Source organism: Lontra canadensis, unplaced genomic scaffold (assembly GCF_010015895.1).
Source record: "Lontra canadensis isolate GAN:19392208 unplaced genomic scaffold, GSC_riverotter_1.0 scaffold7, whole genome shotgun sequence".
NCBI lineage: Eukaryota > Metazoa > Chordata > Mammalia > Carnivora > Mustelidae > Lontra > Lontra canadensis.
This window is the reverse complement of record NW_022631001.1, coordinates 30202940-30347118: the sequence shown is the minus strand read 5'-3', so window position 1 is coordinate 30347118 and position 144179 is coordinate 30202940. Positions and strand designations below refer to the sequence as shown.

General features: G+C 39.0%; 3 protein-coding genes and 1 pseudogene across 5 annotated transcripts; 2 read left to right on the top strand and 2 right to left on the bottom strand.

The window, feature by feature from the left end:
* Window positions 1-22744: 22744 nt before the first annotated feature.
* Window positions 22745-23666, top strand: LOC116865413 (annotated as a pseudogene).
* Window positions 23667-36153: 12487 nt separating this feature from the next.
* Window positions 36154-37042, bottom strand: LOC116865412 (olfactory receptor 2AG1). The gene has a single exon (XM_032853684.1). It carries the CDS (start codon window positions 37027-37029, stop codon window positions 36154-36156), a length of 876 nt encoding a protein of 291 aa, XP_032709575.1. The 5' UTR covers window positions 37030-37042.
* A 10969-nt stretch (window positions 37043-48011) lies between these two features.
* LOC116865411 (olfactory receptor 2D3-like) lies at window positions 48012-58801 on the bottom strand. Its single transcript, XM_032853683.1, has 2 exons — window positions 58597-58801; window positions 48012-48730 (listed from the first exon to the last, which is right to left on the bottom strand). The coding sequence occupies exons 1-2, from the start codon at window positions 58799-58801 to the stop codon at window positions 48012-48014; spliced, it is 924 nt and encodes a 307-aa protein (XP_032709574.1).
* Window positions 58802-83779: 24978 nt separating this feature from the next.
* Window positions 83780-122317, top strand: LOC116865159 (interferon-induced very large GTPase 1-like). Of its 3 annotated transcripts, none has more exons than XM_032853351.1 (3): window positions 83780-84064; window positions 108833-108916; window positions 114769-122317. In XM_032853351.1, exon 3 carries the CDS (start codon window positions 114771-114773, stop codon window positions 122061-122063), a length of 7293 nt encoding a protein of 2430 aa, XP_032709242.1. In that variant the 5' UTR covers window positions 83780-84064; window positions 108833-108916; window positions 114769-114770; the 3' UTR covers window positions 122064-122317. The 3 variants fall into 3 exon arrangements, with proteins under 3 accessions (XP_032709242.1, XP_032709244.1, XP_032709243.1); XM_032853353.1 differs by lacking the exon at window positions 83780-84064 and adding an exon at window positions 85473-85825; XM_032853352.1 differs by lacking the exon at window positions 83780-84064 and adding an exon at window positions 101272-101333.
* The last annotated feature ends 21862 nt before the right edge of the window (window positions 122318-144179 follow it).

The window sequence follows — 144179 nt, the reverse complement described above, 5'->3', positions numbered from 1 at the left end:
TATAAGATGGGTTGAATAACATGGCAGTTAAGAAGTGTTTTCTGGCACCAGGTTGTCTGGGTTCAAATTCTGACAGTGTCATTTAGTAACTGTGTAATCCTAGAAAATCAGATAATATTTCTGTGCCCATTTCCTTATAAGTAAAATAGATTTAATAATTAATCCACTTCATAGGATTGAAGGAAGAAAGCTCTTGGAATAAACCTGGCACACAGTAAGAGTTTAATATTTTTTGTCTACTCTTCTGACAATTCTTTGGAGCCTGGCCATAACCTTTGATATATAAGGTACAGCGCTCCGGAAATAGCCTCAGACACCTCTCCAATTACTACTTTTCTTTTGGGTTTCACCATGCTGATTTGAATGTGAAAACAATAGGACAGGACTGGTAAAGATATTTTAATATTAGAGTTAAAATAACTTTTTTTAATCATTTTTAAATTTATTTTCAGCATAACAGTATTCATTGTTTTTGTACCACACCCAGTGCTCCATGCAGTCTGTGCCCTCTCTAATACCCATCACCTGGTTCCCCCAACCTCCCCCCCCCCCCCACCTCTTCAAACCTTTCAGATTTTTTTTCAGAGTCCATAGTCTCTCATTGTTCACCTCCCCTTCCAATTTCCCCCAACTCCCTTCTAACTCCCCATGTCCTCCATGCTATTTGTTATGCTCCACAAATAAGTGAAACCATATGATAATTGACTCTCTCTGCTGGACTTATTTCACTCAGCATACTTTTTTTAAAAATTTGACTTTGAAGTAGTCTTGTGTAAGTTACATTACCTGTCTACTGCATGCGAGTCAATAAAGTGTCCTAAATCTCTTCAGAACAAGTGGAGCTGGCATCAGTAGCGATAAGAGCCAAGTCTTTCCAGGCTATAAAAAATAAAAATAAAAAATAATTAAGTACTAGGAATATTGAATAAAGATCTGAAATGTGTTGAGCTGACAAAAGGTAATAAGTTAGCTGACAAAAGGTAATAATTCTGTATTGTAGACAATACAGAATATTGTAATATTGTCATTGTGATGCATAAATCACTTTTAATTCTAGTACAGATGCTGAAACTATACATTTTGCAAGAGGAAACAGTCCCTGAATTCCAAGGTTTCCCATGAAGTCAATACCTCTTTTCCTTCCATCCATCTCATTCATCTATACACACTGAGCAAATAGACTTCATTTTCATGGGAGTTTCTGGTTCCTTGAGCACTCTTAATTCTTCTATTTATAACCTCCCAAACTGGCTTTTCTTGACTTACTTCCACTGTGAATGTCTAGCCAATCACAATTATTATTGTTTCTGCTTCCAACATGTATCTTGAATCCATTATACCTGTGCTATTTCCCTGATTCACCTTACCTGGGTGACTTCAATTGCTTCTGTATATATCTTTTTTTTTTCTTTTTGTTCCGAGTTTTTATTTAAATTCTAGTCTGTTAACATATAGTGATACATTGGTTTCAGGAGCAGAATGTAGTGATTCATCACTTACACATAACTTAATCCTTTTCATCTTCTATCTATTACTCCTTCATACAAATGTAAGAATTATCTTTTTAAAGATATAAATTGGGTTAGTGTTACATCTGTGTGTGTGTGTGTACAGAGTTTTGCACTGCAGTCCATATCCCCTAAAAGGCCAAGCATGATTTGGAATATATGTATCTCTCCAAATTTATCTCAGTTAGTACCTACCTCATCAGTCTTTATTTAGCTCCTCAGAAATTATGAACTCCTTTCTTTTTCAGAGACTGGATGCAGTGTATCCTCTGCTTTGGTACCTCTTTACTCCTTTTAATTTCAATAATTTATGCTCATCTTTAAAAACTGAGCCTGAAATTCAGTCTCAGAGAGGTATTTTCTTAATTACTAATCTATATGAGAACCACTATTATTTACCTTTCTGATTTACCTTTATGATTACCTTAAGTTACTTTTATGATTACCTTTATGATTACCTTATTATTTACCTTATGATTGTTTTCATATTTGTAATTACATCTATCTTTATATGCTGTTCACAAGAATGCAATGAAGATAAGTATACTCCTCAGGGTAAGTGTACACTTATCTTGATGAGTAATATATAGAATTGAGTAATATATAGAATTGTTGAATCACTATGTTGTACAAATGAAAGTAATTTAACACCATATGTTAACTATACTGGAATTAAAATTTAAAAAAAAGTAAAAATCAGAGATGATAAAAAATGTGGTCTATATGTTTTGTATTCTATATTATTTTATATTGTGTTCTAGATACAATTATAAAAATGTATTCTATATGTTCTATACTCCTTTCTAAACTTGGGAGATATCACAATGCCTGGCACACAAAAGACATCGTAGGAGATGGTTCTTTCTCTCTCCCAAAATTTGCCTCTATGTCAAGGGAAAGGTAATGTAAGATACGCACTCTACTCTCTCCTCATTTCTTCTCAGGGGAAGGAGGAACATAATCAAGTTGGAGAATGAACTGGGATAAATTTTTCTTCTTTTGGAAGATGTAATGGCTAGTATTTGATCTATCTGTACCCCTCTTCCACCATTCCTTCTTTATGCAATACCAATTTACTCCTATATTGCCTGTTATTGTGCACTTGTGAGTTAGTATTACATAAGCCCATTGCCCACAGACATTGCTTCATTCTTGAATTTCTGATTTATGAAAAATAGAAGTGAAACTTTGGCCTACACAAATATCTTCTTTCTCAATTGGTTCAAAACCTGGGTGGGATAGAGGGGGATATATATTAGGCCCCTTCAAAGACCCCACATTTCCTGAAAAGAAGGCTAGACAGTATGTGTCCAGATCTTCCCTTTAACCTTTCCCATTAAGTTGCTCCACATTTCTCAGAAAAAATAAATGGGATGAATCCCCTCAGCCATCTCTCACCAAAATGACTAGGAAGAGGAATACCCAGCAGAGGAAACATTCAGAGATAATGCCCTCTCCATCAGGGCTACTGGATATGAACATTAACAGTATGTAGGAAAGGGAATTCAGGCTAACAATTGTCCAGGCAGTAGCTAGGTTGGAGAAAGCCATGGATGACAAAATGGAATTGATTAGGGCAGAAGTGAAAGCCACCAGGGAAGATGTTAACAATGTTATCAATGACTTCCAATCTAATCTAAATTCTCTAGCAGCTAAGGTAACTGAGGCAGAAGTTAGAATTAGTGATCTAGAGGACAAACTGATAGAGAAAAAGGATCAGGAGGAGGCCTGTAACAAACAGCTTAGAAGCCATGAAAACAAATTAGGGAAATAAATGACACCATGAAATGTTCCAATGTCAGAATTATTGGAATCCCTGAGAGGTAGGAGAAAGGAAGAAGACTAGAGGATATACTTGAAAAAATTCTCCATGAAAATTTTCCCAGCCTGAAGAATGGAACCAGTGTTCATGTCCTAGAGGCAGAAAGACTTCCCCCCAAGAGCAGAGAATCTAGAAAGACCTTGAGACACCTGATTGTGAAACTGAGGAATCATAATTTTAGAAAGGAGCTCTTGAAAGCAGCTAGGCAGAAGAGATTCCTTGCATACAGAGGAAAGGCCGTCAGAATAAAGTCAGACCTGTCCACAGAAATCTGGCAAGCCAGAAAGGGCTGGCAAGATGTATTCAGGGCACTAAATGAAAAGATTATGCAGCCAAGAATACTTTATCCAGCAAGACTGACATTTCAAAATAGATGGAGAGATAAGGAGCTTCCATGACTGGCAAGGTTTCAAAGAGAATGTGACCACCAAGCCGGCATTACAAGAAATATTAAGGGGGGTTCTATAAAAGAAGAAAGAACCCAAGAGTGTCACTGAAGAGAAATTTATGGAGACAATCTATAGAAACAAGGACTTCACAGGAAACACGATGTCAATAAAAGTGTATCTCTCAATAATCACTCTCAATGTGAATGGCCTAATTGCCCCCATAAAATGACACAGGGTTGCAGATTGGATAAAATGACAGGACCCATCCATATGTTGTCTACAAGAGACCCATTTTGAACCTAAGACTGAAAGTGAAGGGGTGGAGAAGCACCTTCCATGCCAGTGGGCTTCAAAAGAAGGCTAGAGTAGTGATTCTCATATCAGACTGTAGTCAGAGGTACAGAAGGACACTACATCATTCTTAAAGGGTCTATCCACCAAGAAGATCTAACAATTGTAAATATTTATGCCCCCAATATGGGAGCAGCTAACTACATAAGACAACTGTTAATCAAGATAAAGAGTCATATTGATATGAATACATTAATAGTACAAGATCTTAACATGCCACTCTCAGTAATAAACAGATCATCCAAGCAGAAAATCAATGAAGAAAAAAATCATTGAATAACCCATTGGACCAGATGGACCTCATAGATATATACAGAACATTCTACCCTAAAACAACAGAATATTCATTCTTCTCAAGTGCACATGGAACCTTCTCAAGAATAGACCACATACTGGGTCACAAATCAGGACTCAACTGATACCAAAAGACTGAGATTATTCCCTGCATATTCTCAGATCACAATGCTTTGAAACTGGAGCTCAATCACAAGGAAAATTTGGAAGGAATTCAAACACCTGGAAGCTAAAGACCACCTTACTTAAGAATGTTTGGATCAACCAGGAAATCAAGGAAGGACTTAAACAATTCATGGAAACAAATGAGAATGAATACACTTCGGTCCAAAACCTATGGGATACAGCAAAGGCCGTCCTAAGGGGGAAATACATAGCCAACCAAGCCTTCCTCAAAAAGATGGAAAAATCCAGAATACACCAGCTGTCTCTACACCTTGAAGACTGGAGAATGAACAACAAATTAAGCCAACCCCACACAGGAGAAGGGAAATAATCAAGATTAGAGCAGACATCAATGAGATAGAAACTAGAGGTACAGTAGAACGCATCAACGAAACTAGAAGCCAGTTTTCTGAAAGAATCAATAAGATCAATAAACAATTGGCCAAGCTAATCCAAAAAAAATGAGAGAAGACCCAAATTAATAAAATTACAAATGAAATGGGAGAGATCATGACCAACACCAAGGAAATAGAAACAATCATCAGAAATTATTATCAACAGTTTTATACCAATAAGTTAAGCAACTTAGACAAAATGGATGCATTTCTGGAAAACTATAAACTTCCAAAACTTAATCAGGAAGAAATTGACAACCTGAATAGACCTACATCTATTAACGAGATTGAAGCAGTGATCAAAACCCTCCCCCAAAACAAGAGCCCAGGACCTGACAGATTCCCTGGGGAATTCTACCAAACTTTCAAAGCAGAAATAATATTCTTCTGAAGCTATTTCAAAAATTGAAGCAGAAGGAAAATTTCCAGACTCTTTCTATGAAGCCAACATTACCCTGATCCCCAAACCAGGCAAAGACCCCACCAAAATGAGAATTTCAGAACAATATCCCTGATGAATATGAATGGGGAGATTCTCAACAAGATCCTAGCAAATAGGATCCAACAGCACACTAAAGAGATTATCCACCATGACCAGGTGGGATTCATCCCTGGGTTGCAAGGATGGTTCAACTTTCACAAATTAATCAATGTGATAGTACGAATCAATAAGAGAAGAGAGAAGAACCACATAGTTCTCACAAATTGATGCAGAAAAAACATTTGACAAAATCCAGCATCCATTCCTCATTAAAGCCCTTCAAAGCATAGGGATAGGGGGAACATTCCTGAACTTCAAAAAATCTTATCCATGCAAACCCAGAGCAAATATCATCCTCAATGGGAAAAAGCTGACAGCCTTCCCGTTGAGCTCAGGAACACAGCAAGGATGCCCACTCTCACCACTCTTGTTCGACATAGTATTAGAAGTCCTAGCAACAGCAGACAACAGAGAGAAATAAAGGTATTCATATTGGCAACAAAGAAGTCAAACTCTCTCTCTTTGCATATGACATAATACATTATATGGAAATCCCAAAAGACTTCCCCCCACAAACTACCAGAACTCATACAGCAATTCAGTAATGTGGCAGGATACAAAATCAATGTACAGAAATCAGTTGTTTTCTTATACAGTAACAATGAAAACACAGAAAGGGAAAAGAGAGAATCAATTCTATTTACTATAGCGCCAAGAACCATAAGATATCTGAGAATTAACCTAACCAAAGAGGTAAAGGATTGGTACTCAAGGAACTACAGAACACTCATGAAAGAAACTGAAGAACACACAAAAAGATGGAATACCATTCCATGCTCATGGATCAGAAGAATAAACATCGTTAAAATGTCTATACTATTGGGTGCCTGGGTGGCTCAGTGGGTTGAAGCCTCTGCCTTTGGCTTGGGTCATGATCCCAGGGTCCTGGGATCAAGCCCTGCATGGGGCACTCTGCTCAGCAGGGAGCCTGCTTCCTCCTCTCTCTCTGCCTGCTTCTCTGCCTACTTGTGATCTCTGTCAAATAAATAAATAAAATCTTAAAAAAAATGTCTATACTATCTAGAGCAATCTATACTTTCAATGCCATTCCAATTAAAATTCCACCAGTATTTTTCAAAGAGCTGGAGCAAACAATCCTAAAATTTATATGGAATCAGAAAAGACCACGAATTGCTAAGAAAATGTTGAAAAAGAAAAACAAAATTGACGGCATTTGCCTGATTTCAAGCTTTACTACAAAGCTGTGATCACCAAGACAACATGGTATTGACACAAAAACAGACACATGGACCAATGGAACAGAGTAGAGAACCCAGATATGGACCCTCAACGTTATGATCAAATAATCTTAGACAAAGCAGGAAAAAATATACAATGGAAAAAAGACAGTCTCTTCAATAAATGGTGCTGGGAAAATTGGACAGCTATGTGTAGAAGAATGAAACTCAACCATTCTCTTACACCATACACAAAGATAAATATGAAATGGATAAAATACCTCAATTTGAGGCAGGAATCCATCAGAATCCTAGAGGAGAACATAGGCAGTAACCTCTTCGATATCAGGCACAGCAGCTTCTTTCAAGATATATCTCCAAAGGCAAAGGAAACAAAAGCAAAAATGAACTTTTGGTACCTCATCAAGATCAAAAGCTTCTGCACAGCAAAGAAAACAGTCAAGAAAACAAAGAGGCAACCCACGAAATGGGACAAGATATTCACAAATGACAGTACAGACAAAGGGCTGATAACCAAGGTCTATAAAGAACTTCTCAAACTCAACACACACAAAAAGATAATCATGTCAAAAAATGGGCAGAAGGCATGAACAGACACTTCTCCAATGAAGACATACAAATGGCTATCAGACACATGAAAAAATTTTCATCATCACTAGCCATCAGGGAGATTAAAATCAAAACCACATTGAGATACCACCTTACACCCCTTACCAGTTAGAATGGCCAAAATTAATAAGACAGTAAAAAACATGTGTTGGAGATGGTGTGGAGAAAGGAGAACCCTCTTATACTGTTGGTGGGAATGCAAGTTGGTGCAGCCACTTTGGAAAACACTGTGGAGATTCCTTAAGTAATTAAAAATAGAGCTTCCCTTTGACCCTGCAATTGCACTACTGGGTATTTATGCCGAAGAGGCAGATGTAGTGAATAGAAAGGGGCCATCTTTACTGCAATGTTTATAGCAGCAATGGCCACAATCAGCAAACTGTGGAAAAAACTAAAATGCCCTTCAACAGATGAATGAATAAGATGTGGTCCATATATACTATGGAGTATTATGCCTCCATCAGAAAGGATGAATACCCAATTTTGTATCAACATGGATGGGACTGGGATGCCTGGGTATCTCAGCCAGTTAAGCTGCTGCCTTTGGCTCAGGTCATGATCCCAGGCTCCTGGGATCGAGTCCCACAAATGGCTCCTTGCTCAGTAGGGAGGCTGCTTCTCTCTCTGCCTCTGCCTGCTTTCTCTCTCTCTCTCTCTGAGAAATAAATAAATAAATAAATAAAATCTTTTAAAAAAGCATGGATGGGACTGGAGGAGATTTATGCTGAGGGAAATAAGTCAGCAGAGAGAGTCAGTTATCATATGGTTTCACTTATTGTGGAGCATAGGAATAACATGGTAGACCTGGGGAGATGTTGAGGAGAAGGGAGTTGGGGAAAATTGGAGGAGGAGACGAACCATGAGAAACTGTGGACTCTGAGGAACTAACTGAGGGTTTTGGAGGAGAAGAGGTTAGGAGCCTGGTGAGCCTGGTGGTGGGTATTATGGAGGGCACGTATTGCATGGAGCACTGGGTGTGGTGCATAATCAATGAATTCTGGAACACTGAAAAGAAATTTAAAAAATAAATAAAAATTTAAAAAATCTTTTAAAATTTTCATTGTTATAGTCACATTTTATCCCTTCATTATATTTAACCTTATTTTTTTGTATACATGTAGACTTCTTTTTCTTTAAAATTTTGGGATACAATTCTTTATAATACATCAAAATATACCCTAAATCTAGCATATGGATGTGTTCCAGTATCCAGTCTGATCACATTCTTTCCTCCTTTTTTTTCCCTTTTCAACCAACTCATCAATTCCTTTTTTAGAATCTTTTTAAATCTTCATCTTTAAAGTCATATTCCATCCCTTCATTGTGTTTACCCTTACTTTCGTATATATGTAAGTTCTTCTTCCTTTAAAATTTTGGGAGGTATTTTCTTCTAACAGACCCCAAACACCCAAAATCAAGTGTGTGGATCTGTCCTATTCAACAGTCTAATATATATGTATATATAGAGGTACATATATCTAATATATAACATATAAACATATAGACATATTAGATGTGTGTACCTCTAAGGTACACACATCTAATATGTCTATATGTATATATGTATACATACATATATCTAATATGTATAAATACATATATCTTTTATCTAATATGTATACATACATATATCTAATATGTACATCTATATATGCATATAGATGTATGCATCATACATATATATATTATATATCTAATATATATATATATGATATATATATAAATTTTTACCCTTTCTTCTCCCCCTGGTTTCAGGTCTCTTCTAATTTGGTTAGTATACATTTTTGGGGGGTCATTGCTACCCTTTTAGCATTTTGATCTCTCACTCATCTATTCATCTCCAGAAAAAATGACAAGGCAGAAAAACTCATCTCAAAAAAAAGAACAAGAGGCAGTCCCGAGAGCCAGGGACCTAATCAATATGGACTTTAGTAAGATGTCAGAACTAGAGTTCAGAATGCCTATTGTAAAGAGGGTAACTGGGCTCGGAAAAAACCATAGAAGATACTAGAGAATCCCTTTCTGGAGAAATAAAATCCTTTTTGGAGAAATAAAAAAAATGAAAATCTAACCAAGTTAAAATTTAAAAAGCTATTAATGAGGTATAATCCAAAATGGAGGCCCTTCCTGCTAGGATAAATGAGGCAGAACAGAGAATTAGTGATATAGAAGACCAAATGATGGAGAATAAAGAAGCTGAGAAAAAGAGAGATAAACAACTACTGGACCACAAGCAGGGAATTCATGAGATAAGTGATACCATAAGATGAAACAATATTAGAATAATTGGTATTCCAGAAGAAGAAGAAAGAGCAAGGGGGGCAGAAGGTATATTGAAGCAAATTATGGCAGAGAACTTTCCCAGCTTAGGGAAGGGAATGATCATCAAAATGCAGGAGGCACAGAGAACTTCCCTCAAAAATCAATAAAAATAGGTCAATACTCCATCATCTAATAGTAAAACTTACAATTCTCAGTGACAAGGAGAGAAATGCTGAACACAGCTCAGGACAAGAGGTCTGTAACATACAATCATAGAAATATTAGATTGGCAGCAAACCTATTCACAGAGACCTGGCAGGCCACAAAGGACAGGCATGATATAATCAGGGCACTAAATGAGAAAAGCATGCAGTCAAGAATACTATATCCAGATAGGCTGTCACTGAAAATAGAAGGAAAGATAAAAAGCTTCTAGGTCATGTGTCTGATAGCCATTTGTATGTCTTCATTGGAGAAGTGTCCATATCTTCTGCCCATTTTTTGATATGATTATCTGTTTTGTGTGTGTTGAGTTTACGGAGTTCTTTATAGATCCTGGATATCAACCTTTTGTCTGTACTGTCATTTGCAAATATCTTCTCCCATTCCGTGGGTTGCCTCTTTGTTTTGTTGACTGTTTCCTTTGCTGTGCAGAAGCTTTTGATTTTGATGATGTCCCAAAAGTTCATTTTCACTTTTGTTTTCTTTGCCTTTGGAGACATATCTTGAAAGAAGTTGCTGTGGCTGATATCGAAGAGATTACTGCCTATGTCCTCCTCTAGGATTCTGATGGATTCCTGTCTCATGTTGAAGTCTTTTATCCACTTTGAGTTTATCTTTGTGTACGGTATAAGAGAATGGTCGAATTTCATTCTTCTACATATAGCTGTCCAGGTTTTCCAGCACCATTTATTGAAGAGACTGTCTTTTTTTTTCCCTGTTTTGTTGAAGATTATTTGCCCATAGAGTTGAGGGTCTATATCTGGGCTCTCTACTCTGTTCCACTGGTCTATGTGTCTGTTTTTATGCCAGTACCATGCTGTCTTGGGGGGAACCAGGTGGTGGGTATTAGAGAGGGCACAGATTGCATGGAGCACTGGGTGTGGTACAAAAACAAGGAATACTGTTATGCTGGGAAAAAAAAAAGCTTCTAGGTCAAAGAAAAACTAAAAGAATTTTCAAACACCAAACCAGCCCTACAAGAAATATTTAAATGGGTCCTCTAAGCAAAATGAGAGCCTAAAAGTAACAGATAAGAAAGGAACAGAGACAATATACAGTAACAGTCACCTTACAGGCAACACAATGACACTAAATTCTTATTTTCAATAGTAACCCTGAATGTAAATGGGCTAAATGCCCCCAATCAAAAGACAGGGTATCAGGATGGATAAAAAAAAAAAAAGACCCATCTATATGCTATCTACAAGAAACTCATTTTAGACCCAAAGACACCTCCAGATTTAAAGTGAGGGGGTGTAAAACAATTTACCATGTAAATGGACATCAAAAGAAAGGTGGGGTGGCAATCCTTATATCAGATAAATTGGATTTTAAGCCTAAGGCTATAAGAAGAGATGAGGAAGGACACTATCCAGGAATTCAGTAAATTGTCAGGATATAAAATCAATGCACAGAAATCAGTTGCATTTCTATACACCAACAGCAATACAGAAGAAGGAGAAATTAAGGAGTCAATACCATTTACAATTGCACCCAAAACCATAAGACACCTAGGAATAAATCTAACAAAAGAAGGAAAGAATCTGTACTCAGAAAATATAGAGTACTCATGAAGGAAATTGAGGAAGACACAAAGAAATGGAAAACATTCCATGCTCATGGATCAGAAGAAATATTGTGAAAACGTCTATGCTCCCTAGAGGAATCTACACATTTAATCCAAATCCTATCAAAATACCATCAACTTTTTTCAATGAAATGGGACAAATAATCCTAAAATTTATATGGAACCAGAAAAGACCCCGAATAGCCAGAGGAATGTTGAAAAAGAAAGCCAAAGTTGGTGGCATCACAATTCCAGACTTCAAGCTCTGTTACAAAGCTGTCATCAACAAGATAGTATGGAACTGGCACAGAAACAGACACATAGATCAATGGAACAGAATAGAGAGCCCAGAAATGGACCCTCAACTCTATGGTCAGCTAATCTTTGACAAAGCAGGCAAGATTGTCCAATGGAAAAAAGACAGCCTAAGAAATCAACTCTATGTTCAGCTAACCTTTAACAAAACAGGAAAGAATTTCCAATGGAAAAAACACAGTATCTTCAACAAACTGTTTTGGGAAAATTGGACAATCACATGCAGAAGAATGAAACTGAACTATTTCCTTACGCCACACACAAATATAGATGCAAAGTGAATGAAAGACCCCAATGGGAGACAGGAATCCATCAAAATCCATAAGAAATAACACGGAGGACATGTGGACATGGAGTAGTAAAGGGAGTTGGGGGAAATTGGAAGGGGAGATGAACCATGAGAGACTGTGGTTTCTGAAAGACAATCTGAGGGTTTTGGAGGGGTAAGGGGTGGGAGATTGGGTGAACCTGGTGGTGGCTATTATGGAGTTCATGTATTGCATGGAGGACTGGGTGTGGGGCATAAACAATGAAGTCTAGAACACTGAAAAGAAATTTAAAAAAATAAATGAAAAAAATTAAAAAACCCTTGAGGAGAACACAGGCAGCAATCTCTTCAACCTCAGCTGCAGCAACTTCTTCCTAGAAACATCATCAAAAGCAAGTGAAATAAGGGCAAAAATGAACTATTGGTACTTCATCAAGACAAAAAGCTTTTGCACAGCAAAGGAAACAGTCAACAAAACCAAAAGACAGATGAAAGGATGGGAGAAGATATTTGCAAGTGACATATTAGATAAAGGGCTAGCATCCAAAATCTATAAAGAATCAAACTAGGGCACCTGGGTGGCTCAGTGGGTTAAGCTGCTGCTTTCGGCTCAGGTCATAATCTCAGGGTCCTGGGATCGAGTCCCGCATCGGGCTCTCTGCTCAGCAGAGAGCCTGCTTTCCTCTCTCTCTCTCTCTCTCTCTCTCTCTCTCTGCCTGCCTCTTCATCTACTTGTGATCTCTCTGTCAAATAAATAAAATCTTTAAAAAAAAAAGAATCAAACTCAACACCCAAAGAACAAATAATCTAATCAAGAAATGGGAGAAGATATGAACAGACATTTCCTTAAAGAAGACATCCAAATGGCCAACAGACACATGAAAAAGTGCTCCACATCACTTGGCATCAGGGAAATACATGTCAAAACCACAGTGAGCTATCACCTCACAGCAGTCAGAATGGCCAAAATTAACAAGTCAGGAAATGAAACGTATTGGCAAAGATGTAGAGAAAGGGGAACCCTCTTCCACTGTTGGTAGGAATGCAAGCTGGTACATCCATTCCGGAAAACAGTATGGAGGATCCTCAAAAAGTTGAAAATTGAACTACCCCATGACCCAGCAATTGAACTATCTTGCCATAAAGATAAAAATAGAGTGATCCGAAGGGTCATGTCTACCTGAATGTTTATAGCACCAATGTCCACAATACCCAAACTGTGGAAAGAGCCTAGAGGTCCATCAACAGATGAATGGATAAAGAAGATGTGGTATATATACAATGGAACACTATGCAGCCATCAAAAAAACCAAAATCTTGCCATTTGCAACAACGTGGATGATACTAGAGGGTATTATGCTAAGCCAAATAAGTCAATTAGAGAAAGAGAACTATCATGATCTCTCTGGTATGAGGAATTTAAGAGGCAGGGCAGGAGGTTGTTGTTGGGAAGGAGGGAAAAGTGAAACAAGATGGGACCAGGGAGGGAGACAAACCATAAGAAACTCTTAACCTTAGTATATAAACTTGAAGGTTGCTGGGCAGGCAGTGGGAGGGATAAGGTGGCTGGGTGATGGACACTGGGGAGAGTATGTTCTATGGTGAGTGCTGCAAATTGTGTAAGACTGATGACTCACATACTTGTACCCCTGAAACAAATAATACATTATATGTTAATTTTTAAAAAGACAGAAAAATTTAATAAAGCTCTAAGTTAATCAAAGTTAATCGATTTTTTTAAAGTTTCTGAATCATTAAATGAATATGGTTTCAAAGAAGTAATTTAATTTGGTTGGCTTCTCTGGTTAATAAAATGGGTAATTTCAAGAGACAAGCCAAAAAACAGACTCTTAACTTTTTAAAAGAACAAACTGATAGTTACCAGAGAGGAGGTCACTGTGAGAGGATGGGTGAAATAGGTGAGGGGGATTAAGAGTACACTTATCATGATGAGCACAGAGTAATGTAAGGAATTACTGGATCATTATATTATTCACCTGAAGCCAATATAACAGTGTATGTTAATTACACTGGAATAAAAATAAAAACAAACAAATAAAAGAAATTGGGTAATATCTTCAAATAATTAAGTATAGTTTACTTCATCAGATATGTAAATATTCATCCTAGTTTGTAGGAAAACATAAATTTCTCACCATCCATAGAAATATCAGTCAAAAAACAAAGTAGAATTTAACAGGCTTGGCCCTATCTACTCCAAGGTACCGCCTCTCAAATATTCTTTTCTTTTTTTTTTTTTAAGATTTTATTTATTTATTTGACAGAGAGAGATCACAAGTAGGCAGAGAGGCAGAAGAGACAGGGGTATGCAGGCTCCCCACTGAGCAGAGAGCTTGATGTGGTGCTGGATCCCATGACCCTGAGACCATGACCTGAGTTGAAGGCAGAGGCTTAACCAGCTGAGCCACCCAGGCACCTCCCCCCACACCTCTGAAATATTCTTTTTTTAAAAGATTTTATTTATTTATTTGACAGAGATCACAAGTAGGTAGAGAGGCAGGCAGAGAGATGGAGGGAAGCAGGCTCTCTGCTGAACAGAGAGCCCGATGTGGGGCTTGATCCCAGGACCCTGAGATCATGATCTGAGCCAAAGGCAGAGGCTTTAACCCACTGAGCCACCCAGGTGCCCCCACCTCTCAATTATTCTTATTGTTGAAGACAGCAAAATCATTTAGTAAGGTATAGCAACAATACAGTCATGAAATCATAGTCAAAATCACCTGAACTAAGATAGTCTAAAGAAATAAAGAGAAAAGGATGTTTTTCAGAGTTATTTATAAATTAGAAATGATAGAACTTGGTGTCTGATTTGTTATAGCTTAAGGAGAGAATTTAATGGTATAATGATTACTTGTGATATATATAAATTATGAGTAGGCAACTAGCAATGTCTAGGTCCTACCCACTATCCTAAAGGAGAGACAATGAGCAGCCCCCTTTTTTTCTGAGTTGCACCAGTAATACATGAGGAGATATGGTCCAAGAGTCCTTACTCTTAGGTTCCATAATCTATCACACATACTTTTCTTGTTTCCCCAGTGGATTTAACAGACTATCATGAGTCAAACAGAAGTATGTTTCTTCCTCTTGAGGGATAAGAAGAGCGGATCAGGTAAACTCTGCTTCTATGTTTACGAGGCCACAGACACATTAGCTATCATTGTTCTTTTATGTACTCTGAGTCCATCAGGTGGGCAGTGTTGGGGAGGGTGGAGTATTTTGTGTCTCTCATTGTATTTCTCCCTCTGCCTATGCAAAAGAGGAAAACTACTTTCATTTTTTACTATTCTGAGAATATTTCCCAGCCTCTATACAAGAAAATAACATGGTAATATAGGCAATAATACAAGACATGAGTTTGGGCATGAATTTCTTGGTGACCAGGATATCTGTGTCCTGAGAGGGCCAAGTTTAAACTTCATATCTTTTCTTGCACTACTGAACATGAATGGGAACATAAAAAGACATTGAACCTTCTGGGAAAGTCAGCCATTTCTTCTCTTCATTTCCTATGTCCATGTAGCAAGTACAATGGTCCTGGCCTACAGGGATGGATTTTTCATCTTGGTCCATGTCATTGTTGGGTAGCAGACTCAAGAGTTCTCAGGTAGTTCTCTACCTCTGTGCAGACATGCTTTCACATGCTTGTCCCAAAGTTTAAGATAATTCAGATAACACACGTTGGGCTTAAAACTAATGTATGAACTTTATGCTTGCTAAAGGGTGTTAAATATTAGGAAATGGTACTGCATGAAGTAAGAAAGATAGCTTTAAGACTAGTCTTAATGTTAAAGATTAGAGTCTTGGCTTATTTCAACTGTGATTGACCTTAGACTAGTCATTTAATTTATATGACTTTCAATATCTTTTTCTGCAGTATGAGAACAGTAATAATAGCTAGTCATACCAATTCTCCCACATATCCTTTATCAGGACAAATGTCACAAACATTTACAGAATCTTCTAAACTAAATCTCAAATCTTGTGTTTTTTTCCTCACCCATCCCATTCACTAGACAAGTTTTCAGATCCTATAAATTCTCTAGAAAAGACTAATAATGATTGAAGAGTTAAAAAATTAGAAATTGACAACATTTGAGTCCCATTAAATGAAAAGTATAATATCAAATTTTCTTACCACATTCTGAGAGATTGAAAAATATTTATGCTCAACTGATTTGAATAAAAAAAAAGCAACAGGGGTGAAGTAGAGAGAATTTGAAAGGGTAAATTAGTCCCATTCTTCTGAAGAGTTGTAAACATGTATGAAATCATCATGAGATACCACAAACCAGAGTAAGTAACAACGTGATTGAAAACCCAAGGATCATATTGTTTGGTGACCAACATAAAAATTAAATGAATGAATGAATGGATGGATGAGTGAATGAATCAAGTGCTAGAACAAAAACATATAAATAAATAATCATAAAAAAAGAAAAGCCAGGATCAAAAATATTGTCAAAAGTAAAGAAGAGAACATTTTTTTCTTTTTTTAATTTTTTTATTTATTTTCAGTGTAACAGTATTCATTGTTTCTGCGCCCCTCCCAGTGCTCCATGCAATCTGTGCCCTCCCTAATACCCACCACCTGGTTCCCCCAACCTCTGACCCCCTGCCCCTTCAAAACCCTCAGGTTCTTTTTCAGAGTCCATAGTCTCTCATGGTTCACCTCCCCTTCCAATTTCCCTCAACTCCCTTCTCCCCTCCATCTCCCCATGTCCTCCATGTTATTTGTTATACTCCACAAATAAGTGAAACCATATGATAATTGACTCTCTTTGCTTGACTTATTTCACTCAGCATAATCTCTTCCAGTCCTGTCCATGTTGCTACAAAAGTTGGGTATTCATCCTTTCTGATGGAGGCATAATACTCCATAGTGTATATGGACCACATCTTCCTTATCCATTCATCTGTTGAAGGGCATCTTGGTTCTTTCCATAGTTTGGCCACCGTGGCCATTGCTGCTATAAACATTGGGGTACAGATGGCCCTTCTTTTCACTACATCTGTATCTTTGGGGTAAATACCCAATGGTGCAATTGCAGGGTTATAGGGAAGCTCTATTTTTAATCTTGAGGAATCTCCACACTGTTCTCCAAAGTGGCTGCACCAACTTGCATTCCCACCAACAGTGTAGGAGGGTTCCCCTTTCTCCACATCCCCTCCAACACATGTTGTTTCCTGTCTTGATAATTTTGGCCATTCTAACTGGTGTAAGGTGGTATCTCAATGTGGTTTTAATTTGAATCTCCCTGATGGCTAGTGATGATGAACATTTTTTCATGTGTCTGATAGCCATTTGTATGTCTTCATTGGAGAAATGTCTGTTCATATCTTCTGCGCATTTTTTTGATATGATTGTCTGTTTTGTGTGTGTTGAGTTTGAGGAGTTCTTTATAGATCCTGGATATCAACCTTTTGTCTGTACTGTCATTTGCAAATATTTTCTCCCATTCTGTGGGTTGCCTCTTTGTTTTATTGACTGTTTCCTTTGCTGTGCAGAAGCTTTTGATCTTGATGAAGAGAACATTTCTGTAGAACACCTATAATAGAAATAATGAAATTTGGAGTAAATAAAAAACACAATGGGAAATATGGAAATATTGAGTGATAAAATGTTTGAATACTGTTGAACAATAAAATAATCATATTAGTGTTGCCATTAAAGAAGTAAATGGGGGGAAATTTAGTAATGCATATACAAACAGTTATAATATTTTTCATATAAAAAGAATTAAACATTGACAGGAAAATATAACTGAGTAATTTCAATCCAGAATCTCTCAGAAAAATATGGGTCTGTCCTTGTATCAAATACTTGATTTTTACAGAGATTTTCTCAAACCTGTTGTTTTATAGGACCAGCTAAAATTGCTTAACAGTGGCCACCAGATCCTCAAATAAGCAATAATTTTAAGTTCATTTCAATAGAAAAATACTAACAATGTGCAAATTTCCACTTTTCTCTGGATTTAAATTAAAGAATGTGCAGATATGCTTGATGTACTTTACACTCTAGATTCTGCTTCCCAAGAAGAAAATAGGAATGGTATAGTTGGTTTCTTGAATTCTCCTCAGGCCCAGAATATATGAATCTTTTTCTCTAAGAGAAAGATTGGAAATTAAAATACAGTCACAGGGGCGCCTGGGTGGCTCAGTGGGTTAAACCTCTGCCTTCGGCTCAGGTCATGATCTCAGGGTCCTGGGATCAAGCCCCACATTGGGCTCTCTGCTCAGTGGGAGCCTGCTTCCCCCTCTCTCTCTGCCTGCCTCTCTGCCTACTTGTGATCTCTCCCTCTCTCTGTCAAATAAATAAAATCTTTAAAGAAAATACAGTCACAGTATTCCTTATGACTACAAAAAAAAAAATTCCCATGGTATCTCATTGTGTGTAGAGATAATAGAGTCAGCTGTGGCCAAGGAGAACCCTAGGGATCATCCCAGGTGCATCAGTTCTCAGGACCTCATCTTTCAAGAACCTCTCAGAATAAGGTTCATTTCACTGTTGGTGCTCCAAAGTATTTAACTCATCCAAGAATACAGCCTGAGTTTGGAATGGAATCCACTGAAAAATTCATTGCAATGTATCCAGCTGTTAGAAGAGAGGGTTGAGAATCACTGGAACCCAATATCTAACTCTGGATCTGCACCTTGGATCTCTGGATCTCATTCTTCTGTACTCTGGTGAGGTACCCTCCCATGTAGTTCCATGTATCTCCAAAACAAACTCACCCCATGTCTCCAGGTAAGAAGGAAGAAGGAAGATTCTGAAGGAATAAAGTCTCTCCAGAACCAGAAATTTTGTGTCTATCTTGGGAGAAGGGTCACATCCCGATTTTTTATAACCCACAGCCTATTTGGGAGAAGATATTTTTCTTTTTCTCTCTCCTCAGTCTTAGAAGTTTTGCTACTGGACTGTTTTTGAGGGGGTCAGTTTATATGCTGAATGGTGCAAGGAACCAAAAGATCCATTGTCTCTTAAACTAGCTACCCCTTTTCAACTCCCAGAATCTTCCTTAACTCCGACCTTTTATCTTTGTTATTTATTATTTTCCTCTTTCAGTATTCCCACACTGTCTGGGTGATACCACTGGACTCAAAGTGCACTGCCTAGGATGCATGACACAGCTTCTTGCAATGTGCTGCTCATTGTTTAGGAGGTGAGAAGGAGCCAGAGCTCAGTGAGTGCTAATGCTGGGTGTGTGGCCACTGCCTGTCCCAGTACCTTAGTACTCAGGTTGCTATCACATTACCTATACCCTCTCAGGTGCTAGGAAGAAAGAAAATAGGATTGCATATTGAGAATCTATTCCACCAGAAGAACTACCACTGATGTACTCTCATCCATACTAGCGGTCCAAGTGATCATCCTTTGTGTTTTCCTTCTGATTGGTCACAGGATATCCCCATTCCAAGCTGGACCACAGTATTAGTTATGCCATCTGAATTTCATACTATGCCTTAAATAGGACAACCAGCACTTAGGAGTGTTTTAGTGCCTGTGTATGTGTTGAATGGGATTGTGTGTTAAGGAGGAGTTTGTTCATTGCTGCATGCATTCAGTTATTCATTCATCCACTCAGTGAACATTTCTTGGAAAGTTACTAAATGCCTGGTAATGCAGACATATGGGTTAAGATAGAATTTGTACCCTGAAGAAACTTATAGCCCAGTCAGAAGACAGGATTGTAAATAAATAAGCATGTATAAGTTCACAAAAACCTTTTATTATTACTATAGTATTATAATATATCAAATATTTTTATTTATTAAAAATAAATAATTTATTATTTATTATAATAAATAAAATATGTATTATTGTATACATATATCAAAATTCACCAAATTGTACACATGAAATATGCATAGTTCATTGCAAGCATATTTACCATGATGAAGGAGTGAAAAAATGCACTTATCAAAAATTATTGGAAAATGAGTTAAGTAGGTATCATTGTGGCTACTATAGTTACAGACTTTATCAGTGATCCTCTTGTATATTCTCTTTACACTGTATCTAAAGAAAATATATTTTTCATTTAATTTTGCCAGTTCTTCAAATCATTCCCTGACTCTGTCTTCCTGGTTTCTTAAAGACCAATAGACTCTACTATAGGTTCAGGCTGGACCCATTTCATTTCCATGTGGATGAAAATTCATAAATAGGAAACTCACTGTTAACTTGTGGTCCTGCAATCAAGTTGTACTTGGCAGCACATGAGCCAGTGGTCCAGCCACAACTGATCTGACCACATGTTTTCCTATATTGCCAGCTAGATGCAGAGACTAATGTGTGAAAACAAACCTTTCTATGTTTGTGGGCTTTGATTTCTATGTCAAGATAGCTGTGCCAGGGGGCACCTGGGTGGCTCAGTGGGTCAAAGCCTCTGCCTTTGGCTCAGGTTATGATCCCTGGGTCCTGGGATTGAGCCCCACATTGGGCTCCCTGCTCATCAGGGATCCTGCTTCCCTTCCTCTCTCTCTCTGTCTGCCTCTCTGCCCACTTGTTATCTCTGTCAAATAAATAAATAAAATCTTAAAAAAAAAAGATAACTGTGCCAGGGAGCCAGATGTGCTACCTGTTCTCACATCATTCTGAAGGTCAATTCTAAGACTAGTACTTCAACCTTCTTTTTTTTTCTTTTTGAAGAAAAAAGGTGGTTCTTTTTGAACCACCAGGCTCACCCATCTCCCCACCTCCCTCCCCTCCATAACCTTGTTTCTTTCTCAGAATCCACAGTTTCTCATGGTTTGTCTCTCCCTCCAATTTCCCCTAATTTACTTTTCCTTTTCTTCTCCTAATGTCCTCCATGTTATTCCTTATGCTCCACAAGTAAGTGAAACCATATGATAATTGACTTTCTCTGTTTGACTTATTTTACTTAGCATAATCTCCTCCAGTCCAGTCCATGTTGATACAAAAGTTGGGTATTCATCCTTTCTGATGGCTGTGTAATATTCCATTATATATATGGACCACATCTTCTTTATCTATTCATCTGTTGAAGGGCATCTTGGCTCTTGCCACAGTTTGTTGATTGTGACCATTGCTGCTATGAATATTGGGGTATATGTGGCCCTTCTTTTCACTACATCTGTATCTTTGGGGTAAATACCCAGTAGTGTAATTGCAGGTTCATAGGGTAGCTCTCTTTTTTAATTTTTTGAGGACTGTCCACACTGTGTCCCAAAATGGCTGCACTAACTTGCATTCCCACCAACAGTGTAAGAGGGTTCCCCTTCCTCCATATCCTCTCCAACACTCTCTGTTTCCTGTCCTGTTGATTTTGGCTATTCAAACTGGTATAAGGTGGTATATCTATGTGATTTTGATTTTAATTTCACTGATGGATAGTGATGATGAACATTTTTTCAAGTGTCTGTTCATGTCTTCTGCCATTTTTTTTACATGATTATCTGTTTTGTGTGTGCTGAGTTTGAGGAGTTCTTCATAGATCTTGGATATCAGCCCTTTGTCTGTAGTGTCATTTGCGAATATCCTCTCCCATTCTGTGGGTTTCTTCTTTGTTTAGTTTCCTTGTTTTGTTTCCTTTGCTGTGCAGAAGCTTTTGATCTTGATGAAGTCCCAAAAGTTCATTTTCACTTTTGTTGCCTTTGCCTTTGGAGATGTGTTTTGAAAGAAGTTGCTGTGGCCAATGTTGAAGAGGTTACTGCTTATGTTCTTCTCTAGGATTTTGATAGATCCCTGCCTCACATTGAGGTCTTTTATCCATTTCGAGTTTATCTCTATGTATGGTATGAGAGAATGGTTGAGTTTCATTCTTCTATACATAGCCAATTTGATATACTATCCAATTCTCATAGCACCATTTATTGAAGAGACTGCCTTTTTTCCACCAGATATTTTTTCTGCTTTGTCGAAGATTATTTGACCATAACCCTTCTCAGGGATAGAGAACTCCAGCCCCAAGTGCCAACCATTTGCCCATGTCCCCAGCTACATTCTCTAATTTCCTTCTCTATTAGCTTATATCCAGCCATGTTATTCCTTGCTTGTTCCTGATGTACAGTAATATATAAACTGAATAGTATTTCCGCCTGACTACAAAGCACTGGACCAGTGCCTGATTTCCTACTGATGCACCTACACAACTCATTGGATACTATGAAACAAACAGCAGCGTGAATGATCTCAAACACTAGTTGCACCAGAAAAGACACCGCCATTGTGCAGACAGCTATTGTGGTGCCATTTTATCTCCACAAAGGGTTGTCCTTGGTTCCATAGTGTGTGGTGTTACCTAAGTCTGGTCTTGTCTCCAATATCTTGGCTCAGTAGTGATGAGAGCCCATTATGCCTTAGTCTTCCACATTGCCATCAAGCCTTGATTCTCTGACACAGTAAAGAATTTAGAAAAGGACCAGGACTGTGGATTATAACATGATCTAAATGATTTCTTAAAATTCCCTTCCTATTAGGAAGGATGACAAAGGATCCCTTGGAAACAGAAAGGAAAAGATAATTATTGCTTCTGTTCCTTGATGAAAGTCCAAATCTGCTGACTGAGAAAGTAAACTAGGAAAACGAAAAACCTAGGCTTTCTACTAAAAGTAGAACTCGTCATATTTTTTCAACTCCATATAATATGTTGGCATCTTTTTTCAAATAGTTTCAGTAAGAATTAGGTATGGAATTTTTAGAAAATCAAGTGTCTTAAATGCTTCCAAGAATTTTTTCAATCAAATACTTTCGTTCTTGCAATGAGATCTTTGCTTTCAGGATTTGGTTTTCCATTATAGTCAACTTCTGATTGCCCTAGTTATGCTAATGTGTAGGCAGAAATAATCAATGGGCACAGAAAACCAAACCTATGTGACTGAATTTATCTTGTTGGGCCTTTCTTCAGATCGGCAGATACAGATCCTACTGTTTATGGTGTTTCTCATCATCTACCTGATAACTCTGTTGGGAAATCTTCTCATCATAATGCTAATTCATATTGACTCTCGACTTCATAAACCAATGTACTTCTTCCTTAAAAACTTGTCATTTACTGATCTCTGTTTCTCTACAACAATCATCCCCCAGATGTTATTCCATTTGCTAGTAATGAGAAAAAGCATTTCCTTTGCTGGGTGTGCAATTCAGATGCTTTTTTTCCTAGTAGCTGGGTGTACAGAAAGTTCCCTCCTAGCAGTGATGTCCTATGATTGCTATGTGGCTGTCTGCAAGCCCCTTCACTACTCCATACTCATGACCCAGAGGGTGTGTATACAGCTGAGCATAGGGTCCTGGGCCACTGGAGCATTGTATCTCTGGTAGACACAACATTTACTTTATGTCTGTCATACCATGGACAGAACATAATTAATCATTATTTTTGTGAACCTCCTGCACTCCTGAAGTTGGCTTAAGAAGAAACCTACAAAGCTGAGATTGCCATCTTTGCAATGGGTGTGGTAATTCTCTTTGGTCCTCTTTCCCTCATCCTTTTCTCCTACTGGAGTATTATCTCCACTGTGATTCAGATACAGTCAGGAGAGGGGAGGATCAAGGTCTTTCTACTTGTGGTTCTCATCTCATCATTGTTGTCTTCTCCTATGGCTCAACAATATTTACCTACATGTGTCCAAATTCCAAGAAAATAAGTGAAGGCAATAAGGTGATCTCTGTGTTCTACTCAGTCATAACATCCATGATGAACCCATTCATTTATAGCCTGAGAAACAAGGATGTGAAGGAGGCATTTAGGAAAGTATTTGGAAGATAAACCCTCTCAGAGACAATAATCTTTATATTGATATACAGCTGTGGGAATGAAGACATTCCAAACTTATTCAAAATTTTTATCAGCTTTATCTCTGAACTATCTCTAGGCTGATACATCAATAAGGGTCATGCATGTACTCTTGTACATCTAAAATGTTTTTAATTTGTCAACTGTTTCTTGTTCAAGTTTCTTCTCTGTGGTTATAGCTTGCTTGCCTCATAACAGCCTTTTTGCTACCACATTACAGGTAATATAAATTATATTTATGTATCATATTATATGAATATTTTTATATGTCAAACAGGATCTCCATTTATACTGCATTACTGATTCACTAATCCATTTTCACCCAGAGATAGTACTTTTGGTTCTAAACTCCATTGCTTCTTGTCAGCCTCATCCCATGCTAACATCTACAGTCATCCACAGATGCTGGATCAATGGAAATTTGTAGTGTTTCTACAATTCTTCTAAATAACTCTTCTAAATACAATTCTTCTAATAATTCTTCTAAGTTCTATAATTTCCTGTAAAAAATCATTTTTTTTTTTACCTTAAAAGTCTGACATGGAACCCTCTTTCTTGTTTTGTTTTGTTTTGTTTTGTTTTGTTTTGTTTTGTTTTGTTTGGGGAGGGGTTGTTTTGTTTTGCTGTAGAGTCCCAAAATACTGCTATAGTCAATTCAATTACACATGGGGGAGCTACTGGCTTAGACAATAATGTGTGGGATTTCATAGTCCAGCATACATCATTCTCATACCACACACTCCTTCTCTCCAAGAACAATTGTTGGATTGAAGGAACTAGAATTAAGAAGCAACGTGCCTGCATCAGAACTCTCTTATCAGAAACGTCTGTGACACCAATATACCACAGCTGTTCTTCCTCAGACGTGCTCTTCCCTCTTCTGCAGGTTTGATTGTGCCAGTATCCATTAAGTTCTCCTTTTTGGAAAGTGGAAAAGGATGGCTGACATATGAGAAGCAATCCCAGAAGATGTAACTTGTTCTGTGGGATTAAATGGCCCCTTTAGCTTTTTTAACAACTGCTATAACCTCAGTTTTGGCAAAAGCACTACTAGTAATGCTTGTGGCTACTCACTGATGTTCAATGTGTGCACTGCCCCTCCCTTGGAAGAAAATCCACTGTTGTCCTCTACCCTCAGCTAAAGCTCTACCTGTTAGTGTTAAGTGTAATTGACCCAACTCTTCATTGGCATGTAGAAACACTACCAATTTCCATGCCTGGCTGCAGAGCCTGTGAGCCATGAAAAACATAGCTGGGGGCCATCAAAGTTCTGTCCATTTCCCCCCCATGATTGTCTCTTTCTCCTGGCAGAAGTCCTATGACACAAACATGTACCATTTGTACTTCATTTCCCAGACTTACAAATATACCCTGATTGTCACACCCCATCTGCCATGGAGCTTCTTGTAAGGATTCTTGTCATATAGAAGAATGCTTCTGACCATAGCCAAACCCTCCTTTTATCTTTTACCAAGATAAATTTCAACTTGGAGTTCTGCTATCACTTATGACCATCTATAAACAAAGTAATTTTGGATGAAGTATGGCGGGAGCCAGAGAAAATGAGAAGACCTTGATGAAAATCAAGCTTGCACGTATTGCATGGAGCACTGGGTGTGGTGCAAAAACAATGAATTCTGTTATGCTGAAAAAAATTTTTAAAAATCAAGCTTGCCATACAGGTCTGGCTGCTCCAGCTTCAGTGTCCCTGGCTTGTTCTGGGTATCCAGCGCTGGTCGTTATGTGTCATCATGTCCCTGCTGAATTGAATGCATTGTGCACAGAATGATTCTGCATGGGAGAATAAATATATGCAATAATAGATTCACTAGGCAGTTGTGAGTTGTGTTATTTTCAGATTATATGTATCAGCATGATCTTATACAAGGAAACAAAAAACTGATCTTGTACTACAGATTCTTTGAGAAGCTATGATGTAAATGTAAGCATTTATATTTTTTAATTGAAGTATAGATGGCATACAATATTATATTAGTTTCAGGTATACAACATAATGATTTGATATTTATATACATTACATAATGCTTACCACAATAAATGTAGATATTATCTGCCACCTGACAGTTATTATAATATTGTTGGCTAGATTTCTATACTGTACTTATACCTCGTGACTTAGTTATTTCATAACTGAATGTTTGTACCTCTTTATCCCTTTCACTGATTTCATCTCCCTTACCCCTTCCATTTGGCAATCACCAGTTTTTTCTCTGTACTTATGAGTCTGTCTCTCTCTCATTTTATTTGTTTTGTTTCTTAAATTCCACATATAGGTAAAATCATATGGTATTTGTCTTTTTTGGTCTAACTTATTTTACTTGGCATAATATACTGTAGGTCCATTCATGTCATTGCAAATGGCAAGATTCCATTCTTTTTTATGGCAGAGTAATATTCCACTGTATACATACACTACATCTTCTTTATCAATTCATCTATTGATGGGCACTTAGGTTGTTTCCATATTTTGACTAAATAATGCTGCAATGAACATAAGGGTACATATTTCTTTCCAAATTAGTGTTTTTATTTTCTTCATTTAACTACCCAGAAGTGAAATTGAATGACATCTACTTTTAGATATCCTGCTGGTTCATGGCCATTCAGAAGCTCACTTTATCATTTCCTTTTCACTTGTTATTAAGTAAAAGGGAAGTTATATATCACATAATCAGAATGATCATTGGGAAAGTGGCCATGGATCACTTTGAGTTATGTAAAAACTATGCAACGGACTTCATTATGGATCTGGTGGAGTCAACAGGGTAAGAAAACACAGATACTGATATATATTTTTAAATGAAAACATCAGTCTCTGGCTGTATGCCAGACTACCAATGGCTATGCGGGAGCACCTAGGCAAATAATAGCGTGTGACAAACTAACAAGCTACTAAAGTCATATTCTGGGAACTACCCTTGTCCTCTACAGAAAATAGTTTTTCAGGTTGTTGTTTTTTTTTTTCCTTATTTATTTATTTATTTATTAAATCTTTTTTTTTAATTTATTTTCAGCATAACAGTATTCATTGTTTTTGTACCACACCCAGTGCTCCATGCAGTCCGTGCCCTCTCTAATACCTACCACCTGGTTCCCCCAACCTCCCACCCCCCACCTCTTCAAACCCTTCAGATTGTTTTTCAGAGTCCATAGTCTCTCATTGTTCACCTCCCCTTCCAATTTCCCCCAACTCCCTTCTCCTAACTCCCCATGTCCTCCATGCTATTTGTTATGCTCTACAAATAAGTGAAACAGGTTGGTTTTTTTTAAGCTTTTATTGTGTTATGTTAGTCACCATAAATACGTTATTAGTTTTTTCTGAGTATTCCAAGTTTCATTGTTTATGTACAACACGCAATGCTCCATGCAATACATGCCCTCCTTAATACCCACAACCAGGCTCACCTATTCCCCCCACTCCTCTCCCCTCTAAAACCCTCAGTTTGTTTCTTGGAATCTACAGTATCTCATGGTTTTTCTCCCCCTCCGATGTCCCCCTCTTCACTTTTCCTTTCCTTCTCCTAACGTCCTCCATGTTATATGATTGTTACTTCTGTATTAAATCAGCTCACACACATATATATAATATATATATATATATATATATATCATCAACATTGATTTCAATAGCTCAGCTTGAATTCCCTTATTCAATGAACACCTAACTCATTTGTTAACTGAATATTTATTGTAACCTCTTCTATGTGCTTAATATACAGCAATAAATGAAGTTCAAAATTCCTCTTCTCACAGAACTTACATTTTAGAAGAGGATGATAAAATATAAGTAAAGCATATGTCTGATGGTAGCAAGTTGTTATGAGATAATGAAAGCAAGGGACAGTTGGTTGCAATTTTAAGTAGGTGTTCAGGAAAGGCCTTTCTTGAGAAGATGACATTTTAGTTAAAGGACACCTTACATCCTAGAGAAATTAACATTTGTGCTGTCACCAGAATGTTGAGAAAAGAGAACCAAGGCATTGTTTTCAGAGAAGACAATCCAGTCAGAGAGAACGGAGAGTCTGAATGACTTGGAAATAAGTTTTTTTGAGATCAGAACAGAGAAGTCAGAGTGATTGGAGACTGACAAGTGACAGGAAGAATGGCAATGAATGAGATCACAGTAACAGTCAGAGGCAAGATTGGTAGGGCTGTTCTATTAGTTACTTTGAGCTTCCATAACAAAGTATCAAAAACTTTGTAGTTTAAAACAACAGAAATTCATAGTTCTGGAGTCTGGAATCAAGGCATCTTGCTCCATCTTGTAGACTATGCTCCCTTCCGAGGCTCTGGGGGAGGACCCTTCCTTGCTTCCTCAAGCTCTTGGCACCAAGGTGTTCCCTAGTTTGTGGCAGCATAACTCCAATCTCTGCCTCTGTCTTCATATGAACTTCCCTCCATCTGTGTCTGCCCCACTTCTTTTTTTTTTAAGATTTTATTTATTTTTTGAGAGAGAGAGAGCACACAAGCAAAGGGAGGGGTAGAGTGGGAGGGAGAGAGAATTTCAAGCAGACTCCCTGTTGAGCATGGAGCCCAACATAGTGCTTGATCTCATGACCCTGAGATCATAACCTGAGCTGAAACCAAGAGTCAGATGCTCAAACAACTGAGCCATCTAGGTGCCCCTATATTCCCTTTTTCTTTTCTTTTTAAAAAAGATTTTATTTATTTATTTGATAGACAGAGATCACAAGTAGGCAGAGAGGCAGGCAGAGAGAGAGGGGGAAAGAGGCTCCCCGCTGAGCAGAGAGTCCAATGCAGGGCTCGATCCCAGGACCCTGGGATCATGACCTGAGCCGAAGGCAGAAGCTTTAACCCACTGAGCCACCCAGGTGCCCCTTCTTCCCCTTTTCTTAAGAAGACATATGTTACTGGTTAGGGTTCACCCTACTCCAGGATGATTTCATCTTGAATATAACTACAGTGGCAAAGATCTTTATACCAAATAAGGTCGTGTTGTGAAGTTCCAAGTGGACATATTTTGGGGGGTGATACAACTCAACCCATTACAAGCTTGGAAGTTCTAAAAAGGCAATTGATTTTATTTTAGTTTCCACAGAAAGCCATCTTGATAGACTTCTAAAACGTAACTTTGAGTATTGTATGGAGAGTGAATTGTAAGTGTACAAGTATGGAAACAAAAAAATAAATAAATCAATAAGAATGAGTTTTATTGCAGTATCCCAGGAGAGAGATGCTGGTCTTAACTAGGGTTGTAGCAATGGGGAGCCAGAGGTGATGGTAAGATATCTGACTAGATAGTTTATACAAGATTTAAAAAGTGAGTAATGAAATATCCCTACGTCTTTGGGCTAAGCAATGCTGTGGATGATGGGAGAGACTCAAAAAGAGGGGTTGAGGAAAACAATAATTCTCTTCTGGAAATTTTGACATGGCCCTTTGTTATATTCTGATTTGCTCTCGCACCACCCTTCTATCTTTGAATAGCTACAATAAAGCCTTCATTTAAATAGTCCTGATATCTTAAGCTGCATCACCCATCTGTAGTTCAGAGCTTTGCCTCCCCACCACCACTTCCATTAGCTGAAGATTTTAATTAAAGCATTTTGAGGACAATTGCACACATGGGTTCTGAGGTCCTTGGTAGTCATAATTTTCATAGTCATCATCCAAATGATGCAAAATGTACTTCTGTCAGCTGTCTTTTATGTTACCGTCATTATTGAAACCTCCATTTTATTTATTTATCTTTTTAAACATTTTTTTTATTTAATTTCAGCATAACAGTATTCATTGTTTTTGTACCACACCCAGTGCTCCATGCAATCTGTGCCCTCTCTAATACCCACCACCTGGTTCCCCCAACCTCCCACCCCCACACCTCTTCAAACCCTTCAGATTGTTTTTCAGAGTCCATAGTCTCTCATTGTTCACCTCCCCTTCCAATTTCCCCCAATTCCCTTCTCCTAACTCCCCATGTCCTCCACGCTATTTGTTATGCTCCACAAATAAGTGAAACCATATGATAATTGACTCTCTCTGCTTGACTTATTTCACTCAGCATAATTTCTTCCAGTCCCATCCATGTTGCTACAAAAGTTGCGTATTCATCCTTTCTGATGGAGGTATAATACTCCATAGTGTATATGGACCACATCTTCCTTATCCATTCATCCGTTGAAGGGCATCTTGGTTCTTTCCACAGTTTGGCAACCATGGTCATTGCTGCTATAAACATTGGGGTACAGATGGCCCTTCTTTTCACTACATCTGTATCTTTGGGGTAAATACCCAGTAGTGCAATTGCAGGGTCATAGGGAAGCTCTATTTTTAATTTCTTGAGGAATCTCCACACTGTTCTCCAAAGAGGCTGCACCAACTTGCATCCCCACCAACAGTGTAAGAGGGTTCCCCTTTCTCCACATCCCCTCCAACACATGTTGTTTCCTGTCTTGCTAATTTTGGCCATTCTAACTGGTGTAAGGTGGTATCTCAATGTGGTTTTAATGTCAATCTCCCTGATGGCTAGTGATGATGAACATTTTTTCATGTGTCTGATAGCCATTTGTATGTCTTCATTGGAGAAGTGTCTGTTCATATCTTCTTCCCATTTTTTGATATTATCTGTTTTGTGTGTGTTGAGTTTGAGGAGTTCTTTATAGATCCTGGATATCAACCTTTTGTCTGTACTGTCATTTGCAAATATCTTCTCCCATTTCGTGGGTTGCCTCTTTGTTTTCTTGACTGTTTCCTTTGCTGTACAGAAGCTTTTGATCTTGATGAAGTCCCAAAAGTTCATTTTCGCTTTTGTTTCCTTTGCCTTTGGAGACATATCTTGAAAGAAGTTGCTGTGGCTGATATCGAAGAGGTTACTGCCTATGTTCTTCTCTAGGATTCTGATGGATTCCTGTCTCACGTTGAGGTCTTTTATCCATTTTGAGTCTATTTTTGTGTACGGTGTAAGAGAATGGTTGAGTTTAATTCTTCTACATAGAGCTATCCAATTTTTCCAGCACCATTTATTGAAGAGACTGTCTTTTTTGCACTGTACATTTTTTCCTGTTTTGTCAAAGATTATTTGACCATAGAGTTGAGGGTCCATATCTGGGCTCTCTACTCTGTTCCACTGGGCTATGTGTCTGTTTTTATGCCAGTACCATGCTGTCTTGGTGATCACAGCTTTGTAGTAAAGCTTGAAATCAGGTAATGTGATGCCCCCAGTTTTGTTTTTGTTTTTCAACATTTCCTTAGCGATTTGGGGTCTCTTCTGTCCCATCCAAATTTTAGGATTATTTGCTCCGGCTCTTTGAAATCGGAATGGCATTAAAAGTATAGATTGCTCTAGGCAGTATAGACATTTTAACAATGTTTATTCTTCTGATCCAAGAGCATGGAATGGTCTTCCACCTTTTTGTGTCTTCTTCAATTTCTTTCATGAGTGTTCTGTAGTTCCTCGAGTACAGATCCTTTACCTCTTTGGTTAGGTTTATTCCCAGGTATCTTATGGTTCTTGGTACTATAGTAAGGAGAGACAAGATGGCGGGGAAGTAGGAGGAGGCACCTTTTCAACCAGTTCCCGAAAGTGAGCTGATTACCTACTAAAGAACTCCGGTCACCCATAAAATTAGCCTGAGATCAAAATTAAATATATTTAAATGTAATACTCAATTAATTTGTAAAAACTTTTTATATATTAAACTTAATATGCAAAAAGACATAATGGATTGAGTACACTTATATGTTGCTGATAAAACGCAAAATGTTTAACACGTAAGAATTCATTCATCTTTTTATATCAAGAACCTCAGATAGGTTTTTGACTTCGGTTTTAGTAGTTGCACACACAAGAATTTATTCTAAAGGAAAAAATCAGTCATATTCCCAGAGGTCAGCATTGCTATTTTTATTTTATTTTATTTTTATTTATTTTTTAAGGATTTTTTAAATTATTTGATAGAAAGAGAGAGGGAATACAAGCTGGGGAGTGGGAGAGGGAGAAACAGGCTTCCCACTGAGCAGGGAGCCGATGTGGGTCTCAGTCCAGGAACCCTGGAATCATGCCTTGAGCCAAAGGCAGATGCCTAGTGACTAAGCCACCCAGGAGCCCCAACATTGTTCTTTTTGAAAACACACACACACACACACACACACACACACACACACACTCTAAATGTATAACAGTGATGAAATAGCCAATTCTATTACAAAGCATCCATACAATATAACATTATGTCATCACATAAAAATATCTTCAAGGCTATTTATTCACATACGAATTAAGATTTATTAAATACTCATTAAATGCCAGGTGCTATTCTAAATGCCTTACATTTATATTTGCTAATTTATTTAATCCTCACAAAGACTATGGAGTAATCTAACTATTATTACCAGTTTACAGTTTAGAGATGTGCAGAGAGGTACAGAGAGGTTAAGAAACATGCTCAATGAAATCAGTCAATCAGAGAAAGACAATTATCATATGATCTCACTGATATGAGGAATTTGAGAGGCAAAGTGGGGGGCTTGGGGGATAGGGAAGGAAAAAGTGAAACAAGATGGTATCAGGAGGGAGACAAACCATTAGAGACACCTAATCTCACAAAACAAACTGAGGGTTGCTGGTTGTAGGGGGGTAGGGAGAGGGTGGTTGGGTTATGGACTTTGGGGAGGGTATGTGCTATGGTGAGTGTTGTGAAATGTGTAAGCCTGGCGATTCACAGACCTGTACCCCTGGGGCTAATAATACATTATATGTTAATAAAAATCAAAAAATTAAAAAATGAAACATGCTCAAAGTTATATAAGTAAGTGGGGATGTATTGAATTCAAACCGCGGTACTCTGACAAGTGACCCCAGACTCTCTTTGTCGCTGCCCTATATAGCTACCATATAATGTAGGGGAGAAATTCACTACATATTAATAAGTGAAAAAAAGCTCTATCTTATGTGCACATATCAACTCTATAAAATGCATGCCTACCATCCAAATTGGCAAAGAAGAAGTCAAACTCTCACTCTTTGCAGATGATATAATATTTTAGGTTGAAAACCCAAAAGACTGCTAGAACTCCAAAACTGCTAGAACTCATACAGGAATTCAATAAATTGTCAGGATATAAAATCAATGCACAGAAATCAGTTGCATTTCTATACACCAACAACAAGACAGAAGAAAGAGAAATTAAGGAGTCGATGCTATTAACAATTGCACCCAAAATCATAAGATACCTAGGAATAAATCTAACCAAAGGGGCAAAGAATCTGTACTCAGAAAACTATAGAGTACTCATGAAAGAAATTGAGGAAGACACAAAGTAATGGAAAAAAATTCCATGCTCATGGATCAGAAGAACAAATATTGTAAAAAAGTCTAAGCTAATGAGAGCAATCTACACATTTAATGCAATCCCTATCAAAATACCATCAACTTTTTTCAATGAAATGGAACAAATGATCCTAAAATTTATATGGAACCAGAAAAGACCCCGAATAGCCAGAGGAATGTTGAAAAAGAAAGCCAAAGTTGGTGGCATCACAATTCCAGACTTCAAGCTCTATTACAAAGCTGTCATCAACAAGATAGTATGGTACTGGCACAGAAACAGACACACAGATCAATGGAACAGAATAGAGAGCCCAGAAATTGACCCTCAACTCTATGGTCAGCTAATCTTTGACAAAGCAGGCAAGATTGTCCAATGGAAAAAAGACAACCTCTTTGACAAATGGTGTTGGGAAAATTGGACAGCCACATGCAGAAGAATAAAACTGGACCAATTCCTTATATTACACACAAAAATAGACGCAAAATGGATGAAAGACCTCAATGTCAGACAGGAATCCATCAAAATCCTTGAGGATAACACAGGCAGAAACCTCTTCTTCAACCTCAGCTGCAGCAACTTCATCCTAGAAACATCACCAAAGGCAAATGAACTATTGGGACTTCATCAAGTTCAAAAGCTTTTGCACAGCAAAGGAAACAGTTAACTAAACCAAAAGACAACTGACATAATGGGAGAAGATATTTGCAAATGACATATCAGATAAAGGGCTAGTGTCCAAAATCTATAAATAACTGATCAAACTCAACACCCAAAGGCCAATTAACCCAATCAAGAAATGGGTAGAGGACATGAACAGACATTTCTGCAAAGAAGACATCCAAATGGCCAACAGACACATGAAAAAGTGTTCCACATCACTCGGCATCAGAGAAATACAAATCAAAATCCAGAGAGTTACCTCCTCACACCTGTCAGAATGGCTAAAATTAACAAGTCAGGAAATGACAGGTGTTGTCAAGGATCAAAGAAAGGGGACCCCTCCTACACTGTTGGTGTGAATGCAAGCTGATACAGCCACTCTGGAAAACAATATGGAGGTTCCTCAAAAAGTTGAAAATGGAGCTACCCTATGACACAGCAATGGAACTACTGGATATTTACTGCAAAGATTCGAATGTAGTGATCTGAAGGGGCACTTGCACCAGAATATTTATAGCAGCAATGTCCACAATAGCTAAACTTTGGAAAGAGCCTAGATATCCATCAACAGATGAATGGATAAAGAAGATGTGGTATATACAACGGAATATTATGCAGCCATCAAGCAAAATAAATCTTGCCATTTGCAACTATGTGGATGGAATAGAGGGTATTGTGCTAAGTGAAATAAGTCAATCAGAGAGGGACAATTATCATATGATCTCACTGATGTGAGGAATTTGAGAAAAAAGACAGAGGATCATAGGGCAATGGAGGAAAAAATGAAACAAAAGGAAAGCAGAGGGGGAGACAAACCATAAGAGACTCTTCATTTCAGGAAACAAACGGAGAGTTGCTGGAGGAGAGGGGGTTGAGAGGGTGGGGTGGCTGAGTGATGGACATTGGGGAGGGTATATGCTATGGTGAATGCTGTGAATTGTGTAAGACTGATGAATCACAGACCTGTACCCCTGGAACAAAGAATATATTATATATTAATTTAAAAAAAAAAACGAAGACAAACAATAACACCTGTTGGAGGACCCAGGTATTTTCTATAAAGACTGTGTGGGAAAAGGAGAGAACATGACAGAAATGCATATAAACTACTAGTAGTTAATTAGACTGACTACATGATCATTTAACAAGGTCAGTTGGTCTAAAATTTGTGCAAATCTCAAGGTCTGCTCCCTGATGTGGGGCTTGCTTAGGCTTCCCTCTTGAAACTTTCTTTTCTTTGGTTCATATGTTGGTCTAGTATGGACTCCCCAGTCAGAGGTCTGTCAGTCCAAAACTGGTAAAAGTACCTGGGCTCATTTAACTCATTAGCTACGTGGGAAAACAGACAGCAACTTTTAAATAGACTGTGACTAATTTTTTTTTATAAATTACCTGATGGAAAAAAGATTTAAAAGCATTTGATAATGAAATATCACCTTAAACACATCAGAATGGCCAGGATCAGAAAGACAAGAAATAAGTGTTGGTGCAGATGTGGAGAAAAATAAAACTTTCTGCAATGTTGGTGGGAATGTAAATTGGTGCAGCCACTGATGAAACAGTATGGAGATTCCTCAAAAAACTGAAACAGAAATATATGATTCCATAGTTCCACTAATGGATACTTACCCAAAGAAAACAAAAACACTCATTCATAAAGATATAAACATACCTGTGTTTATTCCTGCATTATTTACAATAGCCAAGATAATGAAAGCAACCCAAGTACCTGCTGATTGTGGCGCGTGTGTGTGTATATATATATACACAGTGGAATATTAATCAGCCATAAAAAGGAATGAAATCTTGCCATTTATGGCAATATGGATAGACCTTGAGGGTATAATCCTAAGTGAAATAAGTCAGAGAAAGAAAAATACCATATGATTTCACCTATATGTGGAATTTTAAAACAAAAGAAAAGAATAAAGAGACAACAAAAACAAACCATAAATACAAAGAATAAACTGGTGGTTGCCAGAGCATTGAGGGAGAGGGTGGTTGAAGGATGGTGAAAATGGTTAAAGGGCAGTGAGAGATAGAGGTTTTAGGTACAGAATAAATAAGTCACCGGGATAAAAGGTACAGTGGGGATAAAGGGCATGTAGTCCATAACACTGTAATAGTGTTGTACAATAACAGACGGTAGCTACATTTTGTGGTGACCATCCCATAAAATACAGACCTAGTCAAATCATTATGATGCATACCTGAAACTAATGTAAGATTCTCTGTCAACTGTACTTCAAAAAATAAAATAAAATGGTAAAAATACAGACACATTAATTCATTTGCCAAGTCAAATTATATTCCTTCATTTTACTATTAGAAGATACCCTTTGCATTATGGTGTTTTCACCATGGGGCATTAGCAGAAATCTTTGAAGAGAAATGAACTCTGAGGGCCAGCCATAAGCTCTCTCTAGATGCTGGAGTGTGTCACAGCATGTATTTTACCAGGACTCTTTTCAAGGCTCCCATAACCTCCTCATTCCTCAGGCTGTTGTAGATAAGGGGGTTCTACAACTGTGTAGAAAAGTGAGATGATGTTGTCTTGCTTGGGGCTATGGAGTGAACTGGGCAGGACATACATAAATGTGGCAGCTCCATAGAACATCCCAACCACCATCAGGTGGGAAGAGCAGGTGACTAGGGCTTTCTGCTTCCCCTCACTTGAAGGCATCCGAAACACAGTACACAGGATTAGTGCATAAGAGGAAATGATAGTAAAAAGATGGGGTATCAGGAAGGTTACACCCATCACATACACAAACAGTTCATATCTGGAGGTATCTGCACAGGCCAACTTCAGCAAAGGTGGGATCTCACAGAGCAGGTGCCTGATCTTCCGGGACATGCAGAAGGGATAGTGCATGGTATACACAGTATAAACAAAGGCACTTAGGGATGCCAATACCCAGGCTGCGGCTACCATGAACCAGCAGACCTTTGGCCTCATGAAGACCATGTAATTGAGAGGATGACAAATGGCCACATATCTGTCATAGGCCATGAAGGCCAGTAGCAGATCCTCTGCACCACCCAGCATCAATGCCAGAAACATCTGAAGGGCACAGCCCCCAAAGGAGATGGTGTTTTCATTGAGCAGAAAATCCATGATGGCCTTGGGAGTGACAACAGATGTAAAGAGGAGATCCATGAGTGAGAGCTGCCTGAGCAGGAAGTACATGGGCATGTGGAGCTGGGAATCCACTGTAATGACCAAGAGCAGCAGGCCATTGCTGGTCAGGGCCAACATGTACAGGACTGTGATTGTGGCACAGAGCAGTTCAGGAGACCCACCGTCATTCAGAATCCCCATCAATATGAAGCCACTGCCCAAGGTGGAGTTCCAGTACTCCATTCTGTGGTGTTTCTTTAGTTTCCTAGAATCAGATACATTCTCAGTGAATTTTTGCAAAGGTGGTCCCTAGTTTGTAACATCACAGGCTCCTGATGATGGCCAACATGAATCCAATGAGGCAATGTCTTTCCTACTGGAAATGGACTTTACCTGTTAACCTCTCAGTTTCTGACACTTTGAATTGTACCTTGAGGAAATATCCATCTGAATGGAGAGCAGACATCACAGTAGCTAAGTATTAAGACATCACTACACAAAAATGTTATTCAGGACCTCACACTTTGACATATATCTTTCCACAATAATTAAATCATCTCTCTAGAAATCAATATCCTAGAACACAAGCCCTTGGTTATTTTTGTACCTATGTTTTAAGTAAACTGTTTGTCTAATGATTTAAATACCCACTTAGTGTCCTAACAACCTGTTCTGAATATAAAGTTCTAAAGCCGGTACAGAAGTGTGATTTCAACAAAGCACTTCCCCTGCATTTTCCATATAACTTGTGTCCAAGTTTGTTTGTAGCATTCAAGGCTATAGATATAAGTCTCCTAGGAAGAGCTAAAATACATCCACCTTAGTCACTTCCCTGGACCAGCTCCATACTCTCCATGTGTTTGAGGGAGAAGGGATTCCATACTCTCTGAGATTAGGGGATGGAGTGTTTGACATGGTATTGCCTTTATGAGCTAAACCTTTAAGATCAATGACAACATAGGTGTTTCTTTATTGGTTATGCAAACATGGGAGCGTGGGAGAACTCAAAGATCTGATAACTAATGAGGCCCTGCCCAGGAAGATCAGTGTTTGTGTTTGGGAGAAAGGGTGAAAGCTGCTGGCAACAAAAGAGCATGTGTTGTATGTTGTAATCAGGCTCAATAATCCTATCTGCTCTCTATTACACCTGACTGAGATCCCCAATCTCCCTCCTGCAGGGACAGAGAGTCTACATTGGATTGAATGGCTACAGGATAGACAGGATAAATTCCTGTTCTGGAAAGCATTAGAGCATAAGACAGGCATATCATTGGCTATTAGATGGTCCTTTGATTTGGAGGCATTTATTACCAGATAGGTGCAAAAATCCCATATCAGAGGCCAGCAAAGCCTGGGCTGTATGGACAGGTACCAATACTTCCACCAGGAAGCAGTCACTCAGACCTGGGATGTGGCGCAGACTCTTTCTTCATTTTCATGGATTTTTCATGTTTAGGAAACCAGGAATATAGGTCATTAGGATAGGGGACAGAGCCCAAAGCACTAGGGAATCTGAAAGACAATGTAGCTTAAGCTCTTAGGGTCTGCTTTGGTCTCCTGTTTCAAAACTCAACATATCTAGAGGCTGCACACTTCCCTGAAAAAGAGATAAAGGCTTTACCTCAGATATTGATAAGACAAGCTGCCAAACCATGAAACCTGCCTCGGGGGTTGTTTGAGAGTCAAGGATTTTCCTGTAGAAATGCAGAAAGAGTAAGCTTTTCCAAGAGTGTCCAACTGGTTTAAAATTTGCCAAGTTGGGTTAAGAGTTTGAGGAGTCTGACCAACATAGATGTCAGGGCCACTTTTTCTGGTCCTTCTATTCTTCAACAGGTCTGCTATGGAGACGTAATAGAGACAGAGGGCTAATACAGTCTTGGGTAGTTTCTGTGAAGCTCTTAATTCAGAGATGGATTTCCTGTTCTCACACCTGTGGAGAATTAGGAGACGCTGCTTCTATCACTCAGGTCTCCAGGTCGAGAACCCATCCAGCATCCAGCTCTGGAGAAGTTGTCAGACTGAGTTCTTGGGTCCAGATGCTCAGACTGTCATTTACTCTTGTTAAGGTCTGGGAGCAAAGAGGAAAGCAGCAGGAATCTGGGGGAAGTAGATATTGGAAGAGCTGCCCAAGGGAGGCCCTGCTGTGCCTAGCCTCACTGTCCCTGGGGAGAACAGTGAACCAGGGCCCTGTCCTTGGGGAGGCTGTTCTGGCTTCTTCTCCCATGACCCCACCCTCTCTGCTTTATTCCATGCCTAACATTCCCAGGGACTTCTCATCTCAGCTGAAAGGGCCTCCCCTGGAAATGCTGGTCCACGAAACAGGATGTTAATGAGTCCTGTTGGGTATGTTTCCTGGCCTGGCATTTCTGCTCTGTTCTCTCACTAAATGAGCTCAGATGCTCCAGGGTTCTATCCTACCCTCAGGAGGCACTAATGGCCCATTTCTAAATTGCTGACTGGATAGACCAGGAAGCAAGGGTCCATTTCATGGTGAAGGCTCTGCCCCAGATCTTAAGGTGAGTTTTGTGTCAGCTGTAGGACACTCCCAGAGTGTATTCTGTGGAGGAGTTGGCCTTGTAGTTATTACCAAGATTCTAAATCCTCAGGTTCATTCCCTGTCCTGCTTGTTCTGTCATTTACATGTTTTTCTTGTGTTATAAGCTCCCCCTCCAACTTTATTCAGCTTCCAAATATGATAAAGATTTCCCTGTTCAAACAAACAAACAAATAATAATTTGGTTTTGCTTTCCTTTATGGACTGTATCTCAAAATCCCCTCCACTTTTGCCATAAACTTTTTCAAAAAGCATTTATAATAACTGGGTCTTCTTCTACTCTCAACTGCTCATTTATTATATGTGAAGATAACACTTGCCACCTGCTACATTAGAGAACCCAGAAATAACAGTATCATAACCTAATCAGAGAACCCAGAAATAATAATGGCATAACCCAATAAAATTGTATTTCTCACTTATTAACACTTTAGTGCATATTTCCTCTTTACGGAGTTGTCCTTAACTGTTCTCCTGTATGGGGTGGTGTGGAGACCTGGAGTGTTTCCATTGGTGGAGCCAGTCAACATTTCCAATAGGTGATACCCAGGTTGACAAAAATCTTTTCCATTCTGGGTAATCTGAAAGGAAAGAGATCCTACTCCACTGAGTGTGGGTGTTTTTATGGCTCAGACTTCACTTCATGGCACACTTTGTGGCACACTTCACTTCTTCATTATATTCCTCAGCACATTTGCATCAAATCCTGCCAAGTACCCTACCTGAGCTGAACTGACATGCTTTGTCTCAAGATCACCAAAGTCCTCTTTGCAAAATCCAATAGTACATATTATATCATCTTACTCAGTTTGTTTTAAACTCACTAAATTCCCATATTCCTCCTTCTAAGCTTTGTCTGTTCCTTATCAACATGAATAATTTCTTTTTCCTTCTGATCTCTGGGTTAATCTGGTAGCATACTACACTAACATATAAGTCCAGAAGGGCAGGAACTAGGCCTGTTTTGTTCCCAATCACATTTCAAGCTTCTAGCAGGGTAACTGTTTGGGATTGGTACCCAATCAATGTTTCCTAAATATGAATGGAAGTGTCCACCACAGCTCCTCTCAAATCCCAACTAAAACATATATGAAAAACTTTCTTTTCAGGTCCTCGGTCCATTTTTTTAATCAGAGGTTGTTTGGCTGTGTGTTTTTTCTTTTTTGGTATTGAGCTGTATAAGTTCTTTATATATTTTTTATATTAATCCCTCTGTTGAATATATCATTTGCAGTTATCTTCTCCCATTCACTAGGCTGCCTTTTGTTTTGTTGATGGTTTCTGCCATGATAAAGAAGCTTTTTATTTTGGTGTAATCCCAGTAGATTATTTTTGCTTTTGTTTCCCTTCCCTGAGGAGACATATCCATAAGTATATTTCTAAGGCTTATGTTTCTTTTAGGAGTTTTGTGGTCAGGTCTCACATTTAGGTTCCTAATCCATTTGAGTGTATTTCTGTGTTCAGTGTAAGAAAGTGGTCTGGTTTCATTCTTTTGCATCTAGCTGTCTAGTTTTCCTAGCACCATTAAATGAAAAGACTGTCTTTTCCCCCATTGTATGTTCATGCCTTTTTTGTTATAGATTAATCAGGTGAGTTTACTTCTGGGCTCTTTATTCTGTTTCATTGACCTATATGTCTATTTTTGGGCCAAAGCCATACTGCTGATGTTACTATGACTTTGCAGTATATCTTGAAACCTAGGATTGTGATAATTCCAGCATTGCCTGACATTTTTCCAAAGAAGACATAGAGCCAACAGACACAAGAAAAGATGGTCAATATCACAAATTATCAGGGAAATGCAATTCAAAACCACAAAAAGATATCACCTCACACTAATCAGAATGGCTAGTATCAAGACAATAAGAAATAACAAGTATTTGTGAGGATGTGGAGAAAAGGGAACCCTCATACACTATTGGCGGGAATGTAAATGGGTGCAACCACTATGGAAAACAATATGGCGTTTTCTCAAAAAACTAAAAATAGAAATACCATGTGATCCAGTAATTCCAGTAGGGGTATTTACCCAAATAAATGAAAAGACTAACTTGGAAAGACATGTATGTTCCTTTGTTTACTAAAACATTATTTACAATAGCTAAGATAATGGAAGCAACCCAAGTGTCCATCCATAGATGAATGGACACAAATGATTTGGCATGTATATATGCCATAAAAAAGAATGATATCTTGTCATTTCCAACAAAATGGATGGACCTAGAGAGTACTGTGTTAAGGGAAATACATCAGACAGAGAAAGACAAATAGTGTATGATTTTACTTGTTGGTGGAATCTAAAAAGCAAAACAGATGAACAAACAAACTAAAAAATAGACCCATAAATACAGAAATCAAATTTGATGATTGCCAGAGGAGAAGGGAGTTGGGGGATGGGAACATAAGTGAAGAGAATTAAGAGGTACAAACTTTCCTTTGTAAAATAAACAAGTCAGGGAGATGGAAAGTATAGCATAGGAGACATAATCAATAATATTTTAATAACATTGTATGGTAATGGATGGTGACTATATTTATTGTGGTGAGTACTGAATAATGTATAAAATTGTAGAATCACTATGCTTATACTCAAAATTAATATAACATTGAATGTCAACTATACATGAATAATAAACATTTAAAATTTTTAAAATAACAATAAATAGTAACAATTATCTATAATCCAATTTCACAATCTCTACATAGTACCTTTACATTCTGTAATTGTTGTTAGATTAAATATTTGGTCTGGAAATCAGTAAGTCAGTAAACAAATAACAAATAAAATATCCATGAAGATAAAAGTATTTTATAAACTGACTTCGGGTCAGGAAACTAGAGATAAAAAAGTTATAGGTCAAGGTTTAGACAAAATGTCCACCAACTCTATAATTTAACAAAGGGTATATATATAAAAAACAAGTTTTACTTCAAATCTGCAAATTTAAAATTTGACATACCCAAAGAATTTAGACTGAGTTGTATTTATGTCTAATTCCAGAATAAAGAGACTCTCCAGACCAGAAAATAGAAAAAAATCATCCAGTGGTACAGAAGCTAGTCCAAATCAGAGCTTTCCCCAGTTTTTACCTCCTCTTCTACCTTCTATCTTCACTCAGGTACCCAGAGGACACAGTTTTCAATTAACATCAAAGAACTGGGCAGATAGCATGCATCTGAGACAATTTGTAGCAAGAGAAACATGATTAGAAACAATGAGTGTGTCTCGGTTTAGAGTCCCTCAGAAGCTGACCCTGAGCAAGGGTTTGAATGAAAAAGAGTTTATTTAGGAAGTTATTTCAGCAAAAAATTAGTAGGATGGGGAGGAGGAACAGAAAAGCAAAAGAGCAAATAAAGGTTGTATCATTAAGCAAGTTACTGTGGGTGACTGGATCTTAATCCTCCTGGGCAACTCTGAGAAAGAAAGTAGAACATGATTCTCAGAGTCATATCACACCTAGGGTGTGAGGGACCTGGGGTATTTGTACACCAGCTCTCATCAGTCATCTATTAAGTTCTGGTTGCTGCAGGGGCACTAATTCCCTGGGCCATTCTGGCCTTCTGGGCATGTGAGCAAAACTGATCATATCAGACAAAGAAAGTTTGGATGCAAAATATGTGGATAGTGGCTCTTGGAAGTCAAGCTTCCCTGAAATGATAAGGGTCAAAAGACTATGTGGAAGGCATTGCCCTAAGTGTTATATTATAAGACAGCAATATTTAAGATAAAGGAGTGCTCATGATATGAGGAAGTTGAGAGGCAAAGTGGGGGGTTTAGGGGATAGGGAAGGAAAAAATGAAATAAGATGGAATCAGGAGGGAGACAAACCATAAGAGACTCTTAACCTCACAAAACAAACTGAAGGTTGCTGGGGTAGGGGGGTGTGGAGAGGGTGGTTGGGTTATGGACATTGGGGAAGGTATGAGCTATGGTGAGTGCTGTGAAGTGTGAAAACCTGCCAATTCACAGACCTGTACCCCTGGGGCTAATAAGAAGTTATATGTTATTAAAATTTTTTTAAAAAAGATAAAGGAGTGCTCAGAGGTATAGTCATAAATTTACTAGAATGTACAAAATGAAGAAGGGATTTTAAAAATGGTTGAATGATGACTCTAATGGAGAATAAATAAATATAACATAGTATATTATTTTTAAATTGTACTACTTGACTGAATTTCCTAGAATTTCAGGTAGATATTGCATCTCCACTACTGTAGTGGAATAGAAATATTATTTGAATTCCAAAGATAAGACAGTATTTGCCATGTACCTCCAAATTCTAAACATGAGAGAGGACTTATGTGGAGGTAATCAAAAGAGAATTTATAGGCATTAAGCTCTAAACCCTTTTAGGGTATAAAAGAGAGATAGTCAAAAGGTGGTGGAGAGGAATACCCTGAAGATACGTTTCAAGGTAGTCATTTACTCCTTCTTCCATGAGAAAATACATGAAAACAGCTTCAAAGGTACTCCAGGAAAACTTCATGTGTCTTATCTGGAATTTGACGAATGTTAGAACAAGTAACTTCTTCACAAATAAAAAATCTAAAGGTCAATTATGGACTCTCAAAGTCTTCCTAGTTGAAGAGAAGACACAGCATTCCACATCCCAGAATTGAACAAAATAGGATCAAGTATGTCTCCAATTAGCTATATGTGAATCCTATGGAAAAGAATTAGCCAAGACTCTTTGTAAAGATGACTCAGGCCAATAGAACCACCTGGAAGGTTTTGGTGACCTGAGAGAGGGGTAAACTATTAAGGGGGAGTCATATGTAACCAGCTAAAAGAGTTAGGGCCTTTAAAGAGATGATTAAGTTAAAATTGGTCATTATGGTGGTCCCTAGTCTAATCTGAGTGGTGTCCTTATAAGAAATGGAAATTAAATTTCTTGAGGAATCTCCACACTGTTCTCCAAAGTGGCTGCACCAACTTGCATTCCCACCAACAGTGTAAGAGGGTTCCCCTTTCTCCACATCCTCTCCAACACATGTTGTTTCCTGTCTTGATAATTTTGGCCATTCTAACTGGTGTAAGGTGGTATCTCAATGTGGTTTTAATTTGAATCTCCCTGATGGCTAGTGATGATGAACATTTTTTCATGTGTCTGATAGCCATTTGTATGTCTTCATTGGAGAAATGTCTGTTCATATCTTCTGCCCATTTTTTTATCTGATTGTCTGTTTTGTGTGTGTTGAGTTTGAGAAGTTCTTTATAGATCCTGGATATCAATCTTTTGTCTGCACTGTCATTTGCAAATATCTTCTCCCATTCTGTGGGTTGCCTCTTTGTTTTATTGACTGTTTCCTTTGCTGTGCAGAAGCTTTTGATTTTGATGAAGAAATTAAAAATAGAGCTTCCCTATGACCCTGCAATTGCACTACTGGGTATTTACCCCAAAGATACAGATGTAGTGAAAAGAAGGGCCATCTGTACCCCCAATGTTTATAGCAGCAATGGCCACGGTTGCCAAACTGTGGAAAGAACCAAGATGCCCTTCAACGGATGAATGGATAAGGAAGATGTGGTCCATATACACTATGGAGTATTATGCCTCCATCAGAAAGGATGAATGCCCAACTTTTGTAGCAACATGAACGGGACTGGAAGAGATTATGCTGAGTGAAATATGTTAAGCAGAGAGAGTCAATTATCATATGGTTTCACTTATTTGTGGAGCATAACAAATAGCATGGAGGACAAGGGGAGTTAGAGAGGAGAAGGGAGTTGGGGGAAATTGGAAGGGGACATGAACCATGAGAGACTATGGACTCTGAAAAACAATATGAGGGTTTTGAAGGGGCGGGGGGTGGGAGGTTGGGGGAACCAGGTGGTGGATATTGGAGAGGGCACGGATTGCATGGAGCACTGGGTGTGGTGCAAAAACAATGAATACTGTTACGCTGAAAATAAATTTAAAAAATGATTTTAAAAAATTTAAAAATAAATAAATAAATAAATATTAAAAAAAAAGAAATGGAAATTAAAGACACACAAAGATATATATGGGATACACACACATGGAGAAAGTCCCTGTGAGGACACAGAAAGAAGGTGGCCATATGCAAGCCAAGTAGAGATGACTCAAGGGAAACAAAACCTGCACATATCTTGATCTTGGACTTATATCTTTTACTTTCTCTTTTCTCTTTTCTTTCTCTTTTCCTTCTTTCCACCACCCCCCCCCCATTTTCCAGTCTCATCCCAATTCACTGATTTATTTTTTCTATCCAAAATATTTCTGGTGGTTTTTCATACCGGCCACTTTCAGTACCAAATCTTAAAATAACATTTTGGAGTTCTTGTCCCTATCAACAAACCCAAAAGTTTCTATAATTGGTTCAAATATTATGTTGTTGTCCTCAAACCTTTTTGAGCTGACAGCTCTCTAAAGCTCCATGTCCACTAGGAAGAGGATTAGCAGCAATTGTCTTCAGATTCTTTTCACTGGGGTTTGGTGAAGTGTATAAAGAAAAAGAAACCCCATTCAAAACACAGAGACTTATTCAAGTTCCTCATGTATGTGAAGCAATTTTAATTATTACCTCACCACCACTACATGCTCTCTTGAGAAAGAAGATAGAGAGAGAGAGAAAAGGAAAGGAAAGGAAAGGAAAGGAAAGGAAAGGAAAGGAAAGGAAAGGAAAGGAAAGAAAAGGGAAGGAAGGAAGGAAGGAAGGAAGGAAGGAAGGAAGGAAGGAAGGGGATGGAGGGAGAATTCTGAATGAATAAAATTGAAATTTTGGTAAGACATTCCTGGAGAGGGAATCATATATGATTTTATTATTTTTTAACACTTCTCACAATCAGAGAAGGAAACATTTAATTCATCTGTCCTCTCTACTCCCTCCAAAACAAAGAATGATAAATGTGAAAGCACTCTCCCATTTATTTGTATGAGGGATTGCAGACAGCTACAAAGATGAGGAGGGTATGTGTAGTGAGCTGAAGGGGTACCTGCACCCCAATGTTTACGGCATAAATGTCCACAATAGCCAAACTATGGAAAGAGCTCAGGTGTCCATCGACAGATGAATGGATAAAGATAATGTGGTATGTGTGTCTGTGAGTGAGTGTGTGTGTGTGTGTGTGTGTGTGTGTGTGATGGAATATTATGCAGTCATCAAAAAATGAAATCTTGCCCATTGCAGCAACGTGGTTGGAACTAGAGAGTATTACGCTAAGCGAAATAAGTCAACAGAGAGAGATAATTATTATATGATCTCACTGCTATGTGGAATTTAAGAAACAAGGCAGAGGATCATAGGGGAGGAGAGGAAAAAATGAAAGAAGTTGAAACCAGAGAGGGAGACAAACCATAAGAGATTCTTAATCTCAGGAAACAAACTGAGGGTTGCTGGGGGAGAGTGGGATAGAGGGATGGGGTGATGGACATTGGGGGAGGGTATGTGTCATGGTGAGCACTGTGTACTGTGTAAGACTGATGAAACACAGACCTGTACCCTTCAAACAAATAATACATTATGTGTTAATAATAAAAAAAATCTAAAAAAAAAATGAGGAGGGTATGGAAAGCAATTAGGTGACACGTGAAATTAGCCTGGGATAAAACAGTACTCAGTAAAGAGGGGAGAAGGAATCAGAGTCAATCCTATTGGTAGGGAATTCTACATGGTCGAGCTTACTTGTCAAAGACTATAGACACACATACACACACAGACAACTGTACATATTTGCATACTCTTTCATACTGGCCAATGCTATGCATAAAATCATCCACCAAAAAATGGAGGAGAGGGGCACCTGGATGGCTCAGTCGTTGGGCATCTGCCTTGGGCTTAGGTCGTGATCCCAGGGTCCTGGGATCGAGCCCCACATCAGGACTCCCTGCTCGGCGGAGAGCCTGCTTCTCCCTCTCCAGCTCCCTTGTGCTTGTGTTCCCTTTCTCACTATCTCTCTCTGTCTAAATAAATAAAATCTTAAAAAAAAATGGAGGAGAGAAAAAAGTGAAAGAGGAGAGGAGGGGTCACGATGCAGTGGAGTTAAATTCATTGCAGTGAGGGCTTGAAAATTACAGAAACACTCTAGTGTTCCATCACTTTTAAATGGAAATAAGGAAACTGGAGGTAGTGCAACTATGGGTAGAGTTCCATAAATCCCAGAAGACCCCCTTATGTCTGAACTAAATGCTGGCTTTTTAACCAGTTACTGTTGACTTATTCAGGAATATGGAAGCAGAACCACAGTAAGCTCACAGGTGACTGTATAACAACTTGGGGGCCCTACCTCATTTAGTGGGTGAAGGATCCTAGCAATATATTCAGGAAGGTTAATCAAAATTTTTTTCTTGGTCCAACATTTCAAGGGTGAGTTTACTCTCCGTTGACATATTTCCCTCACAGAGAAACTGCAGAAAGAGAGCATAAGACAACAAAATGTGCAACTACCCTCAGGACAGAGCACAGCTCTCTCTTGTCCCAGCGGTAATGAAACCTTCTAAGGAAGGCATGAAGGTTTACTCATATTGTGATGTCCTGGACACAGCACTTGCACAAAATAGGCATTAAATGAATACTTGTGGAGAAGAAAATCAACTGAGGCATATAAAGTTAGGGAAAGAAAGAATGAGAATAGTAGAGATATTGTTGTCGATCACAATCTTCCAAGTGCTTAAGAAAAATGTCAGAAATCACTACCTCTGAAGGTAGATTATCTTCTAACCAGGTTCCTGAGGGCTCCCTTCACATCCTTGTTCCTCAGGCTGTAAATGATGGGGTTCAATATGGAATTAATAACTGAATAGAACATAGAGATGACCTGATCCTTTTTACTCATTGTTTTGGAATTGGGTCTCATGTAAGCAAATATTCCAGATCCATAGTAGAGAACCACAACAGTGAGATGGGATCCACAGGTAGAGAAGACCTTGAGCTTCCCTTCCCCTGACTGCGTCTGAATCACTGTGGAGATAATATGCCAGTAGGAGACAAGGATGAGGGAGAGAGGTGCTAACAGGATAATCACACCCATTGAAAAGAGGGCCATCTCAGCCTTGTATATGTCTGCTGAAGCCAGCTTCAGGAGTGCAGGCGGTTCACAAAAATAGTGATTAATTATATTCTGTCCCTGGTAGGGAAGACACAGTGTAAATGCACTATCCACTGTACATACAAATGCTCCACTGATCCAAGACACTATGACCAACTGGACACAAACCCTCTGGGTCATGACAGTGGAATAAGGCAGGGTCTTGCAGACAGCCACATAGCGGTCATAAGACATCACTGCCAGAAGTGCACATTCTGTGCACCCTGCAAGAAGGAAGACAATTATCTGTAGTGAGCATCCAGCAAAGGAAATGATTTTCCTTTTTACAAGGAAGTGGACCAACATCTGAGGAACAATGCTTGTAGAGAAACAGAGGTCAGCAAAGGACAAGTTTTTTTTCTTTTTTTTTAATTAATAAATGTATTTATTTTAATTAACATATAATGTATATTTATCCCCAGGGGTACAGGTCTGTGAATCGTCAGGTTTACTCATTTTACAGCGCTCCTCATAACACATACCCTCCCCAATGACCATATCCCACCACCTCTCCCGGCCCCCTCCCCCCAGCAACCCTCAGTCTGTTTTTTGAGATTGAATCTTTTATGGTTTGTCTCCCTCCCAATCCCATCTTCTTTCATTTTTTCTTTTCCTACCCCCCAACCTCCCCACATTGCATCTCCACTTCCTCATATCAGGGAGACCATATGATAGCTGTCTTTCTCCGATTGGCTTATTTCGCTAAGCATAATACCCTAGTTCCATCCACGTCATCACAAATGGCTAGATTTCATTTCTTCTGATGGCTGCATAGTATTCCATTGTGTATATATACCACTTCTTCTTTATCCATTCATCTGTTGATGGACATCTATATTCTTTCCATAGTTTGGTTATTGTGGACATTGCTGCTGTAAACATTCAGTGCATGTGCCCCTTCGGAGCACCACATTTGTATCTTTAGGATACATACCCAGTAGTGCAATCACTGGGTCATAGGATAGCTCTATTTTCAGTTTTTTGAGGAACTTCCACACTGTTTTCCAGAGTGGTTGCACAAGCTTGCATTCCCACCAACAGTGCAGGAGGGTTCCCCTTTCTCCACATCCTTCCCAGCATTTGTCATTTCTTGACGTGTTAATGTTAGCCATTCTGACTGGTGTAAGGTGGTATCTCATTGTGGTTTTGATTTGTATTTCCCTGATGCCGAGTGACGGTGAGCACTTTTTCATGTGTCTGTTGGCCATCTGGATGTCTTCTTTGCAGAAATGTCTGTTCATGTCTTCTGCCCATTTCTTGATTGGATTACTTGTTCTTTGGGTGTTGAGTTTGCTAACCTCTTTATAGATTTTGGATACTAGCCCTTTATCTGATATGTCATTTGCAAATATCTTCTCCCATTCTGTCAGTTGTCTTTTGGTTTTGTTAACTGTTTCCTTTGCTGTGCAAAAGCTTTTGATCTTGATAAAATCCCAATAGTTCATTTTTGCCCTTGCTTTCCTTGCCTTTGGTGATGTTCCTAGGGAAGATGTTGCTGCGGCTGAGATCGAAGAGGTTGCTGCCTGTGTTCTTCTCAAGGATTTGGATGGATTCCTTTCTCACATTGAGGTCCTTCATCCATTTTTAGTCTATTTTCGTGTGTGGTGTAAGGAAATGATCCAATTTCATTTTTCTGCATGTGGCTGTCCAATTTTCCCAACACCATTTATTGAAGAGGCTGTCTTTTTTCCATTGGACATTCTTTCCTGCTTCGTCAAAGATTAGTTGACCATAGAGTTGAGGGTCTATTTCTGGGCTCTCTATTCTGTTCCATTGATCTATGTGTCTGTTTTTGTGCCAGTACCATACTGTGTAGATGATGACAGTTTTGTAATAGAGCTTGAAGTCCGGAATTGTGATGCCACCAACTTTGGCTTTCTTTTTCAATATTCCTTTGGCTATTTGAGGTCTTTTCTGTTTCCATATAAATTTTAGGATTATTTGTTCCATTTCTTTGAAAACAACGGATGGGATTTTGGTAGGGATTGCATTAAATGTGTAGATTGCTTTAGGTAGCATAGATATTTTCACAATATTTGTTCTTCCAATCCATGACCATGGAACATTTTTCCATTTCTTTGTGTCTTCCTCAATTTCTTTCATGAGTACTTTATAATTTTCTGAGTATAGATGCTTTGCCTCTTTAGTTAGGTTTATTCCTAGGTATCTTATAGTTTTGGGTGCAATTGTAAATGGGAATGACTCCTTAATATCTCTTTCTTCTGTCTTGTTGTTGGCGTAAAGAAATGCAACTGATTTCTGTGCATTGACTTTATATCCTGACACTTTAGTGAATTCCTGTACAAGTTCTAGCAGTTTTGGAGTGGAGTCTTTTGGGTTTTCCACATATAGTATCATATCATCTGCGAAGAGTGATAGGTTGAATTTTTCTTTGCTGATTTGGATGCCTTTAATTTCTTTTTGTTGTCTGATTGCTGAGGCTAGGACTTCTAGTACTATATTGAACAGCATTGGTGATTACGGACATCCTTGCCTGTTCCTGACCTTAGCAGAAAAGCTTTCAGTTTTTCTCCATTGAGAATGATATTTGCAGTGGGTTTTTCATAGATGGCTTTGATAATATTGAGGTATGTGCCCTCTATCCCTACACTTTGCAGAGTTTTAATCAGGAAGGGATGCTGCACTTTGTCAAATGCTTTTTCAGCATCTATTGAGAGTATCATATGGTCCTTATTCTTTCTTTTATTAATGTATTGTGTCACAATCATTGATTTGCGGATGTTGAACCAAACTTGCAGCCCTGGAATCAATCCCACTTGGTCATGGTGACTAGACCTTTTAATGTACTGTTGGATCCTATTGGCCAGTATTTTTGTGAGAATTTTCGCATCTGTGTTTATCAAGGATATTGGTATGTAGTTCTCTTTTTTGATGGGATCCTTGTCTGGTTTTGGGATCAAGGTGATGCTGGCCTCATAAAATGAGTTTGGAAGTTTTCCTTCCATTTCTATTTTTTGGAACAGTTTCAGGAGAATAGGAATTAATTCTTCTTTAAATGTTTGGTAAAATTCCCCCGGGAAGCCATCCGGCCCTGGGCTTTTGTTTGTTTGGAGATTTTTGATGACTGTTTCAATCTCCTTACTGGTTATGGGTCTGTTCAGGTTTTCTATTTCTTCCTGGTTCAATTGTAGTAGTTTATATGTCTCTAGGAATGCATCCATTTCTTCCAGATTGTCAAATTTGTTGGCATAGAGTAGCTCATAGTATGTTCTTATAATTGTTTGTATTTCTTTGGTGTTGGTTGTGATCTCTCCTCTTTCATACATGGTTTTATTTATTTGGGTTCTTTTCTTTTCTTTTTGATAAGTCTGGCCAAGGTTTGTCAATCTTACTAATTCTTTCAAGGAACCAGCTCCTAGTTTTGTTTATTTGTTCTATTGTTTTTTTGGTTTCTATTTCATTGATTTCTGCTCTGGTCTTTATGATTTCACTTCTCCTTCTGGTTAGGCTTTCTTTGTTGTTATTTCTCCAGCTCCTTTAGGTGTAGGGTTAGGTTGTGTATTTGAGACCTTTCTTGTTTCTTGAGAAAGGCTTGTACCTCTATATATTTTCCTCTCAGGACTGCCTTTGTTGTGTCCCACAGATTTTGAGCCGTTGTGTTTTCATTATCATTTGTTTCCATGATTTTTTTCAATTCTTCTTTAATTTTCTGGTTGACCCATTCATTCTTTAGAAGGATGCTGTTTAGTCTCCATGTATTTGGGTTCTTTCCAAATTTCCTCTTGTGATGGAGTTCTAGTTTCAGAGCACTGTGGTCTGAAAATATGCAAGGAATGATCCCAATCTTTTGACACTGGTTGAGACCTGATTTAGGACCCAGGATGTGGTCTATTCTGGAGAATGTCCCATGGGCACTAGAGAAGAATGTATATTCTGTTGCTTTGGGATGAAATGTTCTGAATATATCTGTGATGTCCATCTGGTCCAGTGTGTCATTTAAGGCCTTTATTTCCTTGTAGATCTTTTGCTTAGATGATCTGTCCATTTCCGTGAGGGGAGTGTTAAAGTCCTCTACTATTATTGTATCATTGTCAATGTGTTTCTTTGAATTTGTTATTAATTGGTCTATATAGTTGGCTGCTCCCATGTTAGGGGCATAGATATTTAAAATTGTTAGGTCTTCTTGTTGGACAGACACTTTGAGTATGATATAGTGTCCTTCCTCATCTCTGATTATAGTCTTTTGCTTAAAATCTAATTGATCTGATATAAGGATTGCCACCCCAGCTTTCTTCTGATGTCCATTATCATGGTACATTGTTTTCCACCCTCTCACTTTAAATCTAGAGGTGTCTTCAGTTCTAAAATGAGTTTCTTGTAGGCAACATATTGACAGGTTCTGTTTTTTTATCCATTCTGATACCCTGTGTCTTTGATTGGGGCATTTAGCCCATTAACATTCAGGGTAACTATTGAGAGATATGAATTTAGTGTCATTGTATTGCTTGTAAGGTGACTGTTACTGTATATTGTCTCTGTTCCTTTCTGATCTACTACTTTTAGGGTCTCTCTTTGCTTAGAGGACCCGTTTCAATATTTCCTGTAGAGCTGGTTTGGTGTTTGCAAATTCTTTCAGTTTTTCTTTATCCTGGAAGCTTTTTATCTCTCCTTCTATTTTCAATGATAGCCTAGCTGGATATAGTATTCTTGGCTGCATGTTTTTCTCGTTTAGTGCTCTGAATATATCATGCCAGTTCTTTCTGGCCTGCCAGGTCTCTGTGGATAAGTCTGCTGCCAACCTAATATTTTTACCATTGTATGTTTCAGACGTCTTTTCCCAGGCTGCTTTCAGGATTTTCTCTTTGTCACTAAGACTTGTAAATTTTACTGTCAGGTGATGAGGTGTGGACCTATTTTTATTGATTTTGAGGAGGGTTTTCTGAACCTCCTGGATTTTGATGTTTGTTCCCTTTGCCATATTAGGGAAATTCTCTACAATAATTCTCTCCAATATACCTTCTGCTCCCCTCTTTCTTCTTCTTCTGGAATCCCAGTTATTCTAATGTTGTGTCGTCTTATGGTGTCACTTATCTCTCAAATTCTCCCCTTATGGTCCAGTAGCTGTTTGTCCCTCTTTTGCTCAGCTTCTTTATTCTCTGTCATTTGGTCTTCTATGTCACTGTTCTTTCTTCTGCCTCATTTATCCTAGCAGTAAGAGCTTCCACTTTTGATTGCACATCATTAACAGCTTTTTTTTATTTCAACTTGGTTAGATTTTAGTTCTTTTATTTCTCCAGAAAAGGCTTTTATCTCTCGGAGAGCGTTTCTCTAATATTTTCTATGCCTTTTTCGAGCCCAGCTAGAACCTTGAAAATCATCATTCTGAACTCTAGATCTGTCATATTACCAATGTCTGTATTGATTAGGTCCCCAGCCTTTGGTACTGCCTCCTGCTCTTTTTTTTTTTTTTTTTTTTTTTTTTTGTGGTGAGTTTTTCTGCCTTGTCATTTTGTCCAGATAAGATTTGCTTTCTCCTCCTCTGGAATTCCACTGTTCTCCTTGGTGAGTGAAGTTGGTCTTGGCTGGGTTTCTTGTTGATCTTAAGGGGGAGGGGCCTGTTGTTGTGATTCTCAAGTGTCTTTGCTACAGGCAGAATTGCACCTCCCTTACCAGGGGCCGGGATAAGTAATGAGCTCAGGTTTGCTTTGGGGAGCTTTTGTTCCCTGAACGCTTTCCGTAGAGTTCTGGAGGATGGGAATGAAGATGGTGGCCTCCTAATCTTCAGCCCAGAGGAGCCGAGAGCTTGGGGTCCCACTCCTCAGTGAGCCCTCAGAGAAAAGTGCCCAACCGCCCCCGTCTCCCTGCCCTCTGGTTGCGCTTGGAGGAAAGCACTAAATCACTCGCACTTGGAGAAAAGCGCCCGGTCGCTTCCGTCTCCCTGACCTCCAGCCGTGCTCCGAGCTCACCCAGACTGTGACCGGGTCAAGGTAAGCCCGAGTTGAGAGCTCATTCCTCGGCTTTGTTGCTGTAGCCGGCTTCCCCACTCTAATACCTGCGAGCTGTGCAACACTCAGACACCCCCGGTCCTTCCATGACCCCGTGGGACCTGGGGTTATGCTGACCCCGTGTGGGCTTCTCCCCAGTTTAGCCTCTGGAGCGATGTCCCTCTGTGGAGCCGACTTTTAAAAGTCTTGATTTTGTGCTCCTTTGCTCTGCCGCTTGCCGGGAGCCAGCCCCTCCCCCCGCGGTCTATCTTCCCGTCACTTTGGATTCACTTTTCTGCAGGTCCTACCTTTCAGAAAGTGATCGATTTTCTGTTTCTGGAATTGTTGCTCTTCTCTTCGATTTCCCATTGGATTTGTAGGTGTTTGCAATGGTTAGATAAGCTATCTAGCTGATTCCTGCTACCTGAGGTCATCTCAGTCTGCTACTTCTCCACCATCTCCTGGTCTTTTTTTTTTTTTTAATTTGTTTATTTATTTAAAGGTATTGGCATATAATTGTATGGCACACAATGTTACATCAGTTTCAGTTATACAACAAACATAGCGATTCAACGATTCTATACATTACTCAGTGCTCATCACAACAAATAAACTCTTAATTCCCATTCATCTATTTCACCCTTCCCTCTTCCCACCTGCCCTCCAACAGCCATCATTTTATTCTCTATAGTTAAGAGTCTTTTTTTGGTTTGTCTCTATTTTTCTTTGTTCATTTGGTTTGTTTCTTAAATTTCACATATGAGTGAAATCATATGGTATTTGTCTTTCTCTGACTGACTTATTTCATTTAGCATTATACTCTCTAGATTCATCCATGTTGTTGCAAGTCAAAAGATTTCATTCTTTTTTATGGCTGAGTAATATATATATATATATATATATATATATATATACACACACACACACACACACATATATGGCACATATTCTTTTTCCATTCATTTAGTGATGGCTACTTAAGCTGCTTCCATAATTTGACTATTATAAATAATGCTGCAGTGAACATAGGGGTTCATATATCTTTCTGAATTAGTGTTTGCATATTCTTTGGGTAAATGCCAAGTAGTGGAATTTCTGGATCATATGGTAATTCTATTTTTAATTTTTGAGGAACCTCCATACTGTTTTCTTGAGTGGCTGCACAAGTTTGCATTCCCACCCACAGTGCAAGAGGGTTCCTCTGTCTCCACATCTTCACCAACACTTGTTGTTGTTTCTTCTATTGTTGATTTTAACCATTCCAACGGGTATGAGGTGATATCTCATTGTAATTTTGATTTGCATTTCCCTGATAATGAGCAATGTGGAGAATCTTTTCATGTGTCTGTTGGGCATCTGGATGTCTTCGTACAAATGTCGGTTTATGTCTTCTCGCTGCTTTTTTTCCTTTTTTACTGGATTATTTATTTAGTGTTGAGTTCTATAAGTTCTTCATGTATTTTGGATATTAACCCCTTATTGTATATATCATTTGCAAATGCCTTCTCCCTTTCAAAGTAGGTTGCTTTTTTTTTTCATTGACGGTTTCCTTCACTGTGAAAAAGATTTTTATTTTGTTGTAGTCCCAAAAGTTTATTTTTTATTTTTTTAATTTCTTTTCAGCGGAAGAGAATTCATTGTTTATGCACCACACCCAGTGCTCCATGCAATCCGTGCCTTCCCTAATACCCACCACCTGGCTCTCCCAACCTCCCACCCCTGCCCCTTCAAAACCCTTAGGTGGTTTTTCAGAGTCGATAGTCTCTCATGGTACAACTCCCCTTCCAACTTCCTTCAACTCCCTTCTCCTCTCGTCTCCCCATGTCCTCGATGTTATTTGTTATGCTCCACAAATAAGTGAAACCATATGATAATTGACTCTCTCTGCTTATCTCACTCAGCATAATCTCTTCCAGTCCGTCCATGTTGCTACAAAAGTTGGGTATTCATCCTTTCTGATGGAGGCATAATACTCCAGAGTGTATATGGACCACATCTTCCTTATCCATTCATCCGTTGAAGGGCATCTTGGTTCTTTCCACAGTTTGGCAACCATGGCCATTCCTGCTATGAACATTGGAGTACAGATGGCCCTTCTTTTCACTACATCTGTATCTTTGGGGTAAATACCCAGTAGTGCAATTGCAGGGTCATAGGGAAGCTCTATTTTTAATTTCTTGAGGAATCTCCACACTGTTCTCCAAAGAGGCTGCACCAACTTGCATTCCCACCAACAGTGTAAGAGGGTTCCCCTTTCTCCACATCCTCTCCAACACACGTTGTTTCCTGTCTTGCTAATTTTGGCAATTCTAACTGGAGTAAGGTGATATCTCAATGTGGTTTTAATTTGAATCTCCCTGCTGGCTAGTGATGATGAACATTTTTTCATGTGTCTGATAGCCATTTGTATGTCTTCATTGGAGAAGTGTCTGTTCATGTCTTCTGCCCATTTTTTGATATAATTATCCGTTTTGTGTCTGTTGAGTTTGAGAAGTTCTTTATAGATCCTGGATATCAAACTTTTGTCTGTACTGTCATTTGCAAATATCTTCTCCCATTCCCTGGGTTGCCTCTTTGTTTTCTTGCCTGTTTCGTTTGCTGTCCAGAAGCTTTTGATCGTTATGATGTCCCAAATGTTCACTTTTGCTTTTGTTTCCCTTGCCTTTGGAGACATAACTTGAAAGAGTTTGCTGTGGCTGATATCAAAGAGGTTACTGCCTATGTTCTCCTCTAGGATTCTGATGGATTCCTATCTCACATTGAGGTCTTCTATCCATTTTGAGTTTTTCTTTGTGTACGGTGTAAGAGAATGCTCGAGTTTCATTCTTCTACATATAGCTGTCCAACAAGAGCCCATGACCTGAGGGATTCCCTGGTGGAATTCTACCAAACTTTCAAAGAAGAAATAACACCTATTCTCCTGAAGCTGTTTCAAAAAATTGAAGCAGAAGGAAAACTTCCAGACTCTTTTTATGAAGCCAGCATTATCCTGATCCCCAAACCAGGCAAAGACCCCACCAAAAAGGAGAATTTCAGACCAATATCACTGATGAATATGGATGCTAAGATTCTCAACAAGATCCTAGCAAACAGGATCCAACAGCACATTAAAAAGATTATCCACTGTGACCAGGTGGGATTCATCCCTGGGTTACAAGGATGGTTCGACATTCCCAAATCCACTGGTGTGATAGAACAAATCAATAAGAAAAGAGAGAAGAACCACATGATCCTCTCAGTTGATGCAAAAAAAATCATTTGACAAAATCCAGCATCCTTTCCTGATTAAAATGCTTCAAAGTGTAGGGATAGAGGGAACATTCCTGAACTTCATAAAATAAGTCTATGAGAAACCCACAGGAAATATTATCCTCCATGGGAAAAAGCTGACAGCCTTCCTGTTGAGCTCAGGAACACAACAAGAATGACCACTCTCACCACTCTTGTTCAACATAATATTAGAAGTCCTAGCAACAGCAATCAGACAACAAAGAGAAATAAAAGGTATCCAAATTGGCAAGGAAGAAGTCAAACTCTCTCTCTTTGCAGATGACATGATTCTTTAGATGGAAAACCCAAAAGACTCCACCCCTAAACTACTAGAACTCATACAGCAATTCAGTAACATGGCAGGATACAAAGTCAATGTACAGAAATCAGTGGCTTTCTTATACACTAACAATGAAAATACAGAAAGGGAAATTAGAGAATTGATTCCATTTACTATAGCACCAAGAACCATAAGATACCTGGGAATAAACCAAACCAAAGAGGTAAAGGATCTGTACTCAAGGAACTACAGAACACTCATGAAAGAAGTTGAAGAAGACTCAAAAAGATGGAAGACCATTCCATGCTCTTGGATCAGAAGAATAAACATTGTTAAAATGTTTATACTGCCTAGAGCAATCTATACTTTTAATGCCATTCTGATCAAAATTCCACCGGTATTTTTCAGAGAGGCTGAGGAAATAATCCTAAAATTTGTATGGAATCAGAAGAGACCCCTAATTGCTAAGGAAATATTGAATAACAAAAATACAACTGGGGGCATCACATTACCTGATTTCAAGCTTTACTACAAAGCTGTGATCACCAAGACAGCATGGTACTGGCATAAAAACAGACACATAGCCCAGTGGAACAGAGTAGAGAGCCCAGATATGGACCCTCAACTCTATGGTCAGATAATCTTTGACAAAGCAGGAAAAAATATACAGTGGAAAAAAGACAGTCTCTTCAATAAATGTTCTTGGGGGAAAAAAAGGACAAGTTTTTGAGGAAGAAGGACATGGGAGTGTGAAGTCGAGAGTCAGTCTGAATAAGGATTATTATGAGCAGGTTTCCAAACATAGACAGAAGGTAAATGGTCAGGAAAACACGGAACAGCAAGATCTGGATCTTTGGATCCTGTGAAAGTCCCAGCAAGATGAATTCAGCCACAGAAGTTTGGTTTCCTTCTCCCATGGATGTTTATTGCTATTTCCCTGTCATCAGAAAGAAAACGCATGCATTCTGAATGTTCAATTTTTGCAAGCTTTATAAACAAGCACAATGAGAATGAGTATACCTGTTGGACTATTGGATTTCAGATGCTTCCTAGTATGTGTGCCAGTTAGCATTAGGATGCATAGTTTTTATGTACATTTTTCTTTCCTTGATCCACTTGGTAGGCTGAGTATTGCACTCAATATGGCTTCTCAAATAATTCTGAGGTGAACATATTGCTAAATTACTATGAAGTTTTATCAGAGGAATTCTCTTTGATTCAATTTAATTTTTTTATCTCAATAAATATTTTTAATATAACAAATATATAAAAATAAATATTCTGGATTAGCAATCTGAGAATGAGATGAACTTGTTTAGTCAATAAAAAACACTTACGTTTTTATAATTCAAAACCAAAACACAGAGGTCAATGACAAATTTGTTTATGATAGAGTAGGAAGTTCAAATATGGTTTAGAGAATCAACAGATGAATTGTAGCTATTAGTTCTTGCTTGTTTCCATAGCATTTTTTAAAGAGGCTTCTCTTTTTTTTAAGGTTTTATTTATTTGAAAGACAGAGAGAGATCACAGTAGGCAGAGAGGCAGGCAGAGAGAGAGAGGAGGAAGCAGGCTCCCCGCTGAGCAAGAGCCTGATGCAGGGCTCGATCCCAGGACCTTGAGATCATGACCTGAGCCGAAGGCAGAGGCTTAACCCACTGAGCCACCCAGGCACCCCAAGAGGCTTCTTAAATAGCAGTCCAAACAGGGTAAAGGAAGAAAAGAAAAATTTATATCCATGGATCATAACCCTGGGCCTGGAAGAAATATTTCACAGGACAAAGAATCATGAAAAAATGTGGCTTTAAAAATGCAACTTAATGATACTTGAGTGTCTAGGGTCCTGTTCTATATCAACAACAACAACAAAAAAAAGCTGGTACTAAGTGGGAGCTTGAACTTCTGAACTAGATATTAGTGAATTTTATGGTTCCATAACATCCAGTCTCAGCTCACCTCTGACCTCCGCTTCAGCAGTAGTGGACAATTTTGACTTGCTTGGCTCTGCTGACATTGTACTTTAAGGACCTCCTGCCTGGTCTATTGGCATTCTGCCTAACATGTTGGCAGTATGGGCAAGTTAATGCCCCGGAGGCAGTCTTTAACCAGAGGACAATGGAAATTGATGAATAAAGACACCAGATATTTCTGGAAGTTACTCTGTATGCTTCTTATGGGAGTTAAGTCCACCATTGACTATGTCATGTTTTTATTATTACTATTACTATTATTATTATATCCTCTAAGGAGCTTTTCCAGAATTTTTTTCTTAATCTTCAATTCCCATGAAAGTTTAACAGCACAAATGTACTGTACATCTGTTTATATACTGCAGCCCTCTAGAGGGCCAACAAACCATTGCAATATTTCAGATATCTTTCTTCTTCTAAGAACTTTGGCATCTACATGGCCCCCATAGAGAATGTATGGCCTAGAGTAACAATTTTAATAATCCAAACTTCATTGGTGTTTAGTCGCATCTTGCCTTAACTCTTACTGCTTCCTTACACCACTTCCTGGAATCACTTGTCAAATAAGCTATCTGCACCAAAGTTCTTTTCTTGGGCTCTGCTTTCAGGCACCTACACTAAAAGGGAAAAGTCTCCTGAGATAGAGACTAAATTAAGGCAATATGGCAAGTCTTCCTTCTTCAACCAGGGAGTCCCACCTGTGTCTGATAATAATGACTAACACTTACTGAGTGGTTACTATGTGTCTGGAACAGTTCTAAGTACTTCATATGTTTTAATTTATTTAATCTTCACAATAACCCTATGAGGAAGTATTTCCAATCTCTATTTTACACCTGGAGAAATTAAAGGGTAGAAATGCTAAGTAACCTACCAGTCGCTGAGACCAATTGTCAGAATTGGAATCTAAAGCCCTAAAGCCTTGTCCTAGCATGTGAGGTTTTAAATCTTCAATCTTATTTCAGTCACAATTCTAACTTCAGAAGCTAGTACTGAAAAATCCAATCATGTAGATGGATATGGCACAGAGAAATCCAAGCAATCCTTAAGAGACCAAGAAATTATCCTCAGTCTCAAACATGTTCATAAATGGCTTGGCTCCTAAAGTTGGCTAAAGTTAATGTCTTCACATTGTTGTCAATTAGAAAATAAACTGAAAAGAACTAAGCCTTGTAGTAAGGTTCCAGTAAAACTTTTTAAGTTTAGGGAGGATATTTGTAGTTAAAGAGAGGACTCAAGATCCAAGTAGAACAACCAATCAGATTTAAGGGTTATATGGCACATCTGCTAGGAGGGGCGAACATGGTGCAAGATCAATTTGATTCTGGTGCTACTGCTGACTATATGGTTGTCATAAATTTATCATTAACAGTCCAGTTATTAGGTTATATTTATAATGTAGAATATTTAGTAAGAGGTAAAGGAATCTAAGTATTATGTATAGGATCTTGTACACTGTGTAGCAGGACATGATACTACTAGTATTACTACTAATACTAACATTCTAATCATAATAGTAACAACAACATGGACTAAAAAACTTACACTTTATGGCACTTAACATGTTCCTGGTACCCATATAGGCATTTAATATTTATTAACTTATTTAATCTTCAGAATAGTCTCAAAGAGGTAGACTACTGTATTCCCATTTTATAAATGTGAGTTCCAAATTTCAGGGAGTATATATAAAATACTTTCAGGGCTATAGAGCTAGTAAATTATTGAATGAGGATTCAGTCCCAGGTAATCTGATTCTAGAGGCCAAAGCTGATATTGTCCTACTGAATAGGAAGGAGTACAGATTCTATTTTTAGAGAGACATTCTGGAACCAGATTCAAAGTCCACAGAAGAAGACATAAATGCAATGAATGACAGAATTAGGATTTGTAATGTAAGGCAAAGGCTCATGGTATTACACAGAAAAGAAACAAACTTGCTATCTTTCTGTAGTGTGGAATCAAGGCACAGGTGGTTAAGCAGAATCAATGCAAATATCTGCAACATCTTAATATTCCTCAAAGTTGGTTTGTTGCTCTTCCTTCTTTATTTATGTGTTCTTTAGGGATCTCATTTAAGTCCCTTGGCCAAACTATCAGTTATATCTAGACTACCTCGAAAGTTATCTGACAACTAAACTAAAAGGCAACCTACAGAACGGGAAAAGATATTTGCAAATACTGTATCTGATAAAGGACTAGTATCCAAGATACATGAAGAACATATGGAACTCAACACCAAAAAAAGAAAAAATAATAATCCAGTCAAGGAATGGGCAGAAGATGTGAACAGATACTTCTCCAAAGAAGACATACACATAGAAAACAGACACATGAAAAAATGCTCAACATCAGGTGTCATCAGGGAAATACAAATCAAAACGTCAATGAGATACCATCTTATACCAGCCAGAATGGCTAAAATTAATAAGACAGGAAATAAAAAATGGTGTCAAGGATGTGGAAAAAAGAATTAGCCAAGACTAACCCTCTTACACTGTTGGTGGGAATGCAAGCTGGTATAGCCACTCTGGAAAACAGTACGGAGTTTCCTCAAGAAGTTAAAACTAGAACTATCCCATGACCCAGCAATTGCACTACTGGGATATTTACTCCAAAGATACAGATATAGTGAAATGATGGGGCACATGCACCCCAATGTTCATTAATAGCAATGTCCTCAACAGGCAAACTGTGGAAGGAGCCAAGATGTCCTTCAATAGATGAATGGATAAAGAAGATATGGTCCCTATATACAATGGAATATTACTCAGTTACCAGAAAGGATGAATATTCACCATTTGCATTGACATGGATGGAACTACAAGGGATTACACTAAGTGAAATAAATCAAACAGAAAAAGACAATTATCATACAGTTTCACTCATATGTAGAATATAAGAAACAGTGCTGAGGACCATAAAGGAAGGGAGGGAAAACTGAATGGGAAGAAATCTGAGGATAAAAAACCATGAGAGACTCTTAACTATGGAAAACAAACTGAGGGTTGCATCAGAAGGGGATGTGGATGGGGGATGGGATAACTAGGTGATGGGCAGTAAGGATGGCAGGTGATGTGATAAGCACTAGGTGTTATATGCAATTGGTGGTTGAACATTATATCTGAAACTAATGATGCACTATATGTTGGCCAATTGTAGATAATTTTTTTTAAAAAGGGGAAAAATGTTATCAGACAACTGACCACTATTTCTAAGCTTGAATTCTACATTTTCATTTTTATTTCTGGATATTTTTTTCAAGTTTTTATTTAAATTCTAGTTAATTAACATATATGGTAAAAATTGGCTTCAGGTGTAGAATTACATGATTCATCACTTACATATAACACACAGAGCTCATCACAAGCGCCCTTCTTAATGCCCATCACCCATTTAGCCCATCCCCTGCCTACCTCCCTCCATCCACTCTCAGTTCATTCTCTATGGTTAAGAGTCTCTTATGGTTTTAATTTGAATCTCCCTGATGGCTAGTGATGATGAACATTTTTTCATGTGTTTGATAGCCATTTGTATGTCTTCATTGGAGAAGTGTCTGTTCATATCTTCTGCCCATTTTTTGATATGATTGTCTGTTTTGTGTGTGTTGAGTTTGAGGAGTTCTTTATAGATCCTGGATATCAATCTTTTGCCTGTACTGTCATTTGCAAATATCTTCTCCCATTCCGTGGGTTGCCTCTCTGTTTTCTTGACTGTTTCCTTTGCTGTGCAGAAGCTTTTGATCTTGATGAAGTCCCAAAAGTTCATCTTAGCTTTTGTTTCTTTTGCCTTTGGAGACATATCTTGAAAGAAGTTGCTGTGCCTGATATCAAAGAGATTACTGTCTATGTTCTCCTCTAGGATTCTGATGGATTCCTGTCTCACGTTGAGGTCTTTTATCCATTTTGAGTTTATCTTTGTGTACGGTGTAAGAGAATGGTCGAGTTTCATTCTTCTACATATAGCTGCCCAGTTTTCCCAGCACCATTTATTGAAGAGACTGTCTTTTTTGAGATATCACCTTACACCAGTTAGAATGGTCAAAATTAGCAAGACAGGAAACAACATGTGTTGGAGGGGATGTGGAGAAAGGGGAACCCTCTTACACTGTTGGTGAGAATGCAAGTTGGTGCAGCCTCTTTGGAGAACAGTGTGGAGATTTCCTCAAGAAATTAAAAATAGAACCTCCCTATGACCCTGCAATTGCACTACTGGGTATTTACCCCAAAGATACAGATATAGTGAAAAGAAGGGCCATCTGTACCCCAATGTTTATAGCAGCAATGGCCACGGTTGCCAAACTGTGGAAAGAACTAATGCCCTTCAACGGATGAATGGATAAGGAAGATGTGGCCCATATACACTATGGAGTATTATGCCTCCATCAGAAAGGATGAATGCCCAACTTTTGTAGCAACATGAATGGGACTGGAAGAGATTATGCTGAGTGAAATAAGTCAAGCAGAGAGAGTCAATTATCATATGGTTTCACTTATTTGTGGAGCATAACAAATAGCATGGAGGACAAGGGGAGTTAGAGAGGAGAAGGGAGTTGGGGGAAATTGGAAGGGGACATGAACCATGAGAGACTATGGACTCTGAAAAACAATATGAGGGTTTTGAAGGGGCGGGGGGTGGGAGGTTGGGGGAACCAGGTGGTGGGTATTAGAGAGGGCACGGATTGCATGGAGCACTGGGTATGGTACAAAAAACAATGAATACTGTTATGCTGAAAATAAATTTTTAAAAAATTAAAAATAGGAAAAAAAAGGAGTCTCTTATGGTTTACTTTCCTCTCTCTCTTTTTTCTCCCCTTTCCCTACGTTCATCTGTGGTTTTTTTTTCTTAAACTCCATATATGAGTGAAATCATATGGTATTTGTCTTTCTCTGATTGACTGATTTTGCTTAGCACAATATACCGTGGCTCCATCCATGTCACTGCAATATTTGTGATAGAACATTTAGCTTATGCCTAAAAATGAACTGATTTAGAAGTTAATTTTACTCCACAAATAATTTTTAACTTTAGGGACCCCATTCCTGGAAATACCACTGCCATTTTCCCTAAACATCATGACCTAAAAATAGAAAATCAGCTTTGACTTCTTTTATCCTCCTTTTTTTCAGGATGATCACTCATCAAGTTCACCTTTTCAATCATCTTTCAAATCTCTAGCTTCTCACTGCCATTGTCATTCTTGCTAGTCTAATATGTTGTTCAATTCTGCTTGTATTATCACAATACCCTTCTAATTTTTTCATACCCTAGAATTAAATACATCTTGTACTCTACTAACTGAAGAATCTTCCAAAGTAAGTTGGTTTAATATATCCATTAAATAAACTCCAAATTCTCTAGATGAGCATTTAAAGCCTACCACATGCTTATCCCAATGTCCTTCCTATTTCTTTTTTTCCAAGATTTAATTTATTAATTGTTCAGAGAGAGAGCAGGGTACAAGCAGGGAGATCAGCAGACTCCCTGCTAAGTATGCAGGACTTGATCTAAGGACCCTGGGGTGACTTGAGTGGAAGGCAGACATTTAACTGACTGAGCCATCCAGGCATCCCTCTCCTTTCTGTTTCTTCCTTAGAGGTGTCTTTGTTTCAGTGAAATCAAGTTGTTAATGAACCATTGATATTAGATTCTAAGAGCCTGGTAAAGTAAAACAAAACAAAACAAAACAAAAACAAAAAACAGAGATAACAAGAATATGTCATATGAGAGAATGGCTTAAAAATTATGAGAATATCATGTGCTCACTTAGAAAAAATGTGGAATTTCTAGAGGCAAAAACCAATTTTTAAAAATTCTGAGTTACCAGTAAAAAAGCAGGAATATAAAGGGACTGAAAACCATAGGAAATACTCTATTGGTTTTTAAATATTTATAATTTATAAAGCTCTGACACATATGGTTTTATAGATATATCCCATATAAACATCAAGGAATGGATAACTCTTAACATTTAAATTATACCATGGGATAAAAAAAAAATAGCATTTTGACAGTTTCAAGTTACAAAAACCCATCTCAAACTATTTGAAAAGAAATCTATTGCTATGGTAATTGATAAGGGCTGAATTCAGAATATGATTTATCCAATGGTTTAACATGACAAGAAAACTGAGTTTTCTTTCTTTTTTTAAATTTTAAATTCTATCATTCTAAGTGCCACCCTTATCTTGAGAAAGGCTCCATTTATTATCCTAAGATGATGACAAAAATCTTCCAGGGTTACTGCCCCACTCAAATATAAGAGGAGAGACAGAGCATATTTGACCAAGCTTTCTGCCAAAATTTCTGAGATTCAGCCTGATTGGGACATATCATTTTAGCAATGGAGGTGAGGGAAGGAGGAATTAATTCAGTCTAGGTCAAGTACTGGGAACTAGTATGGAGTTATGTGTACTGACTACCAAGGCTATAGGCCACAAACAGACCTCTCCTTAATGTTTTCTTCCCTCTTATCCTTTGTATATGCTTTCAGGAAAATAAACTATCTCATAAGGTCGCCACCCTTCAAGGTGTGTAGGGAAAAAGAAAAGATAAGGGGTGAGTTTCAGGGATGCTGATAATTTTGTTTTTCTTAAGATGAATGCTGACCACATGGCTATACTCATGATGTGAAAATTCATTGAATGTACACCTATAATTTGTGTACTTATCTGCAGATATGTTATGCTTTAATATGAAAGTTTAGTTTAAAATAGAATATTTGGCAAGTAAAATTATGTTGTCTCAGAAAAGAGCACTCTTTTAAGATAATTGATCATAGTAAATTATCTAAATGAATTAACTGTAATTTATTCAAGATTTTATATTATATATTTTTTTAATTTTCTAGATTTACAATCTTGAAAAGAATAGAAGAGGAAGAGATTGAAGAGAGGATAAAGAGAAGAAGAGAAGGAGGCAGAGGGAAGAGAAGGTGAAGGAGGAGGAGAAGAAGGAGAAGGTGGGAGGGAGAGGAGGAGGGGAAGGGAAAATAGGAGGGGAGAAGAAAAAGAAGTTCTTCATGAAAATTATAAAATATTACCAACACAGTTCAACATAGTGAATTTTTTCTAACATTTACCATAATTTTGTATCCTCAGAAAGCAGACTCAGAAAAGAATCCCCAGACACATGAAGCAAACTGGTTATGCTAATAAGGGTTTTTCTAACTTAGCAATAAGAAAGAGTAAGTTCTTTGTTTCCTCCACCTCACCTACATGACTCAGTTAATTCTATATTCACTGCTACTTTCAACACCCCACTTCTTATATCAATTTATTATTTTTATAATGTGTTGTTTGTAAGCAAAAGAAAACCAACACGCTTACAAAAAAAGTGTTTATAAAAAGTGCTTATAAACTGGGGCACCTGGGTGGCTCAGTGGGTTCGAGCCTCTGCCTTCAGCCAAGATCATGATCTCAGGGTCCTGGGATCGAGTCCCACATCTGGCTCTCTCTGCTAAGCAGAGAGCCTGCTTCCCCCCTCCCTCTGTCTGACTCTCTGTCTGCTTGTGATCTTTCTCTGTCGAATACGTAAATAAAAAATCTTTAAAAAAAAGTGCTTATAAACCAAACTATGGAAAGAACGTAGATGTCCATCAACAGATGAATGGATAAAGAAGATGTGGCGTATATCTGTACAATGGAATACTATGTAGCCATCAAAAGAAACAAATCTTGCCATTTGGAATGACGTGGATAGAACTAGAGGGTATCATGCTTAGTGAAATAAGTCAATCGGAGAAAGACAACTATCATATGATCTCCCTGATACGAGGGAGAGGAGATGCAACATGGGGGGTGAAGGGGGTAGGAGAAGAGTAAATGAAACAAGATGGGATTGGGAGGGAGACAAACCATAAGTGACTCTTAATCTCACAAAACAAACTGAGGGTTGATGGGGGAGGAGGGTTGGGGGGGTGGTGTTATGGACATTGGGGAGGGTATGTGCTATGGTGAGTGCTGTGAAGTGTGTAAACGTGGAGATTCACAGACCTGTACCCCTGGGGGAAAATATATATATATATATATGTTTATAAAAAATAAAATTATTAAAAAAAATAAATAAAAAAAAAATAACTAGAGGGTAGTATGCTGAGCTAAATAAGTCAACCAGAGAAAGACAATTATCATATGATCTCTCTGATATGAGGAATTTGAGAGGCAGGGTAGGGAGTTATGGGGGCAATGAAGGAAGAAATGAAACAAGGTGGGGTCAGGAGGGAGAAAAACCATAAGAGACTCTGAATCTCATGAAACAAATTGAGGTTTACTGGGAGGTGGGGGGTAAGGATAGGTGGCTGGGTTATGGAAATTGGAGAGGGTATATGCTATGGTGAGTGCTGTGAAATGTGTAAGCCTGATGATTCACAGACCTGTACCTCTGCAGCAAATAATACTTTGTATGTCAATAAAATAAATAAAAGTGCTATTAAACAATGAGAATTTATAGATTTTAATTACCTAAAATCCAGGCAGTGCTGGCCTCAGGTGAGGTTCTATCGAGACACTCAACATGTTTCTTTACAGCTTTCCACATAGTCCTCATCATTGTCACCCTTATCCTAAAAGTTATGAGACCTACATGCTTTCTTGCCCACATCTAAGAATAAATACAGTTTCTTTGCAACAGGCAAAAATGTACTGAAATAAAGTCTAAGGTAGCATAGAATCATATTCCCTACAGAAGTACGGATCCACAAAACATCAGCGGATTTTAAGCAAAGGAACCAAGATATTAAAAACATAACTATCAAATACCTAATTCAGCTCTATATTTCCTGATTTATTTTATAATACATGCCAAATTCTGATACAAAAATATGATAAAGAAACACACACAGTGAAAGAAATTTCACCTTCAAATACAGATGCAAAAATTACAAATAAAATAACAACAAATGATAAATGGAAGTAGATTAATGAGGGATATATGATACCTACATAGAGTTTTATCAAGGAACATAGGTATTTTTGAACATTAAGGGATAAGAGGCATATGACAACATCAGTTGAGGAATATAAAAACACAAATACAGATTTCCAATTCTAATAATTGCTGGATACCTATATTAGACCAACCTTTCCACTGAAAACAATTATAAACCCATGAGACAAAGATCTTGGAAAGAAGAAGCACAGTATGGTGGGGCTGACAGCATTATTTTTTCCCATAAGGCGTCTGTGGATTCAAAAGAAGCAGCTGAGAATCTAATAAACTCAAGATCAAGTGGGGTCTGAGAGCCTAAAAAGTGAGGAAAATTTTTCAGTAGTTGTAAAATAGTGAGGGTGAGGAAGATAAAAATTAGAGCTTAAGGCTCACCAATGCAATACTAATAAATACTCCCAAGCATTACTTGAAGAGCTATACCTTTAGAATGAGGAGTGAAATGGAAATAAATAAACCATCTCATTTAATCAACACAATCTCTGATTTGCATAAAACAACCTTCTCTTTTCCTAGATCCCTAACTAAAGCAAAATAAATTGTCACTTGGAGAAGGTAACATATTTGGGACCTCAAATCAGTTTTATAATATTCCATGCACAGTATCATGGACTAAGCAAACTAAAACACAAAAACCAGAACTAGTTCTTAGAAGGAAAGATGAAAATAAAGGGAACTGGTGAGGCAGAGAGGAAGGGCATGAGGGACAGGGAGAGAGAGAGGGAGAGTGCCCAATAACATGAACAAACATGAAAAATCCAAATATTTGCATTATCAGATGTAATCTTTCAAATACTGTTGGTTCAAAATATTTATATTAAATAATAAGGTAGAGAATTTAATCAGAATATTAAAAACATTGGAAAAAATAATGTTTAGTTCTAAAAAATAAAATTATTAAAATGAGAACACAAAAGATGGTTTAACAGCATACAAGACACAGACAAAGATAGGACCAGGGAACAGGAAGATAGATAAGAAAATGTCCAAATGGAAGGATGGAGAACCAAAAAAAAAAAAAAAAAGAAGTAAAAATGAGACATGTGGAACATGTGACATAAAGTCCAAAAAGTACAATTTAAGTGTCAGAGGAAAAGAAAAGATAAAATAGGTTGAAAGAAACATTTAAGGAGGTGATGAGAATTTTTCAAAGCTGATTTAAAAAAATCAAGCTACATATTTAGTCAATCTGACAATGTGAAGCTAAATGATGGCTGTGTAAATTTAAATATCATAATGTATCTTTCAATAAATAGAAATGATAAAAAGAATTAAACTACACAAAAATCATGAGCTTATTATGACTAAACACAGAGAAAGTCTAAGCTTTAAATTACCTGAATTGGGGGCACCTGGGTGGCTCAGTGGGCTAAAGCCTCTGCCTTAGGTTCAGATCATGATCTCAGGGTCCTGAGATCCAGCCTGCATCCGGCTCTCTGCTCAGCAGGGAGCCTGCTTCCTCCTTTCTTTCTGCCTGCCTCTCTGCCTACTTGTGATCTCTCTCTCAAATAAATAAATAAAATCTTAAAAAAATTTTTTAATTACCTGAATTAGGGGGAAAAACTCCCACAAAATAAAGAAAATTCCCCTTCATATTCCTGAAGTAAATCTTTTCAGAAAGCTATAAAACTCCAGTGGAAACTGAATAGAATTTCTCTGTGGTATAATCAGAAAGACAAAATCTTATGCTGAGTGAAGTAAGTCAAGCAGAGAGAGTCAATTATCATGTGGTTTCACTTATTTGTGGAGCATAACAAATAGCATGGAGGACATGGGGAGTTAGGAGAAGACAGTTGGGGGAAATTGGAAGGGGAGGTGAACAATGAGAGACTATGGACTCTGAAAAACAATCTAAAGGGTTTGAAGAGGTGGGGGGGTGGGAGGTTGGGGGAACCATGTGGTGGGTATTAGAGAGGGCACGGATTGCATGGAGCACTGGGTGTGGTACAAAAAACAATGAATACTGTTATGCTGAAAATAAATTTTAAAAAATGTTTAAAAAAAAGAAAGAAAGAAAGAAAGACAAAATCCAGAGCCTTTTTTTGGTTCTGTTACCCTTTCTAGTCACTTTTTTTTCATTTTGTTGTCAAACGTTCCAATCACTCTGTCTTCTTTCATTGCCAAAGATATTGAAGATTAATTGGCCATATAGTTCTTTTAAGGAACTAATAGCAAAAGCAAGCAGTTTCTTTGTTATTCAGATATATCAATACAATTTGACATTCTTCTGTTAATTTTTCTTTTTCCCTCCATTTATTATACCTTCAAATATGTTATAATATTCTCTATACTAAGATGCATACATGTGCATGTGCACATACACACACACACACACACACAGCCTTCCTTTGGTCCTGCTACCTTTTCTAGTCACTAATTTTTTTCATTTTGTTATCAAACTTTACAATCACTCGGACTTCTTTCGTTGCCAAATATATTCATGATTGAAAATTTTCATCTATTTTTCCCTTTTTACCACTTTACCATTTTTTCATTTTTTACCATGACTACTGAAACTGACTTTCCAAAATTTCCATAATTTGCTACTCATCAAATATGATGCTTTTCCTGACTCCATTCTTATTAGTTGGTAGGTTAGTTAGGGTTTTTGGCAGTTTGACACTCCTTCTCAAAACTCTTCTCCATTTCGTTATTTTAAATCTAATTTCCTGAACCCAAAGTTATTCAATATTTGATTTTGTCTCGTATATATTCCAGCCACTAGGTTAAATGCAAAAGTTTCTTATGACAGCCAGTGTTTCTACAAACAGCCTCCTTTCTTTACGTTTTTCTTGTGTCTTTCCAGTACCACTTCCATAGCTGGGAAGGTTGTTCTTTTCTAGTCCCTACCTGAACCCAACCCAGTTCCATCTCATCACTCTCAGGATTTTGTCTTTCCAATTATACCACAGAGAAATTAAAAGCCTCAACATAAATAAGTTCAGCCTCTCACCTCTCCAAACACACATGCCTACAAACCTGTAGCAATCCATCCTTTCCTCACAGGGAAGATTTGTCTTTAAAGAAAAGGAAAGAAAAAAGAAAAAGAAAGAAAAAAAAAGTTGTCTTAACTATAATAAGGATATTTCCCTGTGCCCAACTCCCCATACCTCTTTTCTGGTTATTTCTCTAACAATTATAACCTCTTTTTTCCCTTTATCTTCCCTATCTCTTATGTTATTCCTTTTCCTTCTAATAAAAGAATATTTATCATCTTACCCTTCACTCTAAGATTCCACACATATTATGCTTTTCATCTCTTCAATGAATCTATACTGCACTATTCAAAGGGAACTTTCAATGGCCAAACATGCTAATTTTGCTTTACCATGCTTATCTGACTTGATCTCTTAGTCATAGTTAAAACTGTAGATACTCTTAAAGATGTATTCCCCCTTTCCTTCTCTTACTCCTTTTTTTCCTATAATGACATCTCTTCCTTTATCATCTTTTTCCTTCTACTCATCATTTAATTGACATCTTCCTCTTTTCTTCACTTTCTGAGTCTACACATTCTCTCTGAATGACCTCATCTCCTCCTCTGACTTCAGCTATCATTTAATTGTTGATGACTTCTAAATTTCTGTAAGCCATTAAGGCTTTTTTTTTTCAAAGTTCTGATTCACATATCAAACATGTTAGTGTACCTCTAAAAATACCCTTGTGTATATAACAGATGATGATAAAAATGGAAAAAAAAGAAAAAAAAAGAAATTTTGATGATGATGATGATAATGACAGCATAAATTTTGAAGACGAGCTTAGTTTGCATCTGAGCTCTATAAATTAATACACAGATCATCTTGAGTAAGAAATTTATGTTATATAAGTCTCAGTTTACATATCTGTAAAATGAAGATAATAGTATTTTATTACTCCATTTGTTTCAAGAATTAAAGGTAATAATCTATATAAACACAGTTATTATTTGGTACATGATACATTTTAATTATCTATAGTAATAACAAGCATGTATTACTTAATGCACACATAGGGCCCACTCTACAAACATTTTCTCATTTAAATTTCAATTTAGCACAAACAAAACTGAAACTATTGTACTCCTGTTTTTTCCATAATTTATTTTCTACATAAATACTCCCTTTTTTTCTTATGCCAACACAGGTACTAAGACAACTAAGGTTGGGAAAGGGAGCCATTTTCTCTTCCTTCCTTTCCTTTCTACTATTGGACAGTTAGGTCAATAGATTGTATCTCAGACCTCAAATCTCTCTCTTGCCCCCTATTTCCAGTTATGACCAACCTACTTTCTGACCCTATATTTTCTATTTTTTATACCTCTATGATGTCTGTCTCTTGCATTGATCTTTCAAAACATAGAATAGAATAATCTTTAGAAAGTGATAATAGTATCATTTTCAACTCCCCATTAAACCACTTCAGTGATTCTCCATTGTTTATAGCCTGAAGTCCGAATGCATGACCAAATCCTACAGCATCTCTGCCTGGTTGCAAATGTCTGCAAAGCCATCTTTCCCCACTTCCTAACTCCTAACCCAAGCTCCTGACATACCCAAAGGTACATGAACCTGTGTCTCTGCCTGTGCCATTTCCTCTTTGGAAGTTCACTTCTGCTTTATCAACTAGATAAACTCCTAGTACCCTTTAGTACTCTCCTCTAGTGTCACTTCTTCACCCAAGCTTTCAAGAAGTCCATTAAGCTGAGTTGTTATTTTCCATCTCTTTGCTTCTCTAGGTTTCATAACTACCACTATTAATACATATTTTCTATCATATAATATATATTTACTTTCTACACAGCTTTTTAATATTTAATGAATTCTTCAAAGACAAAGATTGTCAGTGATTTTATCTCCATCTCTTGACACAGAAGTTTTTCAATAAATATCTATTTAACAAATCAATAAGTGTATATCCCATGCACATATCATCACACACATTCATACATATTTTTACTTATATTCCCAAGCACAAGCACTTATACAACGAGGAACAAAAAAATGGGTTAAGAATTAAGAAAAATACAATATCTAGTAGCATGGATGCCCAAAGATGATGAACAGGAAAAATAAGGCATGTTCACCTGGGTTTGGGAGTTGGTAAAGTTGCAGAAATAATGGGATTTTTCTTCCTACCTTAAGCTCCAGAAGAAACAAAGATTATAATTTAGCCAAACACTTTACCTTCCACGTACTTCCACGTAAGATCAGGGTAAAGTATATACACTGTGACAGAGATGATAGAGCAATGTATTGGGTCTTACAATAACAAAAGTCCTCAAAAGCTGTCATATTTGGGGCACCTGGGTGGCTCAGTCAGTTAGCCATCTGCCTTCAGCCGGGGTCATGATCCCATGGTCCTGGAATCAAGTCTTGAGTCAGGTTCCTTACCCACTGGGGAGCCTGCTTCTCCCTCTCCTCCTCATTCATGTGCTCTCTCCTGCCATCTCTGTCTCTCTCTCAAATAAATAAATAAAAATCTTTTTTAAAAAAAGATGAAATATTCATCTCAATTTCTAGAGTCAGAAATTTTCAAAATCAAAATACCAGGTTTCCATGTAGCCTTCTGCCTGTAGCAATTGGCAACATACAGCGGGATGGGAACAGAGTCAGCAAAGCCAGTTGTTAGAAAATGCGGTCAGTGTGGAAGGTTATTACCCTACATATTTTAGGGTAAAAATCCCAATTTTATTTCTGCTGTATAGAATTTGACCCTGCAGAAACCTTGGAGCAGAATTTCTGTACTGAGTTCTTGAAAGGAGAATTAAAAATAAGTGCCCTTCCACATACCAAAAAAAAGAAAGATGGTGTTGAAGAGGAAAGACCAATTCCTCACAAACGTTGGAGGAGCTCCTGAAGAAATATAGTCCCCTGGACAATTACCTCCTTTTACCTGCTAGGATTAGGTAAACACAGAGCAGTGGAGTCACTGATGAAGGGATCACGGGCTGAGTAGAGGATGGCAACAATTGCAGCCTGAAGACCCAAATCCCACTTGACAGTTTTCACTGGATTTTTATTCCTACATATTCAGATTATTTCTCTATCCTAAACCTTCAATCACTTGTCAAAGACACAAACCTAAATTCTCCAAGGACCTGAACAGTGAATTTTCCTAAGAGGAAGTTATTAAAAATGAAGTCCTGAGAGCTGTGGTAAACAGTGTGTTCCCATGAGTCTGACTTCATAAAATTGTCTGAAGTTTTTTGTATTATGCTTGTAGACAGAGTTTACAATCCCTGGATCTCCCTTGATTTCAAACTTTATTAAAAAGAGACAAAATGTTAAATAGGCATATGAAATCCAGTGTACATTTGTTATCCAACCTGGTAATTCTATTATCAGATTCCTAAGAAAAATGAAAAAATTTGTCAACAAAAATTTATAATTGTTCTTATCATCTTTATTCAAACTAGCCAAAAACATGAAAAAACAAGTGTGTATCAATAGAAGAATGCACAAATAAAACTGTGGTGTATCCCTCTGATGCATCCATTAAACAGGATACTACTCAGGATTTTTGAAACAACGAACTACTGATAAAGGCAACGTCATGTTTGAATCCCAAAAACATTGCGCTGAACAAAAGAACTAGACAAAAAAGAGTTCATACTGTATGATTCCATTTTTATGAAATTCTTGGATCAATGGTTACTTGGGGATTGGTGTGGTATTTTTATGAATTGGGTCAGTACTTACTTGGGAACCAGAGTATAAGAATTGACAGAAAGGGGGTACAAGGAATTTTCTGATGCAAAAGAGATATTGTGTTTTGATTGTGGAGTTAGTTACATATGGGATATATTTGTCAAAAATAATTTAACTGTGTGTGTTTTTATTAATATATAATGTATTATTTGCTTCAGGGGTACAGGTCTATGAATCATCAGTCTTAAACAATTCACAGCACTCACCATAGTACATACCCTCCCCAAGTCCATAACCCAGCCACCCTATCCATCTACCCTCAACCCCCAAGCAACCCTCAGTGTGTTTCCTGAGATTAAGAGTCTCTTATGTTCTGTCTCCCTGTATTTTATTATATTGAATTTATAAATCCATAAATGTAAATATGTACAGTCACTGTGGAAAAAAGTATGAAGGTGCCACAAAAACTTACAAATATAGGGATGCCTGGGTGGTTCAGTCAGTTATGTGTCTGCTTAGACTCAGGTCATGGTACCACAGTCCTGAGATCAAGCCGTGCATTGGGTTCCTTTCTTGTAAGGGAGCTTGCTTCTCCCTCTCCCTCTGCCTCTGCCCTTGTTCATATGCTCTTTCTCTCTTGCTCACTCTCTGAAATAAATGAAAAAATAAATAAATAAGTAAATAAATAAATAACGTATTAAAAAAAAAAGAAAACAGGGGCACCTGGGTGGCTCAGTGGGTTAACCCTCTGCCTTCGGCTCAGGTCATGATCTCAGGGTTCTGGAATTGAGCCCCACATCGGGCTCTCTGCTCAGCAGGGAGCCTGCTTCCTCCTGTCTCTCTGCCTGCCCCTCTACCTACTTGTGATCTCTATCTGTCAAATAAATAAATAAAATCTTAAAAAAAAAAAAAAACAACACTAGAAATGCCATATGATCCAAGGAAGCAAGGTGATGGAGGAGTAGGAGACTGAAATATCATTAGGTCCCAGGGGTCCAGCTAGATAGTTATCAAACCATTCTGAACACCTACAAACTCAACAGAAGATAGACAAAAAGAAGAGCAATGATTCTAGGAACAGAAAATTGATGACTTTCTGGAAGGTAGGGCGTGCAGAGAAGTGAATCTGAAGCAATGGGAAGATAGTGATAGAGCAGCAGAGCACAAATCATACCTTTTAGAAGTCTGCTCCACTGAGGGACATTGCTCCAGAGACCCTCACAGGGACAGCATGGTCTCACGACCTGCGGGGTCATAGAAAGACCAGAGGTGTCTGAGTATGGCAGAGCTGCCAGATATCGGAGCAGGGAAGCCAGCTACAAAGACAAGCTGAGGAGTGCACTCACAGCTTTGGGTTACCTGAAACCATGATCCGAGGCACAGTTGGACCACTGTTCTTCAAGCAGGGACCCCACAAGGGGCAGATCCGGAGAGAACCCCTCCTTCCTACTCCAGGAGGAGTGGGGTGGGAGTGCTGGCAGGAATCTGCTTGGTTTGGAGACTCCATACGGGGCCATTTGCCAGAGATGGAATTGCTTGGTCACAGGCTGGTTGAGCATGGGCCGTGGCTGGAGACCAAGGAGACAGGAGTGATTGACTGCCTTACTCTGAGAGTGCACTGAAGAGTGGGGGCCCAACTCTCAGCTCCATAGGTTGGAGATTGGGAGGCCACCATTTTCATTCTCTTCCTCCAAAGCTCTACAGAAAGTTTTCAGGGAACAAAAGCTACTGAGAGCGAACCCGAACAGATTATTTAGCCTGGCCCCTGGCAAGGGTGGTGCGATTCCATCTTGGGCAAAGACATTTGAGAATCACTGCAACAGACCCCTCCCCCAGAAGATCACCAAGAACATCCAGCCAAGACCAAGTTCACAGATCAATGAGAACTGCAGAACTCCAGAGCTAGAGGAAAGCAATGCATAGAATTCATGGCTTTCCTCCCATGATCCTTTAGTCTTGCAAAGTTAAATTTCTTTTAATTTTATTTTTTTCTTATTCTATTTTTTTAACCTTTCATCTTTCTTCTTTTAACATTTTAAACTGTTTTATCTTATCAATAACTTTTTTAAAAAATCTTTTTAAATTTTCATTGTTATAGTCATATTTTATCCCTTCATGAATTTAACCTTATTTTTCACAAGGTTTTTTTATTTTACTTTATTTTTTATAGGTTTTTTTTTTCCTTTAAAACTTTGGGATACAATTTCTTCTAATAGATTAAAATATACACTAAAACTAGTGCATGGCTTTGTTCTAGTCTCCAGCCTGATCATATTCTCTCCTCTTTTTTTTTCTTTTTTCTTTTTCCAACCATCTTATCTTATCATCTTGTTTTCTAGAATCTTTTTTACTTTCATCCTTACAATCCTATCCCATCCCTTCATCATGTTTACCCTTATTTTTGAATATATATGTTTTCCTTTCTTTAAAATTTTGAGAGGTAGTTTCTTCTAAGAGACGAGAATACACCCCAATTCAAGTGGGGGGCTCTGTTCTATTCACCAGTCTAATATATACCTATTTTTATTTTTTTTTATTTTTCCCCTTTCTTCCCCCGGTTTCAGGTTTCCTCTGATTTTCTATCTTATTTATTTCTGTGGACTTTGCCACCCTTTTATTTATTTTTTCCTTTGCCACCCTTTTAGTATTTTATTCTCTTTGTCATCTATTCTTATCAGGATAAAATGACAGGCAGAGAAACTCACCCAAGGTGGGGAAAAAAAAAGAACAAGAGGCAGTACCAATGGCTAGGGACCTAATCAATATGGACATTGGTAAGATGTCAAAACTAGAGTTCACAATAATGATTATCAAAGTGCTAGCTGGGCTCAAAAAAGGCATGGTAGATATTACAGAATCCCTTTCTGAGGAAATAAATTCCCTTTCTGGAGAAATAAAAGAACTAAAATCTAACCAAGTTGAATTTTAAAAAAGCTATTAATGAGGTGCAATCAAAAATGGAGGCTCCTTCTGCCTTCGGCTCAGGTCGTGATCTCAGGGTCCTGGGATCGAGCCCCACATCAGGCTTTCTGCTCAGCAGGGAGCCGGCTTCCCCCGCCCCTGCCTGCCTCTCTGCCTACTTGTGATCTGTCAAATAAATAAATAAAATCTTTTTTTAAAAAAAGGAAAAAATGGGGGCTCTTACTGATAGGATAAATGAGGCATAAGAGAGAAATAGTGATGAAGAAGATCAAATTAGTGATGAAGAAGATCAAATAAAGAAGCTGAACAAAAGAGAGACAAACAGCTATGGGACCAAGAGGGGAGAATTTGAGAGATAAGTGATACCAAAAGACAGAACAATATTAGAGTAATTGGGATCCCAGAAGAAGAGGAGAGAGGGACAGAAAGTATATCGGAGTGAATTATTGTAGAGAATTCCCTAATATGGCAAAGGGAACAAGCATCAAAATCCAGGAGGCACAGAGAATCCCCCTTAAAATCAATAAAAATAAGTCCACACCCCGTCATCTAATAGTAAAACTTACAAGTCTTAGTGACAAGGAGAAATTCTTGAAAGCAGTTCAGGACAAGAAGTCTGTAACATACAATAGTAGAAATATCAGATTGGCAGCAGAGTTATCCACAGAGACCTGGCAGGCTAGACAGGACTGGCATGATATATTCAGAGCACTAAATGAGAAAAATACACAGCCAAGAATACTATATACAGCTAGACAGTCACTGAAAATAGAAGGAGAGATAAAAATCTTCTAGGAACAACAAAAATTAAAAGAATTTGCGAACACCAAACCATCCTTACAAGAAATATGGAAAGGGGTCCTCTAAGCAAAGGGAAAGCCAAAAAGTAACAGACCAGAAAGGAAAAGAGACAATATACAGCAACAGTCACATTACAGACAATACAATGTCACTAAATTCATATCTTTCAGTGGTTACCCTGAATGTAAATGGGCTACATGCCTCAATCAAAAGACACAGGGTATCAGAATGGATAAAAAAAAAATAAGGCCCATCAATATGTTGTCTACATTAAATTCACTTTAGACCCAAAGACACCTCCAGGTTTAAAGTGAAAGGGTGGAAAACAACTTACCATGCTAACGGACATGAAAAGAAAGGTGGGATGGCAATCCTTATATCAGATAAATTGGATTTTAAGCCAAAGACTATAATAAGAGATGAGTAAGGACACTACACAGGAATTCAGTAAATTGTCCAGGATATAAAATTGATGCACAGAAATCAGTTGCATATCTATACACCAATGACAAGACAGAAGAAAAAGAAATTAAGGAGTCAATGCCATTTACAATTGCACAAAAACCATAAGATACCTAGGAATAAATCTAACCAAAGAGGCAAAGAATTTGTACTCAGAAAAGTATGGAGTACTCATGAAGGAAATTGAGGAAGACACAAAAAAATGGAAAAATGTTCCATGCTCATGGATTGAAAGAAGAGATGTGAAAATGTCTAAAGCAATCTTCACATTTAACACAATCCCTACTAAAATACCATCCACTTTTTTCAAAGAAATGGAACAAATAATCCTAAAATTTATATGGAACCAGAAAAGACCCTGAATAGCTAGAGGAATGTTGAAAAAGAAAACCAAAGTTGGTGGCACCACAATTCCAGTCATCAAGCTCTCTTAAAAAGCTGTCATCATCAAGACAGTATGGTACAGGCACATAAACAGACACATAGATCAATGGAACAGAATAGAGAGCTCAGAAATGGATCCTCAACTCTATGGTCAACTAATCTTCTAAGACAAAGCAGGAAAAAATGTCCAATGGAAAAGAAGACAGCCTCTTCAACAAATGGGGTTGGGAAAATTGGACAGCCACATGCAGAAGAATAAAACTGGACCAATTCCTTATATTACACACAAAAATAGACACAAAATGGATGAAAGACCTCAATGTGAGACAGGAATCCATCAAAATCCTTGAGGAGAACACAGGCAGCAACGTCTTCAACCTCAGCCACAGCAATTTCTTCCTAGAAACATCATCAAAGGCAAGGGAGGCAAGGGCAAAAATGAAATATTGGGTCTTCATCAAGATCATAGGAAGCAGTCAATAACAAAAAAAGACAATTGTCAACAGGATCCAATAGCACATAAAAAAGATTATCCACCATGACCAGGTGGGATTCATTACTGGGCTACAAGGATGGTTCAACATTCGCAAATCAATCAGTGTGATAGAACAAATTAATATGAGAAGAGAGAAGAACCACGTGGTTCTCTCAATTGATGCAGAAAAAGCATTTGACAAAATCCAGCATCCGTTCCTGATTAAAACACGTCAAAGTATAGGGATAGAGGGAACATTCCTGAACTTCATCAAATCTATCTATGAAAGACCCACAGCAAATATCATCCTCAATGGCAAAAAGCTTGCAGCCTTCCCGTTGAGATCAGGAACACGACAAGGATGCCCAGTCTCACCACTCTTGTTCAACATAGTATTAGAAGTCCTAGCAACAGCAATCAGACAACAAAGAGAAATAAAAGGTATCCAAATTGGCAAGGAAGAAGTCAAACTCACTATCTTCACAGATGACATGATTCTTTATATGGAAAACCCAGAAGACTCCACCCTCAAACTACTAGAACTCATACAGCAATTCAGTAACGTGGCAGGATACAAAGTCAATGTACAGAAATCAGTGGCTTTCTTATACACTAACAACGAAAATACAGAAAGGGACATTAGAGAATTGATTCCATTTACTACAGCACCAAGAACCATAAGATACCTGAGAATACACCTAACCAAAGAGGTGAAGGATCTGTACTCGAGGAACTACAGAACACTCATGAAAGAAATTGAAGAAGACACAAAAAGATGGAAGACCATTCCATGCTCTTGGATTGGAAGAATAAACATTGTTAAAATGTCTATACTGCCTAGAGCAATCTATACTTTCAATGTCATTCCGATCAAAATTCCACCGGTATTCTTCAAAGAGCTGGAGCAAATAATCCAAAAATTTGTATGGAATCAGAAGAAATCCCGAATCTCTAAGGAAATGTTGAATAACAAAAATAAAACTGGGGGCATCACGTTACCTGATTTCAAGCTTTATGACAAAGCTGTGATCACCAAGACAGCATGGTACTGGCATAAAAACAGACACAGAGACCAGTGGAACAGAGTAGAGAGCCCAGATATGGACCCTCAACTCTATGGTCAGTTAATCTTCGACAAAACAGGAAAAAATATACAGTGGAAAAAAGACAGTCCCTTCAATAAATGGTGCTGGGAAAACTGGACAGCTATATGTAGAAGAATGAAACTCGACCATTCTCTTACACCATACACAAAGATAAACTCGAAATGGATAAATGACCTCAACGTGAGACCATAATCCATCAGAATCCTAGAGGAGAACATAGGCAGGAATCCTTTCGATATCAGCCACAGCAAGTTCTTTCAAGATATGTCTCCAAAGGCAAAGGAAACAAAAGCAAAAATGAAATTTTGGGACTTCATCAAAATCAAAAGCTTCTGCACAGCAAAGGAAACAGTCAAGAAAACAGAGAGGCAACCCACGGAATGGGAGAAGATATTTGCAAATGACAGTACAGACAAAACGTTGATATCCAGGATGTATAAAGAACTCCTCAAACTCAACACATACAAAACAGACAATCAGATTAAAAAAAAAATGGGCAGAAGATATGAACAGACACTTCTCCAATGAAGACATACAAATGGCTATCAGACACATGAAAAAATGTTCATCATCACTAGCCATCAGGGACATTCAAATTAAAACCACATTGAGATATCATCTTACACCAGTTAGAATGAGCAAAATTAGCAAGACAGGAAACAACATGTGTTGGAGGGGTTGGAGAAAGGGGAACCCTCTTACACTGTTGGTGGGAATGCAAGTTGGTGCAGCCACTTTGGAGAACAGTGTGGAGATTCCTCAAGAAATTAAAAAGAGAGCTTCCCTATGACCCTACCATTGCACCACTGGGTATTTACCTCAAAGATACAGATATAGTGAAAAGAAGGGCCATCTGTACCCCAATGTTTATAGCAGCAATGGCCACGGTCCCCATGGACGGGACTGGAAGAGATTATGCTGAGTGAAATAAGTCAAGCAGAGAGAGTCAATCATCATATGGTTTCACTTACTTGTGGAGCATAACAAATAACATGGAGGACAAGGGGAGTTAGAGAGGAGAAGGGAGTTGGGGGAAATTGGAAGGGGAGGTGAACCATGAGAGACTATGGACTCTGAAAAACAATCTGAGGGGTTTGAAGGGGCGGGGGGGTGGGAGGTAGGGGGAACCAGGTGGTGGGTATTAGAGAGGGCACAGATTGCATGGAGCACTGGGTGTGGTGCAAAAACAAGGAATACTGTTATGCTGAAAATAAAAAAAAAATAAAAAAAATTTAAGAAAATTAAAAAAATTAAAAGAGAGGCAAATGAAGAAACAGACTCCTAACTATTAAAAACAAACATGGTTGGGGGTGGGTGTTGGTGAGAGGATGCATTAAATAGGTGATAGGGATTAAGGAGGGCACTTGTGATGAGCACTGAGTGTTGTATGTAAGTGTTTAATCACCAAATTCTACTCCCGAAACTAATATTACACTCTGTCAACTAACTGCAATTTAAATAAAAATTTGGTGAAAAAAAAATAACATGTAGAAGCATTAAACAAAGAATATATTTTTTAAACCATGCAATTAAAACTAACAACAGAGTAACAAATAATCTCAGAGTATATCTACTGAGGATGTATAAGAACTTTCTCAAAGAAAGTTATGGAACTTTATTGAGGCACATAAAAAAACACCTAAATAGCAGAGACAACCATATACATGAAAGACAAGTCTCAATAAAAATGGCATTTCCCCTAAAGATTCTCAAACTCAATGTTTGTAATTGTAATTACAACAATGTTTGTAAATGTAATTACAACCAAAAGCCTGACAAGGTTTCCATGGAACTTTAAAAGTTTACCTTAAAATAATACGAGAATCTATCTAAAAAGGCAAAAGTAGCCAATGCTGCTGGAAGAAACAAAATGAAGTGAGGTACTGTTAAGTTAGTTGAACAATTGGGTAGTCAGAGCCAGGGTCCCCAACAAGAAAATACAAAGTTAGGACAGCTAAGATAAAACCGCACTGACATCCTGTTTGGCAGCTTAGACAGGAGGGCACTGACATCCTGTTTTGCAACTTTTGCAGAAGGGACTTCTACAAAACATCCCCACAAAGGTCAAGTAACCACAGAGCATTTGTCAGTATCACAACTGCAGAAAGTTAGCTCCCAGATCTCAGCCCAAAAGACCATCAACACGTGAAAATAATCAGATAGGCAGATGGGTCCAAGTTCAAGACCTGACTGGCACACCTTAGCAGCAAATCCAGAGCGGGCTCACACTCAGGATGCTCAAGATAGTCACGCAAAAGAGCTTATAAAAACCCCTAGATTTTAAAGCCCAAATGGCAAATCTCTCAAACCCCCTCTTTCTCCAGGAGTTTTTTATGTTCACTCAATAAATTTTGCTTTGCTACCCACCACTCTTAGTTCCTCGAAGCAGCGTGACCAAGAACTCCGGGCATTAAGGGAATAAAAATCATGTAATATTTGCTGGGGTCTCTCCTGCAATCTCCACCATCACCAAGGACATCTAACCGTGAGTAGTGGGCAGCAAGTCTCTCTCTATCTCTCTCTTTTGTTTGTCAGTACAATGGGCACCTGTCAGTCTAAGAGCAATTAGTATGACTGCCATTCTCAAGACTCGGGTGACAAATTCTCTGGACTCCTTTCAGACTGATCCCCCAATATAAGTTGGGAATGTTGGTTGGTGAGGACTCAGTATTCCTTTGGGAGCAAATCACCAGATATGGGGAACCCAGGGAAAACCAAACAGTAACTGAGGGGTCCTAGCCGAGGCTACTCTTTGGTGGATACCCAAAAGGCTCTCAAAAGGATCGAGTTCCTTACTTGCCCATCGAGACATCTGGGAAGACACCCTCCTATTACCCTCTTCTTGGCTGACTCCTCCCTGGGAAGACAAGTGGAAAAAGCCTGGGATGGTGCCCTAGACATCCTCCTGCAAATGGTTTGGGCAGACTTCAAGGGATCATGCTCACAGTTCCCTGTTATGATGAGGAAGAGCCTCCTGTTTCTGACTCTTCCTACCTCGGGTATGATTCCTAAGACACCCCCCCTTCCCGTCTCTCAGACCCATGAAAGGAACCTTCATATTGACCAGAAGGCTGGCCACTGATACCTCCTAAGAGACCTGGCTCATGCTGTGTTTGATGAGGCCCCCCTTTTAATTCCCCTACTAGGGAAACCCTGGCATTGTCTCCTCTGCGCAAATGCAGAAGACAAGCATAAATGTTGTTTTTGTGTAAATGATAGATATGTTCCTCCCCCTTCAGGCTGCTGTGCCTATACCATAAAAGGAGAGCTTCTATGTGCAGCGGGAGCCTCTTACTCCATCTTGCAAACTGTACTCCCCCTGCATGTTTTAAAATGGACACCCCAGTGGTTAGGCCATCTATATGTGGGACTAGCAGAACAAGGCAAGGGAACAAATGTCTACCTTGGTGACTTCCCACCTCCCATGTGGCCTACTTTATCCCTCCAGAAACTAGCTTCTGTTAACCTTTTATTGTGGCTATGTCAGAAGGAACAATTCTACCGTCCCTATCATGCTGATGTAGTTTTTGAATGCTGGTGAGGTCCAGAGCCAATGGCCAAGAAAGAATTCTTGAGATCTTTCCAAGGCAAAATGGTGGTTTTACTAAAGCTTGGGGACAGGACCCATGGGCAGAAATAGGTGCTGCCCCAGGGTTGTGAGGAGCAACTGATTATACATTTTGGGGTTGGTGGAAGGAAAAGGAAGGGAGGTTCCAAAAGGATTTTTACATGCTAAAGAAGACTCACGGGATACAGGAGGCCTTGCTCTTGTCAAACTAAGGCTGTTTTTCCCCCTAGGAAGACATTAACATTAAGACAGGAGCTTCCTGGAGGAATATACTCTGCCTCAAATATTTGTCAATGGGTTGAAGGTTATAAAAACATTTAATTTTATCTACATTTCCCTCTGCCCTTGTTTCCCACATCAATGCCAACTTTCAGTGGGCCAAAAAAATATCTAACACATCTATTAACTACTAAGGCAGTCTTACTAGGTCACAGTCAGTACCCCTTGAGTCTCATAGGTAGGAAATGAGGTCAGGGAAACCAGGGTCACTCTCTGGAGGTAGGACCAAGCCTGGGTACACATAACTAGTCCCAGCACCTCGCAGTGATGACAAGAGCTCTGGCTGTCAGTTGTGTGAGTAGATATGGCCATACATCAGGAAAGGATAAAGAGGAACTGAGGTGGGGATGCTTGTCCTCTCTTCCCAAAAGTCTTCCTAATCAACTATAAGAAATCAAGGTAAGGGATACTTTTCTTCTCTTTTTATAGATGGGCAATTTCCAACCAAAACCCGTACTCCACATTAACTGACTCCAAATATGCCTTCCTGGTTTATACTGGGGGAAAGGCAGTTCATTTTCTTTTGTTCTGAGGCATGGCTACAGTACAAGTTGGAGGATAAGAAATGGGCACCTGGGGGAACAATCAATTATAATACTATTTTACAATTAGACTTGTTTTCAGACGTGAGGGTAAATGGGGGTGAAGTACCTTATGTACAGTATTTCTGGGCCTTATGGAAAACAAAGGCCTGTGCCAACAGTATAAGATCAATCCCAGCCTTCAGGCTGCTCTTTCTCATGACCTACCCACCACTGGGGGAAAAGGAATACCACAGCAAAAGTAGATAGGCAAATGGAGTCTGTAGAAAATTCTTCACCCCCATTTTCTCCTTCCCCAGGGCCTCAGCCTCCTTGTCTGGGTCTTAGACCAGTTTACACCACCTATCTGTCCTACCCTGAAACCTTACTGGTGCTTGGGAGCTTCTCACTCATTGATATCCTGGGTTAATGGCTATAAACCAAGCTAACTATCTCTGGTTAGTTTACCTCAGGAGAGGGACTTTACAGAATATTCCCAAGCAGCTGCCAAAACTCCCTTTGTTTCAGAGAAATTCCATCTTCTCTGGCCCAACATGGATTGCCTAATTCCACTTTGGTGGAAAACAAATGAACAAAAAACCATGGTGTCTGTTCATCTGCCCAAGCTGACAAGGTTTAGAACTCGGAAACTTCTTTCTCTGCCTTCTGGCAGCACTTTGCCTCTTTTACCTCCCCTTCCTCCTCCTCTTTCTACACCACCTTGGGTGTATACACCACTCTTCATCTGGTCAACCTCTTCATTCTTCAAAGCTGTGTAACAAAGAACCAGGCACTATAGGAATAAAAATCCTGTAATAGTACTTGCCTGACCAGATATCAAAGTCTTTTAAAAATCCACATTATTTATAGTAATCTCTAATAACAACAGAGGACAAGCAAATATAGCAAAGGCAGAGAATAAGAGCTTAGAAAATAAAAACTTGCATGTATACGAGCTTTGTGTATTACAGAGAAATTATTACAAATCAGAAGAGGAACATGCTTACTAGATTAAAGAGGCTAGGAAAATCAGTTATCTATATGGAAAATATTTAACTTAGGTCCCTACTCAAACTGATGAATTTTTTAAATATTTATTTGCGAGAGGGAGAAAGAGAGAGCACACAAGCAAGGGGAGTGGCAGGCAGAGGGAGAAGCCAGGCTCCCCACTGAGCAAGGAGCGCAATGTAGGACTGGATCCCAGGACCCTGGTATCATAACCTGAGCCAAAGGCAGATGCTTAACCAACTGAGCCACTCAGGCATCCCTCATATCAATGAAATTAATGACTTCTTAGGACAAGGCAATTTTACTCCTACATGTACCTCTTTTAGAAAAATTTCAAACATCTTCAAATAAAAACATACACAATAATTGCCCAGTCATGGTAATAGCAAAAGAGAATTAGAAACTACCAATCAATTCTCAATGGGAAACTGAAAAAATACGTTATGGTACATTCATACAATGAAATCCATACACTGCATTTTCATACAGCAAAGATGAACAAATTAGATCTGTGTATTTGAACAGATAAATTCCTTCCTTCCCTTCATTAGAAGATTTCATTTTATCTTCCAGGTCTCAATCCATCTTCCAGGAAATCTTCCCTGAAATCTCATACCAGAGTTAGGCCCGCCTCCCAGGTTTTCACAAAAAAAGAGATGCTATATTGTTCCTTTCACAGCACCCACTGTTTTGTGTTTTAATTGCTGGTTTAATGTCTTTCTCCCCAACTTATCTGTGACCTCTGTGAAGGCTGAGATGGTTACCAACTGCCTCATGGGTGTAGCACCAGTCCTATTATGCCCAGCACATGAGAGAGGTTCCATGATGTTCCATAAATATTTGCTGAGTTAATGAGTAAAAGTAGCAGAGAAGGAAGGTTAGAGATACATACATGAAATGAACATCATCCAGAAGATTCAATGTAGTGAGGCAGAAACTTTGGGAAGATGAGGAGTGAAAAGGGGGCAAAAGGATGGAGAAAGCAGTAAATGAAGACAGGAAAAAGTCAGAATGACTTTTGTGTGACAAAAGCCAAGAACTTATGACAAGAAAAGCCAACAAATGCAAATAAAACTGTATATCCTTTCTCATCCCTCATATACATACACAAAGTCCAAACATAGATGCACATCCCTAAGAAGGTTGAATTAGTGTGGAGTTCATATTCATCACTAAATAACAGAATTAGGGACACTTATGGAAGTTATTAAAAACTCCGAGTTTTCTAAATTAAATTAAATTACATGTCAAATTGAAAACTCATGTATTTAAAACAATATTATTTAGAAAATTTAGAAAACAATAAAGAAGAAGAAATAAGGAACAAGTGTGAAACAATGTAAAGATAAAAGGGTCTTTGAGGTAGAGGGACCACCTCAGAAACTCATAGGTTTGTTGGATGGATGGTTGGCTTAATATAATACACAACCATTAACTCACCACCCAACCTGAAAACTAGACCATTGACAGTGACTTCATTTACTTCTATCCTCCTTCCTTATCATTTCCCCTGCCTCCCAACACCTGAGGTAACCACTACCCTGAATCTTGTGTTTTTCTACCTTACTTTTTAAAAATACAGTTGGAGCACATACATTTATTTCTAAAACACATATTGTTTAGTTTTAACATTCTAGAAAGGATTTAAATGCTCCATAACCTTGGATTTATATTTTTCACTTAGGACATTATTGCTAAGATTCACCCACATTGTCATATTGAGTAAGGAACAGGTGGGGATAGTTAGAGAGAGAAAGATAGGGGGCTATGTGATCAGGCTCACAGAAATCCCCCAAATGCTGAGGTGTAAAGAAACCAGAGATAGAGGAACACACCAGATCACTCTGCCCTAGGTGTGTGGGGCATGTTGAGGGGGTGGGGTGGGGGTTATTGTCTTTTTTTAATGACAGTCACCTGTGACCAACAAAGATAACCAGACCCTAAAAAGAAATAAAATCAGTCCTCACTCAAACCAAGAAGTCACAAGAATGTTAAGGCTGCAAGCTCCCTAGTCAGTTCTAAATAAAAGACTGTCAGTGGAGGCCCTGTCAGGACTCCTTTCACTCTTGAGAGCTTTTTCTGTATCCTTGCTTAACAAAACTCTATCACTTTATTCACTCTCCTTTGTCCACGAGATTCATTTTTTGACTCCCTGAGACAACCTAGTTCTCCTTCTTCAATGTGTAGCTTTGGTTCATTTTTGGACTGTAATGTAATATTACCTAGCATTATGTAAATATGCAAGAATATATCTATTGTCCCAGACATTTGGGTTTTTTTTAATTTTTTATTGATTTTTTAATTATTGATTTTTTAAAATATATCTGAGATAGAGAGAGAGCATGTGCACAAGCAAGAGGAGGGGAAGTGGGAGAGGGAGAGGCAGAATCCCCACTGAGCAGGGAGCCTGATGTGGGGCTTGATCCCAGGCCTTGAGGTCATGAGCTGAGCCAAAGGCAGACAATTAACCGACTGAGCTACTCAGGAGCCCCAGATTTTTCTTTGATGAATGATGTTGCTACAAACATCTTTAGTCATATCCCTTGATGCAAATATGCCAGAGTTTCTCTTGGACATATGCCCAGGAGTAGAAGTATAGGACATATAAATGTTCAACGTTACAAGATAAAGCCAAACTGTTTTTCTAAAGAAGCTGTGCGAATTTACACTCCTACCACAAAAGTATATAAAATATCCAATTGATACAAATCCTCTTTAACACTTGATATTTTCTTCTGAATTTTGCCAAATGTGTATATAACGAAATCTCAGTGTGGTCTTGAGCTGTATCTCCCTAATCACTGTGAAGCTGAACACCTTTATTAGCCATATATCTGTGCTATTTATAAGCTTTGTCATTTGTTCAACTGTGTGGTTCAAGGTAGTTTCACTGGAAGAGAACAGAAAATCTTCTCACTGAGCATTAGCATGGCATGTGAACTAGGGAAAGAAGACTTTTTCACCCCTATATTCAAATTTATTGACCAGGTGCAAGGAAGTTGCCTGGTGGTGGCATGTATTAAGGAGGGCACGTATTACATGGAGCACTGGGTGTGGTGCATAAACAAAGAATCTTGGAACACTGAAGAAATAAAATTAAATTAAAAAATAAAATTAAAATAAAGGGACATTGAGAGGTGGGAGCAATTTTAATAGTACTGGCAACCTAGATCCAAACTTTCTACAGATATTTTATAAATGTCAAAAACTAATCAATAAATCACTAAGGTGCAATTTAAAGAAAAAAGGTGCAATAGTGAGCAAATTGTGGACACTTAGCTAAACCTAGGGTGCACAAATCCCTACTGAGGAGCAATTTTATAGAGGAAATCATTTTATCATTTTCTCTCACTACCAACCTTCCTAAGGGGAACAGTAACCATTCCTAGTGAAATGCTTAGATTCCTACCTCATTAAACCTTCTGGAAAACAGGCAACATATGAGGGAAAATCCTTGTCACCACCTTGACCCACCCTTTCTTATCATGGGACTGTCTACAAGTCAATTTTCATCCTGGTTCCTGACACAGAGCTCCTGAAACTCTTATAAATCCCTAAGTGATAAGAGCACCAGAAGCATCTTTTGTTCTAATCAGGCAATTCTGGGTGGGCTCCTGGAGGGTTTCTGGATGGGGACTAGTAACCAGAAAAATAAAGCCATGATTAGAAGTTTGAAGTTTTTAATTCCAACCGTCCCATTCACCGGAGAATGGGAAAGGGCTAGAAATGGAGTAAATAATAGATCATGCTTATGTAATGAGGCCTCCAAAAAATCCCATGGGCATTCAGAGAGCTTCCAAGTTGGTGAATATACATCTACACACCATGAGAGTAATACACTCCAACTCCATGGGAACAGACACTCCTATACTCAGGATCCTCCCAGATGAACCCTTGCCTATGTATATCTTCATCTGGCTGTTCATCTGCATTTTTTATCAAATGTTTAATAAACTGGTTAGTACATGTTTCTCTGAGTTCTGTGAACAACTCCAACAAATTAATCAAACATAAGGCAGGGGTCATGAGACTCTCTGACTGTAGCCAAGTCAGACAGAAGTTATGAGTAACGTGAGGACCTACTGCTTGCAGCTGGCACTAAGTGGGGACAGTTTCCTAGGACTGAGCCCTTAACCTTGGGATCTATCCGAAAGTATATCCAGGTAGGTAGTGTCAAAATTTAGTTAAATTGTAGGATACTCAGCTGCTGTCAGAGAATTGCTTGTTGTGGGTAAAACTACCACATATATGGTGTTGAAACAAAGACAGTTTTTCCTAATACATCTGGCTTATCTGTCTTTTTTTCCTATTCTCCTGCTTTTCCTTTGTTGTCAGTTATCTCCCACCAGATTTTGGAATAGGCTGACAGAGTCCCTTAAAAGATATATTCTCTCAGCCAAAGATGAGCCAACTGGAAGGAAAGGATCAGGGGGAAATACCAAGGCAGGAGAGATCCTATGATTGCAGCTGCCCTTCTCTCTCTAATTGGTGAATTAATTGACTTGACTTCTAGTCAAAGGATTTATAGTCAAAGGACTCCGCTCCACAAGACTTCATACCAAAGCTGGGAGTAGGGTGAGAACATGAACGAGGCAAGTGAGAGGCCTAGAGTGCAATCTTTAAGCATGCCTTCACTCTCAAGTTCCCTTGCAACTTGAGCTTCTTTGTCACCTTGTCCTAGTCCCAGCCCTGAGTGGGGTCCTGGGTGACTGACTATATTCCTGGGTATGTCTGGGTGAATTTCTTTTCTCTCACTGTATTCAGAATAAGGCTAGAATTTTTCAAATGGAAAAGTTGGAAACATAAGGAAAAAAAATACACACACACACGGAAGCCTAGAGAAAAGTTGCCAAGGAACGTACATTAGCCACTTAACAAATAATCATGTTTATTTTTGTTTGTTTCGAATTTTTACTTAAATTCCAGTTAGCTAGCATACAGCCTAATATTAGTTTCAAAATTTAATAATTCATCACTTACATATTGAATAAGTTATTTCTCCTTTTTTATTGTTTTTTAAATTTTCTAAATAAATTTTCCAGTGCTCATCACAACTGCCCTCTTTAATACCCATCATTCATTTATCCTATTTCCTACTGACCTCCCCTTCAGCAACCCTCAGTTTCTTCTCTATAGTTAAAGAGTCTGTTTCTTGGTCTCCCTCTCTCTTTTTTTATGCGTGTTTTTTTTCTTAAGTTCAACATGTGAGTGAAATCATATGATATTTGTCTCTCTCTGACTTATTTCATTTAGTATAAAACTCCTAGCTCCATCCAGGTCATTCCAAATGGAAACATTTCATTCTTTTTATGGCTGAATAATATTCCTCTGTGTGTGTGTGTGTGTGTGTGTGTGTGTGTGTGTGTGTGTACACCACATCTTCTTTATCTATTCATCAGTTGTTGGACATTTGAGATCTCTCCATAGATTGGCTATTGTGGATATTGCTGCCATAAGCATTCGACTGTATGTGCCCCTTCGAATCACTATGTTTGTATCCTTTGGATAAATATCTTGTAGTGCAATTTCTAGTCCATGGGATAGCTCTATTTTTAACTTTCTGAGGAACCTCCACACTGTTTTCCAGAAGGGCTGCACCAGTTTGCATTCCCACCAACAATATAAGAGGGTTCCCCTTTCTCCACATCCAAGTCAATACATGTATTTCCCATGTTGCTAATTTTAGCCATTCTGATAGGTATAAGGTGATATATCATCATAGTTTTGATTTGTATGTCCCTGATAATGAGTGATGTTGAGCATCTTTTCACATGTCTGTTGGCCATCTCTATGTCTTCTTTGGAAAAATCTCTATTCATGTCTTCTGTTCATTTTTTAATTAGATTATTTGTTTTCTGGGTATTGAGTTTGATTAGTTCCTTATAGATTTTGAATACTAACCCTTTATCAGATATGTTATTTGCAAACATCTCACATTCCGTAGGTTGCCTTTCAGTTTTGTTGATTGTTTCCTTTACTGTGCAGAAGCTTTTTATTTTGGTGAAGTCCTAGTAGTTTAGTTTTGCTTTAGGTACCCTTGCCTTAGTAGACATATCCAGAAAGAAGTTGCTATGGCCAAGGTCAAAAAGTTTTCTGCCTATGTTCTCCTCTAGGATGTTGATGGTTTCCAGTCTCACACTAAGCTCTTTCATACTTTTTTAAAAATTGTATTTAAATTCAATTTAGTTAACATATAGTGTATTATTAATTTCAAGGTAGAATTTAGTGATTCCTCAGTTACATATAACACCCAGTGCTCATTACATCAAGTGCCTTACATCAAGTGCCTATCCTCCAATTACTCCCTCCCCCCATATCTCCCTCTTCAGTAACCCTGTTTGTTTCCTATGGGTTAAGAGTCTCTTATGGCTTGTCTCCTTCTGTGATTTCATCTTATTTTATTTTTCCTTCCCTTCCCCTATGTTCCTCTGACTTCTTTCTTACATTCCACATAAATCATATGAAATCATACGATATTAAACCACTGGAATCACATGGTATTTGTCTTTCTCTGACTTATTTCACTTAGCATAATACCTCCTAGCTCCATCCATGTTGTTGCAAATGGCAAGATTTCACTCTTTTTGATGGCTGAGTAATATTTCATTGTACATATTAACCACATCTTCTTTATCCATTCATTTGTCGAAGGACATCTGGGCTCTTTCCATATTTTGGCTATTGTGAACAATGCTGCTATAAAATATTAAAGTCTTTCATTCATTTTGAATTGATTTTTGTGAGTGGTATAAGAAAGTGGCACAGTTTCTTTCTTTTGCATGTTGCTGTCCAGTTTTCTCAACACCATTTGTTGAAGAGACGGTCTTTTTCCCACTGAGTATTCTTTCCGGCTTTGTCAAAGATTAGTTGACCATATAGCTGTAGCTCTATTTCTGGGGTTCCTATTCTCTTACATTGATCCATGTATCTGTCCTTGTGCCAATACCATACTGTCTTCTTCATTACAGCTTGGTAATATAACTTGTGATACCTCCAGCTATGCTTTTCTTTTTCAAGACTGCTGTGCTATTCATGATCTTTTGCAGTTTCATACAAATTTTAGGATTGTTTGTTCTAGCTTTGTGGAAAATGCTATTGGCATTTTGACAAGGATTGCATTGAATGTGTAGATTGGTTTTGGTAGCATAGACATTTTAGCAATATGTGTTCTTCCAGTACATGCGTATAGAATGTTTTTCCATTTCTTTGTGTCATCTTCAATTTCTTCCACCAGTGTTCTATAGTTTTCACAGTACAAATCTTTTACTGCTTTGGTTAGGTTTACTGCTAGGTATCTTATGATTTTGGGTGCAATTGTGAATGGGATCAATTTCTTTGTATTTCTCTTTCTGCAGATTCATTATTGATATAAAAAATGCAAGAGACTTCTGTACATTGATTTTGTACCTGCAACTTTACTGAATTTGTGTATCAGCTGTAGGAATTTTTTGGTGGAGTCTTTTGGGTTTTCTATCTGCAAATACTGAAAGTTTCATTTCTTCCTTGTCGATCTGGATGCCTTTTATTTCTTCTCATTGTCCTATTGCTGAGGCTAAGACTTCCGGTACTATATTTAAAACAGAGGTAAGAGTGGACATCCTTGTCTTGTTCCTGATCATAAAGGAAAACCTCTGTTTTTTCCCACTGAGGATGATATTAGCTGTAGGTTTTTCATATAAGGCCTTTATTATGTTGAGGTGGGCTCCCTCCACCCCTATTTTCTTACCATAAATGGATGTACACTTAATCAAATGCTTTTTCTGCATCTATTGAAAGGATCATATGGTTCTTTCTTTTATTAATGTGGTGTATCATGTTTGTTGATTTGCAAATATTGAATCACACTTGCAACCCAGGAGTAAATCCCACTTGATCAATGAGAATGATTCTTTTAATGTACTGTTGGATTCAATTTGCTAGATTTTTGTTGAGAATTTTTCTTCATGGATATTTGCCAATAGTCCTCTCTTTTAGTGGAGTCCTCATCTGGAATTGAGGTAATGCTGTCCTTATAGAATGAGTTTAGAAGTTTTCCTTCCATTTCTAATTTTTGGAACAGTTTGAAAAGAATAGATATTAACTCTTCCATAAATGTCTGGTAGAATTCCCCTGAGAGGTCACCTAGCTCAGGACTTCTGTTTTTGGGGAGATTTTTTATTATTTATTCAAATTCTTTGTGGTTAACAGTCTGCTCAAGTTTTCTATTTCTTCCTGTTTCAGTTTTTGTAGTGTATATGTGTTTGGGAATTCAACCATTTCTTCCAGATTGCCAAATTTGTTGCCCTACAATTTTTCATAATATTCTCTTACAACTGTTTGTATTTCTGTGGTGTGGGTTGTTATTTCTCCACTCTTGTTTGTGATTTTGTTTATTTGGGTCCTTTTTCTTTTCTTTTTGTAAGTCTGGCTAGAAGTTTATCAATTTTATTAATTTTTTCAAAGAACCAACTCCTAGTTTCATTGATCTGTTCTACTATATTTTTTAGTTTCTATGTCATTTAATTCTGCTCTAATCTTTATTATTTCCATTCATCTGCTGGCTTTAGGTTTCATTCGTTGTTCTTTTCCTAGCTCCTTTGCATGTAAGGTTAGGTTGTATATTTGAGATTTTTGTTGTTTCTTGAGGTAGGTCTGTATTGCTATATATTCTCCTCTTAGGACCACTTTGCTACACCCCAAAGGTTTTAGACAGTTCTGTTTTCATTTTCATTTGTTTCCATTTTTTTTAAAGATTTTATTTATTTATTTGACATACAGAGATGACAAGTAGGCAAAGAGGCAGGCAGAGAGAGAGGGAAGCAGGCTCCCTGCTGAGCAGAGAGCCTGATGTGGGGCTCGATCCCAGGACCCTGGGATCATGACCTGAGCCAAAGGCAGAGGCTTTAACCCACTGAACCACCCAGGCACCCCTCCATGTATTTTTTAAAATTCTTCTTTGATTTCCTGGTTGACCCATTCATTTTCTAGTAGCATGTTGTTTAACATCCATGTATTTGTGGTCTTTCTAAATTTTCTTGTGTGTTTGACTTCAAGTTTCATAGCTTTGTGGTCAGAAAGTATGCATGGTATGATCTTTTTGTAGCTGATGAGGCCTGTTTTGTGACCTGGTATGTGATCTGTTCTGGAGGATTTTCCTACTGCACTTGAAAAGAATGTATATTCTGCTGCTTTAGGATGAAGTGTTCTGAATATATCTGTTAAGTACATCTGGTCCAGGGTGGCATTCAAAGCCTTTGTTTTCTTGTTGAAGATGATCTGTCCATTGTTGTAAGTAGGATGTTAATGTTCCCTAATATTATTGTATTATTATCAATGAATTCATGTATGTTTGTTATTAATTGTTTTATATATTTGGGTGTACCCAGGTTGGAGGCATAAATATTTAAAATTGTTAGATCTTCTTGTTGGATAGTCCCCTTTATTATGATATAATACTCTTTTTCATCTCTTGTTACAGTCTTCAGCTTAACAAAATCTAATTTGTCTGATATAAATATAGCTACTTCAGCTTTCTTTTGATTTCCATTTGCACGATGAATGTTTCTCCATTGCCTTACATTCAATCTCCAGGTGTCTTTAGGTCTAAAATGAGTCTCTTGTAGGTAGCATACAGATGGGTCTTATTTTTTGTTCTGTTTTGTTTGTTTGCTTCTTTGTTTTTTATCCATTCTGACATCCTATATCTTTTGATTAGAGAGTTTAGTCCTTTTATATTCAGAGTAATTATTGATAAATATGTATTTATTACCATTTTATTACTTGGTTTGTCTTTGTTTCTGGAGATGTTCTCTGCTTTTCTGTTGTCTTTGTCACTTTTGGTCTTTATTTCCCAATAAAAGTCCCATTAATATTTTTTTGCAGGGCTGGTTTTGTGGCCACAAACTCTTTTAGCTTTTGTTGGTCTGGAAAACTCTTTATCTCTCTTTCTATTTTGAATGTTAGACTTGATGGATAGAGCATTCTTGATTGCAGGTTTTTCCCATGTTGGCATGGGAAATGTTAGCATGTTGAATATATCATGTCACTCTCTTTTTGCTTGCCAAGTTTCTCTGAAGAGATCTACAATTAGCCTTACAGTTTTCCCTTATAAGTGAAGGACTTCTTTATCATGCTGTTTTTAGAATTTTTTAGAATTTTTTCTTTATACTATAGTTTGCAAATTTAACTACAATATGTAATTGGTGTTGGCCTGCTTTTGTTGATTTCAGTGGATGTCCTCTGTGTCTCCTGAACATGAATGTCTGTTTCCTTCCCTAGATAAGGAAATTTTTCAACTATTTTTCTTCAAATAAACCTTCTTCACCTTTTCTCTTTTTCTCCTGGGACTCCAATAATATGCATGTTATTACATATTATGGAATCACTGAGTTTCCTAGGTCTATCCTTGTGATCCATAGTTCTTTCTCTCTTTTGTTCAACTTCATCATTTTCCATTGTTCTATCTTCTATATCACTTATTTGTTCCCACTTTTTCCATCCGTGTGGTCATGACAGCCAGTTTCAAATTTGTTATTGCATTTTCCATTTTTGACTGTTTTTAAAACTCTTTTACCTCTGTGGTATGGTTCTCTCCAATGTCTTCCATGCTTTTCTAAAACCCAGCAAGTATACTTAAGATTGTTGCTCTACATGCTCCGTCAGGTATATTACTTACATCTTTTTCAGTTAGATCTCTAGTTGTGACCTCATATTGCTTCTTTTGGGTGAATTCCTCTGTCTTGGCATTTTGTCTAGGTCTTGGTCTTCTTCTATGTATTCGAAAAGCCTGTAATGTTTCTTGCTCCTGGGAATAACGGCTTTATGAAGGAGAGGTCGTACAATGTCCAGGGCCTGGCACTTTAGGGAATGTCTTTGGTGTGTGCTGCAGGTACTCTGCTGCTGTGTTTTGGCTGCTCTATCCCTCAACTCAGTCATCTCCAGAGGTTCACCTTGCCTGCAGTGGGCAGTATTTGAACCTTAGCCAGAATGTGGTGAGATTTAACTAGCCATGTTCTGGTCAGCTTGTTAAATAAGACTGATGCTACTTCAACTAGAACTGAACCCTTGTAGAACTCTATAGTTCTTAGAGGTGGTGTGTGCAGGGGGGTTCTGTTGGCCTTCTGGGTAAAGGGCCCACTGCGCTGGTCCTTAGGCACTAGAGATACCAGCAGAGTGAAGGGTGGCCATACTTTGTGTAAACATGTTAGGCAGCCAGAGTTGGTGCTGTGCTGTTTACTAAAGCTTGTTTATGCTGAGGGGCAGGGGAGGGAAATGGTGCCAGCCAGCTCCTTTGTCCCCAGAGGTGGGTCTCCATAGCATCTGCTCTCAGGGAACCACTCCCAGAAGAGTGAATCATTTCCTTTCATGTGTCCTAGGCATTTTTCAGATTACTGTTTTCATTCTGTCTGTCTCTGTGTTGCCTGACTGCTGGGAGCAGCACAGTGCACTTTGGGCTCTATCTCAGCCAATGCTGCTGACTTTTAAAACTCCAAACTTTAAGAATGTGCTGTGGCAGGGGCCTGCACTGGTCTTCTGAGGGAGGGTTTAACCTAGAAGGGAAGTTGCATATGAGCTCAGGGGTATGGAACTGGAAGCAAAGCAGGCTAAAGAGCCAGTGTCCAGGTTAAAAGCCCTCAGCAGGTATCTCTGTACCTATGCTAAAGGGCAGAGAAAGGAAATGGTGCCCACCACCACTGCTCCTGGCTCTTTTTCTCCTGGAGAGGCATCTCTGCAAATGCCACCTCTCACAGATGCACTGGAAGAAGAGCCAACAGTCTGTCCCCATGCACCTTAGGCAATCTTCAGATCATGTCATCTGCCCTGGGTTTGCTTGCCTGACTTCTCTCTAGGAGTAGGGCAGGATTGTCAGGTCTCTATCCCAACCAAGCATACCAACCTGTAGAACTCCAGTCTTTGAACCCCACTGGTTGCAAAAAAACACAAAAATCAGCCCTTCTCATTTTCCCAACCAATGGCTTTGGGGAAGTGCTCTCCTTGTGCATATCCATTTGCAGCCCTCTCTCTCACCTCTCTCTGCTAGCAGGGCTCCCTCCCTCTTGCAGCACCCACAATCCATTTCTCCCCCAAACAATATATATATATATGCTTTAATTGCTGTAAAGTTGCCTCTCAGAACTGCTTTTGTTATATCCCACTCATTTTTTAAAGAAAAACAACTAACAAAAATGGAAGTGAGAACATTTTTTCATAAATTCAGACACCTCTGCTTCCGAGAGAGTCAAAGTCTGGGCTGGAGGTAAGTCGTTGTAAGATTTCTTTTCCTTGACTGTCCATGGTTCTTGGTCATGCTGCTTTGAGGAATGAAGAGGAAGACCAGACTAAGATTGCTAGACAGTAGAGCAAAGTTTACTGAGTGATAATACAAAGCTCCTGAAGGAAGGGACCTGAGAGGATTGCCAGTTTAGCCTGGTGGTTTGGCATTTAGATGTAGGGGATTTTCTGGGCTTGTTGGCAGGCTCTTTGTTTTAAACTGATTAACCCTCCAAGTGCCTCTCACCCAATCAGATTTTTCTCATCTACCTATCACATAGGAAAGGGTGCAGGGTTCCCTCCAGGGTGGTGTAAAATCTTTTTAAGGGTGGTTTCCTCTTAGTGCATTGGGGGTGGGGTTAGGGGTAATTGTCACTGCCTGCCTTTCTTCCAACTATCCTTCATTATCATCAAGGAACCTAATGTACCTTTGCTCTAGTCTCTCTGGGGCAACTGGAAGATGAAAGCTTCATTTCAAAGAGACAGATGAAGAAAAAGGAGAAAAGTGGGATAAACAAAGAGATACAACAAACACAGAAACTAAAATAGAAACAGAAGCTGATGGATATAGTCATAGTGATGTAGTTTTTGAATGCAGATAGGAACCAGAGCAGATGGCCAAGAAAGAATTCTTGAGATATCTTTGGTGCAGAAAGGTGATTTTATTACAGCAGGGAGACAGGACCCGTCGGCAGAAAAAGCTGCTGCACCAAGGCTATAAGGGGTGACTGATTATATACTTGGGTGTTGGGAGAGGTAAGGAAAAACAGAGGTGTGCAAAAGGACTGTCATATGCTAACAAGAACCTAATAAGACATTGGAGGCCTTGCCATTGTCTAGTTAAGTTTGTTTTTCCCTCTACAAGTCATTAACATTAATACAGTTGGGAGTTTCCTTCTGGAAGTTGGGTTATTCATAAGAATGCTTTCTTCCTGTAAATCACTTAAATGTTTATAAACTGAGGGAGACTCACCTCCCACAGGACTGTGATCTCTGTACATTAACCATCTGTTTTTCTTCCCTGAGCTTTTAGGGCAGTTAGGAGTGCCTGAGGAATGTCACACAGATCCTCACCCTAGAGGGAGCGGGGATTGCATGTCATCTTGTGCTTTGCCCCCAGTTTGCCTTCTGCACCCTCATCCATAGGAAAGAGCCTCCATAGAGACACAGACAGATAAGACATGCTAAGAACACAAATAAGAATCTGTCAGTGTCACTGTTCTGATAAACAGCCTCACATCTGGGAGAAAGGCAGTATATTATCTAAACAAATAAGTAACTTGGTAATTTGTATTATTGAATAAAAATAAATCCAGACAGGTTTAAAAATACTTTGTTTGAAAGTACTATTGCAGTAGGAGAAAGGAGACTTGTAATAGGGAAACAGTCTAACCATAGAGATACAAGTGCAATCATCACAAAGGCCAGACAGAAAGGAATTTTCTTCGGTGGGGAAATGTCAGCAAAGTGAGAAAAAACAGGGAATAAAGGGAGCGGGATAATCAGGTAATATTTTTCCCTGAGGTCTTATGATTCTTAGGCGGGATTGTCAAGGAGGAGTTATATATTGGGTCAAGATAACAGTGGATCAAATTTCAGGGCAGTGGAGAATGGAGAGAAGCTTAACTAATGTTTATTAGTTTTCCACTGTGTTTAGATTGATCAGTGGGGATGAAGAAGAAAATTATCCAGAGCAGGCCCAGGCCAGGAGGTCCCAGAAGATGAAAAGTTAAAACCAAAAACTAGAGATAACCTGAAGCCCTACTGGGAGGAAGAGATAACCAGATGCTTCTTCTGTAAACAAGCTTCCCACCACAGGCTCCCCATACTACTGTTCCCACGTAAAGCAGGCCCCACTCCCCCAGTTTAAACCCACCTACCAGCAGTCACCACAGCCCTTGGAAGCTGACTGCCTGCAGTCCCCTATAAAAGCCCTATACCTTTGCTCCAGGGCCCTGTACTTGGAGCACAGGCTCTGGGGCCACTGGTGTAAAATAAATCTGAATTCTCCTACTTCTCTGAGTGTCATTTGGTCTCTCACAGGTCTGATTTTTTTTTTCCACAACAGGGTCAAACAACTCAACAAATCTTTCTGGTCTCTATTTCAACAAAGAATGGGAATATAAAGGGTCTGTATCTGACCTCATTATTAATAAGTTTAAAAGTGGGGCATTTGGAAGGGGAAATTTATATGAGCTCTGCAGCACCCACAAGAGAGCAGACTGAGGCTTCTCTCTGAGGGGGAGGTCAGGGTGCAGTTTGCTTTCCTCTAAACCTAAAAAAAACATCAAAAGCGGTCAAGGTGAGAGAAAAAAAAAGTGAACAAACATAAAAACCTCCAGAGAACAAAAGCCTGAGAAAAACGGTTTCCTCAGAGCCCACCCCCTTGAGGGGGGCAGGAGGACTTAACTCAGGGAACATCATTGACTGAAAACCCACGTGGCAGGCCACTCCCCCAGAAAACCAACCAGGAAAGAAAAAAGAAAAAAAAAAGACTACAAGAGAACAACCACCACTACTTCATAGAACTTTTATTTTTATTCTTATTTTATTTTTTTAAGATTTTATTTATTTATTTGACAGAAAGAGAGAGATCACAAGTAGGCAGAGAGGCATGCAGAGAGAGGAGGAAGCAGACTGCCCACTGAGCAGAGAGCCCGATGCAGGGCTCGATCCCAGGATCTTGAGATCACGACCTGAGTCGAAGGCAGAAGCTTCAAACCACCGAGCCACCCAGGCGCCCCAACTTTTATTTTTAATTCATTCCCACTATTCTGGCTCATTTTTTTTAATATACAGACAATTTTTTAACCTATTTGCCATCACAGTAAGATGTCCAGTACATCAAATTCCATAATAACCTTCTAACCTGAACTTTTTGATACATACACCTGTGTTTTTCCTTTGCATTTCTATTTTTTAAATTTCTTTTTTTTTAATTTTTGTTTAGTTTAGTCTAGTTTATTCCTTTTTTATTTTTATTTTCTAATATTCATATAGAGTTAAACTTCAAGGTAATCCCCTTTCCCCAATCAATACTACTCGTATAGGTAAACCAATTTTTAATCCCCCTTTATCTTAGGAAAGTTGAGTCCTTTAACAAAGATATCAAGATACATCCAGGAAGAATCAAAACAACCTTCTTCACCCACACTGAGAATTTATAACCACTCTCCCATCTTTTTCTTCCGCCAGTGTTTCTGTGTTTTTGTGTTTGTCCTGATAGTATATAAATCTTACACTTGGGGTTCTTTTTGACGAGGTTCTTCCTTTATTTGCTTATATATATATTTTTTTCTCTTGTCATATACTTTTATCAGTCTTTATGTTTGTCTGTTTTTGTTTGTATACTTCATCAATCTTACCTTGGGGTCCATTTGGGCTGAACCTTTTCTTTTATCTTCCCTTTCTTTCCTGTCTCTCTCTCTTTTTTTTCTTTTACTTTTCTTTTTTCTCTCATTTGGGGGGGATCCTAATTGCTCAGAAGTGTTCCAGGGTGCACCTTGACCATGGTCGATACATCCAGCTACATCCGTTCAGTCATCTCTCACCAAAATGACTAGGAGGAGGAATGCCCAACAGAAGAAAAATACAGAGGATGGACCTTCTGCAACAGAGCTAATGGCTATCAACATAGATAATATGTCAGAAAGAGAATTCAGGCTAACAATTATCCAGGCAATAGTTAGGTTGGAGAAAGCCATGGATGACCAAACGGAATTGATTAGGGCCGAGCTGAAAGCGACCAGACAGGATGTTCACAATGTTAGGGCAGAGCTAAAAGCTAGAAGCTGGTTTTTTGAAAGAATCAATAAGATTGATAAACCATTGGACACACTAATCCAAAAGAAAAGAGAGAAAGCCCAAATTCATAAAATTATGAATGAAAAGGGAGAGATCACAACGAACACCAAGGAAGTAGAAACAATCATCAAAGTTATTATCAACAGTTATATTCCAATAAGCTAAGCAACCTAGATGAAATGGATGCATTCCTGGAAAACTGTAAACTCCCAAAATTGAACCAGGAAGAAACCGACAACCTAAATAGACCAATATCTAGTAATGAGATTGAAGCAGTGTTCAAAAACCTCCCAAAAAACAAGAGCCCAGGACCTGACGGATTCCCTGGAGAATTCTACCAAACTTTCAAAGAAGAAATAACACCTATTCTCCTGAAGCTGTTTCAAAAAATTGAAGCAGATGGAAAACTTCCAGACTCTAAGAAGCCAGCATTATCCTGATCCCCAAACCAGGCAAAGACCTTACCAAAAAGAACTCCATAGTGTATATGGCCCACATTTTCCTTATCCATTCGTCCATTGAAGGGCATCTTTGTTCTTTCCACAGTTTGGTGACCGTGGCCACTGCTTCTGTAACCTTGGGGTAGAGATGTCCCTTCTTTTCACTACATCTGTATCTTTGGGGTAAATACCCAGTAGTGCAATTGCACGGTCAAGGGAAGCTCTCTTTTTAATTTCTTGAGGAATCTCCACACTGTTTTCCAAAGTGGCTGCACCAACTTGCATTCACACCAACAGTGTAAGAGGGTTCCCCTTTCTCCATCCCCTCCAACATATGTTGTTTCCTGTCTTGCTAATTTTGCTCATTCTAACTGATGTAAGATGATATCTCAATGTGGTTTTAATTTGAATGTCCCTGATGGCTAGTGATGATGAACATTTTTTCATGTGTCTGATAGCCATTTGTATGTCTTCATTGGAAAAGTGTCTGTTCATATCTTCTGCCCATTTTTTTTATCTGATTGTCTGTTTTGTATGTGTTGAGTTTGAGGAGTTCTTTATACATCCTGGATATCAACGTTTTGTCTGTACTGTCATTTGCAAATATCTTCTCCCATTCCGTGGGTTGCCTCTCTGTTTTCTTGACTGTTTCCTTTGCTGTGCAGAAGCTTTTGATTTTGATGAAGTCCCAAAAGTTCATTTTTGCTTTTGTTTCCTTTGCCTTTGGAGACATATCTTGAAAGAACTTGCTGTGGCTGATATCGAAAGGATTCCTGCCTATGTTCTCCTCTAGGATTCTGATGGATTATGGTCTCACGTTGAGGTCATTTATCCATTTCGAGTTTATCTTTGTGTATGGTGTAAGAGAATGGTCAAGTTTCATTCTTCTACATATAGCTGTCCAGTTTTCCCAGCACCATTTATTGAAGGGACTGTCTTTTTTCCACTGTATATTTTTTCCTGTTTTGTCGAAGATTAACTGACCATAGAGTTGAGGGTCCATATCTGGGCTCTCTACTCTGTTCCACCGGTCTATGTGTCTGTTTTTACGCCAGTACCATGCTGTCTTGGTGATCACAGCTTCGTTGTAAAGCTTGAAATCAGGTAACGTGATGCCCCCAGTTTTATTTTTGTTATTCAACATTTCCTTAGCAATTCGGGATCTCTTCTGATTCCATACAAATTTTTGGATTATTTGCTCCAGCTCTTTGAAGAATACTGGTGGAATTTTGATCGGAATGGCATTGAAAGTATAGATTGCTCTAGGCAGTATAGACATTTTAACAATGTTTATTCTTCTGATCCAAGAGCATGGAATGGTCTTCCATCTTTTTGTGTCTTCTTCAATTTCTTTCATGAGTGTTCTGTAGTTCCTCAAGTACAGTTCCTTTACCTCTTTGGTTAGGTTTATTCCCAGGTATCTTATGGTTCTTGGTGCTGTAGTAAATGGAATCAATTCTCTAATGTCCCTTTCTGTATTTTCGTTGTTAGTGTATAAGAAAGCCACTGATTTCTGTACGTTGACTTTGTATCTTGCCACGTTGCTGAATTGTTGTATGAGTTCTAGTAGTTTGGGGGTGGAGTCTTCTGGGTTTTCCATATAAAGAATCATGTCATCTGTGAAGATAGTGAGTTTGACTTCTTCCTTGCCAATTTGGATACCTTTTATTTCTCTTAGTTGTCTGATTGCTGTTGCTAGGACTTCTAATACTATGTTGAACAAGAGTGGTGAGACTGGGCATCCTTGTCGTGTTCCTGATCTCAACGGGAAGGCTGCAAGCTTTTTGCCATTGAGGATGATATTTGCTGTGGGTCTTTCATAGATAGATTTGATGAAGTTCAGGAATGTTTCCTCTATCCCTATACTTTGACGTGTTTTAATCAGGAACAGATGCTGGATTTTGTCAAATGCTTTTTCTGCATCAATTGAGAGAACCACGTGGTTCTTCTCTCTTCTCATATTTATTTGTTCTATTACTTTGATTGATTTGCGAATGTTGAACCATCCTTGTAGCCCAGGAATGAATCCCACCTGGTCATGGTGGATAATCTTTTTAATGTGCTGTTGGATCCTGTTTGCTAGGATCTTGTTGAGAATCTTAGCATCCATATTCATCAGTGATATTGGTCTGAAATTCTCCTTTTTGGTAGGGTCTTTGCCTGGTTTGGGGATCAGGGTAATGCTGGCTTCATAGAGTCTGGAAGTTTTCCATCTGCTTCAATTTTTTGAAACAGCTTCAGGAGAATAGGTGTTATTTCTTCTTTGAAAGTTTGGTAGAATTCTCCAGGGAATCCATCAGGTCCTGGGCTCTTGTTTTTTGGGAGGTTTTTGATCACTGCTTCAATCTCGTTACTAGATGTCGGTCTATTCAGGTTGTCAATTTCTTCTTGGTTCAATTTTGGGAGTTTACAGTTTTCCAGGAATGCATCCATCTCATCTAGATTGCTTAGCTTATTGGAATATAACTGTTGATAATAACTTTGATGATTGTTTCTACTTCCTTGGTGTTCGTTGTGATCTCTCCCTTTTCATTCATAATTTTATGAATTTGGGCTTTCTCTCTTTTCTTTTGGATTAGTGTGGCCAATGGTTTATCGATCTTATTGATTCTTTCAAAAAACCAGCTTCTAGTTTCATTGATACATTCTACTGTATCTCTGGTTTCTACCTCATTGATCTCAGCTCTAATCTTGACTATTTCCCTTCTTATGTGTGGAGTTGGTTTGATTTGTTGTTGATTCTCCAGTTCTTTAAGGTGTAGAGACAGCTGCTGTGTTCTGGATTTTTTCAATTTTTTTGAGGGAGGCTTGGATGGCTATGTATTTCCCTCTTTGGATCAACTTTGCTGTATCCCATAGGTTTTGGACTGAAGTGTCTTCATTCTCATTGGTTTCCATGAATTGTTTCAGTTCTTCTTTGATCTTCTGGTTGATCCAAGCATTCTTAAGCAAGGTGGTCTTTAGCTTCCAGGTGTTTGAGTTCCTTCTGAACTTCTCTTTGTGATTGAGCTCCAGTTTCAAAGCATTGTGATCTGAGAATATGCAGGGAATAATCTCAGTCTTTTGGTATCAGTTGAGTCCTGATTTGTGACCCAGTATGTGGTCTATTCTTGAGAAGGTTCCGTGTGCACTTGAGAAGAATGAGTATTCTGTTGTTTTAGGGTGGAATGTTCTGTATATATCTATGAGGTCCATCTGGTCCAATGTGTCATTCGATGCTCTTGTTTCTTTATTGATTTTGTGCTTCAATGATCTGTCTATTTCTGAGAGAGGCGTGTTAAGATCTCCTACTATTAATGTTATTCCTATCAATATGACTGTGTATCTTGATTAACAGTTTTCTTATGTAATTGGGTGCTCCCATATTGGGGGCATAGATATTTACAATTGTTAGATCATCTTGGTGGATAGTCCCTTTAAGAATGATGTAGTGTCCTTCTGTATCTCTGACTACAGTCTTTAGTTTAAAATCTAATTTATCTGATATGAGAATCGCTACCCCAGCCTTCTTTTGAGGCCCATTGGCATGAAAGATGCTTCTATGCCTCCATCAGAAAGGATGAATACCCAACTTTTGTGGCAACATGGACGGGACTGAAAGAGATTATGTTGAGTGAAATAAGTCAAGCAGAGAGAGTCAAGTATCATATGGTTTCACTTATTCGTGGAGCATAACAAATAGCATGGGGGACAAGGGGAGTTAGGGAGGAGAAGGGAGTTGAGGGAAATTGGAAGGGGAGGTGAACCATGAGAGACTATGGACTCTGAAAAACAATCTGAGGGTTTTGAAGGGGCGGGGGGTGGAAGTTGGGGGAACCAGGTGGTGGATATTGGAGAGGGCATGGATTGCATGGAGCACTGGGTGTGGTGCAAAAATAATGAATACTGTTATGCTGAAAATAAATTAAAAATTAAAAAAAAACACATTGAGATACCACCTTGCATGAGTTAGAATGACCAAAATTAACAAGACAGTAAACAACAAGTGTTGGAGAGGATATGGAGAATGGGGAACTCTCTTACACTGTTGGTGGGAATGCAAGTTGGTGCAGCCACTTTGGAAAACAGCATAGATATTCCTTAAGAAATTAAAAATGGAGATACTCTATGACCCTGCCATTGCACTACTGGGTATTTACCCCAAAGATACAGATGTAGTGAAAAGAAGGGCCATATGTACTCCAATGTTCACAGCAGCAATGGCCACAATCACCATACTGTGCAAAGAGCCAAGATGCCCTTCAACAGATGAATGGATAAAGAAGATATGGTCCATATATACAATGGAATATTGCACTTCCATCAGAAAGGATGAATACCCAACTTTTGCATCAACATGGATGGGACTGGAGGAGTTTATGCTGAGTGAAATAAGTCAAGCAGAGAGAGTCAATTATCATATAGTTTCACTTACTGGTGGAGCATAAGGAATAACATGGAGGACATTAGGAGAAGGAAAGGAGAAGTGAATTAGGGGAAATTGGAGGGGGAGATGAAGCATGAAAGTCTACAGACTCTGAGAAACAAACTGAGGTTTTGGAGAGGAGAGGGATGGGGGGATAGGTGAGTCTGGTGATGGGTATTAAGGAGAACATGTACTGAGTGGAGCACTGGGTGTGGTGCATAAGCAATGAATCTTGGAACACTGAAAAAATAAAATTTTAAAAAAAGGTATCTTTGAATATATCTTCAATTCTTTAGGAAATATGCTATTCAAAAGAAGAATAAAGACTATTTTGCAAGGAGATGAGAAAATACACTTTGTTAGCCTCCCTTTACTTTCAGGATTCTCAGGAATGTATCTATTGATTCCATGGAGATAATGTGTCCTGACTCACATTTATATTTTCTTTATTTCATTGTTCTGTTTACAATTATATCAGATTTCTGAATTTTTCTCCTTTAAGATATCCGGTAATTATGTCTGATTGTTGTGTTTAGTCTGAATTAAGCAGAAGTGACAAGGTAACCTGTACCAGAACTTTGGCAAATTGAAAATGCTTGGAGTTTTTGTTGTTGTTGTTGTTATAGTTGTTGTTTGTTTGTTTTAAGGAATTCTTATTCAGAATCTTATTGCATGTAAGGAAAGTATCCCTTAACAATGGTACAGATAATACAGCTTGAGTAAAAATTAGCTGATTCTAATAAAAAAAAAAAGTGGGGCATTTGAGTGACTTAGGTCATACTCCCAGGGTCCTGGCATAGAGTCCGGGGTCGAGCCCAGCATCAGGCTCCATCTTACTCAGTGGGAAGCCTGCTTCTCCCTCTCACTCCCCCTGCTTGTGTTCCCTCTTTCACTGTGTCTCTTTCTGTCAAATAAATGAATAAAATCTTTTTAAAAAATATATTAACAAATAAGTTAAAAGGAACTTTTTTTTACACAGAGTGAAGAGACATTTATTCAAAGTCCAGCAGACTGCCCAACTGCCCTTTACAGTGCAAACAGGAAGAAAGAGCCTACAGAAAAGGTAGGACGTGTAAAATTGCTTTACTTTGGTTGTCTCTGCATTACAAGCTATTAGGATAGGCAGTGGAATGGACCGTGCTCCTCATCACGATACTGACCCTGTAATTGTGGTTACCAAAACACACACTTGTGTCACCTTTATAAAAAACCGTGTTTGTTGCCCCCTAGTTTTACATTTAAAAATTGTAAACATTTACACCCCGTTCCACTCCAACATGGAAACTTGAGGATCCAGGCCCAACGGAGGCACTTGCCAACACAGGGTCTGCTCACAGGCAGGCACCTTGGACCCATGAGTGTAGAACAATGTACAGGAGAGAGTTAAGAATCAAGAGCCGCTGTCCCACCTCTGGGCCCCATCATTAGAAGCAAACTCACATCTGTGAGTCTTAACTAGGTCATAGGGGGAAGGGTTGTTCTTTGCAGTAAGCCTTTCCCAGACCACATTTCCACAAATCAAGGTCTCAGAAAACTTTAATATTGTTGTTATTATGATTCATGTAAGGAACAGATGCTATTGTAAACACAGAGAAGAGGTACAAACTAGACCTAAAAGATTAATGGAAAGCTTCACAAATGTGGAGGAACTTGAACTGGGTTAGGAATATAGAGCCCTGGGCAGAGAAGATGGTGAAGGGTTCATGTAATATAATGATGTAGGGGAAGGAAATTTTTCTCTTATTTCCTTCCTTCAAGCTACTGAGCTAATGAGAAGGCAGTAGGGGTCTGGGGCTTCAAAGGGGGGAAGAAAATTCACAGGAAGATGAGAAGAAAAAATGGTTGATAAATATTTGTCATGCTACATGGATAAGTCCTTCTGTTATAAAAAGTTATTTCTGATAGGGACACCTGGGTGGCTCAGTGGGTTAAGCCTCTGCCTTCAGCTAGGTCATGGTGTCAGGGTCCTGGGATTGGGCCCCACATCGGCCTCTCTGCTAGATGACGAACCTGCTTCCTCCGCTCTCTCTCTGCATGCCTCTCTGCCTACTCGTGATCCCTTTCTCTGTCAAATAAATAAAGCATTTTTTTAAAAAAAAGTTATTTCTGATAATAGCTCTCTTCCTGATAAAAGTCCATGATTTAAATTTTTAAAGCAGTTTAGAAGCAGGTAAAAAGCTTTTCCTTAAGCCTACTCGGTCTTAATTACCTTCAACTCAAGACAGTCCCCAAGCCAAAGTGGCACATTTTGGGGTGGTATATTCTGTTCCGCTTCAGTCCTGCCTTTGAAACTTCTCCAAGAAGTTTCACAGTCCAGAAGTTGAGTTGGTAGACTGCTCCATTTCACCTCATTATGCTGCTAGGAAGCCTGTAAACAAGGTACTATGCCAATTTTTATGGGTTCCATAAAGTCAGCCTTAGTTCCTTAGATCTGTGTGGACATACCGGAGTCTATTACATATCTGAGGATTACATCACTCTCACAAATGACACTCCAATCAAAGCCTTGGTAATATAACCAATGTTTCCAATTGTTTCCTATTACAAGGAGAATAGATTCTTTTTTTTAATTAAGTTTTAAATTTTAAGTCCAGTGTAGTTTATACACGGTGGTATATTAGTTTCAAGTGTGCAATATAGTGATTCAACAGTTGTATACATTACTCAGTGCTCATCATGGTAAGGGTATTCTTTAATCCCCATCTCTAACTTCACCATCCCCCATCACCTCCCCTCTGATAACCAGCAGTTTGAGAAGAACAGATTCGTACTGAACTTATGCATAACTGTATTGCCATGAAATGAGAATATTTAAGAGTATACTTAAGACTATGTGAGAGATTCTAAATTCTGAAGGTATCAGGAAAGGAGAAAAAGATAAGTGATTTACTTTTGTTCACAAAGGTGCATTTTACTAAATTGCTGATAGCTTAGAAAAGAGAAAAGGTTTCCTTAAATCTGGAAAAACAAAACACAAAGAACCAACATTTCTAATTTTTGAAAAAACCATGAAAATTATAACAATCTTCATCAGTTCATTCAGTTCCATGTAATTAATTCTTACTGATCTTCATCTTTTTTGTTAGTAGTTTCATAAGCCATTAGTTTCTCTACTAGAGTCCTACAAATTCTCACCGAGTTCAGTGGTATGATCTGAAAGGTTTCAGAGACCTGTACTTGTTAGAGTCCTTTCCATTAGTCTCTTTGAAGATGAAGCAATTTTACAGGAGCAATTCTGCAAAGCATTAGAGTTAAACAATAAATATCTGTAAAGGACAAAAGACTTAAGAATGCCTATGGTTAAAGATGACACACACCTTAAGATGATAACTAGGGAAAGAAGATAGAAAAGCTGGACAAATGGAATTCTGAGTTCATCTCCTCCTACAGACACACCAAGGCAACAACTATTGTATTGCAACTCACTCTGAAAATGACCTGAAGACTGGCAGAACAGATATTGCACAGCTAGGCACAGAGAGAAGACCACATCAAAAACAAAGAGAGGGATAGAGATGCAATCAGGAACCAAACTCCAAGAGGGACTACCTGAAAACAGGAAGAATGTCGTAAGAATGGAGGAGCAAGGTGATCAAATCTCACACTGGGCACCCCTAGCCCTGGAGACTGTCACTGGGAAGGTGCTTCCCCATAACAACTGATTTTGAAAGTCAGTGGGGCTCAGCTCCAGGAGCTTTAAAAATCATCAGGGCTTATCTCCAGGAGAGCGAGAGGGGAAACCAAGTCTCTGCCTTTAAAGACCCAGCACACTGAATAATTCAACCCGAGACAAAGAACAGAAGCAATAATGTGGGAAACACCCGGGGTATACATAAAGGAGATTTGACTAATTTTAGGGCCTGTACTAAAAGGACAAGGATCTGCAAGAGATTTCTCTGGAAACAAAAGTGCTGGTAGATGACATTTTTTGCTCTTGCCAAGCCTAGATAGTTGGAAGCTTTTAGCAGCCAGTTCTGATACCTTCCATCTACCTTGCTAGCACCTGACACTAATGTTCCCCTGCAGATCCACCCCACCCAACCCACCTGCTCCAGGAGGCACCCCTTCAAAACAGCTCACACCCGGCGGAGAGCCCAAGCTGGGACCAGCTCTCCTCCAAATGCTACCCAGCAGTAGTCACAGCAGCTCATTGCAAGAAGCCAGGCTGGGGTGAGCCATACTCACCAGAGGGCAAACCCTACCAACCAGTGCACATTCACTGGCTTCAACCAGCCTTCACAGCTTTCCAACAGGGAACAATCCCTGCCTGCCAGTGCACTCCCAGCAGGTGCAGCTCAGCCACACAAGAAGGTACATGCAGTTCATAGAGGGGATACCCCTGGTGCACCTGGTACTGGTGACCAAAGAGGGTTCAACTACTGGATGCTACAGAATGCCTTCTACATAAGGCTAATTTTTTTTAAGAGGGAATGAAGTTTTTTTTTAAGATTTTATTTATTTGACACAGAGAGAGAGAGAGAGAGATCACGCATAGGCAGAGAGGCAGGCAGAGAGAGGGGGAAAGCAGGTTCCCTGCTGAGCAGAGAGCCCAATGAAGGACTCAATCCCAGGACCCTGAGATCATGACCTGACCTCAAGGCAGAGGCTTAACCCACTGAGCCACCCAGGTGCCCCAGACTAATATTTTTAAGACCAGGAGATGTAACTGGCCTACTTAATAGACAGAAACAAACTGTTTCTGTTAAGGAGTTAGATGAAACAAAGAGACGGAGGACTATTCCTAAATAAAGGAATACAAAACCATAGTAAGAGAGCTAAATGAAACAGAGATAAGTGATATGTCTGAAAAGGAGTTAAAAGTAGGGGAACCTGGGTGGCTCAGTCAGTTAAGCATCTGCCTTTGGCTCAGGTCATATCAGGGTCCTGGGATCAAGCCCCACGTTTGGTTCCCTCCTCGGCGGGGAGCCTGCTTCTCCCTCTTCTCTGTTGCTCCCCCTGCTTGTCCTCCCCTCTTTCTGTCTCTCAAATAAAATAATAAAAATTTTAAAAACTGGGATAGCCATGCTTATCTCAGAAAAAAATACACTTTAAAACAACTGTAACAAGAGAGATAAAGGTAATTACATATGAAAAGATCAATCCAACAAACAGATACAACAACTATAGATATCTATATACCTAACATGGGCGCATATGAATATATAAATCAAATATTAATGAACATAAAGGGAGAAATTATAAAAAATAATAGTAGGGGCTTTAACACCCCACTTACATTAAAGGGGATCATCCAGATAGAAAATCAATAAAAAAGTGGCCTTGAATATCACCTTAGGCCAGATGGACTTAACAGATATACACAGAACATTTCATCCAAAAACAGCAGAATGCTCATTCTTTTCAAGTGCACATGGAATGTTCTCCAAAATAGATCACAACACAGACCTCAATAAACAAGTCTCAATAAATTAAAAATTAAAATCATATCAAATGTTTATTCTGACCATGACAGTATGAAACTAAAAATCAATTACACGGAAAAAAACTTGAAAGAAACATAAGCAAGTGGAGGCGACATAACATGCTACTAAACAATCAATGGGTCAATGAAGAAATCAAAGAGGAAATTTTAAAACCAGCTGGAGACAAATTAAAAAAAAATAAAACATTATCATTTAAAATCTTTGGGATGTAGCAAAAGCAGTTCTAGGAGGAAAGTTTATAGCAATAAAGGCCCACTTCAAGAAATGAGAATAAACTCAATCTAAACTTACACATACAGGAACTAAAAAGGAGTAACAAACAAAGTCCAAATTTAGTAAAAGGAAGGAAATAACAAAGATTAGAGAGGATATAAGAGGACATAAATGAGAGGTTAAAAAAATTAGAAACTATCAATGAGACTAAGAGATGATTCTTTGAAAAGATAAACAAAATGCATAAACCTTTAGCCTGACTAATCAAGAAAAAAAGAGAGAGAACTTGAATAAATAAAATCAGAAATAAAAGAAAGTTACATCTAACACCACAGAAATACATTTCAAAGCACAGTAGAGTAAATAAATATCAACAACAGCTTAAGAATAAGCGACAGAAAGACAGAAAGAAACCACTCAACACAGCTTTGACAGAAACTAACACAGGAAATATAATGGGTGGTACCACGCTTGTTTTTTGTCTTTTCGTTTCTATTTCCTAGCAAATATTTTTTTGTTTCCAATTTTTATTTAAATTCTAGTTAGTTAATATATGGTGTAAAATTAGTTTCAGGTATAGAATTTAGCGATTCATCCCTTCCATTCAATGCTCAGTGCTTACCACAAACTCCCTCCTTAATCTCCATCACCAATTTAACCCATCTACCTCCCCTCTAGTAATCTTTACTTCATTCTATATAGCTAACAGTCTGTTTTCTGCCTCTCTTTTTCCCTCTATGTTCTTCGTTTCTTAAATTCCACATATCAGTGAACTCATATACGGTATTTGTCTTTCTCAACTGACTTATTTTGCTTAGCATCATACTCTCTAGCTCCATCTATATCCTTGCAAATGGCAAGATTTCATTCATTTTTATGGTTGCTCTTGTTGTTAAAACAAACATTAAGCTATCGAACTCATACATATTTCCAAACTCCAACCCTCACTTTAGTGCTCTCCATGCAACAAATTCTGTGTAACAGGAAATGCCAAAAGCCAGAGTATTAAGTGGTAACTCACTCTGGTAACTAACATACAATTTATGTATTGTCTTTCTTGTTTTGAAAATACAAAGTAGTCTTTCAAAAATAATATATTAAGAAGCAATGTTAACAGAATATATTTGTTGGAACAATGCAAAGAGGACATGAAAAAGTTTCCAAGAGTTGCATCTTTAGTACACTCACCCTTCTGGCCATATGGTTGATACTTCCTAAGGTCATGACACAGGCTAACTGAGTAAATTTTCTTCCACAGCCATGGCCACAGCAAAGTCCACCCCTGATGAGCCCCTGATCAGAGGCAAAAGAAGGCAGGATCTCCAAGAGTTGCTGACTGAAGTAGGACTGGCACTTGAGTACTGGTTGCCCAAGCTGCAGGAACAACTAGATGTGACCTGTGCTCAGGCCTTACAACACCTTGAAGAAAAAGACCTCCAGAACCTCAAATCCCAAGCACAACATTCCTGGGAGGAAAGAGCCCTAGAGAAACTTCTTAAACTGTCACACTCAAATAGTCTTTCAGAGTCACAGGAGTCTCAGTTGGAAAAAAGAAAGAAAATGCAGAAGCAGGAAGAGCAGGCACTGCAGGAGCTAAGAGACTTGCTGTCAGAAGGGAGGCAGCAACAGGATGAAGCAGTGAGGAGAAGAGAGGCAGAGCTGAGGCAGGCAATGGAGAGCCCTGAAGAATACTGGCCATCTCCCCAAAAGTCCCTAAAAGAGGTCATGGAAAACAATGAGAAACAACTCAACCTCGTGGAGGGGATACGGTCTCACAGGCAAAATCTCCCATATAGAGATCTGGTGAGATGGGCATCTGGAGGGTTGGCCCTGCAGGGAATTTACAAAACCAGAGACCAAAGGGGTCTGATAGAGACGAGAGAGGAACTACTCAGTGTCCCAAATGAGTTCTCACTCTGTGGCCCTGAGCAGGGCTCACGGATGGAAACAAAGGAGTTTACATCTTCTCAAGCAGAAGCCATGTTCACCCAGACTATAGAGAAGCTAGGCTTCAGTGCAACTATTGCAGCCAAGGGTGAAGGTTGGGGATTTAGCCTGGAGTCTAGTGTAGATCACAGCAAACATTCAGAATCTAAGAAAACCCAACAATCACATTCTGAGCACTCTTATTTTTGCTCAACCAAGTTCAGCTATATCCCACTGGCTTCCTGCCGCTTTCCCATTGATCAGCTCCAGTTATCCAAGGCTGCTCTGCAAGAATTGAAATGCATTGAAGACCTTCTGGGTCAGTATACAGGCCCAGACAGATTCCTTTTACTGAAGTCCAGGACACAGGCCTTCTTCAATAGGTTTGGTTCTCATGCTACTCAGGGCCCTCTGCACCTGGGAGGAATCTACTGGTGGAAAGCCATTTCAGAGGGTTTCCAAAGTGAGCAACTGGCAGAAGTGAAACAGCAGTCAGCAGAGGCCCTGGATATTTATATCAGGGGCAGCCACAGTGGCTTTGGAATGCAAGTTGCTGCAGGTGTGGACATGACAGACTCTCATTCAAAAATGAACTCTCAGAGCACAAGCTTCCAAAATCTCCAAACACAAATCCAGTTATCTGTGGCCCAGACAGGTGGCCCACCAGAAGCAAATGGCCTTTCCCAGTGGAAAGCTGGCCTAGTTGCTAGTAATCAAACCTGGTGTGTCATTGACCGGGGAATTCAACTGGTGCCCATTTGGGACATCATCCTCTCCAGCCACAGAAGTGATTTTAAGAATCCATTTCAGGTAGCTGACTTCCTGATAGAATGCTATACTGCTCTGACTGGCCTGACTACCCAGATCCAGAGTGGAGAGGAATTACTCAGTATTGTGAAGGAGGCTAAGGTTTTCCTAGAGGATGTGAAATCCTGGGAGGTATCTAATCCTGAAGAGAAGCTTAAAAAACTGATAAATTTCATGCAAATGTTGAGTCAAAAAACAAAAGCTTATGACACTTGGATTAACATTTGCCTCACAGATGGGGACCTACAGAATTTTCTGGTAAACACTGTCAACTTTTGCAAAAGATCTTCCAGTTATAAAACAGAATTTATTAAATCTCAGTTGCGCAGCCTTTTGGATCCTCACATTTATAGTGTGACAAGCTTTCCTCAGGCTCAATCCATCATGCAGTGGATCTTCTCATCAGAGCTGGAGCAGAAGCACGTCAACATCTCTGAATTTTCTGAATTAATTAAAATCTTGACAGAAGCCAAAAATGACTTCATGGAAGCAAAGGCCAAAGATGAGACCCCAGAAATAGAGGAAGAAGCACAAAGAAAGGTCACTTATGAGGTCAGCCAGTCTCTACGATGCTTCTTGAATTACCTGAGAGAAACAGAGCGGGCAGACGTACAGCTCTTGCTACTCTCTGTTGCAGTGGGTGCAGGTTATCACATGGTAAACAATACTTTTCAGTATCTTCTGAGATGTGAGGAGCTGAACTTCCTGCTGCAGGAAATGCAAACTGCCTATGATAAATACCAGAATCTCAAAAATATTTGCAGTTACAGGGCTCAGGCATTCCTGCTGCTCACAGGTCTGACAGCCACTGTTGGAGTTACAGCTCTTTCTCCAAAGGAGAAAACACAACGCTTGACACTTCTAAGACAGCACATGGGACAATCCTTATCTAAAGAAGTTGAACATGTCCTCACCAAACCTGGAGCACATCATGATTGGGAAAACCTAGAGAAAGACTTGAGATTGCTCATTAATGGGAATTATGAAGCCACCTTGTCTTCATTGCAAATAGATGATGTGAGAAAATATTTGCAAAGTATCTTCCCTGAAAAGGAACCGCCTCATGAACCACATGATAGTGAAAGCAACAAATTGGAGGCCATAGAAAATGAAGCCTTCTTAGAATTACTCCAGCGTCTAGGCCTGGAACACTACTACCCAAAAAGGATGAGCAGAGCTACCTTCCACCTGATCCACAAGACTTCTGTGTATAACACCCAGCCCAGGTCTGAGCAGGAGCTTCCCTTCTACTTCCTGCAGAAGCTATTAATGCTGGATTATGGGCTGAGATACCTGGTCTTCAAAGACAATGGAAACACAGAGAAGCAAGTCTATCCAAGTGCCTTAAATCAGAAAAATGAGGCTTTTGATCCATATGAAGACATATTTGAAGAGAGTGATAGTCCCGCTAACCCTTCAGCCACTCATCCCAGGTCCCACGTTCACCCTATGGATATTCAGATGGCAGTTCTTCACTGTACAGATGATTATGCCAGACAATATATTCTGTCCAAACTTGCCATTTGTCAGTTTGCCCTCCCACTGCTTGTACCTAATCCCTGCAATTCTCAGATTGAATTCTCTCTCTGGTCTCTTAGCCAAATTAGGAGAAGCTGGCGGCAAGCAAGGAAATCATCAAAAGAGAAGAACAATTACAACAATCAGCAGATGCGTCGTGTCCCTACTCCCATTGTGTCCTTTATTAGAGTTGGAAAGGACTTCTCTGCTTCCAAATCTCAGATCATGAACTGTCTACTCAGTAAACGTAAATATGATATATTTTTTCATCGGCATTGCAGGGGGAGCAGCAAAGACTGTCTCTTGATGGAGGGTGTAGTAGAAATCTGTTGGTATTGTCCTGGGGGGGAAGATGAGGACAGCTTTGACAAATGTTTGACCTTCACCAATCTTCATGGAGATGCCAAGGAACATCAGAAGCAGCTTGCCTTCCTGCAGGAGATCTCTTCCATCATTGTGGTGCTCATGGCAACTTCTGATGACAATACAGAAAACCGAAAACTTGTCCGTGGCCTGTGTCAGCTATCAAAACCTTTGATCTATTTGTTTGATAACAAGGAAAAAACCATGGCCCATACTTTTGGCCAAAGAGTGAGAATTGGCATCAGGAATCGAAATGAGGCAGAATTAACAGAGGAGCTCAAAACTACAATCAGAGATTTGCTAGAGCTCTCTCACACTGCTTTTAGCTTAGAGGATTGTGCCCAGATTGCACGCAGGCAAGGATTTCTTATTGATGAAGACCAGAGTGACTGCAAGGAAGCCAAAGAGGAGGCAAAGATTATCATGGCCCTACTAGGAGACATGCCGATATCTCAGATGAAGAAAAATTTACTACCCCTTCAGGGACGACTGTGGCATCTTTGGTGTAAGAAGGACAAAGAACTCTATCATCTGAGGGAAAAGGGAAATCAGAGTATTGAACAACACAAGAGTGAAATCGAGGCAGAGAAACAAAGAATACGGAGTCAACAATTGAACATAGCCTTTCTTCCCAATGAGTTCATGCATTCTATACTTAAAATTATCCAAAAACGTTCAGGAATTCATAACAACCTCTACTTCTTACAGTGGCTGAGTGTGTTTTTGGAAAACCTGACTGCAGATCACTTGGAAAAACTGAATGAAAAGAAAAAGGCTTTGTGCTCCGAGGTACAAAGAGGAAAACAAAAGGTACCAGAGAATGCCTCCCTAAAACAGTGGCAAAATAACATAGAAGCTATTTCTGCAGAGATTAGTGACTGCACCTTGGGAATTGAGCAGATTCTCAGAGAAATAGGCCAGATGTATGAAACTCTGGAAGAAAATTTTTCCACAAAAGATACGCTTTTTCTCTCCCTTCCCCAGATTGCTGCAGATCTAATGATATCTGGTATTCCTATTGAGCTGATGGATGGGGATGCTTCATATGTGCCTCTAAAGTGCATAGCAGCTATTTTTGACAAGGTCTCTGAGAAACTGGGAGACAAACGGCTGTTTGTTCTCTCTGTCCTTGGCCTGCAGAGTTCAGGGAAGTCCACCCTGCTGAATGCCCTTTTCGGGCTACAGTTCGCTGTCAGTGCAGGGAGGTGTACCCGGGGAGCCTACATGCAGCTCCTGAAGGTGGAGGAGACGTTCGCAGAGGAACTCGGCTTTGACTTTGTGCTTGTTGTGGACACAGAAGGACTTCGGGCCCCAGAACTCAGCAACAAATCCCAGAAGCGTGACAATGAGTTGGCAACCTTTGTTATTGGCCTTGGAAACTTGACTCTGATCAATATTTTTGGGGAAAATCCATCAGAAATGCAAGATATTCTACAAATCGTTGTCCAAGCCTTTCTGAGGATGAAACAAGTAAAAATCTCCCCAAGTTGCCTTTTTATCCATCAGAATGTGGAAGAAGTTATGGCTAAAGAACAAAATATGGAAGGACAAAGGCAGCTGGAACAGAGACTAGATGAAATGGCAGCAACAGCAGCTGAACAGGAACAGTGCTCAGAGGTAACCTGCTTTAGTGATGTCATTAAGTTTGATGTCAATACTCACGTCTACTACTTTGCTCACCTCTGGGATGGCAATCCTCCAATGGCCCCTCCCAATCCTCGCTATAGCCACAATGTCCAGGAACTGAAAAGCAGAATTCTTCTGACAGCCAAACAAGAATGTAGGGGAGGCATCATGAAGATATCAGATATAAAATTCCGAGTTCAAGATTTGTGGAGAGCCCTAGTGTGTGAGAACTTCATATTCAGTTTCAGGAACACACGAGAAGTCATGGCCATGAGCAAACTGGAAACCATGTATAACTCCTGGACCTGGGAGCTGAGGAGTCATGTGCTGGGCTTGCAGAACCAGCAGATCAACCAGATTCAGAATGGACTAATCCAGACATTCAGAAAAAGCACACTTGAGTCTCCAGTCACAGAAAAATATGAAGCCATCAAGCAAGAACTTGAAAAATATTTTAATGAAGATCCAGATAGTGAAATACTGATTCAATGGAAAGCAAATTTTGAAAATAAGCTACTACAGCTTAAAGAGGCCCTTATTTCAGACACCCAAAAGAAAGCTAATGAACTTATTAGTTTTAAGAAAAGTCAAGAAAAATTAGATAAGAAAAAGTCATGCTATGAAAAGGAATTATTAGAAAAAAGCCGAAACTTGGCTTTAATGATAAAAGGCACAGAACTGAGTGAGGAACAACTACATGAGAAGTTCAATCAGCTTTGGGAAACATGGGTCTATGAGGTGTCCTCAACTCTCCCTCCAGTCACAGAGCCTGACATTGATGTGGATTCTGAAAACATCCTTTTGGAATATTTCAAAAAGGAGACAAATATTTTTGTGGACAAAGTAAAGAGAAAACCCAGAGAAGAGTTTCAAGTCAAATATGACGAACATGTCCAAATGAACAAGAAATTTCGCATAATTAAAAAGCAATTAGAGGACTATGATAAAACGTCTATAGAAAGGACTACCAACCACATTGTTTCAAGATTTACTGAAATTATAGAAAACATTCAGAGGCAAGGGCGTGATTACAATCCAAGTTATTTCCACGAAATCCTGAGAATAATAGATGGGGAAGTGAAATCTGCACCTACTGAGGGAAGATATACATTTACAAGTAAATATGAAATTGACTTATCTTTGTGTTTATTTAAAAAAGCATCAGAAAATTTTAGGGAGATGCACAGGGCATTCAAGAATGCACATGATCCGGTAAACTACCTGGAAAGCAAGAAAGAGGATTTCTTCATGAGTTTTAAAATCTCGTGTCAAGGAGCAACCTCAGTCAAAACATTTGTTGATTTTCTGTGGCAGAAACTCACTCCTGCTGTCTCCAACACCATATGGGAAAAAACGGCACCCAGAATTGCTGGGGACATACGATCTACTTGCCCCGCTTTCAATGGAAACAGGGCTAACCTGGAGAAACATATTCTCTTCTCTCTGGCTGAAGAAGAAAATTTTGATAACTACTGGAGTTACCTTCATGATTCAGAATCATTTTTTAGGAATTACATTAAAAAGCATATTGAAACATATTGTTCAGACCAGGGAAGTGAAAAAATAAGGACTTTCTTAAAAATAAGTTTAGATGATATCAAGAATGCCATCCTCTCAGCTATTCATGAACCCATAATAAGAGCTAAAGATAGAAGCAGCACTGTGTCTGAGTGGTTGGATGTGTTCTGTGATCAACTGGGGAGTAATCTGATCTTCCCACGAAAAGATCTGATAAGCATTGAACACCAGGAGATAAAAGATATTGAGTTTCTCAAAGAAGCTATGAGTGAAGCTTTGGATCCCACAATGAAGAGAGTAGAACAGAACTGTTTGACTGTTTTGGTACAAGAAATGGTTCCGCGAATTGAGAAAATGCTCTTTGAACATCTCTGTGGCTGCTGGAAACAGTGTCCCTTTTGTAGAGCAATTTGTACAAACACAATCCCTACACATGAAGGAGACCACCGTGTTCCCTTCCACCGTCCTCTCGCTGTCGGTGGATGGCATTTTTATAAAACAGACGACTTTGTTATTGATCACTGTACGAATTTGGTAGCAAGCAATGTTTTCTTAGTTTTGAGTGATGACCGGGAAATCCCATATAAGAACTATCGAGAGGCAGGAGGAGACTATGCCATGTGGAGCATCACCCCAGACTCATCCTCCCAGCCATACTGGAAATGGTTTGTCTCTCACTTCAGATCAAACCTAGAAGCAAAATATCAGAGAAAATTTAAAAACAAAGGTAAAATCCCCAATGCATGGGCCCAAATCAAAAAGCAGGATGTACTTGATTACTTGAAAAAACAGTAAAATTCAATGATCACAAAAAAGCCCCAGTATCTGAACAAAAGAGTCCCTATTTGGGAACCTGGACAATCCTAAAATACCTTCTCCTCACAAAAGGAACCCTCATTATTTCCTTTTTACGAATGAAAAATCTAAAAATAAGTCAACTAACATTTCATGAGTTGAAGATTCCCTGTGAAAAGACTTCATTCTTCTTTGCCTCAATTCATTCTGGTTTAAAAACCACTTATTAAAATATATGAACACATGATAAAATCCATTTAAAGTATCCACGGCAAATTTTAAACGATTATTCAGAATGTTTATATTTTGAAATATAGACTGTTACGTAAAGTCTCAGATAAAGCCATTTTCATAGAAGGAAATCGGAACCATTGCAGACTGCTACAAATTACTATAGAATAAATATCTGGGTATTTCAACCAATATACAGTTCTTGACTGTAAGCTACCAATAACCTTTTTTTTTAATCCTCTGAAATCCTCACAAAAAATTAAAAAAAAATTGTGAGTAAAAAGTTACTAATCCTCAAATGGAAAAATGTTAGTGGAAAGTTTATGATCCCTGAGCATAGCAATACTTAGGCATATTCTCTTCTGGATAGGAATAAAATAGGGACTTCACCGTAATAAAGTCTGCATCAATTCAAGAAATGTTATCAAGCAAATAGGGAAAAGAGAAATTAAATAACTGTTTTTCTCATTTAATCATTAGCCTCCTCTTCTCTGGCATCTTGCCAATGCATGTGTTTAAAAAGAAAGAAAAGAAAAGAAAAAAAGAAAAGAAAAGAAAAGAAAAAAGAGAAAAGAAAAGTAAAGGTTCACAAGACCTTAGATATTCACAGCTCAGTGCTATATACAAGTCTGATAAAGACTGGCTTTTGGAACATGACTTATGACCAGTAAAAGGAGCCATTTTAATCAAAGCTGTGGACAAGGTCAAATCTGATTAACCCTTTGATGATTAAAAAAAAAACAAAAAACTATTCCTTCAAGAATAAAATATAAAAAAGTATACAGCTTTTAGGTTCTGATATTTTAATAAGGAAAAATCTTAATATATTCAAATGTAAGGAAATACTTTTCTCCAGATCAGACACCTTTGTAAGTTCTCACATTATTTAAGGCATAGAGTCATGAACAGAATAAAAATGAAAATGAAGAGCACTCTGAAGCCAACCAAGGACCAGAGCGGGGAAAGAAAGTGCCATTCTGCAAACCTACGCCTTCTAAAAAATGGCTTACACGATGTTCTCAAAGGTGATGATCTGAAGGAATCCTGATATAAAGAAGAAAATTTATGTCTGACATACGGGTGTCCGTTGGCTTGCATTTACAGACACAGTCTATCCTTCCATAGCCAGTGAAATCAAACAGTACACGGAACCACAGTAAGGACTAGAATCTTCAGAGTTAGGAGAGAGGAGTAATGACTCTATTGTCTTTGTTTCTCCAAAGGGTTTCAAGAATACTCTCAGTTTCAGGTAAAATGACCTAAGTCTCCAGAAGAAATACTGGAACAGGAAAATTTAAAGGAAACAGATATTCTTGAACAGTACAGTTTTCCTTTTATTCTCTGTAAGAGTTGGAAAGACCTCGGGGCACCTCAGTGGCTCATTTGGTTGGGCGTCATCCTTTGGCTTTGGTTCAGATCCCAGGGTCCTGACAAGGAGCCCTGTGTGCTCCCTGCTCAGCAAGGTGTCTTCTTCTCCCTCTCCCTCTACCCTCCCCATGCTCATGCTTTCACTCACTATCTCTCAAATAAATAAAATCTTAATCTCAAAAAAAAAAAAAAGAGTTGGAAGGACCTGCTAATATAAAGTTGAAATAGTGATGGAAACAGAACCCCTGCATGGTACCTGTCTCTCTCACATCACTGCATGCTCAAAAACTGCAATGTGTAACTAACACTTGTTGAATGCTTTTGTATTTGTTTAATTAATCCAAAATGGCCTTTTTCTAAATAATATATTTCCTCTATTAACTTTGATTTTCAAGCCAAAATTGTTGTGTATAAATAAAAAAGACAAATTCCGCAGGCACTGAAGCAGTGTGATTATTCAATGAGATTCAGAGACTGTGCTCAAGAGACGCCAAATAAACTGGCAAGAAGTAAATCGGGATAGAGAAAAGATGACCGTGTAGGAATGAGGTTTTCTGTGATAGTAGTAGAGACAGTAAAGGTGGAGTCAGGATTAAAGAGATTGCCATGAGAGACTATGGACTCTGAAAAACAATCTGAGGGTTTTGAAGGGGCGGGGGGTGGAAGGTTGGGGGATCCAGGTGGTGGGTATTGGAGAGGGCACGGATTGCATGGAGCACTGGGTGTGGTGCAAAAACAATGAATACTGTTACGCTGAAAAAATTAAAAATTTTTAAAAAAAAGAAAACAAAGAGAACAAAGGAAAAAAAAAAGAGACAAACCAAAAAACCAGACTCTTAACCATAGAGAACATAACAGATGATTACCAGAAGGGAGGCTTGTGAGGGGATGGGTGACATAGGTGAAGGGGATTGAAAGTACACTTATTTTGATGAGCACTGAGTAATATTTGGGATTGTTGAATCATTGTATTGTACACCTGAAACTAATGTAACACTGTATGTTAACTGCACTAGAATTAAAATATGGTAAATCAATTGACAAAAAAAAAGAGATTACAGTGTCAGCAAGTTGGGGTCACAGAGGGGGGAGATTTCAGAAACTATGGAATAGGGAGGAAGAGTCAGTAGGTATGACAAACACAAGATCATCAAGAGTAGAAGACCCTGGACCCAGGTGTAGGTCCCTGGATTAGAAGTGGCCAGAGTTCTAAGGTCAATAGAGGTAAAATTCACATGGTCAGTGCATTAAGTCTCTCAGAGTCACTGAAAGTGGGAACATGGAAACACAGGAATTCGAGGTCATCACATCACTTGATTTAAGGGACTTCCAGAGTATGTTAAGCAAGACAGCCCAAGTGTAATGGGAAAAAAGGAGTCACAAGGCCTATAGTAATGGGCCTGGGAGAGTGACAGATTCTTTTTTTTTTTTTTTAAGATTTTATTTGCCAGAGAGAGAGCACAAGCAGGGGAAGCAGCAGGGAGAGAGAGAAGCAGTTTTCCCGCTGAGCAAGGGGCCTGACATAGGACTGGATCCCAGGACCCTGGGACCATGACCCAAGTCAAAGGCAGACGCTTACTCAACTGAGCCACCTAGGCATCCTGAGAGTGATGGATTCTAAGACAAGATCGAAACACATGAATAAGATGTGAGCTATATTTTTTTAAAGAATTTTATTTATTTTTGAACAGAGAGAGAGGTAGCCAGAGAGGGAACACAAGTATGGGGGGTGGGAGAGGGAGAAGCAGACTTCCCACGGAGCAGGGAGCCCAATGTGGGGCTCGATCTCTGGACTCTGGGATCATGACCTGAGCTGAAATCAGGAGTTGGATGCTCCACTGACTGAGCCACACAGGCACCCTAAGGGAAAGGTAACTTAAGGTGAGGGAATAAATTAGTAGGCTTAAGTGAAGTTTTGAGAGTTAAGGAGTGCCAGCTTGCACGTGTACTTAAGAACACCATCTCAGAGGTCAGACTTCTTGTCTCACACCATTGCCTAGCTATATGACCGTGAATGAGTTCCTCAACCTGTCCCTGCTTTATTTTCTTCATCTGTAAAATGGTGCCAGCTCACAGAGCAATAAGGATTACCTCAGATAACACATATGCCTTGCACAGAGTACACAATCCAATAATGGAAGATGGTAGTGGTAGCAGCAGCAGCAGCAACAAAAGTCATGTTAATAGAATTGCAGTAATTATGGATATTATTATCATTGCTATTACACTGAAATGTAGTTACACCTGCACCCTGTTCTCAACTGTAAGTTCCTGAAGAAGACAGTCCATGTCTTGCTCATTTCCATATATCCAGTATCTAGAATGGTATTTACCCCAGTAGAGGTGACGATAATTCCTCTTAAATGCAATGGAGAAGTTTACCAGACATGGCAGGTGAAGGTGATGACAGGTAGAAGGAAAAGAAAGAAAGATGGTTCCATTATTTCAAACAGTGATAATGCAGTTAAATTAACTAAATAAAGGTCACCAACGGCCTCAATTTGGCTAAATCCATTTTTTTTTTTTACTCTCAAACTTCTTCTTTAGCTTACCAACAAAATTTTATCACTCTCTCAACCCGAAACACTCTGTGCACTTGGATTTGAGAATACTGCACTCTTGCTTTTCCTACTCTGCTCACTCGATTTTACTGGTTCCTTCACTACCATTAAAATGCTCAATGCCAGCACACCCCAAGGGCTGAATCTTTGGTCTTCCTTCTACATCTGACTCTCTCTCCCTCTTAATGTGTCACCTGTCCCCAAGTCATTAAATACCATATATACATTGAAAACTCCTAATATCTATGTCTAACCTACACCTCTCTCCAAATGTCAAACTGCTGCATACTGAACAGTTGCCCTTGGAGGTCTTAAAGACATCTCAAGCTTAACATGCTCAAAACCAGGTTCTCACTACCCCCTCACTCAAAACCTGCTCTGCCCACAGCCTTCCTCATCTCATTTAAAGACAAATCTATAGTGTCAATCCCCTAGGCCAGAAAATACTCTAAATCATGCATAATTCCTCTCACCTCTCTCATTCATTGGTAAATCCTGTGGAATCTACTTTTAAAATATACTCAGACTAATCAGTTACCACCACACCACCGAAGGCACTGAGGCTCAATAGCCTCCTAACGGATGGCCACATATATAGCCTATTTTCACGAAGGCAGTCAGAAAGCTTTTTTAAAAATTTGTGCTTTAAGTCAAGCAGAGAGAGTCAATTATCATATGGTTTCACTTATTTGTGGAGCATAACAAATAGCATGGGGGACAAGGGGAGTTAGAGAGGAGAAGGGAGTTGAGGGAAATTGGAGGGGGAGGTAAACCATGAGAGACTGTGGACTCTGAAAAACAATCTGAGGGTTTTGAAGGGGCGGGGGGTGGGAGGTTGGGAGAACCAGGTGGTGGGTATTGGAGAGGGCACGAATTGCATGGAGCACTGGGTGTGGTGCAAAAACAATGAATACTGTTACGCTGAAAATAAATTTAAAAAATTTTTTTAAAAAATTTATGCTAGATCGTTTCAATCTTTTGCTCAAAACCCTGAAATAGCTCCATTCCTCATTCAGTGTGAAAGTCACAAAATCATCAAGAGTCATCAAAGTCACAAAGTCACAAGCCTATGTGATGTGTCCCCTAGTTACCGTTCTGATCTTCTCTCCTACTTCTATCCCCCTTTGTCACTCATTCCAACCTTACCGTTTACTCTTCCTCAAACATTCATTGTTGTCCCTACCTCAGGACCTTGGCTGTAGCTCTTACCTCCACCTGGGGGAATATTCTTCCCCCAGATATCCCTTATACTCCCAAATACTTCTAAGTCTTTCTTGATACTTCATTTTATGAATGAGACCTTTCCCAGACCACCTACTTGATAATGCAGTCTGCACCCCTACTCACGTCTGCTGTCCAGGTCCTGACATATGACTTCTTGTTTGTTTTCAAACTTATCCTTTTCTGGACTCTATCATATACTCCTTTACTATTTTATTGTTTATTGTCTAGAATATAAAGTCCATAAGAGCAAAACATCTCTTTTGCTCACTGTGCTATCCCTGACACCTCACACACCATATACCTAGATTAGTACAGGTACACAGTAAATATTGCTGAGTGAATAAATGAGTGAATGTCTATTTATAAATGAACAGGTTTTGTATGTGTGTGTGTGTGTGTGTGTGTGTGTGTGTGTGTGTGTGAATTTAGATTACTCTTTGGAGCTCTCTGCTTTCAACCTAAAGAACTTCCTTTATCATTTCTTATAAGGTGTGTCTGCTAGCAATAGAGTCTCTCAGTGTTTGCTTACCTGGAAATGTACTTTGCCTTCATTTATTTAAAGACACTTTTTCCAGATGTAAGATTCTTGATCAACACCTTTTTCTCTTCTAGCACTTTGAACATACCATCCCACTGCCTTCTGGCCGTCACTGGTTCTGGTTAAGAACTCTCTCTCTCCACAGATGACATGATTCTTTATATGGAAAACCCAAAAGACTCCACCCTCAAACTACTAGAACTCATACAGCAATTCAGTAACGTGGCAGGATACAAAGTCAATGTACAGAAATCAGTGGCTTTCTTATACACTAACAATGAAAATACAGAAAGGGAAATTAGAGAATCGATTCCATTTACTATAGCACCAAGAACCATAAGATAGCTGAGAAGAAACCTAACCAAAGAGGTAAAGGGTCTGTACCCGAGGAACTACAGAACACTCATAAAAGAAATTGAAGAAGACACAAAAAGATGGAAGACCATTCCATGCTCTTGGATCAGAAGAATAAACATTGTTAAAATGTCTATACTGCCTAGAGCAATCTATACTTTTAATGCCATTCCAATCAAAATTCCACCGGTATTTTTCAAAGAGCTGGAGCAAAGAATCCAAAAATTTGTATGGAACCAGAAGAGATCCGAATCACTAAGGAAATGGTGAAAAACAAAAATACAACTGGGGGCATCACGTTACCTGATTTCAAGCTTTACAACGAAGCTGTGATCACCGGACAGCATGGTACTGGCATTAAAAACAGACACATAGACCAGTGGAACAGAGGAGAGAGCCCAGATATGGACTCTCAACTCTATGGTCAGTTAATCTTCGACAAAACAGGAAAAAAATATACAGTGGAAAAAAGACAGTCTCTTCAATAAATGGTGCTGGGAAAACTGGGCAGCTATATGTAGAAGAATGAAGCTCGACCATTCTCTTACACCATACACGAAGATAAACTCAAAATGGATAAAAGACCTCAACGTGAGACAGGAATCCATCAGAATCCTAGAGGAGAACATAGGCAGGAATCTCTTCGATATCAGCTACAGCAACTTCTTTCAAGATATGTCTCCAAAGGCAAAGGAAACAAAAGCCAAAATAAACTTTTGGGACTTCATCAACATCAAAAGCTTCTGCACAGCAAAGGAAACAGTCAAGAAAACAAAGAGGCAACCCACGGAATGGGAGAAGATATTTGCAAATGACAGTACAGACAAAAGATTCATATCCAGGATCTACAAAGAACTCCTCAAACTCAACACATACAAAACAGATAATCATATCAAAAAATGGGCAAAAGATATGAACAGACACTTCTCCAATGAAGACATACAAATGGCTATCAGACACATGAAAAAATGTTCATCATCACTAGCCATCAGGGAGATTCAAATTAAACCCCATTGAGATATCATCTTACACCAGTTAGAATGACCAAAATTAGCAAGATAGGAAACAACATGTGTTGGAGGGTATGTGGAGAAAGGGGAACCCTCTTACACTGTTGGTGGGAATGCAAGTTGGTGTAGCCTCTTTGGAGAACAGTGTGGAGATTCCTCAAGAAATTAAAAAGAGAGCTTCCCTATGACCATGCAATTGCACTACTGGGTATCTACCCCAAAGATACAGATGTAGTGAAAAGAAGGGCCGTCTGCACCCCAATGTTTATAGCAGCAATGGCCACGGTTGCCAAACTGTGGAAAGAACCAAGATGACCTTCAATGGACGAATGGTTAAGGAAGATGTGGTCCATATACACTATGGAGTATTATGCCTCCATCAGAAAGGATGAATACCCAACTTTTGTAGCAACATGGATGGGACTGGAAGAGAGTGAGTGCTGAGTGAAATAAATCAAGCAGAGAGCATCAATTATCATATGGTTTCACTTATTTATGGAGCATAACAAATAGCATGGAGGACATGGGGAGTTAGGAGAAGGCAGTTGGGGGAAATTGGCAGGGGAGGTGAACAATGAGAGACTATGGACTCTGAAAAACAATCTGAAGGGTTTGAAGAGGTGGGGGGGTGGGAGGTTGGGGGAACCAGGTGGTGGGTATTAGAGAGGGCAGGGATTGCATGGAGCACTGGGTGTGATACAAAAACAATGAATACTGTTATGCTGAAAATAAATTTTTAAAAAATGATTTAAAAAAAAGAAGTTGGCTGCTCATCTTATTCGGGTTCCCTTATATAACTCATTTTTCTCTTGTTGGCCTTCCAAATTTCCTTGTCCCTTTCAGTTTTCAGCATTTTTACTATTTGTAAATCAATTTGTGGATCTCTTTCCATTTATTCTACATAGAATTCATCTAGTTCTTGGATGTGTAGATAAATGTGTATGAATAAATTGGGAAAGTTTTCAAATTTATTTATAAGCATATTTCTTCAAATATTTTTTTCTGCTCCTCTTCTTTCCTCCTGGTAACTCCATTACTTAAGTGTTGGCATCTTTAATGTGTCCCACATTTTCCTGAGGTTCTGGTCACATTTCTTCATCCTTCATCTGTTCTCAGATTATGCATAATTGGATTATCTCTATCCGTTTACCTTCAAGTTTGCTCATTCCTTCTTTTGCCATTCAAATCTACTCTTGAGCTCCTTTAGTGAATTTTTCATTTCTGCTATGTTATCCCTTATGCACAGGGGATACAATCTGACCCCCACAGTGGATGCCTGATGCCACAGATAGTACCAAATGCCATATAGACTGTGTTTTCTCCTATACATACATGCCTACAATAGAGTCCAACTTATAAATTAGGCACAGTAGGAAATTACCAACAATAATTAATAATAAAATGGAACAATTAAAACAATATACTATAGTAAAAGTTATGTGAATGTGCTCTCTTTTTCTTCTCTGAAAATATCTTATTTTACTGTACGCACCCCCTTCTTATGATGATGATATGAGATGACAAAATGCCTGTGGTGAGATGAAGCGAGGTGAATGACGCAGACACTGTGATGTACCATTGCACTACTACCGACCTTCTTTTGATATGTCAGAAAGAGCATCCTCTGCTTGCAGAACATGGTTGGTTACAGGTAACTGAAACCACAGAAAGCAAATCACAGATAAGGGGAAGATTACTCTATCATACTTTTTAACTCTAGAATTTCCATGTTTTCTAATAACTTCACTTTACTGATATTCTTCATTTGATGTGACACTGTCATCATACTTTATTTCTCTAATCCTGATTTTCTTTAGTTATTTGAACATTTTGTAATGGCTGCTTCGAAGTTTTCTATTCTAATTCTAATATCTCATCACTCTCACAGGCAGTTTCTATTGCCTGCTTTTTTCCTGATGTATGAGTCATACTTTCCTGCCTTTTTGAAACATCTTGTAATTTGTTGTTGCAAACTGGACATTTTGATAATGCATGACAGCAACTGTGGCTACTGGTCCCCTTTATGGGTCTTGTGATTATCTGCTTATGCTTAGTAACTGGCTGGATTGTTTTCATGAAGTCTCTACGCTCCTCCCCCAACTCTGCCCTCATGCAGTGGAATGCCTCTGATGTTCTTCCTCAGAGAATGCAGCCATGGATACAAACAGTTGCCCTGGGGTGACTGGTTTTAGCAGGGCTCTATGTGTCTCTTCTTCTGATCCATTAAGGTTTCCACCTCCTTCAATAGAACATCCAACTGGGCTCCACTAACTCCTAAGAGATTGCTCCATTATTTTCAGTAGTACCCTGGGGCACAAGTTGCTTCATAGACTGGTCCAATAATTTGTGTGCAGGGTTAGTTTTTAAGGCCAATCTTTAAGGGTTTTTCTGACCCCAGCATGAGTCTTCCTAATGGTCTCTTTCCCTGATTCTGCCTGGCAAACTACCTGGCCTCTGGTATAACATGTTGTTGTCATAGAGTTATCAGCCTTCCCTTATTTGCTTACTACAAAAAACTCCATTATTTTATCAAGAGCACCCTTGGGATTTTTACTTCCCCTACATTCTTTCAAATAAAATCAGTTCTTTAGGAACTCACAGTTGGAAGGGATAAGAAATGCTGACCACCTTACCCTCTAGGTAAAATAGCCCACCCCTTCACTGGGAGCTGACTGAAGAGAGAGCCCCATCTTCTTATCCACAGTGGAAGGAAGGAACTGATCATGGATCATGACATAGACTCTTTTGCTGTTCTTACCAATTTTAATAGATTTTCCTGAATAAATAATCCCTCATTTGCTGTATGGCCTTAATACAATTTCTGGAAACTTTCACAGGTTGATTTTTTATTTCTTTTAAAGACTCTATTTATTTATTTGATAGGGAAAGAGTGAGTGTGCACAAGCAGGGGATAGGGGCAAGGAAGAGGGAGAAGCAGGCTACCCACTCAGCTGGGAGCCTGATGTGGGGCTCAATCCCAGGGGCCCAGGATCTGGACCCGATGCAAAGACAGATACTTAACAGACTGAGGCACCCATGTGTCCCCAACTGTTGATTTTTTAATAATTTTTACCAGTCATGCTGTTTCACTGAGGAATGGATCCATGAAGCTCTTCACACTGCCATTTCAGAAGTAAACTCCTCAAACACAAGAGGCAACCTCTTTGGCCTCAGATATAGCAACTTCTTACTAGACAAGTCTCTGGAGGGAAGGTATAGAAAAGCAAGAATGAACTATTGGGACTTAATGAAGATAAAAATCTTCTGCACAGCAAATGGAACAATCACCAAAACTAAAAGGCAGCCCTTGGAATGGGAGAAGATATCTGCAAATGACATATCTGATAAAGACTTAGTATCCAAAAGCTGTAAAGAACTAATCAAACACCCAGAAAACAAATAATCCAGTTAAAAAATGGGCAGAAGGCATGAATAGACATTTTTCCAAAGACAACATCCAGATGGCTAACAGGCACATGAAAAGATGTTCAACATCACTCATCATCAGGGAAATACAAATCAAAATTACAATAAGCTATCACTTCATACCTGTCAGAATGGCTACAACAACGATCCCAAGGAACAACAAGTGCTGGTGAGGATGTGAAGAAAGAGGAACCCTCCTGCACTGTTGGGAGGAATGCAAATTGGTGTGGCTGCTCTGGAAAACAGTATGGAGGTGCCTCAAAAAGTTAAAATAGAACTACCTTACAACCCAGCAATTGCACTACTAGGTATTTACTCAAAGAATACAAAAATATACATTCAAAGGTATACATGCACCCTGATGTTTATAGCAGCATTATCAAAAATAGCCAAACTATGGAAAGAGTTCAAGTGTTCACAGACTAATGAGTGAATAAACACATGGAATAAGTCCACCTGGGTAGCTAGTTAAGTGTCTGAATCTTGATCTTAGTTCAGGTCTTGATTTCATGGTCATGGATGAGTTCAAGCCCTGCACTAAGCCCCACACTGGCCATGAAACGACTTAGAAAAAAAAAAATGTGGTGTATATATATACAATGGAATATTACTCAGTCATCAAAAAGAATGAAATCTTGCCATTTGCAATGATGTGGATGGAGCTACAGTGTTTTATGCTAAGCAACGTAAGTCTGAGAAAGACAAGTACTATATGATGTCATGTATATGTGGAATTTAGGAAAGAAAGCAAATGAGCATGTGGGAACGGGGGAGAAAAGAGAGGGAAACAACCCATAAGAGACTCTCAACAATAGAGAATAAACTGAGGGTTGTTGATGGAGGGAGGTGGGAGAGGGATGGGCTAAATGGCTGATGGAGATGAAGGAGGGCACTTGTTGTGATGAGCACTGGCTGATATATATATAAGTGATGAGTCACTAAATTCTCCTCCTGAAACCAGTATTAATTATTTTAACTAGAATTTCAATAAAAATTTGAAGAAAATATAAAGAAGTAGAACTCACCTAAAATGGAACAGATCTGTAGAATCTTTAAGGTAAAGATTTAAAGAATGCCATTTAGAACACCTGAATTTGATCTTCCCTTTTAATATGTTCTAATCTCCTTGACCAGCATGAAGCCCAATGTGAGGCATGCGCTCAAGACTCTTGAGATGAAGACCTGAACTGAGATCAAGAGTCTGACGCTTAACTGACTGAACCACTCAGCCACCTCTGATCTTCCCTTTTAAAGACTTTCGTGGGTCTTCTGTTGATTAACCTCCCTGACCATTTCCCTGAGCTTCCTTCTTTATTCTCATAAGGTCTCTAGTAATTCATTTTGCTTTCAATTCTGCTCCCACTGACTCCCACTTGTATTTCCTCTCACCCAATGCCTGACTGCAAAAGCGAAAACAAAAATAACAGAGAACTACAAACCTGCTTCCTATCCAGTGTTTCATCCTACTGCTGCCATAGAGGTGCACCACTTAGCTGTCCTTCAAAAGAACCTGCTGAAGGACACCTTCAAGCTGCCAGCCCCTTGGGTTCTACAGCGTGTTCATACCGAGGCCACACATGGTTTGCAGACTTGGGCTGTCCCCAGCCAATGACGGAACGCGATGGGTTTATTAGAGCTAGACCATTCCTACCTGCTGCAGAGCTGCTCCCACAAGGATCTTACCAGGACCATTTCTAGAAATGTGCTCTAATCTGAAACTCTTCCTATTTAATCCTTCTTCCCCCTCTCCTTTACTGATGTTAGACTAGCATTATCATCTGCCTACATTTGCTCCCACCACTTTATTCTTCACATGCATGTCTCTCATTAAATCTCTTCTATTCCTAATCTTAGCTTTCTCTATGTTTCTTGGATAGCTCAAAGTTAGAGAGATGGTACTGAAATGTTCCCAGAGACGGGAGATAAAATAGAGTTTGGAAACTGGCTCACTCACCATCTATCAAGGAGAAGCCATCCTGAGTAGAATGTAAGGCACAACCCCTCACACGAGATGGCAACCAAATTCAAAAGAATTTATCATTGACAATTTCATAACATCCTTACCAAGGTATGATTCACACATTCATAAGATATGGGGGGGAACACACCCTATAAGAAAGTGTGGTTGGGGGCACTGGGTGGCTCAGTTGGATAAGCATCTGCCTTAAGCTAGGTCATGATTTCAGGATCCTGGGATCGAGCCCCACATTGGGCTCCCTGCTCAGTGGGAGTCAGCTTCTGCTTCTGTCCTTCCCCTCCACTCATGCGATCTCTCTCTCTCTCTCTCTCTTTAGTAAATAAATAAATAAATAAATAAGTAAAATCTTTTTTCAAAAAGAAAGTGAGATTGACTGGTTATTGTAAAGTTGTATTGCCACCCTGCAGAGGAATAACGAAAAACTAAGGGTAGTTACACAATTAAAGGCTGTGTGTAAGAGTCTAAGGGACTCTTTTGCAGCCTACAAAGAAGCCACTATCCGCTGGGATGGAAGAATGAGCACACTTAAGAAGCAGATTCAGGACTTTGCAGAGTCACAGATATTCAGAGATGTTCAGCCAAGGCAGGTCTGTTTATACTAAGATCAGGACTCAGACTGACAAAATCTGGAACCTGAAACCTGGGACATGGGATGAGATATGTCAGTGGATATCTGCAAGAATTTCAGCCCTGCGGGCATCCCTAAAACCTCAGAGCTTACAGAGGAAGTCTATGCCTCTGTAGTAAGAGCTGGCACTTCTAATCCCTGAGATTACATTGCAGAAACATCTCCTCCACAAGACCATAAGTGCCTCCCTCAGGACTTATTGCACTATGTCTCCTGGTTGCAGGCCTAATAGTAGAGTTAAATCCCAGAACTGGGTTGGTGAGCTGCAGCACCTGATAAAGGTAGAGAGAGATTACACCCCAAAACACCCACAAAAATTAGTATGTATCAGCAGGGGCGAAGAGAGTACTCCTAGGATTCAATTTCGGGAATGCTTGATCAAGGGGGCTAGAACATAAGACTTGATACGAAAGAATCCATTCAGTTGGGAACACCTTCTCAGGATATGAATGCAATGCTTAGCCAAGGACTTCAGGATAGGACAGCAACACGGCTAGGAAGGCTCTTAGAAGTTTAGGGAAATCAAATCCCATGCAAAGCAAAGCAGGAATCCTTCAGTTCCTTAGAAGATAATGAAGGAAAAAATTAAAGGGTGACAGGGAGATGGGCATGCTGGAAAGGTCATGTTATGTAAGGCCAAAAGATCCACCAGAGGGTTACATTTCTTGGGAAAGCCCAAAGGATATAACATTCACCAAGACATTAGGAATCTGCCAGTAAGGGCACCAACATCACTAAGTTCAGCGCTGAAGGCCTGTGGTAATGGTAGCAGCATGATCTAGTGCTAGGCTCATTAACCTATGAGGGATGCTGGAGCTCTAAAGTGATCCAGGTCATATGCAAGCACTTCACCATCAGAAGCCAGGAGGCTGCAATTACCCTAACACCTAACAGGGGCAGCAAAGAGCCCATTACCCACAGGGCATTGTAAAAATCATTAATAAAATAAAGGCAATAAAGATAGTCAGTGAGGATGCTGCTTAACATCCACAGGCAGAACAATGCAAGAAGAAAGAAAGGAGCAGAAGGCTAGGAGTGGTCACCCAAATAGTCACACCCTTGCTCAAAACCTAATGACTGAAAAGACGACTGAGTCCCCGGAGTTAAGAACCCTGCAGATCTGTGGCAAATAAGTATTTTAATAGTTCCTAAATAACCTACAGCTATTTAGTCAGATAAACATACACTGGGAAAAGGGGAGTATGTCAAGTTATTCTTAGCAAATGTACTGCAAACCCTAAGGAGTGATTGTGGAAGCAACTGAAACATCAGTACAGTTCCTGTTCTCAGACTATTGAATGCAATATCCCAGTACCAGCAGGACCATGAACTCCCGGGTTAGTCCTACAAAGTGTATTGTATGCTCCAAGGGGTGACTGTGAAAGCAGCTAAAGCTCAGCAGTGTTCCTGTTCTTGGGCTATTGAACTCAAAGGCCCAATAGGAACAGGATCCCAGCATCTCCTGGGTCAGGGCCTACATTAGGAACTATGAAATAAAGGAACCCTCCACTTTCCTTCCTGCCTGGGGGCGATTGCTAGCACAAACATCCCATTCCTCCCTGATCATATGACTGCCTCCCCATGTGCCCACACGGAGGGGAGGGTCCAGGCCTGCTTTCCAGCTTCAAGATAATTGCCATCCCTTTGTATTCCTTCCCCATGCTTTGATACATCTGTCCATGCTTTTCTGATAAAAAATAAAAATAAAAAAATACAAATACAAGGTATGTGCAGAATTAAGCTGCTGCTACTCTCCCTTGCAGAGGCAGCCTGGAACAACCATTCAGATTGGTGTCTGAGACCTTCATTTCGGTGCATGACGATAGAGTACCCAGATATTTTGAGGACTACTGGACACAAGGTCTGAGCTCACACTGACCCCTAGAGAAACAAAGTATCATTACTAATAAATGGAGGCCAGGTAATAAATAGGGTCCCAGTCCCCAACTGTATAATTAGGAATGACAAACTTGCAGTTGGACAAACCCCCACAGTGGGTCCTTGTCCTATGAAATAAAAGCTATTATCATGAGAAAGGCTAAGAGGAAGCCTTCAAAATTGCCCTTGACTGGCCAAGATAATACACCTTTAAAAACATATAACCCAGGGGATGGCAAAGATTAACACCCTCACTGAAGACCTAAAGGGGTGATGGTCCCTATCATATCTCCATTTAATTTGCCAGTCTGGTCCCTGCAGTAGCAGATGGATCCTAAAAAATTACTGTAACCTGCTGCAAGCTCAACCAAGTGGTAGCCCCTATTGCTCAAAACCTAATGTACCAGACATGATTGCTTTGCTAGGGCAGGTTAATAAAGTCTCACGTACATAGTATGTGCCATTGATTTGGCAGATGAACTCTTTTCTATCTCAGTGATAGAAGACTACCAGAAACAGTTCACATTCATGTGGAATGTACAAAAATATTCATTTAAAGTTTTGGCCTAACTCTATTAATTTTCCCACTTTCTCTCATAACAGAATCCAGAAAGACAGGGGAGTATCCCACAGAATATCAAACTGATCTGTTGTATGGGTGACATCTTGTGGATGAAACAAGAAAAGCAAGAGCTGACTAGTGAATTGGTGGCCTTGTTAGAACAAGTGTTCCAGAGGGTAGGAGATAATACCCTACAAAGAATCAGGGACCTGCCTGGCAACAAAACATTTTAGGGGTCCAATGGTCAAACTATCCCATCCAAATTAAAAGACAAATAACTGCATTGTGCATCCCCTAACATAAAGAACAAGGCACAAAACCTGGTAGGCCTCTGAGTTCTACAAGCAACTTATTCCATACGTAGGAATACTTCTCCGGCTCATACACTTCGTGACAAGGAAATCTGCCAGCATGGCATGGAGTCGAGAAGAGGAAAGGACTCTGCAGCAAGTTCAGATTGTGGCACAAGCTGACCAGCTGCTGTGCCAGATGACCCAGCAGACTGTATGGTATTGGAGGTGTCAGTGTTGGTAGAAGACTCACTGTGGAATTTGTGGCAGAGCTCAACAAATCATGGCCCATGGGCTAAATTGGTATGCCACCTTTTTTGTAAAAAATGTTTTATGTAAATACAGCCATGTACATTCACTTGCATATTGTCTACAGATGCTACAAAAGCAGAGTCGCATAGCTGAACCAAAGAACATATGATCAACAAAGCCTAAAATATTTACTAACTGGCCCATTATATAAAAAGGTTGCTGATGGTTGGTTTACGGTAAGCCCCAGTGAGACATTCACAATGCAGGAGTTCTGTAGTAAAGCCATGCCATCAGCAGCAGAAAACTGTATGCCTTCTGAGAAGCAGCTCCTAGTCTGCTACTGATCTCTGGTAGTTATGGAATGTCTGACCTCAAGGCACAAAGTGATCATGTGACTGAAATTGCCCATTATGAGCTGGGTTATGTTGGCTCCAAAACATACAGTCAGAAATGCCCAGCAGCAATCCATTGTAAGGTGGAAATAGTATATCCAAGATCAAGTTTAAGCAGGACAGAAGGTATGAATAAGTATTACCAAGTATCCCAGAACTCCATGTCACCACCATGGTTGCAAAAGGACCCCACCCTCACCTCACATCTATGGCTTTATGGAAGTCACAAACAGCTAAAGGAAGTGGGAAAAGTTCAAAATCCCTAATATCACAGACAGCTAGATCTAGCAGTTGGAATGCTCATGGTGGACTCAGAGTGGAAATTAACCAAAGAGCCACAGAAAAGCTGAATCAGTCCCAGGGATCAGAGTTGTGATATTTGATTCTAGATATTTGATTCTAAGAAAATTTCTCTCATTAGAGAGAGAGAAAGGGAGGGAGAGGGAGAGGAAGAGTTATATGACAACCTCTAGAGGCAGCATCATGGACAGAAACAGAAACAGATAATGCTCTCGACCTCCAGCCTTCACGATGGCCATGGAGTTCCCACACAGAGAATCTGAGTGGCCAATAAACCCGCCAACCTGAATATACTTGCCTTCTCATAATTAGCCCCTGCGTTTGCTATCAGGAGGATAATTTTCATATACCCTGGGGAAATCTATTCCATTTAGCGATGAGTAAGGGACAGGCAGAGCTAGGCAGGGAGGAATAGGTAGGCCACCATGAGATCTGGCTCACAAAATTCAAAATGTGGGAGATGAAAGGATACCAGAGATAAGGGAACAATCCAGACCATACTGTCCTAGGTGCCAGAGGTGAGTTCTTGTTATATCAGCTTCTTGTGACCAACCAAGAATTACCCCACCCTAAAACGGAAGTAAGCAGGGTGCCTGGGTGGCTCAGTTGGTTAAGCAACTGTCTTCAGCTCAGGTCATGATCCCAGAGTCCTGGGATTGAGTCCCGCATCAGGCTCCCAGCTTCATGTGGGGTCTGCTTCTCCCTCTGACCTTCTTCCCTCTCATGCTCTCTCACTCTCTCTCAAATAAATAAATAAAATCTTTAAAAAAAAAAAAAAAAGGAAGTAAGCCTATGAAGGTGTTATCACTACTCCTTACTCAATGGTGCTATCAATAGAGATACTAAACAGATTTAAGTTCCCCGGTTAGTTTTCTATAAAAGACCATCCCTAAAAGCCCTCAGTGGCAACACTGTTGGGATCCCTCTCACTTCTGAGAGCTTTCTCTGTATACTTGCTTAATAAACGTCTATCACTTTATTCACCCTCCTTTGTCTGTGAAATTAATTCTTCCACTCCATGAGACAAGAACATAGCTCTTCCACTTCAGGGTACAGCTGTGTCTATCACTTTACTCACTGTCCCTTGTCCTCAAGATTCATTCTTCGACTCCTGCATCACCAACACAGGTCAGTCAAACAAAAAATTACCCAAAAAATTGAAAAAAAAAATGAGAGAAACTTAACTGAACATAGAACTAACCCCAAGGAAACAATTAATGTTGGAACAGAACAACAAACTTTAAATAAGTAAAATTAATGTACCATCCCCCCCCCAAATTTGAGAAACTATTCAAAAACAGGACGCTTCCATAAAGTCATCTATGACAGCCTCTTTTCACCATTACCTGGTGTAAGGTGAAATCACTCCAGCAGAAAGAGGATGGCACTGTCCTGCCAGAAGTAGAAGCTAAGGAAAAGTCATATGCAACAGTGAACTGTCAGGTCATTAAGTGAGGACTCTCTGAAGACTCCAGGAAAGCACAGCGTAAGAAGCAGATTTTAAATATCCATGGCACAGAGTATTTGACGGCTAAGAGAATGTCATAAATAGCACCAGCTATCCTTTACCTGTCACCCCTCTAACCAAGTAAGGAGACTGGGAAGAGGAAAGGAAAGAAAGCAATGAAGAAAAGAAAACAGGCCATGACGTCGTTCCCCTCTCTGCCCTATGAAATTATGAATCAGGCCTGAATTTGATGATTGAGGGGTAGCCAAGAGGAGCAACTTGGGACTGATGAGAGAGGAAAGTTTTGATTTTAGATTGGACTGTACTCTTCAATGCCTGAGACATCAGATATTCTAATACCCAAAAGTGACTAGAAAAGTTATTGCCACTTCCTAAGAACAGTTTCAGGAATGGAGAAGGGAGATCTGAATAAAATCGTAGCAGGCAGAGGCTGGAGAAAAATAAAGAAATAGCCTGATTGTACACCACTGAGTCCAGCTCATTCAACGAACAAATTATACACAGATTGTGGTGTCTAAGTGGGGGGGTCCCTCTGATCAGATGCAGGCCCCCAAATGTTGGGTGATGATAGGATGGAGGCCAGTGAAAAGGGGTGACAGAAGTCACCTGAGGCAGAACAAAGGCAATAGAAGTTTATTCAGTACACTGTAGGGAGCGGCAGGCAGGCAAGACAGGAGAGCAAAAGCTGTCTGCTGGGAGGCAGTGGGTAGAGGCTGTTTTTAAAGAGGGAAGGTGAGGAGGTATGGTGAATTCTCTTTTTGGTAACTATGCCTAGTTATAAGTAGCACATTGGTCACTTAGGGTCTATGGATATTTTGAGGTTGGTTGCCTGATAGACCTGTCTGTATTCAGCCAGGTGGTCTTGTGGCCCTTTCTACATTCCATTGCTCAACCCTATTTGCCTAAAAGTAGCTTCTACATAGATGAAGAAATAAAAGGAGGAAGAGGGACAAGACAGACAGCACAAATGAATCCCCTTCAGAAATAGGAGGGGGCATTTGAGGTGCCTCCTAGGCTCCCCTCAGGAGAAGTTTCCAATTACTTCTGATTATTAACTAGTGAAACACTGTGACATAAGAAATATTTATTTGGTCTTTGACCAGGTTTCTGGTCCTAAAAGTCTTGCAATTTCACTAGCTACAGAGATAAGAGCAGTATCCTTTGTTGTTCATAATAAGTCCTTTTTAAACACAGCTAAATGTATGCTAATGAGGTAACTCTGGATGGACCTCTAGATAGCTCCAGGATAGGGACCAGAGAAACTATCCATATGATTAGAGGGTTGGAACTTTCAGCCCCACTGGCCCCTCCCTACCTCCAGGAAGATTAGAAGGGCTGGACATAGAGTTAATTACCAATGGCCAATGATTTAGCCAATCATGCCTATGTCACAGAACCTCCATAAAAAACTCTAAATGAAGGAGTTCTAAGAGCCTCTGGCTTGGCGAACATAGTCACAGGCTAGGAGGGTAGTATATCCCAAAGTCCAGAAAGACAGAAGGTATTATATTTGAAATTCTTCCAAACCTTGCCCTATATGCCTCTTCATCTGGCTGTTCATTTGATTCCTTTCTAATATCCTTTATAATGAACTGGTAAGTAAGTAAAATCCTGTGAGTAAGTAAGTAAAGTAAGTAAGTAAGTAAAATCCTGAATTCTGTGAGCATTATAGCAAATTATCAAACCTGAGGATGGGATCATGGGAATACCCAATTTAAAGCCAAGTTGGACAGATATGTGGGTAATCAGGGACCTACCACTTGTGATTGGCATCTGAAATGGGAGGCATTTCAGATGGGGACTGAGCTCTTAAACTGTAGGGTCTGCAGTAACTCAAGTCCTTAGTGTTAGAATAAAATTAAATTAAAGGACACCTAGTTGGTTTCTGCAAAGAATTACAGAATTGCTTGGTATGGAAAAATCCATACATTTGGGGTCAGAAGTGTTTTGTGGGTAGAAGCAGATTTTAATAATAATAATAATGATCATTAGGGTGCCTGGGTGGCTCATTTGGTTAAGCGACTGCCTTCAGCTCAGGTCATTATCCTGGAGTCCCAGGACCGAGTCCCACATCAGGCTCCCTGGTTGGCAGGCACTCTGCTTCTCCCTCTGATCCTCCCTCTTCTCATGCTCGCTCGCTCTTCCTCTCTCTCTCTCTCTCTCATTCTCTTTCTCAAATAAATAAATGAAATCTTTTTAAAAAGAAGTTAAAAATGATCATTATTGGTCCCTTCTAATTGAAATAAAATTATGGGTAATTGTCCTCATGATGTTAGTACTCATAGATTGTATGATATAGGTAATGTGAATTCAAAGGGATTTCAAGATAATGAAATAAAGGTGAAACACATATTCTAGTGCCTGGCATGTATTCAGTCAACATTTTTTAACAAGAGGAAGTGGCATGGTAGTGGTTAAAAGCGGAAAATCTGGTGTCAGACTGTCTGGGATTGAATTCTGTATCTTCTGCTTACCAGTCTTGTGATATGGGCAAAGTTGTATCTTTAACTCTCTTATTTCCTCAACTATCAATTGAGGATTATAATAGGAAGCTGTTAGGAAAATTAAATTAGATAAAACCTGTAAATTAAGTAGAATAGTTCCTGGCTCTGAAGTAGAGGTCAATATTAGATAATTTGGAAGGAGGAAGAAGAATAGAAGAAGAAGCAGCTGCTGCCATCACATTCAAGGGTTTTATACCCATACATAAGTTTGATGTAGTATTAACAAGTGTTGTGACTGAAGAATGAGAAGGGACACTGGGGACCCAAGGGAGAAGTGACCGATAGGATCTGAAAGATAAAGGAGTCGAGAAAGATAACAGGTGTGAAATGATTTCCAGGCTAAGAGGGGCATTAAGGAAGGTCATGAAGCAGGCAGATAGTTACAGGCCAGGAATGACAGAATTCATTCGCAGGAATTCAGTGTCACAGGAGCATGACAAACGGGAGGAAAAACGGGAAAAGAAATAAGGTTGCAGATACGGGCAAAGAAACTGGAAGAAAAGGTTGAGGTGCCAAGATTTAGGCTTCTGAGTGGGAGCAGATACAGGTGCCCGAAGTTTATACAGTTTGGAAGGCTCTCCTCAAGAAAGAAGAGACATGGGTGCCTGGGTGGCTCAGTCGGGTAAGTCTCTGCCTTCAGCTCAGCTCTTGGTCCCAGGATCCTGAATGGGGATGGAGCCCCACATCAGACTCCCTACTCAGCAGGCAGTCTTCCTCTCCCTCTGTCCCTCCCCCTACTCATGCTCTGCCTTTCTTTCTCTCAAATAAATAAATAAAATTTTAAAAATTTTAAAAATTAAAAGAAAGCATGATTATAAATCCAAAAGTAGATGCAAAAGGAATTTTAAAAAACTGAAAACTTTTAAAAGAAATGTAACAAATTACAAATGTTAAAACTTGACAACTATAAACCACAAAATCCAAAAAACAACATATGTGTATTAATTAGGTAATTGATATGCCTCTAAAACTTTTTTCCTTTGTTTTTGGTAGTATACTTTTCATACGTCAATGACTTTGTACTGTTTTCTATAGTAAGGATACTATTGGTAGTGCTTACATGTGTGTGCCCTATAAACACAAAAATTCTGAAGAATTTTCTTCCACATGATTCCTACCAAAAAAGGGAGGGGAAAAGTTTGACATATTTAA

Coding starts and splice junctions, on each gene's coding strand:
- LOC116865412 (XM_032853684.1), bottom strand. CDS start 37,029: ATGGAGTACTGGAACTCCACCTTGGGCAGTGGCTTCATATTGATGGGG.
- LOC116865411 (XM_032853683.1), bottom strand. CDS start 58,801: ATGGGAGAAGGAAACCAAACTTCTGTGGCTGAATTCATCTTGCTGGGA. Junction 48,731..58,596: donor CCTCAAAAACTTGTCCTTTT/TTTCCCCCAAGA, acceptor ACTTGTCCTTTG/CTGACCTCTGTTTCTCTACA.
- LOC116865159 (XM_032853351.1), top strand. CDS start 114,771: ATGGCCACAGCAAAGTCCACCCCTGATGAGCCCCTGATCAGAGGCAAA.